The following is a 121040-nucleotide window of genomic DNA, read 5'->3' on the forward strand; positions in this document are numbered from 1 at the left end:
TTGAGCTTTCCTTTTAACAAACTACTAGAAATATTCTTATATTTTGCTTATCCTTCTCTTGCTTTTGACCTCTTCCCCTGCATGTGATGGTTAGTTGTTTCCCCATAGTTAACTAGATTGTGGTTCATGGTAAAAAGGAAAATATGAGTTTCTTTAAACAAAAATGTCCACTTTATAGTTTTCACATACAAAAAATTCTTGTGGGAAATCCCACTGAACATGATCCAAACTACAGATTAGGATAAAAAATAGATGATTTTCCCCTCCTCCACTCACGCTCTCTCTCTCTCTCTCTCTCTCTGTCTCTCTCAAAAGTAAATAAACATTAAAAATTATTAAAAAATAGATGATTTTTGTATATTTGCTCATATGTATTATTAAATTTTTTTTTTCAACGTTTATTTATTTTTGGGACAGAGAGAGACAGAGCATGAATGGGGGAGGGGCAGAGAGAGAGAGGGAGACACAGAATCGGAAACAGGCTCCAGGCTCTGAGCCATCAGCCCAGAGCCTGACGCGGGGCTCGAACTCCCGGACCGCGAGATCGTGACCTGGCTGAAGTCGGACGCTTAACCGACTGCGCCACCCAGGTGCCCCGAAAAGTGTTTGGAGTATACAAAAATAGCCACTAATCAGAACAAATGAGCACCTGGAAGAAATATACACACCAATCACAAAGCACTAAATGTCATTCATAAGATAAATTTGAAATATCTGTGCTTCCGGGAACAGGTTCATATTTTTTTTATTTAAAAACTATAATTGCCTCGCCAGTGATTAAATATAAATAGGAGGTTTCTCCTAAACCTTAGGCTAAATTCCTGTTTGCCCCACAGCAAAACTGAGACTATTTGATGGAGTAAATTGAAAGGTGCTCTTGACCTAGTGACAGTGAGGATGGCTTGAAAATATAATTAAAAGTAAAGATGTCTGATTGTTTTCATGATAACTGTTTTATTCTGCATTACTCAATTCCCTACGCTCTTTTTTTTTTTAAAGAAGCACATCATTAAAAAAAATGTTTATTTATTTATTTTGAGAGAGAAAGAGAGCAGGGTAGGGTCAGAGAGAGACGGTAAGAGAGGATCCCAAGGAAGCTCCCCGCTGCCAGCACAGAGCCCGATACAGGACTCAAACTCACAAACCATCAGTTCATGACCTGAGCAGAAACCAAGAGTTGGACACTCAACCGACTGAGCCACCCAGGTGCCCCCTAGGCTCTTTTTGATAAGTTTATTTTTTCTGTTATTCATATTAATTTTGCATATTTTTGCAAAAGAAGACAATCATAAGAATGATGTCTCCTGAAATATGTTTAGATTAACTGGAAGTGCTTAATAACAATCTTCTCTCTAATGTTGATGGATTGAAGAGAAGGAATCACTTGAAATTCAAGTTAGTTGAAAATGTACAAGTGAAGCTTTGCACAGTGGCAGTATCGTAGCCAAAGAGGTTTATCTGAGGTGCGATTATTGCTAATTGAAAATGTACGAGTGGAGGGAGAAAAGAATGGTATATTTTTTCTTACCCTTATATTTTAAGATAAAAATTTACCATTAGTATTTAGGTGATGTTCCATAAAAACAAGGACCAGGGCTGCTTGATTTTAGTGGAGCAATATTTCAGACGTCATGCATCTTTGAGTTCATAATGAATTTGAATCACATGTGAAAAGTGTATTGTGGTCATCATACTTCCTTGCATAGATAATGTAAGAGTGAGCTAAGGTAATACATATAGGGTCGGGAGAGAGACTAATGCAGTGTCAAAGCCCTAGTGTGCTGTCTGGTGTTCAACTGATAAGAAGCTGAGGAGGCAGGACATGCGGATAGAGCCATTCTTCTCTGCATCAGTTTCTCAAGTGGGAGGGACCCTATTGACATTTTGAGACCTAAAATTCTTTGTGTCCTACACATTGTAGCGTGTTTAGCAACATGCCTGACCTTTGCCCACTAGATGCTAGTGGTGTATCTCCCCCTCCACTATCCCCCGCCCCCCACCTCCACCCCTCCTGGCCACCTGAAACCTTAGTTGTAACAATGAAGAACGTTGTGAACATATTGCAAAATCAGGGCAAATTCTCCCTGGTTGACCACCAATGTCTGTGAAAAGCAGAGTTCATTGCCCTGTGTCCTGTTCCCAGTTCAGGAGCCCTGCCTGTCAAGTTCACCCTTGGTTTGTTACACAATTAATGGCAGAACTTCCCCATTCTATAGGAACATGGTCACTGTGTTTTTAGTAGTCATCCCAGAACTTACTGGAAGAAACTTCTTAATCATGCAAGTTGTTCCTAAATTAGAATAAAATGAGAAGCAGAGAGAGAGATCGGAGGTGTGGTATTTAATTACATAGTGTCAGTGAATTCCATGTGGATTTGAAAAGAAATCACCACTTCAGGCAAACATTTCATGCTTAACAATTATCCTTGTTTAACACAGAATGTCTCAAGTTATTTGTTCAGTTCCTAAAAATCAAGAATTATCAAACTGAAGTGAAATATGTACTTGAGGTAGAGAAATATTCTCCTTTTGTGCTAAGAATTCTATTTCCTTAATTGATGTTTAATATACACTGTGTAGAAGGATTAAAAAATACTAGTCGTTCTATAATGCAATTGCTCTCACAGACAAATGTTTATTTTTATTTTATTACCTTTATTTCTGAAGTCATAAAAGTTTTAAAAATTACTATAACCAAATGGCTAACAGATATAAGCAATAAAAGATATTAAGCCTATTGCTGTGAACTATTAAAATAAAAACAAGTTTTTAAGATGTGCCAGTTGGTAGTTTAGCATATATGAGATACACACATTGGAGCAGATTATATTTACAATTGCTCTGTCTTCATGAAGATGTAAATGTGACTTAAATGTGGGTAGGGAAAGAAAATTTGCGATGTGATAGAAACCACTTAAAAGCATGAAGTTGAACAAAAATCAAAATGGCTGCATTAATGCTTCCAGGAGGCTCAATTTTTGGAAACATTTTTATTTATTTATTTTAAAGAGCAAGAGAGCTCAAATGGGGAGAAGAGCTTGAATTGGGGGGGGGGGGGAAGGGGGAGAGAGATAGAGAGTGGGGCTGAGAATATTAAGTAGGTTCCACTCTCAGCTCCATGGTCATGAAATCATGACCTGAGCCAAAATCAAGTCTCTCTCTCTTTTTTTTTTTTAATGTTTATTCATTTTTGAGAGAGAGTGTGTGTGTGTGAACAGGGAGGAGCAGAGAGAGAGGGAGACAGAATCAGAAGCAGGTTCCAGGCTCTGAGCTGTCAGCACAGAGCCTGACGCGGGGCTCAAACTCACAAGCCTCGAAGTTGGATGCTTAACACAACTGAAGTTGGATGCTTAACCAACTGAGCCACCCAGGCGCCCCTTGATTTTTAACCTAAGTAACTTTTTCCCTCTGTGCCACACACCTCCCCTCCTCCCTTCTGAGGCTTTTGTTTCAGGAGCCCAGTACCACTCTGAAAACAAGAGTAAGGAGGCTGGCTGCACAAACACAATTCCTGCTGAAACCGGCTAGATTCTCCACCCCCTATAAAACCCCATGGCCCCTTGGTTGGCAGGGGCTTGTAGCTTTGAAGGCCTTAGTCTGCTGCCATCTCCTTTGCCCCACAAAGCAATGAAGCTCTTGTTCCTCTTTATGCCCAAACTGTCTTCACCTTACGTATTTGGACTCCGGAGCACAGAGGTCGGTTTTTGACATCATTATCACGAGGAAAGTCCAAATGTTCTCTGCTCTATGCAAACAACTAGGTCAGTGCATACCTGGATTAGTTATTTCTTTATTTATACTCATCTTTGACTCAAAATCAGTTGAGTTAGCTTGTATAAAATACAGCAACATGACTCAAATGCTTAAAGTGTAAACGGAAAAAAGCCAAAACAAAATCCGACAAACATAAAATAAGGTTAATAAAAGCCTAGTTTAAAAAATACCATTATAAAATGAACTTCACTGTGGTAATCATTTCACAATGTATACACGTATCAAATCATCATGTTGTACACTTGAAATATATATGGTTTTGTCAATTATACCCTAATAAAACTGGAACAATAAATAAGCTGAAATAATTCTTTTTGTATCTACAAAACCAAAGGAGAAAAGATCCGAATAGATAGTTCTTCAAAGAAGATACACATATTGAACTTAGTTGAATACACGCTCAACATAGTTACTGACCGTCAAAGTCCTTGACAAGTTGTACATACAGGTTATACCACAGTTCTAACTCCTCTGCTATCCAATATGGCATTTGCATAAAAACAGTTATGTAGGTGTGGGTGGCTCCATCAGAACAGCATGTGACTCTTGATCTCGGGGTCATGAGTTCAAGACCCACATTGGGTGTAAACATTGCTTAAATAAATAATAAGCTTAAAAAAACAACCGAAAAACCCCGCCCCCCCCCCCAAAAAAAACGGGCCCCTGGGTGGCTCAGTCAGTTAAACATGTGACTCTTGATCTTGCCTCAGCTCATGATCTCACAGTTTGTGAGATCGAGCCCCATGCTGGGCTCTGCAGCTGACATCCTGGAGCCTGCTTGGGATTCCCTGTCCCAGTTTCTCTGCCCCTCCTTTGCTTGTGCTTTCTCTCTCTCAAAATAAATAAATACACTTAAAAAAAAGAAAAACCAGATGCATCGGTCAATGGAACAGAAAAGACAGTACAGAAATAAACCCACACATATGTGGGCATTATGCTAAGTGAAATAAGTCAGAGAAAGAGAAATACTGTATGATCTGTCTTATATGTGGAATCTAAAAGAAAAACAAAAACTGAGCTCACAAGTACAGACAACATATTGGGATGTAGAGGATAGGTGAAATGGGTGAATTTGGTCAAAAGGCATAAACTTCCAGTTTAAAAAAGAATAATTTCTGATGAAGTGATGTACATTGTACATTGTGTACAACATGATGACCATAGGTAATAGTACCATATTGTATACGTAAAGTTGCTAAGAGGATAAATCTTAAAAGTCCTCAGCACAAGAAAAAATTTTATAACTCTATGTGGTGATGAATGTTAACTAGACTTATTGAGGTGATTATCCTGATACATATACATATATTGAATCATCATGTAGTACACCTAAAACTGATGTAATGTTTTATGTCAATTATGTCTCAAAAAGAAAAAAAGTTTTTTTAAAAGAGAGATCTACTATTCTCACCTTTTCTAAAATCACTTTCTGAGGAAAAACTTCTCCTTCATTTTTATGGTATTTTATCATTTTATTTTATTTTATTTTTAATGATTATTTATTTATTTGAGAGAGAGAGAGAGAGATTGTGAGTACGTTAGTGGGGGAGGGGCAGAGAGCAAGAGTGGGAGAGAGAGAATCCGAAACAAGCTCTGCACTGTCAGCTCAGAGCCCAGCATGGGGCTTGATCCCATGAACTAAGATATTATGACCTGAGCCTAAATCAAGACCGAGACGCTCAACTGACTGAGCCACCCAGGCGCCCCTATTTTCTCTTTTTAAAGTGTCATTGTTCTATTTCAGATAATACCAGGGATTTGCTCATATGGCACATATTTATTTATATACTAGTGAACCTCCTTGTTTGTGTAGAAGGCAGCTCCCCGAAGGCAATGATGATTGGATGATAATATGAAAGAATAATGACAATGATTATAAGCTCAGCGTTCATGTTTTGTGTTATTCCAACATGTCTGCACAATGCAGTAAAATTATCTCTATTATTTAGCTCCGTAGTTAGGTTAAAGTAGATCCTCAAATAATTCTATTTGCTGAAAAATGTACGGTCTTATTGCTTTATTGGAAATCACCTACCTGTTGTGTATTAACATTAGCATCATGTGTGACTACTCTTTTGTTTTCCTGCAGCACAAAGAAGATGCCATTTGCATTCACACTGAACCTTCTCCATTCGATTCAAGACTGTATTCTTGGTGCTGCATGGAATGCATAAAGGACCGAGGCAGTGTCTGACTTCAAGGATCTGGCCATCAAATCGTAAGGATAAAACAAGAGCACGGTATAAATCAGATAATAAAAACTGTAATTGGAGGCACACACGATATGCTATGGAATTTGAAGTAAGGACACATCACATCAGATTACAAGTTAAAGGAAAGTTGGGGCGCCTGGGTGGCTCAGTCAGCTCAGTGTCCAACTTCAGCTCAGGTCATGATCTCATGGTTTGTGAGTTGGAGCCCACTTCGGGCTCTGTGCTGATAGCTCAGAGCCTGGGGCCTGCTTCAGATTCTGTGTCTCCCCCCACCCTCTCTCTCTGCCCCTCCTCTGCTCATTCTCAATCTCTCTCTCTCTCTGTCTCTCTCACCCCCTCAAAAATAAATAAAAAGAAATTAAAGAAAAGATTTCATGAGATAGGTGGCATGTCATTTAGGGACTCTGTGGCAGAAACTATTAGTTGTCTACCTACATATCCACAATCCCCCTTCCTTCTTAGTTCAGTATCCTGAATTTTAGCTGAGCCTGTTGATGCATGGAAAGACCACATTTCCCAGCCTCCCTTAAAGTGAGGTGCAGTCATGTGACCAAGCACTGGCTGGTGAGATGTCCACAGAAGTGTGATGTATGATTTCTGTGAAGGATGTTTAAAGAGTAGCTGACTTGCAGGAAGGAGTTTCTTTTTATTGTTCCGCCTTTTTGTCTTCTGGCCCACAACTCAGATATAATGGCTGAAGTTACACAGTCCGTTTTAGGTCTTGATGTGTCGTGAATGTAGCAACCTTATGCTAACCTGGTAGAAGAGAACAACAGGAGTTGGGGTTTCTGATGAAAACATGGGATGGACTTCTTACCAGGGCACCTGGGTGGCTCAGTCAGTTAGGCATCCAACTTCAGCTCAGGTCATGATCTCACAGTTTGTGAGCTTGAACCCCACGTGGGTTCTCTGGTGTCAGTGCAGAGTGCACTTTGGGTCCAGTGTCCCCTTCTCTCTCTGTGCACCTCCCTTCACCGTCTCTCAAAAATAAATAAACATTAAAAAATAAGACGGACTTCCTACCTTCAGATTTGTTTTACATGAGAATAAAATCAACTTTATATTTATGTAACCCCTACTGTTAAGGTATATTCTGGTCTCTAAAGATCATAACACTATAAGCTGTAGACAGTTTCATTAAAGGGAGGCAGAGAGGAAAGTTGTTTTAGCAAAGAAAGTAACACTCTATTGGGAGATTGTATAATTTTACCTCTATTCTCATTTTGATAATTTCTTAAAGCCTCTGGTAGTATTTCATGTGGTCCTCTTGCCTTCCAACAATACTTCAACTTCAAGAGAGGCAGTTTTGCTCAGTGATTAAGGTTGCAGACTGTTGAGTCAGACTACATGGTTAAAATCCCAGCTTGACCTCCCATGAGCTGTATGACAGGAGCAATTATTTAACCTTCCCCAGCTTTCTCATTTGCATAGTGTAGAAGGTGATAAAACCTATTTCCTAACGTTTTTTGTAAAGATTGATCAGTAAAGCCTGTAATAATAAATGTCAGAGAGAAATGTGGCTATCACATTCCAGAATGATATGTCGAGTGTCCCTTGAATATCAAGCTCTATACTCAACCCGGGAACTCAGAGTTAAATACATCACATTCCTTACTCTCTGGAAGTTTACAGTCTAGTGATCTGTGAGAGAAAATGTGTTTGCATATCAGGGATGATTCTCTTTGTAGTTCCGTGTCCTGTGAACCGCACCACACTATGCAGTTCTGAGGTATAGAACAGTGTTTACTCAGCAGACGAACCATGCAGTTCAGTGCGTGCTCCAATGCCAAGAAAAGATGTTCTGGCATGGACCACGAGAAGATCAACATGATCATATCATGAGATTATCCCCCCTACAAAAAGGAAGAACAGACTATCTCTCAATGTGTTCAGGTTAGTGATAACTCCATTTGGGGGAGACCTAAAAATGAGTAATGTCAGAGTACAACGGCATTAAAGGTGTCTGGTGTTACTAGATAACAATTTGTGCAAATGACAAATGACAAAGCGGTCCTGACACGTCTCTACTGCCTGTCCGTGTGTTTATACGGAGAGATACTTCCTCTTTTGTGCACATGACTTTTCATCAACCTCCACTTCCACTTGGAAGTATGGAGGAAATTGCCAAATCATTAGGAAGTCTGTCAGTTCTTTGGAAATTGCAGATATTTATTGGAGAAATAATAAATACGTGTAGCCTACCTGACTCATAATGCGCCTCATTAGAGCAGCATTATAGCATAACGTGACACTAGCATTGTGCTCTAAGCTCTCCCAGGGGAAATTCATGATGTATTCTAACTTCAGATGACAAAAACCACGTCCCAGTGCTGTAACCCTTTCCAACACTGCCTCCCCAATCACTGGGAATGACTATTGAGACCCGGATGAAGAGTTGCAGTCATCTGGGGCTTGGGCAAAGGACAGTTGGAAGAGGGCAACGACAGTTCTCAGGTCCTTTGTTCTGCATCGTCTTCAAATTACATTACTTACAGAGCGCTGACAGTGACCCACATGTTTTCAGTTCTGCTGCCCTGATCTGTCCCTTCTACCCCCGGTCTGTCTCCACTCCCAGGTCACAATCGTGAAAAACTGAAGTTATTCTCTAGTCTCCAAATGCCTGAACCCAAGTGTACAGTCCTTCGGAGCAATGGTTTTCAAACTTTTATTTACTATGACCCACAGCATTTTACATTGTAATTAAATAAACATGTACCTATATATTTGCATAACTGAAACTGTTTTAGGGAAGAAAACTCATCACACTGGGTGATAGGCACGTTGATCATTTGTATTTCCTTCTAGCATATTGAAAAAAATCAGCTCACTAAATTGATTTAATGACAGATTTAGAGGTCACATCTCACTGTATGCAGAACCCTTATTTGAAGGTTTTAAAAACATTTTATAACTTCTTTTTTAAATGTTTTTATTTATTTATTTTTGAGAGAGAGAGAAAGAGAGAGGGAGAGTGTGTGCGCACACGTGCGCATGCGCACACGCTCGTGAGAGGAAGAGAGAGAGACGGAGAGAGGGAGAATCCCAAGCAGGCTCTTTACTGTCAGCACAGAGCCTGCCCAACACAGGGCTCGAACCTACGAACCTGAGAAATCAAGACGTGAGCCGAAATCAAGAGTCGGACGTTTAACCGACTGAGCCACCCAGGTGCCCCAACATTTTAATAATAAATCTATAAACATTAGCTTGAAACTAACAAATAGGGAAATTCACAGAATTCAAGTCATCTAAAGTGTCCCTCTACTGGGCCTTTTACTTTACTTCCGCCTGCTTAGTTATTGAAGCTCTTTCCTACTTTTGGGGAATTCTCCACTTCGTGATGCTTGGGGAGGCAGGACCCATCTCCTACTACGAAGTCTCCATTGTCCAAACACTGTTCTTTCTCCACGCCCTAGAAGTGAGGGATGAGTACAACCCTACAGGCCCTTGGTCTAGAGCAAGAATTCATCTGGCAGCTTACAAAGCCTTTGGCTGGTGCATCAGTGTACCCTGTCTGGTGCCACATGGAACTGGGTATCTGGTACTATACCTCACATACAGTTGGAAAGATAGCAGTGCCTACCTCCACATGGTGCTTGGTCAAGGTGTGGTTTTAGCTGTACTCATCGTGTCTAAACTCCTTTGGCTCTTGCCTTGGCTTTGTCCAGTTCTCTAGACTTTCTGGCAATTCCTTTTCTGTTTATTTATTTTTTCAATATATAAAATTTATCGTCAAATTGGTTTCCATACAACACCCAGTGCTCATCCCAAAAGATGCCCTCTTCAATACCCATCACCCACCCCCCCCTCCCTTCCACCCCCCCATCAGCCCTCAGTTTGTTCTCAGTTTTTGAGTCTCTTATGCTTTGGCTCTCTCCCACTCTAACCTCTTTTTTTTCTTTTTTTTTCCTTCCCCTCCCCCATGGGTTTCTGTTAAGTTTCTCAGGATCCACCTAAGAGTGAAAACATATGGTATCTGTCTTTCTCTGTATGGCTTATTTCACTTAGCATAACACTCTCCAGTTCCGTCCATGTTGCTACAAAGGGCCATATTTCATTCTTTCTCATTGCCACATAGTGCTCCATCGTGTATATAAACCACAATTTCTTTATCCATTCATCAGTTGATGGACATTTAGGCTCTTTCCATAATTTGGCTATTGTTGAGAGTGCTGCTATGAACATTGGGGTACAAGTGCCCCTATGCATCAGTACTCCTGTATCCCTTGGGTAAATTCCTAGCAGTGCTATTGCTGGGTCATAGGGTAGGTCTATTTTTAATTTTCTGAGGAACCTCCACACTGCTTTCCAGAGCGGCTGCACCAATTTGCATTCCCACCAACAGTGCAAGAGGGTTCCCGTTTCTCCACATCCTCTCCAGCATCTATAGTCTCCTGATTTGTTCATTTTGGCCACTCTGACTGGTGTGAGATGATATCTGAGTGTGGTTTTGATTTGTATTTCCCTGATGAGGAGCGACTCTGAGCATCTTTTCATGTGCCTGTTGGCCATCTGGATGTCTTCTTGAGAGAAGTGTCTATTCATGTTTTCTGCCCATTTCTTCACTGGGTTATTTGTTTTTTGGGTGTGGAGTTTGGTGAGCTCTTTATAGATTTTGGATACTAGCCCTTTGTCTGATATGTCATTTGCAAGTATCTTTCCCCATTCCGTTGGTTGCTTTTTAGTTTTGTTGACTGTTTCCTTTGCTGTGCAGAAGTTTTTTATCTTCATGAGGTCCCAATAGTTCATTTTTGCTTTTAATTCTCTTGCCTTTGGGGATGTGTCAAGTAAGAAATTGCTACGGCTGAGGTCAGAGAGGTCTTTTCCTGCTTTCTCCTCTGGGGTTTTGATGGTTTCCTGTCTCACATTCAGGTCCTTTATCCATTTTGAGTTTATTTTTGTGAATGGTGTGAGAAAGTGGTCTAGTTTCAACCTTCTGCATGTTGCTGTCCAGTTCTCCCAGCACCATTTGTTAAAAAGACTGTCTTTTTTCCATTGGATGTTCTTTCCTGCTTTGTCAAAGATTAGTTGGCCATACTTTTGTGGGTTCAATTCTGGAGTCTCTATTCTACTCCATTGGTCTATGTGTCTGTTTTTGTGCCAATACCATGCTGTCTTGATGATGACAGCTTTGTAGTAGAGGCTAAAGTCTGGGATTGTGATGCCTCCTGCTTTGGTCTTCTTCTTCAAATTACTTTGGCTATTCAGGGCCTTTTGTGGTTCCACATGAATTTTAGGATTGCTTGTTCTAGCTTCGAGAAGAATGCTGGTGCAATTTTGATTGGGATTGAATTGAATGTGTAGATAGCTTTGGGTAGTATTGACATTTTGACAATATTTATTCTTCCAACCAATGAACACGGAATGTTTTTCCATTTCTTTATATCTTCTTCAATTTCCTTCATAAGCTTTCTATAGTTTTCAGCATACAGGTCTTTTACATCTTTGGTTAGGTTTATTCCTAGGTATTTTATGCTTCTTGGTGCAATTGTGAATGGGATCAGTTTCTTTATTTGTCTTTCTGTTGCTTCATTATTAATGTATAAGAATGTAACTGATTTTTGTACATTGATTTTGTATCCTGCAACTTTGCTGAATTCATGTATCAGTTCTAGCAGACTTTTGGTGGAGTCTATCGGATTTTCCATGTATAATATCATGTCATCTGCAAAAAGTGAAAGTTTGACTTCATCTTTGCCAATTTTGATGCCTTTGATTTCCTTTTGTTGTCTGATTGCTGATGCTAGAACTTCCAACACTATGTTAAACAACAGCGGGTAAGAGTGGACATCCCTGTGGTGTTCCTGATCTCAGGGAAAAAGCTCTCAGTTTTTCCCCATTGAGGATGATGTTAGCTGTGGGCTTTTCATAAATGGCTTTTATGATCTTTAAGTATGTTTCTTCTATCCCGACTTTCTCGAGGGTTTTTATTAAGAAAGTTTGCTGAATTTTGTCAAAGGCCTTTTCTGCATCGATTGACAGGATCATATGGTTCTTATCTTTTCTTTTATTAATGTGATGTATCACTTTGATTGATTTGCAAATGTTGAACCAGCCCTGCATCCCAGGAATGAATCCCACTTGATCATGGTGAATAATTCTTTTTATATGCTATTGAATTCGATTTGCTAGTATCTTATTGAGAATTTTTGCATCCATATTCATCAGGGATATTGGCCTGTAGTTCTCTTTTTTTACTGGGTCTCTGTCTGGTTTAGGAATCAAAGTAATACTGGCTTCATAGAATGAGTCTGGAAGTTTTCCTTCGCTTTCTATTTTTTGGAATAGCTTGAGAAGGATAGGTATTATCTCTGCTTTAAACGTCTGGTAGAACTCCCCTGGGAAGCCATCTTGTACTGGACTCTTATTTGTTGGGAGATTCTTGATAACTGATTGAATTTCTTCGCTGGTTATGGGTCTGTTCAAGCTTTCTATTTCCTCCTGATTGAGTTTTGGAAGTGTGTGGGTGTTTAGGAATTTGTCCATTTCTTCCAGGTTGTCCAGTTTGTTGGCATATAATTTTTCATAGTATTCCCTGATAATTGCTTGTATTTCTGAGGGATTGGTTGTAATAATTCCATTTTCATTCATGATTTTATCTATTTGGGTCATCTCCCTTTTCTTTTTGAGAAGCCTGGCTAGACGTTTATCAATTTTGTTTATTTTTTCAAAAAACCAGCTCTTGGTTTCATTGATCTGCTCTACAGTTTTTTTAGATTCTATATTGTTTATTTCTGCTCTGATCTTTATTATTTTTCTTCTTCTACTGGGTTTAGGGTGTCTTTGTTGTTCTGCTTCTATTTCCTTTAGGTGTGCTGTTAGATTTTGTATTTGGGATTTTTCTTGTTTCTTGAGATAGGCCTGGATTGCAATGTATTTTCCTCTCAGGACTGCCTTCGCTGCATCCCAAAGTGTTTGGATTGTTATAGTTTCATTTTCGTTTGTTTCCATATATTTTTTAATTTCTTCTCTAATTGCCTGGTTGACCCATTCCTTCTTTAGTAGGGTGTTCTTTAACCTCCATGCTTTTGGAGTTTTTGCAGACTTTTTCCTGTGGTTGATTTCAAGCTTCATAGCATTGTGGTCTGAAAGTATGCATGGTATGATCTCAATTCTGGTTGAGGGCTGTTTTGTGACCCAGTATGTGATATATCTTGGAGAATGTTCCATGTGCACTCAAGAAGAAAGTGTATTCTGTTGTTTTGGGATGCAGAGTTCTAAATGTATCTGTCAATTCCATCTGATCCAGTGTATCATTCAGGGCCCTTGTTTCTTTATTGACTGTGTGTCTAGATGATCTATCCATTTCTGTAAGTGGAGTGTTAAAGTCCCCTGCAATTACCATATTCTTATCAATAAGGTTGCTTATGTTTGTGAGTAATTGTTTTATATATTTGGGGGCTCCCATATTCGGCGCATAGACATTTATAATTGTTAGCTCTTCCTGATGGATAGACCATGTAATTATTATATAATGCCCTTCTTCATCTCTTGTTACAGCCTTTAATTTAAAGTCTAGTTTGTCTGATATAAGTATGGCTACTCCAGCTTTCTTTTGACTTCCAGTAGCATGATAAATAGTTCTCTATCCCCTCACTTTCAATCTGAAGGTGTCCTCAGGTCTAAAATGAGTCTCTTGTAGACAGCAAATAGATGGGTCTTGTTTTTTTATCCATTCTGATACCCTATGTCTTTTGGTTGGCGCATTGAGTCCATTTACGTTCAGTGTTATTATAGAAAGATATGGGTTTAGAGTCATTGTGATGTGCGTAGGTTTCATGCTTGTAGCGATGTCTCTGGTACTTTGTCTCACAGGATCCCCCTTAGGATCTCTTGTAGGGCTCGTTTAGTGGTGATGACTTCCTTCATTTTTTGTTTGTTTGGGAAGATCTTTATCTCTCCTTCTATTCTAAATGACAGACTTGCTGGTAAAGGATTCTCGGCTGCATATTTTTTGTGTTCATCACATTGAAGATTTCCGGCCATTCCTTTCTGGCCTGCCAAGTTTCAGTAGAGAGATGCGTCACGAGTCTTATCGGTCTCCCTTTATATGTTAGAGCACGTTTATCCCTAGCTGCTTTCAGAATTCTCTTTTTATCCTCGTATTTTGCCAGTTTCACTATGATATGTCGTGCAGAAGATCTATTCAAGTTACATCTGCAGGGAGTTCTCTGTGCCTCTTGGATTTCAATTCCTTTTTCCTTCCCCAGATCAGGGAAGTTCTCAGCTATTATTTCTTCAAGTACACCTTCAGCACCTTTCCCTCTCTCTTCCTCCTCTGGAATACCAATTATGCGTAGATTATTTCTCTTTAGTGCATCACTTATTCTCTCATTTTCCCCTCATACTCCTGGATTTTTTTATCTCTCTTTTTCTCAGCTTCTTCTTTTTCCATAATTTTATCTTCTAGTTCACCTATTCTCTCCTCTGCCTTTTCAATCCGAGCTGTGGTCATCTCCATTTTATTTTGCAGCTCATTAATAGCATTTTTAGCTCCTCCTGGCTGTTCCTTAGTCCCTTGATCTCTGTAGCAAGAGATTCTCTGCTGTCCTCTATACTGTTTTCAAGCCCAGCGATTATTTTTATGACTATTATTCTAAATTCACTTTCTGTTATATTGTTTAAATCATTTTTGATCAGTTCGTTAGCTGTTGTTATTTCCTGGACGTTTTTCTGAGGGGAATTCTTCCGTTTCATCATTTTGGATAGTCCCTGGGGTGGTGCGGGACTGCAGGGCACTTCCCCTGTGCTGTCTTGAATAACTTGTGTTGGTGGGCAGAGTTGCAGTCAGACCTGACGTCAGCCCCCAGCCCACCTCTGGGGCCACAGTCAGACTGGTGTGTGCCTTCTCCTCCCCTCTCCTAGGGGCGGGATTCACTGTGGGGTGTCGTGGCCCGTCTGGGCTACTTGCACCCTGCCAGGCTTGTGGTGCTGGGGATCTGGCGTATTAGCTGGGGTGGATCGGCAAGGTGCACAGGGGCAGGAGGGGCAGGCTTAGCTCGCTTTTCCTCCGGTGATCCGCTTCGGAAGGGGCCCTGAGGCACCAGGAGGGAGTCAGACCCGCCGCCGGAGGGACGGATCTGCAGAAGCACAGCGATGGGTGTTTGCATGGTGCAAGCAAGTTCCCTGACAGGAACTGGTTCCCTTTGGGATTTTGGCTGGGGGATGGGCGAGGGAGATGATGCTGGCGAGTGCCTTTGTTCCCCACCAAGCTGGGCTCTGTTGTCCGGGGCTCAAAAACTCTCCAACTCTCCCTCCCGTTGTCCTCCAGCCCTTCCGCTCTCTGAGCAGAGCTGTTAACTTATAACCTTCCAGATGTCAAGTCCCGCTTGCTGTCAGAACACACTCCATCTGGCCCCTCTGCTTTTGCAAGCCAGACTCGGGGGGGCTTTGCTTTGCCGGTGGGCTGCCCCTCCGCCCGGGCTCCCTCCCGCCAGTCCGTGGAGCTTGCACCGCCTCGCCGCCCTTCCTACCCTCTTCCGTGGGCCTCTCTCTGCGCTTGGCTCCAGAGAATCCATTCTGCTAGTCTTCTGGAGGTTTTCTGGGTTATTTAGGCACGTGTGGGTGGAAACTAAGTGATCAGCAGGACGGGGTGAGCCCAGCGTCCTCCTGCACCGCCATCTTCCCAAACTCCCTCCTTCCTTTTCTGTTTAAATGTGCATGGCTTTAGTTGGATTCTCTCATTTGCTATCAGTTGCAATCAGTTTCCCTAAGGTTTAGTTAAACATTAGGGATTTTCACTCTGCTTTATGCAAAAGATGACTATCTTGGCAGTTCCTTGCAAAATCTGCATTAGAAGTCCAGTGAAGAGAAGGATGGGGAACTCTGACAGGTGAAAGCTTCATTGGGAGACTGACAGTGCATCTTGCTGGTGAGACAGTACATAAGGGGAGGACCCACCTTGTAAGTTTTCCACTTTCCTTTCTCAATTAGCTTCCTTGTTATTTCTCTTCTTACTATGAAAAACTCAGAGTGTGGATTGTAGATTGTGTGTGGAAAATAGGGAAGGCAGTCATAGGCAATGAAAGGGAAGGGAAGGTGCAGGCCTGAGGAATAAAAGTAAACTATTATGGTCCTTCTCTGGGATAGCTTTTCACATTCCAGAGGGCCAGTCCAGGGTATACATGAGTATACTCATGCTATAGATGAAACTGCAATACATGTACCACCCATGAACAGTCACTGCAATATAAATATCTGATTCAACCTTTCCTTCGCCCTTCCCCTCCTTCCCTTCTTCCTTCCTTCTTTCCCTCCCTTCCTCCTTCCCTTCCTTCCTTCCATCCTTCTTCCCTTCCTTCCCTTCTTCCTTCTTTCCCTTTCTCCCTCCCTCCCTTCCATCCTTCCTTCCTTCCATCCTTCTTACCTTCCTTCCTCCCTCCCTCCGTCTTTCTTTCTTTCTTTCTTGATTGTTTGCTTGCTGTCAGCAAACTGTTAGATCCAATTTAATTCTTCCCAGTCAAGGAAATCAAGGGCTATACTGGTTAGATGGCCAGTTTAAATTCTCTAGTTTGAGTCATCAAGGTGGTACCTCAACTTCTGTAGTTTCTAGTAAATAGGATTGGAGTAAGGAGTACCCAAGTCCAAAGATACAGGTTTGTTGGAGCAAACACTCACTCAATTCCATTGCTGCCTTTCTTTTTAGGACATTAATGTTTTGACATCTCAACCTCATTACACAAGATATTTCAAAGTACTTTGTGTGTAAATCCAGTAAGTACAGATATGTTGGAAATTTTAACTTCCAACCCAAGTGTCACCAGCCTACCAAACCCCTACTGGACTAATTCAGTGTGGGAATGTGATGATTCCTTGCCTGCTGCTAAGCCAAGTAAACAGAAATATGTTCTTGTAGCAATAAGCACTTGCAAACTAGTGAGATAAACAGGAAATAATAATAAATTAACAACAACAACAAAAAACCTGAAAGATGTAACAAATAATTTCATTTAAATGTTGGCTAATTTAGTATAGGTAGTGACCATATAGATACAATTAATGAATATTGTTTTAGTATCAAAATATCAACTTTAATGTTCAAAACATCTGGAAAGGTGATATTTACTGGGTTTGATCTCATGAATTTTTATTAAAAAAATAGTTCTTAGAAATTTTTTTTTTCTTAGAACTCTTCTTTATCTGCATCGTGATAATGAGATAGAGATGTAGGGCACAGATAGTGTTCACATGAATTATTGTGCAATAGGAATTTTGAATCGTATGAATATATGATTAAAAGGTGTCACCTGTGGTTTCAGGCTTGAATAATATTAAGGCTGAGTTGCCTGAACTTGTTTTAGGTCTGAGGTGTGAAGGGGCAGGACCTTTGAGGGCATCATCTAGTTCATCCAATGAAGTATTTTTCTCAACTTTTTAATTTTTAATTTTTTAATGTTTGTTTATTTCTTTTTGAGAGAGAGAAAGAGGGAGAGAGGGAGAGAGAGAGAGAGAGAGAGAGAGTCAGAGAGAGCACCAGTGTAGGAGGGGCAGAGAGAGAGAGAGGGAGACAGAGAATCCAAAGCAGGCTCCAGGCTCGACATGGGGCTCGAACTCACTAACTGTGAGGTCATGACCTGAGCTGAAGTCGGACACTTAACCGTCTGAGTCAATCTGGAGCCCCTCCAATAAAGTATTAACGTGTTGGAAAGAATGATTCTTCCTCATAAACTAAATGCTAATGTTAACTTCCAGAATCTGATAGATAAGGTATCTTCACAAATATTCATGTAATCAAGAATGAGAAGGAAAATACTTAAAGTTTTTAAAGAGCAAATAGTTTCAATTTTTGATCCAATTGATTAAAAAAATCATGTGAGGGTTATCGCAGAAATATGTGAAGATTTTAATATCTTATTCCTTTTATCATAAATTTCTGAATGCTACTTTGTTTAGGAATGACAAGCTCAAAATCTAAGTATATTTAGAAACAAAAATAAAAATGAAGTAAATTCTGTTTCCAGAAGAGTCATAAGTTAATTTTACAAATTATTTCAGATGATGAATGCCCTGCGAGTCTATGCCTAAGCAGCTTCTCTGGATCTGCTTTTCCTTCTCTGTGAAACCTGAACCAGTGGAGGGCAAAATGACAGTATCCAGAAAAATAATACATATGTTTTCTCTTGGACTCAGCAATAAATCCCATTTCTAGGAAGCTATCCCAAAATTACATTGGGAAAAATATATACCATGTGCATAGATTCATTACTTATAACATTATTCATAATGGCAAAAGATTAAAAACAAGCCCATCAGTGGAGAGCAAGTTGAATAAGTTATGATATCATCACATGATGGAGTATATACAACCATAAAAGGAAGTGAGGAGAATGTCTGCATAATGATAGATTGGGGTCACCAGAGTACATTAGGTGGAAAAAGCAAGGTGGACATCAGTATATACAGTAAGGTACATTTCATCATCAACAGTGATGAGCAGTCTGATTCACAACAACTAGATATCATGTTTATCTTGATGTAATACAGCATAAAATACATAGATTCTCCTATGAAGTATTCTTGCCAAAAGTGCTTGACCAGAGTGTAAGTCTACAGGTCTAATTCTCAGTTTACTTGAAATATGGGGGACAGAGGAACATTTTAAAGGGGACATGGGGGAACAATCAGATCAAAGCAGAAGGTGGGACACTCTCCACAACCACTGGTCTATTGTCTTTAAAAAGGAAACTTCTGGGGAAAAGATAAAGAGGTTGTGATAAGGACTCTTCTAGATTAAAAGAGAATTTAGACTTCAGAGCTTGAATTGATTCTGGTTTTAGACCAACCAATTCCCAAAGACATTTTGGAAGCAATTAAATATGGACTAAGTATGAGATGGTATTAAAGAATTATTGTTAATCTTATCACATGCGATCATGATATGGTGATGAGGTAGGGAAATGTCCTTCTTTCAGAGATGTCCCTAGATATTTAGGATACAAATACTATGTTGTCTGCAATTAAAATGCTTCAGAAAAAAATAGTTTAAACAAACTGGCCAGAATGTTAACCATCACGAACTCTAGGTGATGACTACATGGTAGGGGGTATTATTATTATATTATTTCTACTTTTATGCGTGTTTGCAAATTTTATTTGATAAAAAGCTAAAAAATAAAATAAAACAACAAGACACTAAATGAGGTGACTCCTTCAGTCCCTATCCCTTCCCCCTCTTGGAGACTGGGAGCAGGCAAGAGCTGGAGCAGCTGCCTTGACCACCCTAAATAGAAGGCATGAGTTGAAGTTGGCAGAGTAGTGCCAGGTCTGGAGCACCCGCCCACCAGCACTGGAACACCTGTCTACCCAGGGAGAAATAATTATTATAATTAAGCCATTGGAAAAATATTTAATTTTAAGTGTTGTAAATTTCCAGGATGTGCCAAGAAATGAAATATTCATGCTGAATCTCAGAATTCCCACTGTCCCCTCCCAGAGCTTTGAGACTAAATCTTAAACCCTATGGGATTTGCAAAAGTGGGGCACATGGAAGAACTCACTGTGATATTTGGAACATTGTTAATTCCTAATAAAAGTTGCCAAAGAATTTCTTTGATTTATGTCACTAATGACCAAATGACCTGCCTCCATGTAGGTGGCTTATTAAATAGAAATGAAGCTACCCTGAAGATTCAGAATAAACATACAAAACTTTGCATAAATGTCCTTCCCAAATGGTATATTTCACCAACACTGAGGAAGGGAAAGTTGCCGTAAACAGACGTACTTAGATATAAGAAAACTGTTTCTAAAGTGCATGAATAAAATACATGTGTAAAATATCTTCTTGGCAGGATGGTGATTGGCAGAAGTTTCTAGGCATGGTTTGTAGTCTGTGGCAAAAATGATAGTTAAACATTTAATTTGCTTGAGAATTGCTGCCCAGACTGTTATTATAGGATCACTTATTTGGTGCTGTAAAAATTTTATATTTCAAGAAGTGTTTGATGTGTCTAAGACATATGGTAATGTTAATACCACCCAACCTTCTAACCCACTTCTCTTCTTTAATGTTGAATTGGCTTCATGAGTTCTTGTGGGGAATAATCTTGTGGGCAATGATGGCTCATTAACACAAACAGCAACTGACGGTAGGAAGAGTGAGGCTTCCCATTAAAATCAAGCTATGATGAGAGACGAAGACAGTGATTAAAACCTGAGCGAGACCCCCTTCCTGTATGGAAGTGTTAAGTGGAAGTCTTACATTCACCCTTCCCTACCTCGTTTTACCAATCTGTCTCCCTCACACATTCCACCCCACTCCCACCCACCTCCTCAAGCTCTGCTATAGTCAAGGAACTCAGCTTCCTGGCCCATTGCAAACACCTTTTGTGGATTTTTGACTTTCTAAACCTCTGCCTTCCCCAAACCTCCTATAATCCAAAATATGACTGCTGTAGAATTTTGTCAGAATACTTACAGACACAAGTAATTTGTCTACACAAAGTCAGAATTCTTAAGTTAAAGTGGTAAAATCCTATGGGCATAAGATGACTCTGTGTCTACTATATGATGCTTTTTGTTCAGTTTTCCTTCTATCTGCTGCCTAAACAATCTGCAACAGAGGGGACTGGGAGTAGGTTAGAGGGGAAAGTCAAACCAGAAATGGGAATGGGGGAGAGGACATCATATATACACTGAAAATAAAGGAAGGGGATTTATTTGCATTGACTTGCATTTAGTCACAATATTTATTTTCAGATAACATTAAAAGCAATTAAATTTCTATATTCCATAAAAGGGAACCTGAGAAATACTGCATTGTCCCTAATCAAAAGTAATAGTAACAGAAACGTCTAGACTCTTCCCATGTGTTTGTTTTTATTTTAATTTAACAATAAATTTACTCACTTGCAGTTATTCTTAGTGTCTTACCCCCATTTTGCAATAATTAGCAACTGTAATAAATAATTATATATATTTTACTGAGCTGTCTTTGGTTCTTTCTGAAAGTGAATACCAAATTTATGGAAAAAAAAAAAAAAAACAGGAACAGACACATGGGCTGATTTAAGAGTACATACAATACTGGTTAGCTGTCCCAATATTTTCATTGACTCTTTTATGGTGAGATTTCAGGTGAGGAATTGTTCTTGGCCCATATAAATTTTGGCAACGTAGCTTGTAGCTCTCCTAATAAATCAAAGTGTCTCATATTCATGGTGCCAAATATTTTCATGACTCACTTATATCTGTAGTTGATAAAAATCTATCTCCATGCCTTGGGGTGATGTTAAACATGATGTGAGGGGCACCTGGGTAGTTCAGTTGATTAAGTAAGTGTCTGACTCTTGATCTCAGCTCAGGTCTTGATCTCAGGTCTTGAGGTCAAGCCCCAGGCTGGGTGTGGAGCCTACTTTAAAAACAAAACAAAACAAAGGGGCACCTGGGTGGCTCAATCGGTTAAGCATCCAACTCTTGATTTCAGCTCAGGTCATGATCTCTGGGTCACACTCTGTGCTGACCCTGAGGAGACAGCTAGGGATTCTCTGTCTCCCTCTCTCTCTGTCCCTCCCCCATTCTCTCACTCTCTCTCAAAATAAGTGAACATTCAAAAAAAATGATGAGAAAAATAAGTGTAACCCAATGAGCTTTTCATGAAGTTAATTTTATTTATTTTAATTTTTTTTTCAACGTTTATTTATTTTTGGGACAGAGAGAGACAGAGCATGAACGGAGGAGGGGCAGAGAGAGAGGGAGACACAGAATCGGAAACAGGCTCCAGGCTCTGAGCCATCAGCCCAGAGCCCGACGCGGGGCTCGAACTCCCGGACCGCGAGATCGTGACCTGGCTGAAGTCGGACGCTTAACCGACTGCGCCACCCAGGCGCCCCTAATTTTATTTATTTTAAAAGACTGTCCTTTATTATAATAGTATTCCTTTCTTGGCTTTTAATGTTGAAATAAATCCTTCCCTTTATAAAACAATGGTGACAGTAGCAGGTACTTGTTTTAACGTGTGCTTAATGTCTTTAATTTAACAAATTAAAGGATGGCAAACCTGTGTCTCCTTAGTTGTTCTGTTCCCACTAGAGGAGGACAGATTTTACTTGTAGTGGAAATCCAAAAGCTGAAACCCACTGCTTGGTCTGCTTGGTCTGCTTTCTCCATAGTCTTCCTGGATCTGCTTTGAAAGTTGTTTTTCCAGGTGACTGAATCAGATTACAGCTAGGAGAGAAAAGGATCCAATTTCAAAGGTGCTTTTCAAGTCATAAACTGACTTTTCAAGTCATAAACTGACTTTTCAAGTTGTAAACTGCTTGATACTAACACTTTTTTTTTTTAACTGAAAAGATGTTTTTGAATTGAAAAGACCATCCCTCTGAATAAACTGAGAAAGCATTTTCTTCATCTGCGCAAAAAAGATCAAAGAGCCTCTCTTTCTCCTGGGCTCTTCGCTGTGATTTCAAAGTAATCATTTTCAGATTGATAAACCAGAGTCGGCCTTGGAGTTACCAGGTTTTTCTTTATTAGGAAATATGAGGTTAGCTAGAAGCCAGCTGCAGAACATAAGAGAAGAAAGAGGGAAATGTGAGGCGATGCTTAATGGTTTCGTTATGTACAATTAACAATTTATTCACACTCCTTAAAAGCAGGGGCCTGGGATGATGGTGTCTGCAAGAAAAAAAAAGTGTAACTAAATGCCCCTCAGTTTTTTACCTTCAGTTAAAATTTCATCATTGCAGAAAATTTTATAATTCTTTGCAATTACTTGTTTCTTCACCATCTCCTCTCCCATTTTGGGAATTCTTAGTTCAAGTTCCCCATCTAAATGGGGGATTTAAAAAACAGTTATTGTTTAGGACAGAGAATAGTATTTTTCACCTAAAAAGAAATATGGATGTAGATATGGACTTAAGTTTCCACATCAATCAGTAATTTTGGAACATTTTGTAAAGAGCAATGACTAGGCACTCTAAGGACAGAATTTCAACATACATGTCAATACCAAACTTTAAGTTTTCAAAAGTACTTTTTGTAGAACAACCCAATTTTGTGTTTTCTGAAGAAAGAGTTCAAATATTCCTTGATCTGACCAATTCATAAATTTTATTTTTTTTTTGGTCGTTTTCGCTCTTTCTGTCGGGACTTTTTTTTTTTTTTTTTTAATTCTTCCAATCGCCTCTCTAGCGATTTTAGGTCCTGCTGTTTAGTGAATGAACTCTCTCGACCCAATTCCAGCAGCCTGGTTACCCTTGACTCTAGCCACGACTTCCAGGATCCCCGGCTTTCCCTGCACTCGGGGACCGTCCTTTCCCGGCCAGAGGCCCGGGCCCGGGTCGAGCGGCACACTCGCCGGGGCGGCGGGACGCGCGCCCAGAAAGGAGGCGGCGACGGAGCCCGAGCCGTCCCAGCGGCGGCGCCCCGAGCAGGGGTTGGCCGGGAGCCTGGAGACGGGCTGCAGGCGGACGACACGGCCGCGGTTCCGAGCACAGATACACGAGCCCAAGAGCACCAGGAGGGAAGATGGTGGCCACCCGGAGCAGTTCGCGGGGACCCAGTGTGTCCGTACCCCTGGAGGGGAGGGGGGAGCTCCTGGGCGCGGGGCGGGGGCGCGGGGCGGAGCAGGGGCGGGGCTCGGGCCTGGATCCCACCTGACTTGGGGGCATCCCCGGCAGAGGCGTGGCCCTGAGACCCTGCGCGGTTTCTGGCGGGTTAAGACCCGCAGCGGCTGCGCTTGTCAGCCCTCGCCCACTCCAGCTTTTCCAGGCTCGAATTCAGCGTCCAAGTTGCAGCCGCCCGAAAGCCCACACCCAGCAGAAGAACGTCTGCTCCTGGACATAGTTCTCCTGAGGGTGGTGGGGTTGGCTCAGGGCCGCAAAGCCGTCGGGGTTGAGCCAGCCTGCAGCGGGAAGGCTGAGAGGGCCAGAGAACCCCGCAGGGCGCGGACAGCCGTCGGGGCTTGCGAATTGGACTCCTAGATTGCGAGGCCCCTGATAGGTGATGACTTAAGCCTTATCCCCGGCATCCCTCGGGGCGATTTCTTCCGTGCACACTTCTGGTTCTGTTTCTCAGGATCACCCTCTTCCTCCCAGAAAGGCTGACTCAAGCTGCAGGTGCCAGCCCTCAGCTCTGAGTAGCCGTGGTCTCTGCGGAAAGCTGCATTTGAAAAGAAGGGCTGGGATCACAAGCTGCTCTCTGTTCCGGTGGCCCCCATGCTCCTGCCATGGTTAACAGGACTAGCGGCTGGAATAGGCTTCCTGCATTTCTTGCAGAAACTGGTGTTCCCTTATTTCTGGGATGACTTCTGGTACCTGCTGAAGGTGGTACGCTATGGAATTCGGCTGGAGATGTACGTGCTGAAAGGGGAGCTGTTCACTGTCCTGGATAAATTCCTGAGTCTTGCCAAGAAGCAGCCCCAGAAACCTTTCATCATCTATGAGGGAGACATCTACACTTACCAGGATGTGGACAAAAGGAGTAGCAGAGTGGCTCACGTGTTCCTGAACCATTCCACGCTGAAAAGGGGGGACACCGTGGCTCTGCTGATGAGCAACGAGCCTGACTTCGTCCATGTGTGGTTCGGCCTGGCCAAGCTGGGCTGCGTGGTGGCCTTCCTCAATTCCAACATTGTCTCCAACTCCCTTCTGCATTGCATCCGCAGCTGTGAGCCCAGGGCCCTCGTGGTGGGTGCAGGTAAAAAGCCCGTCCGGGTGAGGTCTCCATGGGCAAAAGGCAACCCTGCCTGTCATCGCTCCCTGGCCCCTGTTGGTTACAACACTTCACAGCTAATACTTCGGGTGTGTGATGAAGTGTGCATAGTATGGCTACAAAAGAGTTTTACACTTCTGTGACTGCTGGTTTAATATCCCCTGTTCTATTTCAATCACTTACCCTTTTGTAGATTAGTAACCAACAGGAAAGGTTCAGAAAACTTTTCTGAAATCTCTGCTTCTTACTATTTTGAAAGAGGGGCAGTTTTACAGTTATTGGTGTCTTCCATGAATGCAAGAACACAGAGAGATAGAATTCAGTAAGGTCTAGTTTTGTCAGATCTGACAAAATTATTTGATGAGTAGGAAAGTTACTTTCATTTCATTGTGGAATACCTACCTGCCTCTAACAGTAACAATATGAAGGTTGACTACATTTGAAGAGCAAATTAATCTGAGTTGCATGAATTCTTATCTTCATGTCTGCTCTTATTTTGCCATCCCTGCAAGCTGGGACTTGCATAGCAAGGTTAGGCTCCCATCTCCCAGCCAGTGGGCCGGCTCTTGGCGGAGTCTAGGCTTCTTGCTCTCCCTTCCCTCACCCCCATCTCTGCATTTGTTTTTCTTCGCTTCCAGTATGTTCTAGTCTTCTCTCCCTCCTCCCTTGGGTTAGGCTTTGGATACACATACTGACACAGAACTGCAAAGAAACGTTTTTGGTTGAATACCTCATTAACAAAGAACCTGGGAAGTTGAGTTGCACCACCAAGTGGAATTGAAGTATGACAAGTGATACTTACTTGGTATAATGTAATGGGTTTATGTATATTCTTCTTGCATGAAGCCATGAAGGTAGAGGATGAAGAGGCTCCATGGCAAGGACCTTAGCTAAAGTATTTAAGTATTTTAGATGAATAGATGCATACTGACAACTTGTGCAGAGTTTTTAGATTCACAGAGCAGTCTGGAAAATTTATCTACAGTGATATGTAAGTGATCTTGAAGGTGTAGAACTTCACTAGTAACCTTTCTTGTATCATTATTGCACATCACACAATAATGGGTTCGGCGATATATAGTACAAAGGTTACTCAAGACTTTGATTTCTCCTTCCTCCCATTGTCCTTCCAGCTCAACTTAGGACCTGATAAAGTAGCAAAATGTTTACTCTCAAGCATTGATTTTGTCTTGTTTAATCTAAAGGAGTGGAGAAGCTGCATAGTCTCTCCTGTGTATTTTTTGTTCATTTGTTGTTCATTTGTTCAAGTTTAACTAGCGTGATGAACTTTCTCTGAACTGTGACCATAAGCAGGATAAATAAGTCATACAGAATTTTGATATCATCGTGAATGGGGCAAGTGTGAATGAATGTGAATGAAGCAGAAAAAAAAATATCATAGTTCTTCTTTGGATATATTTTAACATTTTATTCCATTGCCCCTATTATTGCTCAATCCGATTAGATCACTAAATCCAATTCAGGTCACAGTTTCTAGAACAAATCAAAATTAAATTGTGCTGAAATTTGATAAAGCCATAAATTCCTTTGACAAGAGCAAACGAAGAGGGCCAGAGTGTCCCTGAAAAGGTTTCTGTAGCCATATTTTTAAAGCCAACCTGAGAAACATCCTACAGCCAGTCTCCTGAGGGATTCCTCTCAAAATGTATAGGGCTTGTTACCTTTCAACATAGACATTCCAACTTTGCTCTTTGCTGAGTGACTGCCTAATTAGGACCAATTAATTTTGCAGTGTTACTTGTGCCAGAGTTTTGCTTTCCTTGCCAGTAACTTAATTGCATTGTTTCCTTGTTTTTAACACCAACAGTAAGTTTTGGTATATAAAAGCCTATTTGAGATGCTGGAGTTTTAAGCCGACAGCAGTCAATTTGCTTAGGAGTAGATAGGTGGAGAAATCAACCTTAAATCTTTTTAACAGTTCTTTTCAGCATATCTTTAAAATATATAAAGTACGTAAGTTTTTCGGCTATGGGACAATTCCGTTTCATTTAATTACTAGATTTTTGTTGTTGTTGTTAAGATGTGGCTTATATCACAAGCACCTTTCTGTATTTGAAGCTCTTAGCCTGAAATACAAGAAATTCTGTATTCTTGGCATCTTGAGCTAAACATATACATATGGTTTTTAGAGCCTAAAATGTTAGAGCTCTTAGAATCTCATGGAATGTTTCTGATGGAGATGTACCATTAAACCATTATATCCCCAGGGAAACTGTATTGAGGTGGAAAGAACAATCAGATGGTTGAGATGGAGATAAGCCAGACATTAAGGATAAGATGATCTGCTGCGCTCCCTCTCGTTTTACTTACTTGCAAATGGTGACAATACCATCTATTTGACAGTGTAATTCTGAAATTAAATGATAGACCTTATGTAAAGTGGCTAGCTGAATGCCTGGTATGTACCAACTGAAGCCTTAGTGAATTGAAATAATTGTTACTATTATCATTATTAAGTCATCTGAGGCCTTTAATAAGGAAACTTGTTTGGATTTTGCTGCTACCGTCTAATCTGGTGTTAGCTATAAGAAAGGCTAGTACGCGGTTTGGCATAGGACCCCAAACACCTTACTTTGGTAAGTTTTAACAACACTTTATTTTCCAGAAGTTATCTAGAATCGATTTCAAACAGGTTTTACAGGTAGGCCAGATAATGTCTTATAATTCTGTCTCCATGAACAAGTCAAAAGGAGAAGATAGCAACTAATCTACCAGGCAAATTGTTAGTGGCATTAACAAAAATGTTAACAGTTGCCTTTTACTCAAGGCTGACTATGTAAAAGATATTCCCAGTGACTCCGAGAGGCAGGTACAGAGTTATATATTGGAAATTGAAGGGAAGAAATTGATTGAGGGTGTCCAGGTTGACACAACTCAGGTTTAAGAGCAGACGTTCCCAACCTGGTCTCCTATATAAGACAGTGCTGGACTGTAGAGCCTAATTGTTTCTGAGGCTGTCAGTCCCCTGGTGATACTACTAGGAAAAAATACGCATTCCAGTTATATAAAAATAGTAAAATAAAAGTTGCCAATATTAAAACACCAGGTAGTTCATACACAGATAACTAGAAACAATTTAAATGGTTTTAAAACTTGTATTTCATTCTCTCACAGTATAAAGTTTCAAAAATACTTACTAGGAAGTTTCCTGTGTGTACTCTGTAGTTTTGAAGAAGTGTCAAATGGCATTTCAGATTTCCCTGGAAAATGTCAGTGCTTACTGAAAAATAGGCTTAGATTAAACCTAGTCCTTTCCTCACAATATCTCAACTTTGATATTAGTAATAGTGGCTGTTGCCAAGATGATTGTCTATGTCTATATGCTTTTCTCTTTGCTTAGAATAAATAGGAAAATGTTGGGATGCTTGTATATCACTTTAAAAAGTCTGTGTAATTATATTCTTTGACCTATTTACTACTACTACTACTAATAATAAATAATCTCTCCCTTTTCTAAAGTACTTAATAAATTACAAATTGTTTTTTATGTATTATTTTATGTGATTCTCACCACAGCCATAGTAGCCTTGTTCTAAAGATCAGGAAAGCATAGGTTAGAGAGGGCAAGCTCTTCGCTGAAGCTCACATATGTAGAAGAAGCATATGACTAGAGCCTGCATTTTCTGATGCAAAAGCCTGCTGGGTACACTTTTGTCCTTGTCCTCGTGCTCCTGTTCATTCCCCCATCTCCATCTTTTCCTTTCTTTTCTGTTCTCCATCCCCCCCCACCCCCCCTTCCCCCTTTCCTTTCCTTCTCTCTCACCTTTCATTTATCCACTTACTTTCTTTCAGTACCTTTTCCTCTAAACCGTCCTGCCTCCCATATGCTCTGGCTATTCACAGCCGCCCAATGGAGTGGTAAAGTTCTAGTTGCTCTTTGTGTCTCTCTGGGGACTAGACCGAATGGGGATGTAAGCTCTTTGAGCCGAGGAAGTTGGTTTGGTTCACCACTAAATTCCCTGAACTTAGCACAAAGGAGATGCTCAACAAATATTTATTGTCTAGATGGATGAATGAATGAATGAATGAACTAATGAAAAACTCCAAAGTACATATATACACTCAATACCTTTTTATTTACTTGCATAGTTTTGCTAATAAACTGTCCCTCTGCTGTTCATCTGGTAACTGATTTTGACAGTAGATATATCCGTGGAATTTCTTTGTTGTTTTATTTTATATTAATGTTGCTAAGTGTTAGGATCATGACTTCCCAAAAGTACGAAGTCTTTTAGACGCACTAGGCATCCCCAGGTTTTCAGATTTACTTGCATGTGTGTGTTTTGTACTCTCTTCCTTCTGAATATACACAAATTATTATCAGTGGATAGCTAAAAAATACATATTAATATTACCCTGAACTCTTACTTTAGATTCAATAGTATTTTGTGTTTCAACATGTTTGGAAGGGTTTTGTGTTCCTGTTCCCAAGAAACAGTACTATAAACTTAAAGTAACATGCAGCTTTGCCTCATTAGTTTTCATGAACCATCTCATTCAGACTGTTCCAGTCATCAAGCCTTTGTAATTCTCCCAATGACTATCAGCCATAAAGATAACTGCTTTTTAAAGACCAAGAGGAAGAGTTAGGAGAAAAACAAAGTCCTTTTAAGTTGTATAGAAAGGAATGCATATTCAGATAAGATACGTGGCTCATGTACACTTTTATCATTTAATCCATGTGCCATAATTATCTTCACATATATTGGTTTTAATTTGGGGGGCATTTTAATATTTTTGCTAATGTTTAGTAGAATGACTGGCTGTTTTGCATTGTTCTTTTCCATTTTAGACTCAGCTCCATCAAAGATTACCTCCATTCCAAAAGAAAATTGCTCACTTCAATAGGAAGGTTCAGTGGCTTCATGATTCATTAACTAAAAAAGACAGTGTTCTAAGTACTGATACATTTGTAGTTTTCTTTCTTTTCTAATCATGGGGACACTCAATGGGGTTCTTATTTACACTGTCTGCTGAACACGTGTTTACTGTAAGGGTATGATGTTTCAATACTGGCAGGAGCAAAAACTACTTAAAAGGACATCGTGACTGCTTAGAGAAGTGGCAGGGTAAAATGGGGAAGTATACATCTTGGAGCCAGGGAAACTTGGGCTTGGATCCTAGCTCTGCCATTAACTGACTGCTGACACATAGCAGATGATCAATGAGTATCGCTGGGTCTTGTGTGAATTAAATGTAAAGAACGCAACAGAGTCCCTGGACCGTAGTATCTATCCATTAAATGGTTGCTATAATTATTTTTAATTGCAGAGGAGCAGAGACATGTATACGAAGTAGGAGTCTCTGTCATTGTTGGGGAGAGGGCTGACAGGAGGGAGTTCCAGGCACATGGCACACAGCCCATGTGAACTGGTTTTAAGCATCTATTGTGTCCTCCCCAGTAGCATTGCAAACATGTCCACTTCCCCGTCATCAGCAGCTGGGGCTGGAAGAGTGTCAGGCACAAATTAGCAGCCAAATGGGTTAGCTCTTCTGTGGCCGAGAAAAAGAGGATACTTCATTTATAACCAAAGAGGAATGTGGAAAAGAACTCTGATGGGGTCCGAAACTTTTAGAAATACCACCTTGTAATTGCCTTTTACAACTTTATCCTCTACTTACTGTTTAGTCTGTGTCTAGAGAGCTTTTCTATGCATTTACCGGTTTATACTACTTTGTCATTGAAAAATAGTAAGCCAAATATATTGTGGTGTTGTGGTCCCACTTGAGTAATAATTTTTCATTGGCAATAGGAGATGTGCTAGAAACAAAGTCAGATGAAGTGTTCTACTTTTTCTTTTTTTGCACAATTTTACCCATAAGGAATATGATGTCTCTTCCTCAAAATGGGTGGGGATAGCCAAGAGTGAAAACACATAAACCCCCTTACAAACTCATGTGCATATATTCAGGGCAGCTAATAAAATCGTTTCAGGGAAGAATATATTATCACAATTGAAAGTCTTGTGCTTCTGTGCCCTTCCTAGGGTTATTATGATAATCAATAAACTAATATTCATTAGGATATCAACTAAATATCAACTTTCTTGGAAACCAGAGTCTGCCCATGTTTTCTATGAAAAACCTGTTCTAAGCTGCTGAAAAGCTGCCCTAAGTAGTAGGATGGTAGTTAAAGCATGAAGTGAGGTCTATAATTCCACTTTGGACTCTGTGTGATTATTGCTTTGGAGTGTGAAAAGCTCAATCTAAACGTTTGTAGTTGAATTTCATGTAAGTTTTCTTCTTACCTAAGAATTCAAGTATATTAAGATCCACAAGCTCTTCCTTTGCAAGCCTTTTAATAACCTAATTCATGTTAATGGCATAGTAGAGTGATATATTAAGTTTTACTAATTGCATTTGTACTATCAGAAATAGGAATAAGAGACTTGACGGAGAAACAACTTCACTGGTACAAAAAGTGCTACATGATCATAAGCAGAGATCACAACTTACCTGTTTTTATGCTTGCAACACCACCTAATGAAATGCCTTGCATGCTTGAGACATAATGTGTGTTTTTTTAAGTTTATTTTTTTCTCTTGAGAGAGAGAGAGAGAGAGAGAGAGAGAGAGAGAGAATGCATGCATACAAGCAGGGGAAAGGCAGAGAGACAGGGAGAGAGAGAAAATCCCAAGCAGGCTCCAAGCTGTCAGCTCAGGTCCTGACATGGGGCTTAAACTCACGAGCCGTGAGATCATGACAGGGGCTTGAACTGTGAAATCACAACCAGGATTTGAACTCATGAATGATGAGATCATGACCTGAGCTGAAAGAGTCAAGAGTCAGATGCTTAAGCAACCAAGCCACCCATGTGCTCCAATAATAAGTGTTTCTTAAAAGAACCTATTGCTTTGAAAGTCTTCTCCATTACAGCCTTGTCCTATAATGTTGACTTAATTAAAGGTCACAGAATATTCAGCTGTCTCACTTTCTTATGGTAGTTTTCCGTCAAAACCTGCATCCACAGTGGATCCCATGGGCAGAGCTCAGTTCCGTAAGCACATCTCTGTCCAGCAACTCCCGTGTGTGTACCAGGCACAGTCCGCTCAAGTATGGATTAGGGTCCACATCATTACCTTGAGATGTTTACAGTTCTCTGGGTTTCAGTGGTAGCACACTTCACTAAAGAGTAAATCTGCATGAAAAACACAGGCAAATTTCCTTGAGGCATTTGAACAAATGTTCTTTTCTGTCAGGACTTAATGTTTAGAATTTACTTTCAAAATTACACTGAAACTTTTCATTTTGTTAACATAAATTGGCCGTGATAAATAAAATAATATTTTATCTTCTGCAAGACTTTTTAAATTTTTATTTCAGTTTTCACTATCCTCACCCACATTTCCTACTAATACTGAAGAAATAATTTGTGTGATGAAAGTTCTGTGGAATTCTAAATGTTTCAGCTAAGTCAGTTTAATGTTAACATATGAAGGAAATGAAATTGTATTTCCTCTAATTCTTAGGAATCTACTCACTTCCTTTTTCTTGTAAAAATCATGACTCTTTGACAACATTGAGTGTTTTTTATTATATATATATTTTATAATATGTATTTATATACATATATTTTTAAAATATATATTAAATAAGTATATATATTAATATTAGTAAATATTAATCTATATTAAAATACATATATATGTATTTAAAGTCTACTTATTTATTTTGAGAGAGAGAGAGAGAGAGTGAGCAGGGGAGGGGCAGAGAAAGAAGAAGAGAGAGAACCCTAAGCAGGCTCTGCACTGGCAGCATGAAGCCTGAGTCTGGGCTGGAACCCGTGAACCGTGAGATCATGACCTGAGCTGAAATCAAGAGTCGATCATTTAGCCAGCTGAGCCAGTCAGATGCCCCTGAGTATTTCTTTAGCCTCTACAATTCCAACAAAGATTTCAGGCCAGAATTCATCATCCTCTTTCTTTATACTTATTTTTCCTATTTAGACATACCTACCATTATGAACATATAAAAGTTTATGCTGTTAATTTACAGTTCCCTGTGAGCGATTTGAAATTAAGATAATGAAATGAGTCACTTAAGAGACTTGTACTTATATGTTCAAAATGTGAGAAAGAGTCATTAAAATAAAAGAAAATGGAAAGTCTAGATGATTTGTTTGTCCTATTTTTTTTCATTTATTTGTGGCTTGTTCTTACCCCCCCAGCCAGCGTTCCTTGTGATTTTTCACTTCTTCTTACCAAAGCAACCTGCAGCATGCTGTATATGCTCAGTGGAACTCTGGACTCTTACAGTTTGTTTTCTTTGGATTTGCTATAGGAATAGAAATTAATTCAGAAAAGCTCAAGTCCCAGTTTTCCTCCCTACGTCCTACATATGAACTCCTTATGATTTTCTGTGTTTCCCTAGTATTATTGCAGGTTTTACTTGTGAACAACCTGGTCCCATTTGACATATGTCTCTTGCTGTTTCTTTGTGATCAATCTGAATGATAGATTTTGAGGCACTAAATCATGAGTTTTTTCCCAAATGTATTGAATTATAGTAGAATTAAGTAGTGGCTGACAGATGGCTTTTTGAGGTAATCAGATTCTGATTTACATTTCAAAAAAGGTGTTTAATGCAGCACACTGAGTTCAGCTTCAAATATATCTTGTAATTATTTTTAAAATTTTGTTAAAAATTTAGAAAAAAATATAATTGTTTGATTGGAAATGTTCAAATCTATATGTACTTGAACATTCTGACCAGGGTATATTTAATATTTAATATGTTTTTTTAATGTTTACTTATTTGAGGGTGAGAGGGGCAGAGAGAGCAAGAGAGTGTGAATCCCAAGCAGGTTCCACGCTCAGTGCAAAGCCCAAAGTGGGGCCCAATCTCATAAACTGTGAGATCATGATCTGAGCTGTAGTCAAGTGTTGGACGTTCAACCTACTGAGCCACACAGTGCCCCTGATATTATTTTTTTTATAAGTGATTTTTTTATGAGGTAGTGTATACACTTTAGAGATCATCAAACACAGGTTAGAATAACAATTCTGGAGGAGGGGCCAAGATGGTGGAACAGCATGGAAGGTTTTTTTTGTGTCTCATCCATGAAATACAGCCAGATCAACACTAAACCATCCTGCACACCTAGAAAACTGATTTGAGGATTAACACAATAATCTGCACCACCTGAACCACAGAACTCAGTAGGTACACAGTGCAGAGAGGTGAACTGGGGGAGAGAGAAACCACAGAGGGCAGGGAGCTGTTTTTCTTTGCAGAGAGAGGACGAAGATGGCAGGGAGAATATGGGAAGAGCACCCCCCCCTCCCAAAGTAGCTGGAGAGAAAGTGGAAGAGTGCCAACAGCCACAAGGGACTGAACAAAAAAGGGAAAAAGGAGAAAGGAGAGGGTTTAAACTCCATTAAGACTCTATAAACACGGATGTGCAGAGTCTGAAAACTCCGCAGATCAATGCCTGGCAGTGCTCTGGTGGAAAAGGCAAATCCCCAGGAGCAGACAGCAAGGTCCAGGAGGCCCTCAGGTCACATGGGGAGTGGCGGTTCCTTTGCTGCGAGGATATTTGGTAGAGGCTGTGTGGCCTCTCCACAGGCAAAGGAGAACCCAGAGAACACAACATTCACTGGTGTTGAAACAAGGACATTAAGGGTGAAGACTGGTGCCAGATGTGTGTTGTGATTTAACCATAATCCTTGACATGCTGCTGCTACACGATCGCACAAACTTTTTGGGGGCAGCCTGGCACCGAGCAGCAGTCTCTGGTCATCGGCAGCAGCATGGTCCTGCTGATGTTCCTGGGGGCGGGCCAGCACCCAGCCATTGCTCAGTGAGACCCTCCCCAGAGGGTCTGAGTGGGTCAAAGCCACAGTCCCTCAGAAGTGAGGGGTGTGGGAAACACAGCCCCATCTGAGATAAAACTCAGAAAGGAAGTACCACCTGTCAGCCTGATGGCTTGGTCACAGAAAGTGGAGAAGTGGGGAGTGGACAGAAGCCAGAGACAAGGAGGGGTGTAGACTGCCAGTAGGAGAGAGCACAGAGTTCTAAAACTAGAGACTGGGTAGCTGGGTATGCCATTTTCACCTGCGCATGTGCATACATGCCTACAAGCACCACAACAATCCACCCCAATAAGCTAAGCAGTGCCATCTAGTGGAGAATGGAACCATGACACTAAGCCCCTCCCAAATGGGCTAACCATGCTCTTGAGGAACACCACAAGTCTCTCTGCCTACTTAGTTTACAGACTATAAGGTGCTTCGTAGTTTGACTTCTAGGGGAGACCAGATGTAATTTCAATCGTATTTCATTCTGTTCCCTGATCCATCTATCCAATTTTTTTTTCTTTTCTTATTCTTGAATGCAGAAAGGGAAAATTTTTATTTTTATTTTCCATTTTTATTAAAAAGATTTTCTTTAATTTTTTCTACTGTATTTTTTACTTTTTTGTAAATTTTTAAAAATTCTCTTTAGACTTTCATCATTTCATTTTATTCTACTTTATTGTATTTATTTTTTCTAATTTAAAAACATGTTCCTTTTTTTTCTTTTCTTATCTTTTCCTTTTTTCTCTAATCTGTCAACCTTCTTTCAACAACCAGACCAAAACACACCTAGGATCTAGCAACCCTTATTTGATTTTTTTATGTTGTTTTAAATTTTTTTATAGGCATTTATTTATTTTTTCAATTTTTTTTAATTTTTAATTTTATTTATTTATCTTTTTAAATTTACATCCAAATTAGTTAGCATATAGTGCAACACTGATTTCAGGAGTAGATTCCTTAATGCCCCTTACCCATTTAGCCCACTCCCCCTCCTACACTCCATCCTGTAACCCTCTGTTTGTTCTCCATATTTATGAGTTTCTTATGTTTTGTCCTCCTCCCTGTTTTTATATTATTTTTACTTCCCTTCCCTTACGTTCATCTCTTTTGTCTCTTAAAGTCCTCATATGAGTGAAGTCATATGATATTTGTCTTTCTCTGACTGACAAATTTCACTTAGCATAATACCCTCCAGTTCCTCCATCCACATAGTTGTAAATGGCAAGATTTCATTCTTTTTGATTGCCAAGAAATACTCCATTGTATGTATATGTGTGTGTGTGTGTGTGTGTGTGTGTGTGTGTGTGTGTGTATATATATACTATAACTTCTTTATCCATTCATCCATCGATGGACATTTGGGCTCTTTCCATACTTTGGCTATTGTTGATAATGCTGCTATAAACATTGGAGTGCAGGTGTCCCTTCGAAACAGCACACCTGTATCCCTTGGATAAATACCTAGTAGTGCAATTTCTGGGTCATAGGGTAGTTCTATTTTTAGTTTTTTGAGTAAGCTCCATACTGTTTTCCACAGTGACTGCACCAGCTTGCACTCCCATGTTGTTTTTAATTTTTTAATTTTTTTTTACTTTATTAATTTATTTTCTTCCTTCAAAATGATGAAATGAAGGAATTAAACCCAAAAAGAAAGAACAGGAAGAAATGAAAACCAGGGACTTAACACAGATACAAGCAAGATGTCTGAACCAGAATTTAGAATCATGATAATAAGAATACTCGCTGGGGTTGAAAATAGATTAGAATCCCTTTCTGCGGAGATAAAAGAAGTAAAAGCTAGTCAGGATGAAATAAAAAATTCTGTAACTGAGCAGCAATCTCTAATGGATGCCACAAGTGGCAAGGATGGAGAAAGCAGAGCATCAAATCAGTGATATAGAGGACAAACTTATTGAGAATAATGAAGCAGAAAAAAAGATGGAGACTAAGGCAAAAGAGCATGATACGAGAATTGAAGAACTGAGTCACTCATTAAAAGGGAATAACATCAGAATCATAGGGGTCCCAGAAGATGAAGAGAGAGAAAAAGGGGTAGAACATTTATGTGAGCAAATCATAGCAGAAAACTTTCCTAACCTGAGGGAAGACACAGACATCAAAATCCAGGAAGCACAGAGAACACCCATTAGATTCAACAAAAACTGACCATCAACAGGCATATTATAGTCAAATTCACAAAACACTCAGACAAGGAAAGAATCTTGAAAGCAGCAAGGGAAAAAAAAGTCCCTAAGACTTTGAAGCGGACCAATCCACAGAAACTTTGCAGGCCAGAAAGGACTGGCAGGATATATTCAATGAACTGAATCAGAAAAATATGCAGCCAAGAATTCTTTATACAGCAAGGCTGCCATTCAAAATATAAGGAGAGATAAAAAGCTTCCCAGACAAACAAAAATTAAAGGAGTTCATGACTACAAAACCAGCCCTCCAAGAAATTTTAAGGGGGGACTCTCTGAGCGGAGAAAAGAAAAAAGAAAGAAGAACAAAACAAGACCAAAAGCAACAAAGGCTAGAAAGGACCAGAGAACACCACCAGTAACTCCAATTCTAAAGGCAACATAATGGCAATAAATTCATATCTTCAGTACCCACTCTAATGGTCAATGGACTAAACGCTCCAATCAAAAGACATAGGGTAACAGATAAGAAAACAAGATCCATCTTTATGCTTTTTACAAGAGACCCATTTTAGACCTAAAGACACCTTCATATTGAAAGTAAGGGGGTGGAGAACCATCTATCATGCTAATTGTCGCCAAAAGAAAGCCAGAGTAGCCAAACTTAGACAATCTAGATTTTAAAATAAAGACTGTAACAAGAGATGAAGAAGGGCATTCTATCATAATTAAGGAGTCTATCCACCAAGAAGATCTAACAATTGTGAACATTTATGCTCCAAACATGATAGCACCCAAATATATAAATCAGTTAATCACAATCATAAAGAAACTCATTGATAATAATACCATAATAGTACAGGAATTCAACACCCCACTAGCAACAAAGGACAGATCATCTAAACAGAAAATCAACAAGGAAACAATGGCTTTGAATGACACACTGGACCAGATGGACTTAACAGATATATTCAGAACATGCCATCCTAAAGCAGCAGAATATACAGTCTTCTCCAGTGTGCATGGTATGTTCTCCAAAATAGATCAAATACTGGGACACATATCAGCCCTCAACAAATACAAAAGGATTGAGATCATACTGTGCATATTTTCAGACCACAATGTTATGAAACTCGAAATCAACCACAAGAAAAAAATTTGGAAAGGTAACAAATACTTGGGGACTAAAGAACATGCAACTAAAGAATGAATGGGCTAACCAAGAAGTTAAAGAGGAAATGAAAAAGTACATGGAAGCCAATGAAAATGATAACACCACAGCCCAAACCTCTGGGATGCAGCAAAGGCAGTCATAAGAAGGAAGTATACAGCAATCCAGGCCTTCCTAAAGAAAGAAGAAAGGTCTCAGATACACAACCTAACATTACACCTTAAAGAGCTGGAAAAAGAAGAGCAAATAAAATCCCAAACCAGCATAAGACAGAAAATACTAAAGAGTAGAGCAGAAATCAATGTTATCGAAACCAAAAAACCAGTAGAACAGATCAGTGAAAGCAGGAGTTGATTCTTTGAAAGAATTAATAAAATTGTTAAACCCCTAGCCAGTTTGATCCAAAAGAAAAAGGAAAGGACCCAAATCAATAAAAACAAGAATGAAAGAGGAGAGGTCACAACCAACATGGCAGAAATACAAACAATAGGGCAATCTGGAAGAAATGGGAAAATTCCTAGAAACATATAAACCACCAAAATTGGAACAGGAAGAAATAGAAAATTTGAACAGACCCATAATCAGCAAAGAAATCTAATTAGTAGTCAAAATCTCCCCAAAAACAAGAGTCCAGGGCTGGATGGCTTTCCAGGGGAATTCTACAAAACATATAAAGAAGAGTTAACACCTATTCTATTGAAGCTGTTCCAAATAGAAATGTAAGGAAAACTTCCAAACTCATTCTATGAAGCCAGCATTACCTTGATTCCAAAACCAGACCCCACTAAAAAGGAGAATTACAGACCAATTTCCCTGATGAACATGGATGCAAAAATCCTCAACAAGATACTAGCCAACTGGATCCAACAATACATTAAAACAATTATTCACCCCGACCAAGTGGGATTTATATCTGGGATGCAGGGCACTGGTTCAATATCCACAAAACAATCAGTGTGATACATCACATCAAGAGAAGAAAGCATAAGAACCACATGATCCTCTCAGTAGATGCAGAGAAAGCATTTGACAAAATATAGTATCCTTTCTTGATAAAAACCCTCAAGAAAATCTGGATGGAAGGATCATACCTCAAGATCATAAAAGCTGTATATGAAAGACCAACCAATAATATCATCCTCACTGGGAAAAAGCTGAGAGCTTTCTCCCTAAGGTCAGGAACACTACAGGGATGTCCCCTCTCACCACTGTTACTCAACATGGTATTGGAAGTGTTAGCCTCAGCAATCAGACAACACAAAGGAATAAAAGGCATCCAAATCAGCCAGGAGGAGGTCAAACTTTCACTCATCACAGATGACATGATACTCTATATGAAACACCCAAAAGATTCCACCAAAAACTGCTAGAACTGATCCATGAATTCAGCAAAGTCACAGGGTATAAAATGAATGCACAGAAATCGGTTGCACTCTTATACACCAATAATGAATCAAAAGAAAGAGAAATCAAGGAATCGATCCCATTTACAATTACACCAAAAAACATAAAATACCTAGGAATAAACACAACCAAAGAGTTCAAAAATCTATACACTGAAACCTATAGAAAGCTTATGAAAGAAATTGAAGACCCAAAGAAATGGAAAAACATTCCATGCTCCTGGATTGGAAGAACAAACTTTGTTAAAATGTCGATACTACCCAAAGCAATCTACATATTCAGTGCAATCCCCATCAAAATAATACCAGCATTCTTCACAGAGCTAGAACAAACAACCCTAAAATTGGTATGAAACTGAAAAAGACTCTGAATAGCCAAAGCAATCTTGAAAAAGAAAACCGATGCTGGGGACATCACAATTCCGGACTTGAAGATATGTTACAAAGCTGTAATCACCAAGACAGTATGGTACTGGCACAAAAACAGGCGCTCCGATCAATGGAACAGAATAAGAAACCCAGAAATGGACCCACAAACATATGGCCAACTAATCTCTGACAAAGCAGGAAAGAATATTCAATGGAATAAAGACAGTGTCTTCAGCAAATGGTGCTGGGAAAACTGGACATATGCAGAAAAATGAACCTTTCTTACACCATACACAAAAGTAAATCAAAATGGATGGACCTAAATGTAAGACAGAAAGCCCTAAATGAAGGACGGAAAGCCATCAAAATCACAGAGGAGAAAGCAGGCAAAAACCTCTTTGAGCCTGGCTGCAGCAACTTCTTACTCAAGACATCTCCAGAGGCAAGGGAAACAAAAGCAAAAATGAACTGTTGGGACCTCATCAAGATAAAACGATGCTGCACAGCAAAGGAAACAATCAGAAAAACTAAAAGGCCACCAACTGAATGGGAGAAGAGATTTGCAAATGATGTATTAGGTAAAGGGTTAGTATCCAAAATCTATAAAGAACTTAGCAAACTCAACACCCAAAAAGCAAATAATTCAGTGAAGAAATGAGCAAAAAGACATGAATAGACACTTCTCCAAAGAAGACATCCAGATGGCTAACAGACATTTGAAAAAATGCTCCACATCACTCATCATCAGGGAAATACAAATCAAAACCACAATGAGATACCACCTCACACCTGTCAGAATGGCTCACATTAACAACTCAGGCAAACACAGATATTGACGAGGATGATGAGAAAGAGGATCTCTTTTGCACTGTTGGTGGGAATGCAAACTGGTGCAGCCTCTCTGGAAAACAGTATGGAGGTTCCTCAAAAAATTAAAAATAGAACTACCTTATGACCCAGCAATTGCACTACTAGGTATTTATCCAAGGGATACGGGCATGCTGTTTCAAAGGGGCACATGCACTGCAATGTTTATAGTGGCGCTATCGACAATAGCTAAAGTATAAAAAGAGTCCAAATGTCCATGGACGGATGAATGGATAAAGAATTTGTGGTACACACACACACACACACACACACACACATACACACATACACACACACACGCACAAGGGAAATTAGTCACTCAGAGAAAGAAAATATCATATGACTTCACTCATATGAGGAATTTAAGGTATGAAACAGATGAACATAAAGGAAGGGAAGTAAAAATAATATAAAAACAGGGAGGAGGACAAAACATAAGAGACTTAAATATGGAGAACAAACAGAAGGTTGCTGGAGGCGTTGTGGAGGGGGTTGGGCTAAATGGGTAAGGGGCATTAAGGAATGTACTCCTGAAATCATCATTGCACCATATGCTAACTAACTTGGATGTAAATTTAAAAATTAATTAATTAATTAATTAAAAAAAAAGAATAACAGTTCTGTTCACCAGCTTGTGACCTTGGTGTATTAATTTCCTGGGGCTGCTGAAGTAATAGATAACTAACTAGGTTGCTTAAAACAATAGGAATTTATTCCTTCACATCTCTGGCGCTAGAAGTCCAAAATAAAAGTGTCTGCAGGGCCATGTTCCCTCTAACGGATCTAAGCAAAAAATCTTCCCTTGACTCTTCCTAGCTTCTGGTGGTTGTTGGTAATCTTTGGCATTTCTTGTATTAACTCTACAGGCTAGTGGGGTATTAGTGTTTTATATCTCCAATACAATAATGTAGATTTTAAGATAAATAATGTAGCCCTCAGAAATCACTTATATCTTCGACAATTAGGACACTTTATAGGAAAACCAAACTAAAATCGGAGCACCTTTGTGGAATGTAAAAGTCAAACTTCACTGTTAGAGATCCATATTAAAGTAGGGAAGTGTCAAATTTTAAAAGAGTTTAAAATACGTAAATAACTGTGTCTCTTCCCTGGAAAAAAAAGAAGGCCTCCTCACTGGCTTATGCAAAGACTCTCCAGGAACAAGATGCCTCCTCCACCCTTGTTTTATATCCTACAGTGTGCTGGGTACCTTAATAAGTATTTCCTCCTCAGGGACTCATGCCCACCTTCTGTCTTGCTTTTTCTCTACCCACCTCTCCCCATGAGCAGATTACATTTTCTTCTACATTAATGACCAAATTAAGAAGATTTAGTTCAGTCTCCCAAGTTAATGTAACATAGGCTCTCCTCTCCAGGTGCTTTGTTGTGATCTGTACAGTAGATGCTTCTTGAGAGAGGTGTCCCTTTCTCCTTTCTGAAACCTTTATTGCAACCCAGATTCTTTGTCTTATGAGACTCTCAAGATCTTCAGGCTTGAAGACGCCAGTGTTTCAGGATTTTCTTTCTACTCCCCTGCCTCCCTTTTCGCCTGACCTTGGTTCTAGCTGAGCCTTGGATTCCATTGCTGCTGATGGAGGGTGCTGCTGTCATCAACCTGCTCCTACTTGCCATTGTTGCACCTTGCTGGGAACTGAGGATCTTACTACCTTTTCTGGAAGACATTCATTTCCTCCTTTTGCTTTCAAAGACTTTCACTTTAGGAAAAAAAAAGTTTTATTTATTTTTTTGAGAGGGAGAGTGCAAACTAGAAAGGGGCAGAGAGAAAGGGGGACAAAGGATCCAGAGTAGGCTCGGCACTGACAGGCTGACAGCAGTGACCATGATGCAGCGCTTGAACTCGTGAACCATGAGGTCACGACCTGAGCCGAAGTCGGATGCTGAACTGACTAAGTCACCCAGGCAACCCCAAGCTGACTTTCCATTATCCTGATCCAGAGAAAAGGACATCTCTAATTTCCTTAACTTTTGACTCCAAAAGTGTCTCTAAACCATAATGATCTTATGATACCAGAAGAGTCAGGGGAGTCTCCTGAATGTATTGCAGAATAGTAGAATTAAACAGTGACAGATGGTTTTTTTGGGTATAATGAGCCACTAAGATGTATTTCACGGAAAATGTTTAGTATCCTGAGTGTAGATTTAAAGCAGGATATAAAAAGAGTTCCACTTAAATATTGGAAAAAACCATAATCTGAATAATGGTGTCTGTGAAGTTCAATTTGAATCAGCCTATTTGAATTTATTAAGTCAGATGATAACCAGATTTCCCTTTCACTTGGTCCGGTTGAATCAGAATCATATAGTTATCCTAATGAAAAGGAAGTCCGTGTTCTATTTACATTCTATCCCTGTTTCAACAGAGAAAAGAAAACACAGGTTAATCATTTGAGATTTATGGTTTATTTATCTATTCCTAAACCTTTGGTTTTTAGATTTGCTTGGAACTATAGAAGAAATCCTGCCGAGAATCCCAGAAGGTATCAGTGTTTGGGCAATGAGTGATTCTGTTCCACGAGGCGTGATTTCACTCAAAGAAAAAATGAGGACGGCATCTGACAAACCTGTGGCACGCAGCCACCATGTTGCCTCAAGCCTTAGGTCTACTCACGTTTATATCTTTACCTCTGGAACAACAGGTATGATCCCTTTCATCTTGAGAATTAAAAAGAAAGCAACATATTTGCAAAGCAACCGTAGTCACCATGGGTACTCAGCAAACATCTGAAAAAGCATGCATCCAAGAAGTCCTGAGGCTCTTAGATCTTAGAACCCTCAAACCTGGATGAAAAAGTTAATTGCTCTAACCACAACGTGGCAGATTACCCTGTTCACTTGGCCACTGTCTCATTTAGAAAGATTTTCTTCAAACTTGATTCGACGAAGGACTCTGGAATGTCTTAACAGTTTGACCCAACCCAGTTGCTCGGAGTGTGAAATTTGGCCAGCCTCTTTGGCAAGATACCTGGTAGCTTCTCTGTTCCTTAAGATTCCTGATGCATAAAATGAAGAAATTAGCTGAAGTAGTTTCTAATTATCTTACTGGATTCAAAAATCCGTTAGTCTATTTTAAAGGTCTTCTCTATTTTCGTGTACCATGTTAAATCCTAAACACAATCCAGCTATAGCTGTAATTTAAGCACCTATATCAGGCTCTCCCAGTTTTTCCTTAGGGTCATCGGAACACGTGACAAATAGGAAGTCTTGGAAGCCCTGCATGTTTTGGAGAAGATAGAAAATAGGATCAAGTAACTGAACATTCACACCTTTTTTTTTTTTTTTTTTTTTTGGTAAAAATAACAACACACCAAAATAAAAAGAATAAACTGCCTAAGAATTCAACAAAATATTAAACTCAGTTGATTCTTAGGAAAAGTTGAATGGTCTTTATGGTAGGCTAAATACACTTTTGCAGTTAGAGTGAAGATGATTGGGTGGTTGAATTAAGTACATTAAAAATACGCTGTTCCTCATTTCCTGGGCACAGGCAGTAATATAAGCAAACTATTATTGCATAAATAGTTTTCTTACATTTTTCTTTTTCTTTCCTCTTCTGTGTATGTGTGTGCCTGTCTCTCTCTCTCTTTTTTAAATTTACTCTTTGGAGGCTAACGATCTCTTACACTGGAAAGTAGGCTGTGCTTTTAACTTCATTTAGAACAGCTTTGATAAATGAACTGGAAAATGCTAATGCGTATCAAATTGTCTGCATACATTTAGTCTGACTTTGGACTTTACAAGAGACAATAAAATTTCAGAAATGATATGTTTTAAAAACTTCCAACAGAAGGTACTTAACCAATCTATCTGTATGGCTGTTTTCTTGCTAAAAACAGAAAGTGACTGGTCTTCCAAACAATCTTCACCACTCCCCCAGCCCAAAGAGAACCTGCCAAAGCCACTAGTAACAATTTTTGTTTTTCAAGATTGAAACCAGATTGTTTAATGCATTTGTACAACAGGCTGAAAGCAAAAGTACTACTAATTTTTATTTTATTTGATACTTATTTGTGTTAAAGTTATAGCACAGAGATGAAAAATTCTAATAGCTTAAGAAATTTTAGAGAAAAGTACCCTGCATGCCCACGCCCCCCAACCCCTGCCGCCTCAATTTCTCCTTCCCCAAACCAAATGCATTCAATATTTTTAGATCTTTCTTTTTAGGAATCACCTCCATTTCTCTAAACAAAACAGGTATCTTACTGGATGTTTAGTAGATTCTTACTGAAAAGTATCTACTGATTTCCCATGATGGAAATGAGGATTTGCCTTCCATCACCAGCCACTCTTTCTCTCCATTTATTTCTTTCTCTCTGGTGCAGACACTTTCTTTCCCCAACATCCTGCAAATGTGTCATCATTAATTTTGACTGGATTGGTATCAGTATCATAACTTAGTAAACACTATTATCTCCTTTTGTGTAAGATTTCCCCCCAACCTGGACTTAAACATTATTGTTTTTGTTTGCTTGCTTACTTAGTTATCTATACACCTATCACTCATATTCACCCCTTTGTCAAAAAGAGAGCTCACCTTTGATATTGAAAACGTAGTCTGTATGTTGTCAAGCATGTGTTCTTGGCCACCTTTTGCCTGGAGCCTCCCTATGATTTCAGTCTCAATCCCTTGCTCTCTGACCATCCTGGGTTTATTTGTCACCATTGTCCTGGGAATTCCCTTCAGTTCTTTTTTTCTGATTCCCCAATTCCTAGATCCTAAATTAGTTTCCTCAGTTCACTGCCCCGCTTCCAGTAGCTATCTGCTAAGGAGTATTTAGGAGATGAATGGTTAAGTCCTCACATCCAGCAATGTCTTATTTTCTACCCTTCTACTTAGCCATGTAGTATTCTAGGTTAGAAGAAAATTTCTATGCCAGGGTTTGAGGACATGGCTCCATGTTCTGACTTCCAGGACACATAGTGAGACATCATTTCTTTTCTGATTTCTTTGCCTTTACATCCAAGCTGGTGTTGTTTTTCTCTTTGGGGGGGATTTTTATTATCTCCTGTGAATCTTCAGTGGTCCCGAATGAGGTGATGACTTATACTGGGCCTGGTCTTACTTATCCATTTTTCTGGGAAATTTATAGGCCTTTTCTGTCTGGAAACTCATGTCTTACAAGTCTAGGTACTTGGAAATTAAAGAGAAAAAAGTTCTCTGTCCCCTTCTGTTTCCTTTTTTATTGCTATTCTTTCTGCCCATGTACTCCTTCTATTATATTTGTTTGTTTATTCTTTTGTCTTTGAAACTGTAACTTCTTAAAGATTGGTCCTCCTGGACTGAGTAATTAATTTTCTAATCTTTTTTATCCCATTTTCCTTCTCTTACTTTTCATCTACTTTTTGAGAGATTTATCTTCCAAACCTCTATTCTCTGAAAATGCCTCTTTTTTCCACCATGTTATTTTTGTGTTATTATTTATTATCCTGTATCTCTCAGAATATTAGCAATAATTTTTTTGAAAATTTCTCCTCTCTACCTAGTCTCTATTTTTGCCAACATCCTTTTATCTTTTGGTTTGTTTTGGTCTCTGTCCTTTATCCTAGAGGATTTCCTTAAATATTCACTTCATATTGAAAATGCATACAAAGAAACACACATAAAACCCCCCAAAACAAATCCTGACTAGAGGCTCTGTGTGCCTGAGTGGAATTTATGGACTGTTTGGTTTCATCGTAAAGGACATTTTGTCAGGGAATTCATGACTGTCAGTGTCTTTCAGTTTGTTACTTGCGGATGATTCAGATTCCTCAGACAGGATTCTCAAAGGGTGAAACGAGTCAAATGTGAAAGGGAGCTGAAGGCAAAGGCAGACTTTCTTTTTTTATTCCCCTTATTTGCTCAGTATTTCTTCTTCCCGTGGTTTCCGGGGGCTTCTCTTTTCCGGAGGGTAAATCTCATAATTTCTACCAGAATAGTGGAAGCAGTCTGGGGCTATAATTTTGTATTATTTTTTGAATTGTAAAACAAATATCAAGAAGCATTTATTGACATTCTTCTAAAATTGGTTTGTGAATGATCTTACACAGGGAGTGTTCTACAAATGTCATCCCCTTTTCACTTAAAGTCTAAGCAATGTGGGGTCCTCTTATAAAGAGCAGAGCAGAGCAATGTACAGAACTGGTCACAGATATCACGATTTAATAATATAATGCTATCGAAGAGTCTGACAAAACCATATGGAGCCTCCTTGAAGATTTAATTAATATTTTTTATAAAAGGCATCTCTCTCTAACACAAAATGTTGCTTTTGCAACTCAAAATCTTGTGCTGAATTAAGTGACTGTAACGGTAATAAATATGATCATTTATATTAGCATGCCATTTGATGTCATAAAAGTCACTTGATTCTCACACAATAAAGTCTTAGGATGTTGATAATGAAGAAGGTGTTGATGCAAGTTAGGAAGTGATATAGAAAGTGGGCTTTGACAACAGGCACATGAAAAGATGTTCAACGTCACTCCTTATCAGGGAAATACAAATCAAAACCACACTCAGATATCACCTCACGCCAGTCAGAGTGGCCAAAATGAACAAATCAGGAGACTATAGATGCTGGAGAGGATGTGGAGAAACGGGAACCCTCTTGCACTGTTGGTGGGAATGCAAATTGGTGTAGCTGCTCTGGAAAGCAGTGTGGAGGTTCCTCAGAAAATTAAAAATAGACCTACCCTATGACCCAGCAATAGCACTGCTAGGAATTTACCCAAGGGATACAGGAGTACTGATGCATAGGGGCACTTGTACCCCAATGTTTATAGCAGCACTCTCAACAATAGCCAAATTATGGAAAGAGCCTAAATGTCCATCAACTGATGAATGGATAAAGAAATTGTGGTTTATATACACAATGGAATACTACGTGACAGTGAGAAAAAATGAAATATGGCCTTTTGTAGCAACGTGGATGGAACCGGAGAGTGTGATGCTAAGTGAAATAAGCCATACAGAGAAAGACAGATACCATATGGTTTCACGCTTATGTGGATCCTGAGAAACTTAACAGAAGACCGCGGCGGAGGGGAAGGAAAAAAAGGTTCGAGAGGGAGGGAGCCAAAACATAAGAGACTCTTAAAAACTGAGAACAAACTGAAGGTTGATGAGGGGTGGGAGGGAGGGGAGGGTGGGTGATGGGTATTGAGGAGGGCATCTGTTGGGATGACCACTGGGTGTTGTATGGAAACCAATTTGACAATAAATTTCATATTAAAAAAAAAAGTGGGCTTTGAAAAAGTGAATGATGGAGAGAGAATCTTCTCATAAGCCCTTTTGGCAGGTTATAAGGAAGCCTGTCAGCTGGTATTAAACATTTCCTATCCATTCTTACCACTGCCAAGTTCTGTTTGCCCAAGGTCACCAAAATAATATATTCCTGGATCTGAGCAGACACAGTCTGTCTCCAAGTGAGAAAAAGATTGAGTTCAGTTTTGATGGCATTCATGTTTCTTTGACATAAGTGATAATGTGATATTTTAATGAACAAAGGTTGAGAATTATATAGATTCCCTTTTCTATAACATTGACATCATGGTTTCTTAAATAGAACTTCTATAAAGCTCCTTGTTTATAGTTCCATATTTATCTTCCATTTCAATAGGGTGCCTGCTAATCAAATTTCTGAGCCTTTCTGGGATTCTGTGGGGGCAGATCAGCTTTCCTCAAGGTTTGTCTCCTGTGTCAGCTTTTTGGGTCTGCTGTGTACACAGCTGTCCTTCTGCTTTTCCAAAATTTGGTTGTTTTCATCTGTAATTGCATTCTTTTTGCCTTGAGTGTATGTGTTCTATCTGCCAACATCTAGTTCTCTTATTGTTCACTGGGCTTGGTTAGGTAGCTTCAGGAATCTCTAGGAAAGCTGTTTAAGCCTGGACAGAGGAGCCATTGGTTTGACTGTTCCTAAGAAGGAGGGGGAAGAAGAAAACGAGCTCACTGCCTGCCACACTATGCCTGGAAGCCAGTGGCTAGCACCATCTCAATCTCTCTGTCCTTTGTCTCTCCTTTTCCTTGACCTAATGGATTTTTTCATTTTTCTAAAACTATCCCAGAATTCCTTAAATTATTTATTCCTACCTCTGAATTGGATCATCTCTCCCTTCTTTATCCTCCTAATCCTCAACTCACTGGACACAGCTTCCCTCCCACCTTTATGCCTGGACCTCCTCCTGGACCTGTGAGGAGTTCCAATGCTAGGGATTCATAGAAGGTTAGGAGAGCAGAGGACTTTGGAGACCATATTAGGTATCTTTTCTCCACGTCTGTTGTACAGCATATCCCTTCACAACTTAAAAAAAAATGAAATAAAAATCAAAAAGGGACTTTATGACCACATAAGTTTGAGAAACACCATAACAAAAATATCAAAGTTTCTGCACCATTGGCTCCACAAGGGCTTTAATATGTTAATGTGCTTTCTAACTCTTTAAAGGCAGGACTTTAAAATGCTGTTGTAACAAACTTTATTCTCCTATATCTTTTTTCCTTCTTTCCAACTTTAACCTCCATCAAGTTTTGATCACTTTCATTTCCTGGACAAGTTCATAATTGGTCTCTTATCAAAAAATCTAACTGAATACTTTGGATGGCTTATAATACATTAACAAGGTCATTATCACTTAAAGCTAACCAGATTAGGAAGGGAAACATGGCTAATTAGTTTACTAGTGTGCTTTGAAGGAGGTACCTAAGCTCACAGGAAACATCTAGATAAAGCATCCTTATTTTTGGTCACAACCCCAAGTAAAAAGCTACTTTTAAACCTGGGTTGCCATGAAATCAGGAACAGTGTGGGAAGTAGGGAATATAGTGACTGAAGGACCATGGGTGGGAACTTCTTGGAAGCAGAAAACACATAAATGCTTGATCCTCTGTATGAAGAAGAGAAAGGCATTGAATTATCAAAAGCCAAAGACGGAGCTAGTCTCACCCAGTGGGTTTAACAAGAAAATTTGGAGAGATTCCCCATGCATGAGGAGGACAACAAACTTCTATGGTGTGAGATGCCAAGCTATCAGGAAGAGCCAGAGAGATTTCTTTTAAAAAAAAAATTAGTAAATTTTAGTTAGGATAAAATCCAAGACAATGCCAGCTTTGCATATGAGATCAATTATCTTCCATTTTAGTAGACATGGAGCACAAAGCTTGTCAGAAAATGTCAAAGCAGGTGAGGCAACAGCGTGGACTTGAGGTTCTCCTGGGTAAAATGTCTAGGAGTCATTGAAGCCTCTGGTTCATAGCTCTATGTGCTGCTGTGACCAGAAACCCCATGAGAATGTTGGCTTTTTATCAGTGAATGTGTTGAATCAGAGGAAAGAATGATGTCCTACTATTAGTAAGATGGTACCCCAGTTGACTGTGCAACGTGTAAATAATTTTGGTTACTATACAAAGCACTGAATATACGATGAAATCAGAGAAGGCCTACCAGAGCAAACTGGAGTTTAGTTTGTATGCAATAGGTAGTGCTCATTGTCTCAGTGAGATATATGTTGGGAGATAGAAATAGCACCATGAGTCAAATCTCTGTTGGAAGATCAAGTATCATTTCAAAGAGGTTGAGCCAAAACAGGTAAAAATGATCAGTAGTAGGAGGTCCAGGAGAAAGTACCAGCCATAGGGCATTACATGGGGCCGGAGAATACCTAGAGAAGCATGTAGTGGGCAGTAGGAGATTTTGGCTATAAAATTCGAACATCAGACATGGGAGTGTATTTTATTTTATAACTTATTTTTATTGAATAAATTCTATGTGTAGCATTGTAAATTTAAACTATATAATGTGTTACTTTGAAACACTTATATAATATCTCTATATAGTGATATTTAGCATATCACATAATTATAGTACAATTTTACTGTTATATTCCTTGTACTATACCTTAGATTTCTACAGCTTATTGACTATTCCTTAAAAGTTTGTACCTTTAAACACCATCACTTTTATCCCCCCCCCCCCCCCCACACACACACCCATCCTTTGGCAACATTTTACTCTCTGGTTTTTGCAGGCTTAACATTTTTAGATCCCATATATAAGTGACATCATACAGCACTTGTCTTTCTCTTTCTGACTTATCTCACGTAGCATAATGTGCTCCCAGTCTATCCATGTTGTCTCAAATGGGAGAATAGCTTTCTTTTTAATGACTGAATAATATCCCACTGTGTATATGGACCACATCTTTTTTTATCCATTGATGGGCATTTGGGTTGTTTCCCTATCTTGACTATTATAAATAATGCTGTGATAAACATGGGAGAGCAGATTATCTGATTGAAATCACATTTTGATTTCCTTTGGGTATATATCCAGAAGTAGAATTGGACTGTGTGGTAAATCTGTTCTTTAATTTTTTGAAGAAGCTCCATATTGTTTTCCATAGTGTTGAGTCCAACTTACACTCCACAAGCAATGAATAAATATTCCCTTTTGACTGCATCTTTGCCAGAATCTGTTGTCTCTTGTCTTCTTGCCTGTAGCCATTCTAACACGTGTGAGGTGATATCTCACTGTGGTTTTGATTTGCATTTCCCTGGTGATTAGTGATGTTGCATATCTTTTCAGGTATCTGGCCATTTTGATGTACATTTTGGAGAACTGTCTATTAGTTTTTCTTCCCAGTTTTTAATTGTATTTTTTTTCTGTTACTGAGTTGATTTACTTCTTTACATATTTTGAATATTAACTCCTTATCTGATATATGGTTTGCAGAAATTTTCTACCATTCTATAGGTGTCTTTTTATTTGGCTGTGGTTTTTTTTTTTTTTTTTTTTTTTTTTGTTTTGTTTTGTTTTTTGTTTTTTTGTTTTTTTGGTTTTTTGTTTTTTTTTTTTTTTTTGCTGTAAAGAAGCTTTTGAGTTTGATGTAATCCCATTTGTTTTATTTTCTTTTATTGTTTATGCTTTTGGTATCATGTTAAAAAAATTAATGCCAAGAGCAATATCAACAAGCTTCTTCCATATATTTTCTTTTAGGAGTTTTATTGTATTAGGTCTTATGTTTAAGTCTTTGATACATGGTGAGTTCATTTTTTTTATGGTGTGAGATAGAGGTCCAATTTCATTGTTCTATATGTTGTTAACACCTTTTTAAGTTTATTTATTTTGAGAGAGAGAGAGAGAGCAAGCATGTGGATGGACAGAGAGAGGGGAGAGAACATTCTAAGCCTGATGTGGGGCTCGATCTCATGAACTGCAAGATCATGAACTGAACTGAAATCAAGAGGCTGACACTTAACTGACTGAGCCACCTCGGTGCCCCTCATTGTTCTACGTATGTTTTTCTAGTATTCCCAGCATCATTTGTTGAGACTACCTTTTACCCACTAGGTATTCTTGGCTTCCTGGTCAGATATTAGTTGACCATATATGCCAGGGTTTAATTCTGGGCTCTCCATTCTGTTCTATTAGTAGACATACCTATTTTTGTGCCAGTCCCTACTGTGTTTATTACTGTGGCTTTGTAGTATAGTTTGAAATTCAGAAGCATGATACCTCTGTCTTTGTTCTTTTTTTCTCGGTATTACATTGGCTCTTTGGGGTCTTTTGTGGTTCCACACAAATTTTCAGATTGTTTCCTATATTTCTGTGAAGAATGCCTTTGGTACTTTGATGGTGATTGCTTTGAATCTGTAGATGGCTTTAAGTAGTTTGGCAATTCTTATAATATTAATTCTTCCGATCCATGAACATGGGATGTCTTTCTATTTGTGTCTTCTTTAATTTCTTTTAGCAAAGTTTTATAGTTTTCATTGTACAGATCTTTTATTTTCTTGAGTATATTTATTCCTATGTATTTTATTTTTTTTGATGCTATTGTCAATGGGATGGTTTTCTTTCTTTTTCAGATGAGTCATCATTAGTGTAAAGGAACACAATTAATTTCTATATGTTGATTTTGTGTCCTGACCTTTCACTGAAACTGTTGATCAATTCCAATAGTCTTTTGCCTAATTCTTTGGAATTTTCTCTCTATATAGGATAATATCATCAGCAAATAATCACAGTTTTACTTCTTTCTTTCCTATTTGGAGAACATTTGTTTCTTTACCTTGCCTAATTGCTCTTGCTAGGATTTCCAGTAATATATTAAATAGGAATTATAATAGTAGGCATCCTTTGCCTTGTCCTTGATCTTATTAGGAGTGTTTTCAGTTTCTCTCTGTTGAACTGTCAGACTGTCATATATGGCCTTTATTATGTTGAGGTATATTCCTTCAATTCACAGTCCGTTAAAGGTTTTTATTAAAAGAGGATGTTTATTATCAAATGCTTTTCTTCTAGGTCTCTTGAAATGATCATGTGATTTTTTAGGTTTCATCTGATTGATGTGATGTGTTATATTTATTGATTTGCCTATGTTGAACCATCCTTGGATCCCAGGGATAAATCCCACTTGGTCATGGTGTATCATGCTTTTAATGTGTTCTAGAATTTGATTTGCTAATATTGAGAATTGTTGCATCTGTTTTAATCAGGGATATTGGTTACTATTTTTTTTCTTGTATTTTTATCTGGTTTTGGTATCAAAGTAATGCTGATCTTGTACAGTGCATTTGGAAGTGTTGCTTCCTTGTCAGTATTTTCTTCAAATGTTTGGTAGAAGTCTCCAGTGAAGGAGCTGGTCCTGGAGATTTCACTTTGGGGAGTTTTTGGTTTTTTTATACTCAGTCTTTTTACTCATTATTGATCTGTTACGATTTCCTATTTCTTCCTGATTGAGTCTTGGTACGTTGTGTGCTTCTAGCAATGTATCCATTGCTTCTATGTTATGTAATTTGTTGGCATATAATTGTTCATATTAGTCTCTCATGATCCTTTTTATTTCTATAGTGTCAGTTGTAATGTCTTCTCTTTTGTTTCTAATTTTATTTATTTGATTCTTCTCTCTTCTCTAGTCTACCAATTTTGTTGAACTTTTTAAAGAACTAGCTTTTAGTTTTGTTGATTTTTTTTTAATTGTTTATTTTGGTTTGTATTTCTCTGATCCTCATTATTTCCTTCCTTCTGCTAACTTTGGGCTTAATTTTTCCTTTTACTAGCTCCTTGAGGTATAAAGTTAGGTTACTTGAGACCTTTCTAATTACTTAATGTAGGTATTTATAGCTATAAACTTTCTTCTAAGAACTACTATTGCTGCATCCCACAATATTTGTTATGTTGTGTTTTCTTTTCTTTGGTTTTGAGATACATTTTTTATTTCCCTTTTGATTTCTTCTTTGACTCAATGGATGTTTAGAAGTGTGTTGTTTAGCCTCCACCATTTGTAGATTTCATTTTCCCTTGTTGCAGATTTCCAGTTTCATACCATTCTGGTCAGAGAAGATAATTGGTATGATTTCATTCTTCTTAAATTTGCTAAGATCTGTTTTGTGATCTACCCTGGAGACTTTTGCATTGCATTTGAGAAGAATATGTATTTTGCTGCTGCTGGATGGAATGTTCTGTTTATATCTATTAGGCCCATTTGTTCTAAAATGTGGTTCAATTCCAGTGTTTCCCTGTTGATTTTCTTACTGAATGATCTACCTATTGTTGATAGTGGGGTATTGAAGTCCCCTACAATTGCTTCTTGGTCTTTTGGTTAAGATCAAATGTGAAGTCCCCTACAATTATTATATTGTCTATTTCTCCCTTAAGATCTGTTATTAGTTGCTTAATACATTTTGATGCTCAGGTGTGGAGAACATGTAATGACAATCATCGTATCTTCTTGCTGTATTGACCCCTTACTGTATAATGACCTTTTCTCTCTTATTACTCATTTGGCTTGAAGTCTGTTTTGTTATATAAATATTGCTATGCCTGCCACCCTTTCATTTCCATTTGCTTGGAATATCATCTTTCATCCTTTGATTATGAACCTATGTGTGTCTTTAGAGCTGAAATAGTCTCCTATAGGCAGCATATAGTTGAGTCTTGTTTGTTTTAACCTATGCAGCCACACTGTGCCTTTTGACTTATGAGTACAATCTGTTTACATTCAGGGTGATTATTGATATGCAAAGATTTACTACAGTCATTTTATCTTTTGACTTCTGGGTATTTTGTGTTCCCATTGGTTTATTTCCCTTCCCTTTATGTCTTTCTTTGGAAGTTGGTGGTTTTCCATGCTGGTTTGCTCAGTCCCCCCTTTTTATGCTTAATGTCTCTGCTCTAGATTTTTGCTTTGTGGTTACCAAGCATTTACATAAAATATCTTAGATAAAATAGTTCTTATTCTGCTGATAGCGATTTATCTTCATTCACCTATAAAGTTTCTGTCTTTTTATTCTTACCCTTTTATATTTTTGATGTCATAAGTTATCTCTTTTTTATGCTGTGATTTTATTACCAAGTTGTAGTAGCTAGTTATTATTATTTTTTTAATGTTTATTTTTGAGAGAGAGAAAGAGTGAGCACAGTACGGGCAGAGAGAGAGGGAGACACAGAATCGAAATCAGGCTCCAGGCTCTGAGCCATCAGCACAGAGCCAGATGCAGGACTCGAACCCACCAACTGCGAGATTATGACCTGAGCTGAAGTCGGATGCTTAACCGACCGAGCCACCCAGGCGCCCCAGGAGCTAATTTTAATGCTATTTTCCTTTATCCTTTATGTTATAATTAGGAGTTTATTATAATATTATAAAAAAGAGTTACAGTATTCTAGTTCTGACTACTTAGCGACTTAATCAGAGTTTTGTGTATTTTTGTCTTTTTGTTTCAGCTCAGAGAGCTCCTTTCAATATTTCGTGTGGTGGTGAACTCCCTCAGTTTTGTTTGGGAAAGCCTTTATTTCTGCTTCATTTCTGAAAGAACTTTGCCAGATGGATTATTGTTGGCTGGCAGTTTTTATCTTCCAATATCTTCCAATATTTGAATATTTCATTCCATTCTTTCCTGGCCTGTAGAATTTTTGCTGAGAAATCTGATGATAGCCTAATGGGGGTACCTTTGTAGACTGTTGTCTTTTTTTCCCCCTGGCTACCTTTATCATTCTTTCATTATCATTAGCTTTTGACAGGTTAATATAATGTGTCTTGGAAAAGATCTTTTGCATTGAAATACTAAGGTATTCTATTAGCTTCATGGACTTGTATATACCCAGTTCCTTCCCCAGGTATGGTAAGTTCTCAGCTATTATTTCTTTAAATATTCATTCTGCCCCCTTCTCCCTCTCATCTCCTTCTGGGGTACCCATTATTCTTGTGTTGGCTTTTCTAATGGAATCAGATAGTTCTCATAGGTTTTCTTCACTTTTTAAAAATGTTACTTTTTATCTACTCTTACACCTGAATCATCTCTATACTTTTATCTTCCACCTAGTTAATATTCTCTTCCATATGATCTGGTCTATTTCCAGTGAATTCTAATGCATCTTTCATCTCATATATTGAATTCTTCAGCTCCAGAACTGGTAAAGTGCTCCTATTCATTAATTTTATCCCTGAGATCATCATATCGTCTTTCTGAGTTTTCTTGTAGGTCATTGAACTTCTTCATGATAGATATTTTAAATTCCATACCAGTTAGATTCCATTATTCCATATTTTGAGGTTCTGTTCATGAAATATTGTCATTTTCTTTTTGTTATACTGTATTACCCTGATTTTTCTCGATGTTTGATGAAAAGTGCCTCTGGCACCGTATTTAAAGTGGCAAACACTTTTCTTACATAGGCAAGGTGGGTTTTTGGTAAATATTTTAAGTAATGCTTTACACCAATGTGGGGCTCCAAGCCACATACCAGAGATCAAGGGTCTCACTTTCCATCTACTGAGTCAGCCAGGTCTCCCAGGCAAGGTTTTGTTTTCTTTGATACAAACAGTTGAAAACAAAGGTAGTTAGGAGCCTTCCTTTTGTTTTCCAGAAGGTGGCGCTATAGCACCAGTTCTTGGTTTCTCTTTCTGGAGCTGGCAGCACTTAAAAAAGGCAGAGTGGTGGGGGCCTGGGGGTCTACTTAGCGCTTGGGGCTTTGGGTGTGCCTCTGCCCTTGTAGGGGGAATCATCAAGCGTTGGGAGGAAGGGTGTCATAGAGATCTATGGGTGGTCCTCTTGAGTCCTGGGGCAACCAGTAGGAGTCCCTTTGCTTCACTTCTCTTTGTCTGCCTCTTTGACTTTCCTTTCCCTCTCCTCAGTCACTGTGGTCACTCCTGAGAGAGAGCAACTGGTCCTTCCAGCGGCAGCACATGTGGCGAGGCCAATTCACCACTCATTCACCTTCACCTTGGATCTCCTCCGCCACAAGGGTCATGCTGGCCTGCTCTTTGGCCAGCTACCTCATTCTCTGCCTCCACGGCTCCAGTGCCACTTCCCTCTCTCTGTCATTGCCTCTGGGGTCCAGTTCAGCCATGATCGTATCCACCAGTGGATGGATCTCTGGGTGCCTTCGTGAGCTATGCCGCAGCACTTTTGGAGGGAGATAGTTATCCATGTCCCCTTAGTTGTATATCAGAGGGAAGAGAAACAAGGACTGACTCACACAGCCTCGCAGCTGACATCACTGTAGGGGTATATTTTAGTATAAGACTTCAAGGCAAGCTGAAAATAATAAGGAAGTACTTCCGTTTGGGAAACACATTGTGAAATTTAGGACTCCATTTCTAGAAGTGGGAAATCAAGTCCACCTAGGTGCAGCAGTAAGTTTGTAGAGCCACTGACATTAGTGACCTGCCTTTGACAGATAGTGAGTAGGACTGTATCAGTATGTGGGGTAGAGAAAAAGGCTGTACTTCTGGCTCTACTATCTGCTGCTCTTCACTTTAAATCCTGTTATTTGCTTATTCCTGTGGCTTTTCTGACGTTGGTTTCCACTTGCATCTCTGGAACAACAAATGATACTCCTTGTCACCGTTGCATTTTGTGAAGTGAAGTAACTTTATTGGTGAGGTAGATTTGGGCTGGGACCCTCTGAGTGAAGACATTCCAAAAATAATAGAACTCTTTGAAGTGACACAAAATAGGACTAAAGTAGCATTTAATCTAACAAATGAATTTAAGAGAGGGTACTTATCATTGTGAAAACAAGTTGTGTCCCATGCTAAGGAACTGTATGTTGAAACATGAAATTGCTGATAGTCAATCTCAAATAAGCCAATTTCATATTACATTATATACTAACTGGATGAATTTATTATGCTGGCATTGTAATCCAAAAGACTATAACGATATGGAAAATAAAAAAAAGTAAGCAAAATGTTTTATATATTAATCACAACTACAAATGTTTTTAAGAAACCCATTGTACATAGAAGAAGACTGGAAGGGAAAAAGAAAGTGATCGATGTTTGGCTCATGAATATTTAGAACTGTTTCAACATTATGTATTACTGAATCTGATATTCTATAATGATCTTAATTCAGGACATATGAAACATGATAAAACTACTGGTTCTTGAGACAGAATCTTGGAATTAGAATTGCTCACTAGAAAATTTCTATTTTAAGTATAATTTAGATTTATGTTGTGATTTGCCTCATTTTGGGTGTACATTTTCGGATTTGGGACATTTTTGTCATTGTTGTAGCAGCTGTGGCTCTTTGAAGTTTATGGCATCCCAAACTCTATATAATTTGAGTTTTGATTCTTCTGGGTAGATCCAAGATTCTAGGAACTAAGTACAGTGGCAGTTCACATTTGCATGGTCCCTATAAAGCACATGTAATATTTTGATGTATTTTGTCTCAGTTGCCACTGTAGTTGATACCAGCATAAACTTTCTGTTACATATATTTCTTTTCTTGTCTTCCAGGGCTACCAAAAGCAGCTGTGATCACTCAGATGCAGACTTTAAAGGGCTCTGCTGGCTTGTGGGCTTTTGGTTGTACTGCTAATGACATCATTTATATAACCCTTCCCCTGTATCATAGTTCAGGAGCTCTTCTGGGAATTGGTGGATGTATTGAGTTAGGTAAGTTTTTATTTTATGTCTGGTAAGTTTTCAAAATGCCTATTAATTGTAACTTGTGTTAAAGTTTGAAACTCTATCAGTAGAATTCAGAGTGATTGTGTGCTTATTATATAATTAAAACAGTACGTTTATTAAAAGGACATAATTTCATGGCATAGTGTTATAATCCTGAAACTGGAAAGACTAGTGCCTTGGAAATTTGGCCTTGTGGTTGGAGCTGACTGTTGAGTGGGCTTCCGTCTCCATGCGGTCACTCATCCTTGGATGATCTACCCTGGCCTCCTTAGATGGTACTAGGAGCCTTCCACAAGGGTGAATGTGGAAGCTGCATGGCTTTAAAGGCTTACCCTCAGAAATCACTTAGATAATTTCACCTGTATTTTGATGATCAAAGCCAGTCCAGATTCAAGATTTGAGAGGTGGGGAAATAGACCCTACCCCTTGAAGGGAAGAGTGGCAAATGCACAGTGCAAAGGTAAGTGTATAGAAGGAATTGTTGAGCCTGTCTTTGAAGACAAGGTACCCGGGCATCCAGTAACTCAGTTGGTAGAATTTGTGACTCAGTAGATTTCATTCATAAACATGCTCAGATTATGTGTCTGGCCCTGAAATAGTACTTAACTATAGTTATGTGTGTGTTTATATGTCACAGTGTATATGTTTGAACTACAATAAAGTAATTTTATGGAGGAGCATATTTAGACTATGATCAGTGTCCAAAATAAATAAAGATGAGGGTCAAGACATTAGCATTTTCCTTGGAAAAAAGTCATATGGTTTACATTGTTGTGAAAATCAGGTCGTTACAGTTAAATTCTGCAGCCATCAGTGAACTTGTTTTTGGTACCGTGTTACCAATTCTACCTTACTAACTCTCAACCTTGGAAATACTAAGGCTCCTTTAAGGTTTTAAAAGTAAATAAGATGTACATATTCAAGGTCAAAAGTAAATGAATATTGTTGATCCCTGTGGAGAAGACTAACCCTTATTGGTAGTCATCCTCTAACGCTTGCAACTCCCTAAGCATTTTGATTGCTTCTTTCATCCCAAAAAGAATATATTTGTAGTCAAAATACAGAATTGTAACATGAATTTTTAAAAAGTTTATTGGACTGTAAGATTAATGTTTTCAAATGAGCTTGATATAAATGGCCACTGATAGATTATAAAAGTCTTGAAATTGAATACAAGTGCACCAGACAGGGCAACATCATTTTAGTTTTCTGTTCATTCTGCCCTCAAATATTTCCCTTAGTGCCTTTTTTTGTTGTTGTTGTTGTTGTGTTTTGTTGTGTTTTGTTTTGTTTGCCTTTTCTCATAGGAGCTACTTGTGTATTAAAGAAGAAATTCTCAGCAAGTCACTTTTGGAATGACTGTAGAAAGTACAATGTGACTGTGTTTCAGTATATTGGAGAACTCTGTCACTATCTTTGCAAACAACCTAAGGTAAGAATAATCATTACCAGAAAGGAAAAGTAATTTCAGAAAGAAAAAGCATGGGGAGAAAATTAATTTTTGTTCGTGTATATTCTACTTCTTCCAGAGCATAGTTTGACTGACTGACAGATGTTTGCAATACCCCAAGATGAAATGAGTGTAAAACAAGTCAGAAAAAATAAAAGGAGAGCTAGGCAGGATTGTACTAATGTGCTCTCTATGGTGGCAGGATAGGACAGACCCACAATCCAGTCCACTTGGTGTTTAGACTGATGAAAATTTCTGTAAACACAGCACACATCTGATTATGACATTAGATGATGCACACAGAAAGCAGTTATTACAAGGTTGAATTAGAGAATCTTTTAAAATGCTGTTCTTTGAAAAAACAAAACAAAACTAATGACATGGATTAGACTTGTTTTCTATTTCTTTTCTTTTGAATATGTGATTATATTAGTATATCTGTTTGGTTTTGATTTCAACTTAAAAAGAAATTTTGCTTTGATGTATGTTTGTCTGCCCACCTAAACCAATCATTTCCACAGACAATTGACAAATTGCCCCTTTCTGAAAATAGACAAGCAGAGAGAGTTGCAAGAGCCTGAAGTTTGTCTTTATTAGTTTGTTTGCTTTTTTGCCTCAGAGGTTATTTTCCTTTTCCTGATCTCATTTATATTTCAAGGTGCTTATTTTTTAACTGTCTGGTTTTCTAAACATTCTTGAGGCTATAAAGAAGTCAGCTTCTGTAATCAAATCTCCACCAGCCCCATGAATAATGGTGATAGACAATGCCCCCTGTGTAGGACGGGCAGCAGAATTGATGACCTGCCCTTGACCCTTGCTAAACTTCTTTGTTCATTTCTCATCACCTTTGCCATCATCATGCCAGCTTAAGGCATGGATGGTGGGCCAGATGTCTTCTCTGGCTGGCTAAAATATGGACATGTAATCCTTCCTTTACCCACAGCACAGCTGAGACTAGGCTGGAAGCATTTAAATAAGACTTTGTTGAAGATATGGGATTACACAGGGCAGAAAAACACAAAAAGAATGTGAAACTGGATAACCTTATTTATAAAATGCTCTCATTCACTTTAAGCTCATAGTTTACCATGTAGAGACCTCCCGTCTAGTTCCCGACCCACACCCCCCCCCCAACCCCTGTTGTGGCCAGAAGCCATCCTTGTTCTTTCCTTGGTCAGGAGTGCTTCAGTTAGCTACAAATTCCCTCGATCTATCGCTAAGACAGAGAGTCTCAGAGACATGTTCTAGACTTTTTTGACCTTTGTTCTCTTCGGGAGGCTTTGCCAATGTCGGTGTTGTGGTCTTCTGAAAAGACCTGGTAGAACAATTAAGTATAATGCCACAGCCTGACATATTTTCTCTTCTAGTTTTCATTGTGTTCTTTGGTAATGTGGTATCTGGACTAAGATAATTTAGGGAATTAATGCCCTCCAGTAAAATAGGAGCCACCTTCAGTAAAGGATAGATTAGGTACTTCTTCATGAACTTTCTAAACTGTGCCCCTATCCTTTCCTTTTCCTCCTTATCCTTCAGTAACAACATTAGCTTTTTGCAAGACTTTTTTCTCATTAAGTATGTACTGAATGGTTGAACACATGCAATTTTTTCTAACATTTTACTGTATTAAATGATGCTGCCATTAGTATCTTTATGCAAGATCACCAGTATAGGGGCTCAGAATTGAAGGCTGACAAAGGACGTGGATATTTTGGTGATTTTTATGGCATATTTCCAAATTGCTGTTTGAAATGGTTAACGTGATTTAGAGTCTCATCGACCATTGTGGGAGGATGCATATTGTACGGTCTCTTATCAGTACTGTGTGATATTAAAAATATGGTTTTCTAATTATGCTTCATGGGGAACCAGCACCTCCTTCAAGGTTCCTCAGAAGTCCCTGAAGGAGGTGAACAGGGAAAATAGACCAATCTTCAAGATCCACCCTTTCAGATATGATGGATGAAACTCAATTTGGTTGGGCTTCTTAATAATATTTTGTTCGCACAAAGAATGTCTTGTTTTTTTAATGGGAAAACTATAATTTTATTTATAATTAAAGACTAGAAACAAACATGTTTTTAAATTTTCTGTTAAGATTACTGGCAAGGTGGAATAATTTTCCATCTTTTTTCACCTGAAAATGTCTCTTCTGAGCCTTTTACTCATTTATGTCTTTAGCACATAATATTTTCTCTTACCTGTTTGAGCTATCATTTCCTATAATAAAGGTATTAATAGTTTGTCATGTTCACTAAAAATCTTTTTTCAGAGTGTTTTCCTTTGATTTTTTTTATAAAATGAAATATCATTTTCACCTCTCTGAATTTCTAATGCACTAATTTTGAGAAAATGCTATAGCTGCAGAGAATTTGAGAGAACCGAGAATTGAAAGTAGAGCACTCGATTTCTTTTAGCTAGTTAAATATTTTAATTCTTAACTCAAGTCCTTAGAAGAAAAGATAGTGTTTGTGAAATATTCTCTAAGCATTCACCTGAAGGAAGTGGAGAAGAGAAAGAAATAAAAATAGCTTTGCCCAAAGGAAAACTTAATAACTTTTTTAATGTTTATTTTATTTTTGAGAGAGAGAGACAGAAACTTAATAATTTTCTTAAGCAGAGATGCATTGTATTACCTAATCACTTTTGCTGATTTCACACAGAAGGAGAACAAACAGTTCTTGGCATTAAAGATCAGGAAAAGAAGAAAGTCATTCTGTTATGACATCTTACACTTTTAAGGAGGTCTTTTTTTTTCCCCCCCTGTCCAGTATTTATTCTTTTCAGTGAATTGCTTCTGCAGAGAAGGGGCCATGTCTTCTGTGAGCATAGCATTGAGTTCTGGTACAGCCAGACAGTGAACAGATGATAGGGTCCATACCCTCAGGGAGTTAAAAGTGTATGTCTCATAAACCGTGGTTTGAAGCCTCCTAGACACTTGTTTAAAATAAATCCTTAAAGAAAAGAAAGCAAAATCACCTATTCTACAAATACACCCGGATTTGTTGTCCATCCAAGGGTAAGTGATATATTCCAAAGGAGATTTACCTGTAGGTAGAATTCACCACCTGAGTCGAGTGTTTAAAAGCAGAATTCCTATATATTTTAATTCTTAACTAAAGTTCTTTGGGGGGAAAGTTAGTATGTGTGAAATAATCTTAAAGCAATTACCTGAAGGCAAATGGAGGAGGGGAGAGGAAAATAAATACAGCTTTGCCCAAAGCTGTATGTGGTTTTATTTAGTTGCATAAAAACACCCTGGACTTGGCTTTCCCTGGATGGAAGCATTTATCCACCCCCTAAACCCTGTCTTTTTTCTCCATTTCAAAAGTCCAATTACAAAAGTTCCTGTGGCGTACACATTGGATATGCCTCAAACTTCTGGCAGCAGCACTGCCCTTTTAAAACAGCCAAGGTTCTGGCCCTTCTTACTCAGAGGGATGGAGTAATTATTCTTTTCCTTGGAGAGTAGGAAAGCAGCTCTTCCTCACATCCATCCTCCACATTTTCTGCGTTACCAAAGTGCCATCATACAACTTCTGACTGGACCTACTTCTTTGGTTTCGTACCAGTAATACTGCATTTAATATTGCTTGGTGAGGAACACGGGGGAGTGCTGCATATCACTGATCGTTTGGGGGAATTCCTGCTGCATTTCATCTTATTTAAATAAATTCTGCCTAAGACAGCAGGCAGCCTTCTCTAGGGATAGGATCATATCTGTCACTCACTCATTCATTCAGATAATATTGCAGGTTTCCATATACGGGGGCACCCAAGACAAACAGGACTCCTTTTCTCATGGATCTCACACTCTAGCTTGGGGAGAGAGAAAATAAACCAGCCAACACATGAAGGAAATTCATTACAGACAATGACAAGTGTGATGAAGAAAAAGAGGGTGAGGCGGTGGAGGATGATGGGTAGTGAGGGTGAGACTTTGCTAATTAGGTTGAGGGGTCTGGGAAGGCTTCCCTGAAATGATGACCTATGAGCTGAGGAATTGGGATGGCAAGTGGGATCCAGCCATGGAAAAGCTGGGGGGTTGCAGTCACAACAAAGCAAAATAAAATAAAGGACACAGTCTGAGTATTTAAAGAGAAGGAAGTTTTGGCCAGGCCACTGACAGACCAGATCTTGAAGGGCTCAGTCTACGTGAAGGAGAAATTTGCATGTCATTCCCATCAGAGCATTTGGAAAAACATGAAGGCTAACTGAAAAAACTATACTGATTTGGGACCTATTTGAGGGAATGATAATAAGATTTGTTAATTCAGGGGTAGGGAGTGAAGTAAAAAATCAATGATGAGTTTCAGGTTTCTGGTGGAAATAGGTAAATTGGGAGCCATTTGCAGAGATGAGGAAAATCAAGATTTGAGAAATTAAAATGAAATTCCTTTTGTATCTGCTAATTTTGGTCTGTTCATGAGGCATCAAGGTAAAGAAGTGGAATATACAGTTGGATGTGGGAATCTGGAGCCCAAAGCATACAGGGGGCAGGATATAATTAGCAAAACAAAGACCTGTGTTATGGTGCACATATGAAATGCTTTTTTTTCCAAGTTATTGTTATGGTTTATCATTTGGGCAATGTAGTTTGTCTCCATGTAAAACACCTATGTTTTCACATTCTAAAGGCATAGCCTACCTATACTTTCTAGTATATGTATTTTGGTATATGTATTCTAATGTATACATCATAAGTTACATCCCTTTTCTTCCTTCTGTTTTCTTTTCTTTTTTTTTTTTTTTTAGTGATATTTATTTTTGACAGAGAGAGAGAGACAGAGTATGAGCGGGGGAGGGGCAGAGAGAGAGGGAGACACAGAATCCGAAGCAGGCTCCAGGCTCTGAGCTGTCAGCATAGAACCCGACGCAGGGCTTGAACTCACAGACCGTGAGATCATGACCTGAGCCGAAGTCAGACGCTCAACCGACTGAGCCACCCAGGCGCCCCTCTTCCTTCTGTTTTCTTAAAAGCCAAGAAATTCACTGGCAGCTAGAAAGCATCTTTAGGATTCTAGATACTTGGGTTAAAGCGCATTAAAACTTTGACAAAATGGGTTACACTTGATTCCCATTATGAAAAGAGAGATATTTTGCAGGACCTGGATAACTGATAAATATTTATTAATTATTGCTCATCAAAAGCCATATAAATTTTACTGAGTTTTTTCACTAGCAGTGTTTGGACAATCCTGTGGGGAACCTTTAAGCGATTGCTGGGCTTTTTTGAGTGTAACAAAACGAAAATGTTGAGTAACAGTGATCAAGTATTGGCACTGTTAGATTTTTTTAAGACTTCAATTTGAAAAACTACCCACCCTCTTTTCCCTGAAGAACGCCCATGATTTCTTCCAAGCTTTAAGACCAGACAAGACAAGCTTTTTCCTTGTCGTGTTTAGGTAGGAGGTGGGAATGAAGAAGATATAGCAGTGTCAAAGGATACGATTCCACTAGAAGATACTAAATGATGCTGAGTTGATGTAGGTGAATAAATGCACCTTAATGGGTATATTAAGAACATTTGTTCTTTCATTGTGTTTTCATGTTCTTAGTTTCTACATAACCTCAAATGTTTTATCATCATGTTTTCCTTATTCCACCTCTTGTAAAAGATGTAGTTTATCAAAGCGTGAAAGTCTGGAAACATTTCTCATCACACTTAATAACCTCTAAAGAATGACATTTTTAAATTAATGTGAACTATAATTGTTATTAAAATGTCCTTAGTTTCATCACCATTTTCTTCTCTGGAACACTCAAAACAATTGATTTTATCTCCAAGACCTAGGCATTTTAAGATATTTATACATTTTTTGTTATTTGTTTCTCCCAGATATTTGAAACATATTATTATATGGTTGAGTAAATCATCTCTCTTTTAAAACTCACTTTTCCTTAAGTAAATCAAAGGTGTGTTTAATATTCTCATACTAGCTATGAAAGGATTTAGAAAAGTTGGCAGGTTCCCAAAACCTTCTTTTCTGCTTAGAAACTACAAATATACAAATATAGTCCTCAGAAGGACTAGGATAAGAAATAACTACAAGCACCCTAAATGCTAGTAGAATTAGCAGGGAATTAATGAATATTTTGAGAATGTTTTAGACTGTGTAAATTATTAAAAGCTTTTAATTGCTAATTTAAAATTTAATGATTCATATTTCATTAGTAGTGATACATATAAAATACACATTTTTTTTCTGTCTATCTGCTTTTACCATTCATGCTATGATTTCCGTTAAGAGTACACATATCCCTTATTTATTAAATTTCCCAAGAAATTTACTTTATGCACAAAGTCATCAGATAGTTCATTAACTATGGAATCAAAAGACACAGGTTCAATTTCAAACTCTTTTAAAAAAATTTTTTTTAATGTTTGTTTATTTTTGAGAGAGAGAGAGCACGCACATGGGCATGAACAGGGGAGGGGCACAGAGAGAAAGAGAGAGGGAGACACAGAATCTGAAGCAGGCTCCAGGCTCTGAGCTGTCAGCACAGAGCCTGACATGGGGCTTGAACCCATGAACCATGAGATCATGACCTGAGCTGAAGTCGGACTCTTAACCTACTGTAGAGCCATGCAGGCGCCCACTTTAAAAAAATTTTTTTAATGTTTATTTATTTTTGAGAGAAAGAGAGAGGGACAGAGCGTGAATGGGGGAGGAGCAGAGAGAGAGAGGGAGACACAGAATCTGAAGCAGGATCCGGGCTCTGAGCTGACTGCACAGAGGCCAAAGTGGGGCTGAAACTCATGAACTATGAGATCATGACCTGAGCTAAAGTCAGACACTTAACAGACTGAGCCACCCCAGTGCCCCTCAGTTTCAAATTCTTGTCGTATGACTTTCTGCTGGTCACTTCTCTTTGAGCCATACTTGCCATCTTTATCTAAAATAGGTGACAGTACTTACTTGTCCTCACTTGTCCCTCACATAATCCAGTTATGAGATATATGTGAAAAAATCTAAACTGGGAAGCCCAATACAAATGGAAGGATTTTATTTTTAAACAGAATGTGGTAATGTTTTCTGCATATGTCATTGTAAAATGAGAGTAATTTTTGTGAGTGTTGAAAATAATTGGTCTATGACCAATAAAAATCACACTTTAATTATAAAAGCCAGTTTCAATACAGCATAATTTTAAACTACAACTTTAAAATATTAACATATTAGTAATTTTATAATATTGTGTTTTCACAACTAAAAACACTGAAAACAAAAATATAAAATTAGAAATCCTGAAAATATGATGCCTGTTTCCTCTTGGATTATATACTATTTTTCCTGTATATATGGTATGTGAGTGAGGTTTTCCTACAGTCCAAATCGATTTAAAGTATTAAAGTTATATCTAAGATTATTTTATCATTTATTTGCAATTTTTCACGTTGCTTCTTCCTTTAATAGTATGTTCCTGACTTCCTTGCTATGAACATACAAAATCAAAGTGAGAAATGGCCAATCTTTACCCTGCAATGATCAAGTACAAGAATCTTCAGCAAGTGATAAATGACTAGAATTTTCCAAATGATCATTTTATTCCCAATGGAAAAAAATAACAATAAATTTAGAGTAAACATGTCAGGGGGCTAATTCCAACCTTTCCATTAATTCACCATGTGACATCAGGCAAGTAATTTAATTTGTTTGCCCTTTGGCATCAGGGAGTTTGGAATTCAAGCCTAACTTCCATGTCTCAAAAGCTCTGTGATCTTGAGCAAATTATCTTGCTTTTCTGAATAGCCAACACCCCAGTTTTTTCATCTATAAAATGAGTGTAATAGCAGTTATGTCCAGAGTTGATGAGTTAATGAGTTAATGAGTTAAGTGCAGGAATTCAAATGGAAACAGATTGATCACAATGGCCAGGGACGCCCTGGAAGAGGCTTCCGGAGATAGTTTTTGTTACCTTAGGGAATATGCCTAAATTGAAGAGCTAGTCTCCAGCGTGATAGGTTCAGATTGCCCTTTATCAGTGTATGTGTTTAGATTAGACTCATATCGACCAAGCTCAAGAATGCCAGTTGAGAGCTTTACATGGTCTCCATTGCTGGATCTTCCTTAATCTTCCTGACACCTGATCTCAAAATTGGCCAAAGCCCAACTTTTCACCACTTCCTCTGGCATGCTCTCCTTGCCCCAACCTGACTCTCCGAGTTAATGACAACTCCATTCTTCCAAGTCCTCAGCCACACACACCCTGGGATCTCCCTTGGAGTTCTCTTTCCCTCACACCCCATCTAATCCTTGAGCAAACCCTACAGATTTGACGTTCAAATACATCCAGAACCAAACCTCAGTTTAACACCTCCCTGCTGCTCTCATCCGAGCCAGCTCTGGTTCCTTCTGATATTTTACCACTGGCTTCTTCTTCACTTCACTCTTGTCCCCTTAAATTCTGTTCTTGCATAGCAGTTGGAATGGTTCTGTTAAAATATAGGTCAGGTTGTGTTACTCCACTATGGAAATCCCTCTGATGGTTCACTTGGAAGAAAATCTCAGTTCCCTTATCACAGACCACACAGCTCTATGTGGTCTGCTTCCGCTACTGGGATGTCCCCTCATCCCCCGATTCGCTGCCACACTGCACTCTCTCCATGTTCACTCCACCACATTTGCTGCCCTCCTTGCTTTTCCTTCAATGAAAGGGGGCTCTCAGTTCCCTCCCCTTGAATGTTCCTTCAATATTTGCATGACTCACTGCCTAGCCCATCCCAATCCCCCTCACCAGAGAGAGCTTCTCTGACCACAGTCCTACTGATGTGTAGTGTGGTGGCCACATTATGATACCATACACGCACCAAGAGAATGTGAACAGGTTTATTACTTACATAATGGGGCTTTCTGGGGAGAGCAGGGCAGGGTCCCAAGCGTATCCAAAAATGCCTTCAGGGATACCTGGGTGGCTCAGTCAGTTAAGCATCCAACTGTTGATTTCCTCTCAGGTCATGATCTCGAGCCCCACGTGGGGCTCTGTGCTGACAGTGCAGAGCCTACTTTGGATCCTTTCTCTCTGCCCCTCCCCCACTCACCCTCTCTGTCTGTCTCACCATAAATAAACATGTTTTAAAAATGGCTTCAGAAAGCAGGAGAAAGGGATGGGCTTGGCTTTTATCGTGATGAGGAGGAGGCACTAGGGTGAGTGGTCTTGTGCAGATGGGGCTACTTGTGTGCTTTGAACTTCCTGTTGCTGCCAAGGGAAGGAAAGCTGGGCTTTCTCTCCTGCTTGCCCAGATGTGAGGCGGGGGAAGAAGGGAGTGTTGGGGCTTGAAGGCTAGCAGTAGTCATACACCAAGAATGGAGTCAGACTCCATTACAATATTTATCCCATAGTCTTTGTTTACTGCTTTATTTTTCTTCATGGAACTTATTATCCTGTTATAGATTTTATATGTACTTGTTCTTTATTCTCTCTTAATCCCTCCCTTCTCCTATTATATAGGTTCCAGGAAAGCAGGGACTTTATCTTTTTCATCTATAATTATATCCTCCATACTCACAATGGTACCTGACATATAGTAGGTGCTCAGTAAAAATTTGTTGAGTTATTTTTAAATTGTTTTTAATGTTTATTTACTTTTGAGAGAGAGAGACAAAGTGCGCATGGGTGAGGGACAGAGAAAGAGAGGGGCACACGATCTGAAGCAGGCTCCAGGCTCTGAGCTGTCAGCACAGAGCCTGATCCGGGGCTCAGACTCCTGAACTGTGAGATCATGACCTCAGCTGATGTCCGACACTTAACCCACTAAGTCACCCAGGTTCCCCTGTTGAATTATTATTATTTTTTAAATAAAGTAACCAATGTAAGAAGCCTCATTGCTGGGATACTCATGTACTCATGACCAGCACGATCTTTCACTAGTCCCAGCCCTGCATGGTAAGCTCAGTTAAAATCAGAAAGTCAAGGGGCACCTGGGTGGCTCAGTTGGTTAAGCATCTGACTTTGGCTCAGGTCACGATCTCACAGTTCGTGGGTTTGAGCCCCGCGTCTGGCTCTGTGCTAACATCTCCGAGCCTAGATCCTGCTTTGGATTCTGTGTCTTTGTCTCTCTCTGCCTGTCCCCTGCTCAGCTCTGTCTTTCAAAATAAATAAATAAAATAAAAGGTTAAAGGTTTTTTTATAAAAATCAGAAAGTCAAGTTCCTGAGGACAGAACTCAGAGGTAGTTTGGATAAATCGAAGGTTTGCATCATTGCCTGGAGCAAGTCAGACCATTGCTGCATCCAGCTCAGAGCAGAAATTATCTTGGTAATGGGCCCCTGCACTTTTCAGAACATTTCATTAATAAATCACAGTAGTTGTGGCTCAGGTGACCCTTTTTCTGGGTTTCCAGAGAAGACTACCCTGCCCTCTATGTTTACACAGCCCTTTTTGTACTTAGATGAAATAAAATTCAGGTTCAAGGCAAGTCTTGCAGAGACTCTTGGAACCACTCTTTCTCAAACAAGGCAACTTTGAAATGTCTCCGGTCTAAAGCAGGACTCTCCCCCTGCTCTGAGTTCCCCACCCCGAGTGCTGTCAGGTTAGAAAACACCTGTTCAGAAGCAGATTGTAAATGGCAGTCCCTCTTAATATTATATCTAAAAGATAAGTGTGAAATAAGCCCACAATGTGGCTGCAGAAATTTCTGCTTTAACACTTGAAATCACAGAGGTCTTTTCAAGCTACTATTTATGCCTTCAAATGGTTTGTGGAACTGTGGCCTGACATCTCGGAAACTATGGCCTGCCCAAACCCACGCTGGGGAGGCAAAGGCTTATGGGGTGCTGGAGCCCGTACCCAGTTAGCAGTAGAGGTCTCTCCTTTCAAGTACTCTCTGGTCCCTTCTCGACAGAGGCCTCCACTCTGTCCCCCACCATTCCTTTCCCCCTTCAGTAAAAGAGAGGCTGCAGGGTTTTTTTTTTTTTTTTGCCTGGATTCTTTGCCCCAGGATTCTCTGACAGCGTGTTTGCATTTAGTGTTACTCTTGTACCCATTCTGTAATACCCATGTGGCTCACTGCCTTTATTTTTTCAAGGTATAATATTGGAGTGGCTGTGAAGGAAGCAAACTGTTGGAATGTAGTTCATTCCTATTATATGGAGTGCGTTGATGTGACACATGCAATTATGCATGCATAATTATCAGTGGGCTTTGGGAAAAAGGTCTGACATTGAAGAGAATCAAGATGGAAGAATCATAATCCCTAACATGTGTTGTTATAAATTTTAGATGATCCTTTAGGAATTAGACCACACTTTTTTTTACGCACTAAGCAGCTAGTTATCTGGGACTGAAGGCGGAAAGGATTTGCCCCTTTGTTTTCACTGTCAATTTCTATTTCTTTTCTGTGTCTCCATCTATCAACAGATGCTCTTTGTTTCCCGAGAAATCATAGTTGATGCCAAATTACCTGTGTTTAAGCAGAACCTCCAGAGTTTCATTTTTCATAGGCACATAAAGAGGCTATTTTGCTTGGGTGTGTTTTAGATTTTCTGAGGAGGATTAAGCACATGTTCTGGAAGAAGAAGACTTTGTTTCTAGGAGGGTATTGTTAGAGGCCTGCCCACTTCAGCAGTTGAATAAATAAATAAATGACTCAGTAGGAGGTTGCTGTAGTTCAACCACTGACTGCCCTGTAGCAGCTCAACCAATAGACGCTGCTGGAAAAACAGCTCCCCAAGAACACTTTGAAGAAACAAGAGCCTTGGTTCCACTTGATGTGAGTCCCGTATGGTCACATCTGTTGGGCATTGTACGTCCAAGTTGGAATGGATACATGGTACTGAAAGGCAAATGAAAAAAGTGCTCTCCTGAAACCCAAGACCTTGGGATCTCTGTCCTAAAAGGTCTGATTCATCCAGCAGATTCACTGTTAAATTTCAAGTGGGTTGAATGTCTGACTCTTGAGGTCGGCTCAGGTCATGATCCCAGGGTTGTGGGATCGAGCCCCGCGTCCGACTTTGCACTGACAGAGCAGAGTCTACTTGGGATTCTCTCTCTCCTTCTCTCTCTGCCCCTCTCCAACTCGCACACTCTCTCTTTCTCACTCTCTCTCTCTCTCAACAAAAATTCAAATGGGATTTTAAATGGCTGGAGATAAAATGAATACTTTGTGTGTGTTCTAAAATGCCTTACTCTACATGTGTGCAAGTCCATAAATATTTAGGCACTAACTACTGAATTGGAAACCCGTGTTTTGATTGCTTCCTATTACTAAAATCCTGGGGAAAGGTTGGGAAAAATAGAACATGGGCTTTGGGGGGTATGGGGTTGGGGGGCTTGAGCTGTTTTTTTCTGTCCTGTTTTTTCCTTCCTTCCCTCCCTGTCTTCCTTTCTTTTTTGACTTGCTTTCCCTCTCTTTCTTTCTTCCTTCCACAGATATGTTTTAAACATCTCTTATGTACCAGGCACTGGCCTAGTCAATGGAGCACAGCAGAGGAGAGAAAAGGCAACAGCCCTGCCCACACAGGGCTTTCATTTTCATGAGTTCAAATTCTGTCTCTTGTTTATTTCATGTCTATGACCTTGGACCTGAACTTCATTATCCCAGTGTGCAAAATGGGGATAATACATCTTATTTTATAGGGTTATCATGGTGATTAAAATGAGGTAATACAATAACCTGGACACAGGGACTCAAACATATTCTTGTTCTTTCTGCTTCTGCTGATTTGGCTGCAAACATGTCTTTTGTTTTTTGTCCAACATCATCCTCTGGATTTCTGTATTTGCCCCCTTTCTCTGTCTGTCTCTACCTTACTTGTTTTTCCTTGTTTGTTTCTCTATTTGCTTGTATCCCTTTCTGCATGTCTCAGTACCTGTGTCTCTCTGGGCAACCATGTGTCTCTATTTTTGTGTCTCTGTGAGTGCATCTTTCTCTCTCTCTTTGAATATGTTTCTCTGTATCTAGTTTATCTTTTTCTTTCTACCTTTCTGCCTATGTGTGTGTGAGTGTTGGTGTGTGTGTGTGTGCGAGAGAGAGAGAGAGAGAGAGAGAGAGAGAGATCGCATCCCTTTGTGTGCAAGCACTGTTTTCTTTGTGCCCCGACTGTGTTTTTGTTTCTCTGTATCTCTATTTCACTCTTTGTCCCTTTCTTTTATTTATACTCTATCCTTTCTCTCTGTCTTTATCTCTCTCCCCACCCTTTCCTCCCCCTGCCCTCTGTCCCTTGCTCTGTGTGTCACTCTTGCTTTCTTCTGTGTAGGTCTCTCTCACTTTCTTTCATTTTTACTCTGTGTCTTTCCTGCTTTCCATGGATCTCTGTTTGTCCCTTATGTATTCTCTCTCTCTCCATCACTTTGTCTCTCTCATTACTTGTTCTCTCTGCCAGTCTGTGTCTTTCTCTTGCACATGTATATATGTAAGTGTTATGTATTCCTTCATTCATCTAATTGTGCTTATATTTATGCATGCTTTCCTCATTCCATTCCCTATGCAGCTCAGATATCTAGAGATATTTAGGTAGTAACCTCCTGCCTCAGGGAGAATTAGAAGAAATAGGAATTTGTTCTAACAAGGTTTGAAGGGGGGTGCCTGGGTGGCTCAGTCAGTTAAGAACCTGACTTCTGCTCAGGTCATGATTTCACTGTTTGTCGGTTCAAGCCCCACATCGGTGTCTGTGCTGACAGCTCAGAGCCTGGAGTCTGCTTCAGATTCTGTGTCTCCCTCTCTCTCTCTCTGCCCCTCCCCTGCTTGCATTCTCTCTCTCTCTCTCTCAAAATTAAATAAACATTAGAAAAAATTAATAAAAAAAGAAGGTTTGAAGGAATTTATGGACAGAGAAGGGGATTTTTTTTTTTTTAATTGTAGGCGGGAGTTGAGAAATTTTGGTTGTGTTTTAGATGATGTACTGGCTAGTTTCTGAACAATTATAAAACGTACACATACAAAACCAAATATAATTAGCAACTCTTAGACCCACCTTCCAATTTCCATACATTCCAGGGTCACTTTTTTAAAGCTCCCTTTGCCAATCCTTATTATGTTTTCTTTCTCACATTTCCCTTTCTGTTGACCCCCTTTTTCCATTTCCTGACCCCTACCAACCTCCCAGTTCATCATGCCAGTGGATGCCAGGTTAATATAGTCATTACATCAGGCTCTGCTTGAAGTAGATAGAATAAAGATACCTTGAGAGTTAGATAAGGGCATTTGATCTTTTCAGACAAAAGCCTTATCCTAGTTTTGATAACTTGATTTTTCTACCAATTGAATTATTTTGAATGAATGTCCTTATTTAGTAAACTTCTATAGCTGTGGCCCACACAGGTTAAAGTCTATGAAATTTGGTTTGTAAACCACCTACTTATTGTTTTCTGGAGTGTGCCAACACATTTTAGAAATAATGATACTTGCTCAAACTCATCTCTGACCTGAAAAGCTTCCAAGAGTTGTACCATATAAAAGATTGTTCTCTGTTCAAGCAGAATAACTCTTAAGATTTGCAGCACTACTGTTTTGTCTAGAAAAATGGCAGTGGAAAATCTAAGAACTAGTTCCATGCCAGGTAGGCAATATCCAACATGCCCATGGGAGCTGGGAGCCAGTACAGAACTGCTCAGGGTTATATTTAGTGGTAGAAAAGAATCCTCTGTCTAAGAAGGAGCTGTTCTTGTCTGAGTGAGTTTTTTTTCTGTCTGGAAAATGTTTACCTTAAACCCTATTGATGTGGGACTAAGGAAATCAGCAAGTTGGAGTCTTACTTTTGATGTACCCACACTCTTGTTTGCCTCTTATTTAGTTTCTTTAATTTCTATTTTATCAAATAAGGACTTTTGTAGTTTTAAAAAATCAATCTGCTCTCAAGATAAATAGTAACCCCCTGCTATCAATACCTGATCTCTACAGGTAAACATTCTTAATTATTTTAAGATATTTTGGGTGGTTATATAGTCACGTATTTCTCAATAAAATATGTATATGACTATTGACTTTTCAGGTTTTTCCTTCCTTTTTTTTAAAGTTTATTTTGAAAGGGGGGTGTGGGGAATGGGGAGGGGCAGGGAGAGAGGGAGAGTGAAAGAATGCCAAGCAGGCTCCAGGGTCAGCACAGAGCCCTATGCAGGGCTCAGTCCCACAGGCTAATATCAAGAGTCAGACAATTAACCAACTGAGCCACCCAGGCACCCCTTGATTTTTAATTGTCATCTACCTGACTTCCTGCTCACATATATACATACATTTCTTCTCCCTCTTTGGTACCAATATGATTGTGATCATTTTAAAATATGTTGATCATCAGTTTTTTATTATAAAGAAATTATAATATGTAAATTTTATTCATAGCTGAGGCACAGAATGTGTTTAAAATATAATTACAATTTGACTTTTGCAACATTTTCTTTTTTTTTTTTTAATTGGTCAACAATATTTATTGGGAGTTTTCTGCATGTCAGGTCTGGAGTAGACTCTTCAGACTTAATCATAAATTACTGTCAGGTCATAAAGCAAATTCAACGGATGAACAGAAAATATCTAATATAAAAATTGAAATGTATTAATTTTAAAAATTAACATATGAATAAATTGTCCTGCCCATTTTCCCCTAGGAAGTCTTCACAACCCAGGAGAAAAGATTTACTCCCTAATTTCCACACCCCTCACCCCTGCCATGTACAATGATGACACATATCCTTTTTTTTTTTAATTTTAAAAATAGGTTTTATTTAATCCACTATATCCAAGATAATATCATTGCAACATATAACAGATATTTTAAAAAATTGAGATATTTTACAACCCCTTTTTTTTTTTAACTAAGCCTGAATCTGGTGTGTATGTAGAGGTCACAGAATTTACAGTTAAAGCAAATAGATTCGAATGACCAAGTTGTTCCAAATACAGTTAAAATTTTTCTAATGACTCAAACCAAGAATCGATTTTTAAATTTAAATCTCAATTCATTAAAATTAGGTAAAATTGATGAGCACTGGATATTGTATGTAAGTGATGAATTACCAGATTCTTCTCTTTTTTTTTTTTTTTTTTTTTTTTTTAATATACATCCAAGTTAGTTAGCATATAGTGCAACAGTGATTTCAGGAGTAGATTCCTTGGTGCCCCTTACCCATTTAGCCCATCCCCCCTCCCACAACCCTTCCAGCAACCCTCTGTTTGTTTTCCATTTTTAAGAGTCTCTTATGTTTTGTCCCCCTCCCTGTTTTTATACTATTTTTGCTTCCCTTCCCTTATGTTCATCTGTTTTGTATCTTAAAGTCCTCATATGAGTGAAGTCATATGATATTTGTCTTTCTCTGACTGACTAATTTCACTTAGCATAAAACCCTCCAGTTCCATCCACGTAGTTGCAAATGGCAAGATTTCATTCTTTTTGATTGCTGAGTCATACTCCATGTACGTATATATATATATATATATATATATACCATAACTTCTTTATCCATTCATCCATCGATGGACATTCGGACTATTTCCATACTTTGGCTATTGTTGATAGTGCTGCTATAAACATTGGGATGCAGCAACATCTTATTTCTAATAATAGCCTTTTTAAAAAGGCATTGAGGTTTCTAAATGTCTAATGAGTTAGGATCTAAATGAATTAGTATTGCAATACTAATTCATCTCAAACTCTCCATTGAAGCTGAAATTTCTCATTATGATTTAACACTTCAAGTATTTTTAAGCAATTTTATTTTTTTTCATGAAGACCTTCCCCCTGAATGTCCTTAAGAATCAGTCATTGCCCCACCAAATGCCTACAATATTCTGATTTCTATCACTATAGATTAGTTTTGCTCTGAGTTTAATGATCTCACCTTTTATTTAACACTACTATTTTCAGTAGATTCCTCAACCCAGACTGGTGTCTGTCTGGATGGACTTCTCCAGAGGGGAAATCTCCAGTATTTGCCTAATGTGTAGCAAGGGCAGGTGCCCAGATGTATATCACCCGTGCCAGACGTTATCTGTGGGTGTGGCTGCTTGTTTTCCACCCAGGCTTCTACCTTCTTCATTCTTTTTGAAGAATGCTTCCATAACACCTTAGGGCATTTGTTGTGCCCCACCTATGGACTTTGATGTCAGCCTTCCCCACCCACGGCTGTTACCTATTTACTTTGCGGTTTCCAAAATGACCTTTCACTCACATTCTCTTTGTTCTTGAGAATTGATCGGTTAAATCTTTCCTTTAAGACTGAGAAGGAACTGAGATAAAGAATGTGATCAACCGATCATTTTTAATTCTAAGTGTCAGGGACATTGATTTCTCTATTTTATTACTGTTGTTGATGTATTATTATTTTTTGTTAAGTTTGTATTTTGATGAGGATGGAGGTAGCTCAGTGGGAATCATGGATTTACCATAACTACATTGATAGTATAGTCTGACTCTAATTTTTTGGTAAGGTATAATTGACGTTTAACGTTATGTAAGTTTTAGGTGTACAACATAATGATTTAGTATTTGTGTATATTGCAAAATGATCACCAAAATAAGTCTGGTTAATATCCAACATCACAGATTGTTACACATTTGTTTTTCTTGTGATGGAAACAGATTTACTCTCTTGGCAACTTTGAAATATTCAGCCCAGCATTATTAACTCCATTCACCATGCTGAACATTACACCCCCATGACTATTTCATATTTGGAAATTTGTACCTTTTGATCCCCCTCACCCATTTCACCCTTCCCCATTCCCCATTTCTGTTCTCTATATCTGTGAGCTTTGGGTTTGGGGATTTTTTGGGTTTTGCTTTTATTTTTAGGTTTCTCATATAAGTGAGATCACATGGTCTTTGTCTTTCTCCCTCTTATTCCACTAAGCATAACACTCTTGAGTCCATCTATGTTGTTGCAAATGGCAATATTTCCCTTTTCTTGGCTGAATAGTAGTCCTGTGTGTGTGTGTACCACTATTTATTGACTGATAACATCTGTCAGTAGGCCCTTAGGTTGTTTTTGTGTCTTGGGTACTGTAAGTAATGCTGCAGTGAACATGGGGGTGCATATCTTTTTCAGTTAGCATTTTTATTTCCTTCAGATAAATACACAGATGTGAAATTGTATGGGATCCTATGGGAGTTTTATTTTTAATTTTTGGAGAAATCTCCATTCCATTTTCCATAGTGGCTGTATCAATGCACATTCCCACCCACAGTACACAAATGTTTCCTTTTGTCTACATCCTCACTAATACCTGTTATTTCTTATCTTTTTAAATAATTGCCATTCTAACAGGTATGAGGTTCTCATTTTTGGTCAGTGTATAATTCATGTTACTTAATGTATTGTATTGTATTGAATGTAGAAGAAAATATAGTTCTGTTTTCCCTTTCAATTCTAAAATACAAATTAGAAGTAAAATATAAGAATATTATGCATTCAAAAATAATATTTACAAGTAGTTGCCATAATATTTGCACCGTCATATATTATAGTGATTAGATGACCTCAGTTTATTGTTTCCCACCTGCTATGTGGTGGGTTTACATGACTACTGCAGTACATAGGTGAGATAGATGTTCTCAGTTCTCAGCAAGTGAATAAAATGAGAATTATAGTATTATAGTGGTATTCAACCTTTTGTTCCAAGTTATACAGATAGTAAGTAGTAGAGCTGAGAGGATAAGCTCAGGTACATTTTATAATTCTTTTAAACTATTGCTTGTTTCCTGAAATAAGCTTTCTTCCTTACCTAATCTCTACTAAAATAAGGCTTTCATAATCTGGAATGTGGGAAGAGCTTTTACCAGATAATAAAAGCTATATTACTCTAGGCCAGTGTTAGTTTCCTTAGCTATTGGATGTGGTTCTGCAACAGAGTTAAGCATGATTTGTTTTTAACTTCCCTTCCATTATTGCATATGTGCACCCAACTTCTGGATATTTCCATTTAAGTCATAATAATGAGAGAAAGAGCTGAGAACTAGAATGAATCAATTACAAGTCAAATCTTTTCCTCTAACAGAGAGAAGGAGAAAAGGATCATCAAGTGCGTTTGGCAGTTGGAAACGGCCTACGGAGTGATGTATGGAGGGAATTTTTAGACAGATTTGGAAATATTAAGATGTGTGAGTTTTATGGAGCTACTGAAGGAAACATTTGTTTAATGAATCATAATGGGAAAATTGGATCCGTTGGGAGAACAAATTTCCTTCACAAAGTAAGTATGGTATTTTCTTTACAAAAGAAATATATTGAGATCTGCTTACCTCTCTTCTAGACTTTTTGTTTGTGAATTATGGTAAATATTATCACCTTTCTTTTTCCTTTTTTTTGAAGTTGAGAACTTCTATAAAGTCATGGCCTCTAGGTGAACATAGATTATGAAAATCTTAACCATCTCACATGTTTTCCTCTATAATGTAGGGATAATGATACCTAAGTCTTTTGTTCTGTTTTCAAATTTAATGATGTAATGTATAAACAGCAAGCAAAGTTTCTAATACATGTTAATTTGACTCTTTTCATTTTGCCTGAGTATTTTCAATGCAGGGTTTCTGCTTACCCTTCATTTTTATATCACTCAAAAGTTATGTACAGGCTTCTAATGAATCAAGATACTGCTAAAAATCGTAAAAGCTGCCCCAAATCACTTATCTAGGAGTAAAAAACTTCCTGCTGATTTCTCAGTAACAACTGTGGAAGACAAAAGATTGAACAGATGTATTCAGCTGGTTTGGTGAAAGTAATTGTCAAAATAGAGTTTATAGTCATCGATATTTTTTAAGGAATAAAAGTGAAAGCAAAGAAAATAGTCTCTAAATTTATAAAGCAAAATGTATGTAACCTCAAGAGGAACTAAAATAAGGCTGGAATCATAGTAGGATATTATATTATAGCTGTTTCAATGTTTGATAGAAGAAGCCAAAGAAAATCTGCAATGATACAGAATAATGCAATAAAGAAACTACTTGAGCTAATGAATATATATAGGACACTGCCTCTAAAAACTGCAGAATAGGGGCACCTGGGTGGCCCAGTCCATTGAGTGTCCAGCTCTTGGTCTCAGCTTAAGCCTTGATCTCAGGGTCATAAGTTCACGCCCCACGTGGGGCTCTACATGGGGCTCCATACAGGTTGTGGAGCCTACCAAATAATAATAATAATAATAATAATAATAATAATAGTAATAATAATAAATACAAATAATTTGAAAAAAACTGCAGAACATCCATTCTTTTCAAGCCCTTATGAAACATTCACAAAGATTACTGGCCACTTAGGGAATTCCAGCAAATCTCAGAGGGTTGAATATAGATGATGTTTCCAACAGCATTTTAATTCAAGTGTAAATAAATGTTTTAAATGACAGCTAGTTCATCTCCCATATATTTGGAAATAAAACATCACTAAGTTTCCAGTGAGTCAAAAAAAAAAATAATTGAAGTTAAAAAGTAATTTGAGCTGAATCAAGATGAAAGCATTATATTTCACAATTTTTGGACTCACATAAGAATGGTTGAAAATTTGTGAGCTAAATATCCATTTCTGGGGGTTAATTAAAATGCAACTGAGGGGGCACCTGGGCGGCTCAGTTAAGCATCTGACTTCAGCTCAGGTCATGATCTCATGGCTTGTAAGTTCTGTGCTGACAGCTCAGAGCCTGCTTCGGATTCCGTGTGTCCCTCTCTCTCTGCCTCTCCCCTGCTCACAGTCTTTCTCTCTCTCAAAAATAAATAAACACTTAAAAAGTGTTTTTTAAATACATAAAAAGCAACTGAAATAAACCTAAAGAAAATAAAAAGAAGGAAGTAGTCAAGAACATAAATCAAAGAAATATAAAATAAACAGTGAGGAGCATCAAAAGAGATAAGCATATAATTTTTAAAAAGCAGAGAAATAGATTCAAAACTGATAGAAATTGCTCTGATGTTTGTAACCTTGAGAAGATACAAACTATTTTTATGATGTGCTCTTTGGGATTTTGAGGGTCTTATTGACATCACAGACATGCATGTACATTCTGAAAAGTAATTTTGGGAAAATAAGTGCTGACAACTACCGAGGTTTACAACTCCTTCCAGTTAATTTTCTCAACTCATTGCAATGGTTCCATTAAAAATTTGGTATTCATGTTAAAGCTCTTTAGTGAAGCTGAGTCATTGCAAAGTAATCATCCAACAAGAGCACAATGAAGAAGATTTGTATTTTACATTACTGGCTTGACTTCATTATAATTTTATAATGTCTTAAATTCCCTGCCAGACTGTAATACTGTCAATAAAGCAAGAAGGCATGATTGTCTCCAACTGATTTGGAAAACTTCTGATTTCAAATCTAGGCTCGGTTATGTTTTCAGTTTGGAAATGAAAAACATGGTACCTCATATCATATGAATTCTACCTTATCTTTTCTCACTGCATTTGCATATGAGTTTGTTACAGAGCAGGGAAGCTGAAAAATTTGGACCAATAATTGCTTCATGATCGTGTGGGGAGATTTGATAAGTCTGTCTCTCACAAATTTAAACTTCATGGAGGCCTCCTCTCCACTTACTGTCTCAGAAACAAATCAGCCTCCAAAGATGGGATATTAACAGAGAAGGAAAAAGAAGAGGCATCAACACAGAGCTCCTGTGACCCAAGTGTCCTTCTTGTGTGTCACATTTACCATTTAAACGCACACAGCTGAAGGGCTCTGTGTGCCATTTGTGCCCTCAGAGCAAACACTATATTTTGTGACAGTGCCTTTGATGGACGAACCTGCATTTGATAACAGCAACAGACTGGCTTTTCCTTATCCCTACACCCAGGGATAACATAATTGGGAAGGAACAAACACAAAATCCCTACAGAAAATAAAACTTGAAAAAAAGAGAAAAGATAAATCTTAATAAAAGGTAGCTGAAAAAATAATATGGATGCACAGAAAATAATAAGCCCTCCGAAATGACCAGGGAATGTTTCCCTTAATTTCCCTTAATTTCAAAAATTGCAATGATACTCTCTTTAAAAATAAGAGCTCAGGGACGCCTGGGTGGCTCAGTCTGTTGGGCGTCCGACTTCGGCTCGGGTCATGGTCTCAGGGCTCGTGAGTTTGAGCCCTGCGTTGGGCTCTGTGCTGACGGTCTGGAGACTCAGGGTCTGGAGACTGCTTTGGATGCTGTGTCCCCCTCCCCTCTCTCTCTCTCTCTGCCCCTCCCCTCTCTCTCTCTCTCTGCCCCTCCCCTGCTCATGCTCTCTGTCTCCTTCAAAAATAAATAAACATTAAAAAAATTAAAACATAAATAAAAATAAGAGCTCAAAAGAGAGGAAAGTTCCAGGGAAATGTCAATCAACAAAAGGAGTTGGAAAGTAGATAGAGTCAGCTCAAAGAAAAAAAAATAAAAGGGAAGATGAAAGTATTGCACAAATGAACACCACTTTATAGGCTGTAACATTGTTAGGGAGCAAGATAGATGGGATTAAGACATCACACAAACACAATAAAAAGAATAAGCAAATAGGAATACAAAATAAATTAGAAAGATTTTGGAAACATAGACAGTTATCTGACATGTGCTAATTGGTGTCCCTGCAGAAAAAGAAAAGTAAAGAGAAGACTCTTATTTGAAACCTAATAGAGGAAAACTTCCTTAAAGACTTGAATCTTTAGCAAAAGAGCACATTGTGTTCCAGGAACAAATAACTTAATGCAGGATGATCATCAGAAAAATATATGCTGTTGAAATTACTGAACACGAATTAAAGATCTCTAAGGAGATGCTGAGGCAGAGAAAACAAAGGTTGTACAAACTGTAGGTTGAAGATGTGAAACAGCTCAGGCTTCTCTCAAAATGAGGACAAAACACTCAATGCCAGAAAGAAACAAAAAAACAAAGTAATGTATTCACCAAAGAATTTTACTTCTGACCCCATTGTTCTTTGAGTCTAAAGAGGTGTTCTCAAAAAGTTAAGAAATCAGAGACTATAACACCCATGTATTTACAGGAACGCGGTACTTTATCAAACTCACTTAGTGAAAATGTCCAGTCATCCTGAAGATAAAACAGAACTTAGAAATGAAGGAATCACCTTCAGTTAACAGCATTGATTGAATCCATTTAAATATAGAAGATTGAACAGCTCCAAATTATGTTTATAGATGGAATGGAAGTATAAATCCTGAAAATATAAAAATAATTATAGCACTAACAATGATGGGAATTGGGTGGGAGCAGAGGCCGAAACACAAGTGCTAATTCTTTCATCTTACATAGTAAGTCCATAAATACAGTGTAAATAAAAGGCTCCTTCACATGTCTTTAAACTTTTTTATTATCTTAAAAGTAGGCATTTTTTTTTCAACGTTTATTTATTTTTGGGACAGAGAGAGACAGAGCATGAACGGGGGAGGGGCAGAGAGAGAGGGAGACACAGAATCGGAAACAGGCTCCAGGCTCTGAGCCATCAGCCCAGAGCCTGACACGGGGCTCGAACTCACGGACCGCGAGATCGTGACCTGGCTGAAGTCGGACGCTTAACCGACTGCGCCATCCAGGCGACCCGAAAGTAGGCATTTTTTTAAGTTTATTTATTTTGAGAGAGAGAGAGAGAGAGAGAGAGAGAGAGAGGAAGAGTGGGGGAGGGGCAAAGAGAGAGACTCCCAAGCAGGCTCCGTGCTGAGAGCCCAGAGCCCAATGCGAGGCTTGATCCCACGAACTATGAAATCGTGACCTGAGCCAAAACCAAGAGTCAGTTGGTTAACCAACTGAGCCGCCCAGGTGCCCTAAAAGTAGGTGTTTTTTATGGACTAGGAAATTTAGCTAACTATGAAGTTAGGCAATAATCCATACAAGCCCTCCCTTACCTCTGACAGCACTTGTAGTTATGAAGTCCCTAAAGCCCCCTTTGGGTTCAATAATTCACTAAGTACTCACAAAACTCACAGAAAGCTGTTATGCATAATAATTACCATTTATTACATCTAAAGGATCTAAAGGATACAGATTAAAATCAGACGGAGGAAGAAGCAATGGGGCAGAATCAGCAGGGCACCAAATGCAAAGGCTTCTACTCCTTTCCTGTGGAGACAGGATGGCATTACTCTCCTGGAATTGACAGGTGACAATGTACATGGAGTATTGCCAGCTAGGGAAACTCACCAGCCTTGACGTCCACATTTAAATGTAGTTGGCTGCTTCTGGGGCTAACCTCCATCTCCAATCCCTCAAGAGGTCAAGCTAGGGGACCCAAGGCCCCGCCCCTACATCGCATTATCAGTGTGGTTCAGACACTAAATCTAACTCGTATTGTCACTATCCACATGCCGAACAGCCTGAGGCTAACAAACATACTGTTGGCCATGGCATTGGAGGGGCATAGAGATTATCTGCCAGAAGCTGAGAGTGAAAGCCAGACCTCCGGTTAACTTCTGCAGTTAAGGTTAAATTCTTTACTTCACAGGGACTGATATCTTTTACACTAAAGGAACACTGTAATTTAACTTGAGCTCCATTTTCATTGGTTAAACTCAAGGAAATTTAAATTGGTTTCACTTCCTAAAATGATATGGTTTCATTTGTCAGAGAGTATATTTTATTAATCAGTTTCCTACCTTTCTCTCTATCAATTTAAACACATTTGTAATGATGCTCATCAAATGAACTCCTTTATACAGTCTATTAAAATTTGTCAGTATGCCTCACCCTGTGAACCCATTGAACACAGTGGACATAGTTTCCTGTTGATGTGCAGGTTATATTCTATTGGGGAAGGCAGAAAACAAACAAGATAAACATAACCGATTAACAGAGGCAATGAGTTTTGTATTTCCTTTCCAGCTTCTAAATGTACAGATATGAATAGACAAAAGCATGCGGACATGTATGGGAACTCTGAGGCACTGTGTACAGCCCCCAGGTGTGTGCTTCACAGTGCTGGGGATCCGTTTACCTAGTCTGTTATGAATGCGATCCCGTGCAGCTCTGCTCTTGACACGCATACCTATACCTGTGTGTGCGCATATACAATCGGGATATTAAAGTGGGGATGTGGGGTGCCTGGGTGGCTCAGTCAGTTAAGCGCCTGCCTTCAGCTCGGGTCATGATCTTGCAGTTCGTGAGTTCCAGCCCCACATTGGGCTTTGCGCTGACAGTGCAGAGCCTGCTTGGGATTCTCTCTCCCTCTCTTTCTGCTCCTCCCCCGCTGTTCTTTCTCTCTCTCTCTCTCTCTCTCTCTCTCTCTCTGAGTGAATAAATAAAATAAGCTTAAAATTTTTTTTAAAAGGTGGGGATTTATTTACTTTTATTTGTGTTATTATAACACAGCCATTTTTGTAATCGTGTGGAATCTCAAAGGCAAGAAAAAAATAGAAATCCCTCTAGCTGAAACTTAATACTCAGACCCAGACCATCTCAAGATGCTGCGATATATTTAAATTTCATTCGTATGATAAAATTACCCAATTTGTGACCTGCAAGTCCCCTATATGTGACAACAGGCACAGTGGTTTGGTGTAGAATGAATCGCATCCATGAATGTGGTTGATCAATTAATCTGAAAGAAACAACACTAATGCTGATATCATCAGCTCCTGAGCAAAGTTTTCAAACTATAAAACATGTTAAAGGAGATTGGTAATGAACAAGGGCGCTCTTCCTGTTTGATCAAAATGATAAATGCAGTTCCGGAACTTCTGGAATCTCTCCTTTTACCAGTCATTAGGCAAGTGGCCAGAAAGCTGTTATCCCAATTACAGACGAAGACCAACAAGATGCAAGCTTGTCTTTTAATAAAGAATCTTTATGTCTAGAATTACAATATATTTTGTTTTGCCTCCTCTCTCATTGACCCACATCTTAAAATGGGATAATATTAATTAAATTATCCCATTAAATTAAATGCTGTTCTTCAGCTTGTAGCAGTGTCTGACATGCAGTAGGCACTCAATCAACATGAGTTGGTGTCAGTTATATTCATCACAAGTAATGAATTGTGATTCTAATTACATGTGGATTTTACTGACATTAAAAATAGGGGTGCCTGGGTGGCTCAGTCAGTTAAGCTTCCGGCTCCTGACTTTGGCTTAGATCATGACCTCATGGTGTCATGAGTTCGAGCCCTACATCAGGTTCTATGCTGGCAGCACAGAGCCTGCTTGGGATTCTCTCTCTCTCCCTCTCTCTCTGCCTCTCCCCAGCTCGTGTGCTTTATTTCTCACTCTCTCAAAATAAATAAATAAACTTAAAAAACAAAAACAAATGTTTGTGTCTAGTCTTCAATGATAAATAATACATTTATCTCGGGGTGCCTGGGTGCCTCAGTCCGTTAAGCGTTCAACTTCGGCTCTGGTCATGATCTCATGGTTTATGAGTTTGAGCCCTGTGTCAGCCTCTGTGCTGACAGCTCAGAGCTGGAGCCTGCTTCGGCTTCTGTGTGTGTCTCTCTCTGTCCCTCCCCTGCTTGTGTGTGTGTATTCTCTCTCTCTGAAAAGTAAATAAACATTAAAAAAATTTTTTTGTAAATAATACATTTACCTCACTAATTTTATTAATCTTTTCCCACTTACTTGTTCTATATTTGTTCATTTTGTTTCTCCTCCTCTTGGTCTCTGTCTTCTCTGTGTCCTTCCTTATTATTTTTTCTTACCTCCTTTTATTATCTCCATCTTAGCTTACCATTTTCTAGTTCTCCTTAATAAGATTGTTTAATGGATCAGGAAAACCTCAGTTTCCTTATATATATATATATATATATATATATATATATATATATATATAAATCTATATATATATATATTCCTTATATATATAAATATATATAAATCTATATATATATATTCCTTATATATATAAATATATATAAATCTATATATATATATATTCCTTATATATATAAATATATATATAATTCACACGTTAGTGGATTGTGAATCCGCGTGGCATGGTAACATGGACATTACAAGAGCAGGGTAGCTGGAAATATTTGGGGACAAGGAGAGATGTCCAATTAGCTTGCTTCCCAATCTGGTGAGTGTGTTCTACCAATTTACCATCTCATAGCACATGAGTGCACAGAGGTACTGAGTTAGTTTAAGGACATTAAGGTGAAAGGCCTAGGGAAAAAGTTCAAAGTCCGTGTCAAATAAGTATTTTTTAGGCATCTGATCCCTCCTTTTTCAAGGGATTGTAAATTTAAAGTAGACAACAAAATCCTTGCATTCACATAGTTGACATTTTAGTTCTATTAAAACTTTTATTTCAAAGGCTGTTTCTGAATGATTTCTAAAGGAGAAGGCAAGAAGTGTTCCTCTTACCTGGAGTTAGTAGAATATGTCATTGAGGAATAAAGAATAAAATTAAATTTTCCTAAGATAATGTGCAACATAAAATGAAATTGAAGTAAATACCAGTATACAAGTGCTATTTACTATTGCCTTCAGTTTTGAGTTTCAAATACATAGTTAATTTTTTTTCAGTAAAGTTGACTTATAGTAATAAATCTACATTCTCATTCTTTATTTCAACTGACAGAACAAAAAGTCCATAACCGGTAGATGTCACTGCACAAATGAATATTTTGTTGTTGTTTTTGTCTTTATTGTGTGTTTAATTTTGTTTTGGCAGCTTTTATTCACTTTTGACTTGATAAAGTATGATGTTCAGAAAGATGAACCCATTAGAAATGAACAGGGCTGGTGTATTCCTGTGAAAAAAGGTAAGATTCTTGTGTTTGACCACGTCCCCTCAGGCAATGTTTCTGAATTTCTGTTTAATTACTACTGAATTTAGAATGAATGGCTTTTACTAATATGTGATGAGACTTGTTTGGAATTTCAGTGCAGGGAGAAGAGTTTAATTATTAGATGTTAGGGATCCCAGATGAGTCACTCAGTAAGATATTGAAATTTAGAACACATTACTATTGCGCTCATATTTCCTTTTTTTAAAAATGTTTATTTTGAGAGAAGGAGAGCAAGCAGAGGAGTGGCAGAGAGAGAAGGAGAGAGAGTGGAGCCTGATGAAGGGCTCAGTCTTACTACTGTGAGATCATGACCTAAGCTGAAATCAAGAGTTGGATGCTTAACCAACTGAGCCATGCAGGCACTCCTGGGCTTATATTTTTCTCAGTCCACCATGTCTAGCTGTAATAGTGGCACTAATGTCCCATATGACTAAGATATAATATGAAAAACAATGCCCTAGTTATCATTCTAGGTATAATGGAAAGTCAGGCAGACTTCGATTTAAATGTGGGCTCTCACGCTTAGAAACTGTCCAACTCTGGGCAGGCCACTCAGGCTGAGATTATTTTCTTCATATGTAGAGTAGAGGTGACAATATTTATTTATGAAGTTATTGTTCACAATTACATGAGATGATAGATGTAGAACCCTACTGAGAGCCTGGCATGTGGGTTGCTACCTCCCCACTTCTCTTCTCCCTCTTGCTTCCCTCCTCCCCCAAGGAGGACTTTATGATGATTTTTGGTTAGACATGTTAATAAAAGCAAGTGCCCCAATTAACTTGCTGCTGCATATAATCAGTCTAGGAATTTAAATGTAGATATGTGCATTTGGAATTGTTTAGACATTCAGTCTGAATAAATCAGGCCAAAATTACTTTTTGCCGCCTCAGAATATGCTTGGACTACATTTCAGAGATGATTTCATTTAAATTGTTACTTCAAATGTGGAGATAAAGGTTGCAAGCCTGGTCGGTTGGTTTGTTCTGGTAGCTGAAAGCTTGGGAAAAATATAAGCATTATCTATTAAAACACAAATTTCCTTCTCCTCTGAATTTCAAGCCTAAGGGCATCTATAAAATATCTTTCCCTAATTCAACTCTATAAGCTGTGTCCAAGAAAAAAAGCCATTTCTAAACTATACACACACTTAACTAGTGTGTTTTGTTTTATTTTATTTATTTATTTTACAATTTTATTTGTTTAAGTAATCTCTGTACCCAACATGGGACTCAAACTCACAACCTCAAGATTATGAGTCACACGCTCTACCAAGCAAGCCAGCCAAGCACTCCTGGTGTATTTTACTTATTACAATTACAATCGTATCTGACATTGGAACTTGAATCCCAGAACTGCTTATGTAAACTCAGGGTTTTTTAAAAAGCAGATTGTCCCCAAACATCTGCTTTAGTGTTTTGCAATTCTCATTATGAATTACTCAGTATTTTTTTCTATTAATGGTATTTTGCCTTGCATACATTTGCCTAGAACAGATAGAAGAAACACTATGATCTTTTTAAGCATTTGTAATAATTAATTGTCAGGGAAGAAACTATAAGCCTGTGTCTTGAAGAAAAAAAGAAGAACATAAATTCTAAGGGAAATAAGAGAAGCTTGGAAATTTCTGAAATAGAGGATATGTAGACTGAAGGAATATGTGATGGAAGACAGGCTTAGAAGTCAGATGAACCTGGTTAAAAAAAACCATCTCCAACATTTGGCAAATATGTGACACTGGGCAAATTACTTTCTCTTTCTCGGTTTCTTCACCTCTAAAATGGAGATAATATGAGGGCTTGTGTTATAGGTTTGTGATGAGACTCAAATGGGATACATAAAATAAAGTGCTCAGAATAACGACTGGTACCCAGAAAATGCTCAGAAAGTGTAGCAGTGGCCATGATGATGATGGAGGTGTCACTGATGACAGTGACAACCAGGAGACTTTTCTGTAGTAGAGCAGGCATGGCTTTGCCACTGGTGTATATCTTTGGAAGCCAGGATGTCCAGAATGAGTGGAAGCAATGAGAGTTGAACAGAGAATGTTAAAATGATATAAATCACTCTACAATGTGCTGGAATTAACCCCGTCTAATCAATCATGTGGATGTTGCCTCTCTTCACAGGAAGTCAACAATGGCCTTAGAATGTTCTGGGACAGGGGTGCCTAGCTAGGTGGCTCAGTCTGTTAAGCGTCTGACTTCGGCTCAGGTCATGATCTCACATCTCAACTCATGATCTCACGGTTCATGAGTTTGAGCCCTGCATCGGGCTCTCTGCTCTCGGCACAGAGCCCACTTTGGATCCTGTCTCCCTCTCTCTGCCCCTTCCCCGCTCTTTCTCTGAAAAACTAAATAGACATTTAAAAAAATTTTTTTTCAGGCAGTGATTGCTGCTTCCCTTAGTCTTCTATCATTCTCATAGAAGTAGTTTTTTACCGCGCAGCTTGCTGGGCAAAATCCTGATCAATTTGAGTAAATCTGATCGAAAATTTTTTTCAGATAATGTTTCTAAGTAATACTAATAACTTTTATGCCTTGTCTCTTGCCCATTGAGGATTTCCAGACAACATCCAATAAGAATAAAACATTTTCTTAAACTTCTAATAACTTCTAGACCAGAGATAGTAGTGAACAGAAACCTTGCTGCAGAATCCTAGACTTACATTTGAGTTCTGGGTCCATTCCTGTTCATCTGTTGGTCTTTGGTAATTTACTTCACCCTTCTGGGCCTTTTCTTCCCTGTGAAATAGGAATTTTAATGATCAATTTCAAAGGATTTCTGTGAGGAAAAAACAAGCTAGCATTTGCAAGGGGCTCATGGGGCTTGCTACATAGTAAATGCTCAGTAAACACCGCTACAGTCATAATCTTATTAACATTATTATTGTGGTTATTTATAGGGTTGTCATTATTCTTAGTGTTAAAATCTAGTTAACATAAAAGAAAAGTAGCCTTTGGTCATCCATGCAGGATGTAAAATAAATTTAATATGGTTTTGTTGGCATTCGCTTTCCTTTTTTGTTAGTTTTTCCAAAGTAATTTGTGTCTGTGGCAGTCTGTGAAAGGATATGCTGGATGCAGACACCCAGAGTGCCTGAGGTCAAACATAATAAAAATAAGTTCAGAGGAAGATCGGCAACCCTGGTTGTGTTGGTCAGATACCATTTAAGTACGTGCATGATATGTGTAATAATCGTTTTAATCCAATCACTGAAAAATGCTTTTCTCTCCCAGGAGAACCTGGACTTCTCATTTCTCGAGTGACTGAGAATAATCCCTTTTTTGGTTATGCTGGGAATAAGAAGCACACAGAAAAGAAACTGCTTTGTGATGTTTTTAAGAAGGGAGATGTTTACTTTAACACAGGAGATTTAATGGTCCAAGATCAGGAGAATTTCCTTTATTTTTGGGACCGTATTGGAGACACTTTCAGGTATGAAATAACATCGGTTGTACTGCTGGTTCTGTGACTGTGAACCGTGCTCTAAGCAAGGCTCTATGGAAACATTCTAGACGCCCTGGTCTTTACCTTCAGGGCAGACAGAGCGCTTTTTATCTCAATAATGTCTCCTCATTTAAAAATTCATGGACCATCTGTTGTTAGATTGAAACGTAAGTTAAATCTTGATGTCAATTTTTATCATTACTTTAATGAATCAGTGTGGTCAAAATCAGTGAGCTCCTTTTGTTAGAATATAAAATAGACAGGGGCGCCTGGGTGGCTCAGTGGGTTGAGCGTCCAACTTCGGCTCACTTCATGATGTCACAGCTTGTCGAGCTGTCACGTCCGGCTCTGTGCTGACAGCTCGGAGCCTGGAGCCTGCTGCAGATTCTGTGTCTTCCTCTCTTTCTGCCCCTAACCCATTCACGTTCTATCTCTGTTTCTCTCAAAAATAAATAAACGTTAGACATTTTAGACATATTTAGACATTCATATATGTATAAAATATAATATATATAATATATAAAATATATAATATATAAATATTTAATATATAAATAAATAAAAATATATTTATATTTATAAATAAATAAATTTATATATTTATATAATATATATTTAAAATAAATAAATATAAATAAAATATATAAATATAAATATATAAATATATAAGATATATAAAAATATATATGTTTATATAATATATATAAAATATTATATGTATATGTGTGTGTGTGTGTATATATCTCCTCTGAACTTATTTTTATTATATTTGACTTTATCCACTCTGGGTGTTTAAATGGCAGGGTTGAAACAGAAACCAATCTGGTCAAATATGGTCTAATTCTTGACCTAATGATAAAAACAGTGAAAGGGCCAAATTTATCTTTTTTACATTTCTTTCTTAATTCCTTAAGATTATTTTGGGCTTATGAAATTATTAGTCATGGTCTATGACTATAGAACAGTGAAGAACATACAGGTGACATTCAGAAACATGTTTGAATGAATAAATGAGTCATACTTCTTACTTCCTCACCTTCTGGTACCACGTTATGTGCTCACCATACGTAAAATTATTTTAACTGAAATAGAATATTCTTTGGCATTCAGGGAACCAAAGGGGTTAATCCCTAGAAGCTGAAGGGGGTCGGTACGTGGAGAGGCCACTATAGCTTTCCTTTCATTTTTTTCTATCTCTGTCATTGGAGACAGGGAATGTTTTGTACTGAACTGTTAATACATCTCATAAATAAAGAGGGGTTTATCATTCTTTTCCTTTTATGACATATTACCAAAAAACACTTTACAGTAACCAGTTTCTACCAATGAAACACAGATAAAGTAATTTTCACTAAAACACTGATTCCGGTTTTGTTGACTTGTCAACAGTGTGCTCCCTTACAAATGCCTTACAAATGCCTTCCGTTCGTTCTGAAATCTGCCATTGTGTTCAGTTACTAGGTACTGGCACGGAGCCACGTACAAGGCACTAAAACTAAAACTGGGTACCTACTTCTTCAAATATAGGTGTATTAATCAGAACTTCTTTCTTTCATTTAGGTGGAAAGGAGAAAATGTTGCAACCACAGAGGTTGCTGATGTTATTGGAATGTTGGATTTCATACAGGAAACAAACGTGTATGGGGTGGTGGTGCCAGGTATGAATATAATTCAGGTTTGGGAAGAGTTCTCCGAATAGAATGTGCCACATTTCTTCACTTCTGCAATGATCTTACTAATGCCACATTTCATTTTTTTTATCAATTAAAATAAGTAGCTTAGTCTTGTCTTGGCAAGTGACTCTAGACCAGGCTAACAAATTTCATGGTCCCATCAGGTACCAACTTAATTTTAATGTATGTGTGTATTTTTAGGTAAAGCTTGGAAACTCTGGTCAGTGACTCACTGCTCGAAAATAGTTACAGCTCTTCCATAGTTTATTATTGTTCTCTTTATGACTAGAGTTTATACATGCTACTAAACGTGGACATGTTCTAGTTTAAATGTTTTATGACACTGACTTGTAGCTAAGTTGAGTCTTCTTCAAAAATAATTTTAAAGTCTGTTTGGCCTCATTTATCTTTGAAAGTATGCAGAAGAGGATTTCTCATGATGGCGAAAATGGCAAAGAAAAGTTACCAAGTTGGAATTAGAGGATAGCTATGCCCCTTTGCTCTTCTGTGCTGTTTTGATAAACAACAGTGTTTTCCAACTAATGTTTGTAGGTGCCCAGGACACATGAGGGAGTATTAAATGGGGGGCAGAGGAGGGGATATTTACTCTAACAGACATTGGGTGCTGGAGGAAAGCTATAGGAGATTCTGATTCCCTGGAAAAATCCATAGGTGGCATGATCAGCAGTAAGTGATCTGTGTAATTAGTTATGGAAATGACAGTCTAGTTTTTAAATTTGAAAACAATGTTGTCTTTTATTTTTATTTTTTTTTTTGCATTGACTCTTAACATGGATATATTTCTGGAATATATTCACCAGTAAATAAATGTCTCCTCTTAATATTTTACATTAATGGTTGTAGGATGTAAACTAGGGGTTATTTATGGTGTTTTCCACCCCATCTATTTCATTTTCGTGGTGTGGATGATTAAGAATAGAGTCTACCGTTCCCTGTTTATAACTTATTTCTGGGGAGCAAATCATATGCTCCAGGAAGGACCCACTCATTTATGCTACTGTTGCATTGTTATTGCTGTGACACGATTAATGTCCCTATTTGCAACAATTAGTATATAATTAACAGGACCGTTTTAAAAATCACCTAGTACCTGTAAAATTAATGCTATTTCCAACTTTTTTTTCAGATTATGAAGGAAAAGCAGGAATGGCTTCTATTACTTTAAAACCAAATAAGTCCTTAGACTTGGAGAAAGTTTATGAACAAGTTGTATCTTTTCTACCAGCTTATGCCTGCCCAAGATTTTTAAGAATTCAGGTAATCTTACTGCTTGACCTTTAAGAATTCAGGTAATTGTACTTGGGTAAAGACTCAACTGAACTACAAGAGCAGGAATCCAGGAGATGGTCTACTTACAAAATAATATTTTATCTTTTAGATATTGTGAGCACTTTATTTCTATTAGAAAATCTCAAGAACACTGAAAATCATTAGGATGCTAATTTATGCCATGTTCGAAGCCTAATTATAGAAGGGAGTGTGATGAAATGCTAGGATGTCTTTGTCTTTGTCCTCATTATGGGATCGTTTTGTGCCTCTTCACTCAAGACCTCAGAGATGGTTTCAAGCCAAAACTACGTCTCACCCAAGCCTTGTGAAGACGTTTGGTGCTCTGTGCCTAAAATTATGTTCCACCAAGCTGACCTCAAGGTGTCTGCAGGATGTGTGCAGAGCCTAAAAGCAAATGGCTTTAAGCAATTCTGCTTTTAATTTTTATCTCCTTCTGTCTACCCTCCCTCTGGGACTTTATACCTTTAGGGATTTCTGAATGTATTTGTTTTGAGAGCTGGACATTCTCTTCTTAGGTTATTAGAATAAAAAACAGTAAAAAGAAAATTTACTTAGCTACTTTATCATTTTGCTTGCCCATTTATTCAGCCATTCATGTATTTAGTATTGTGAACGCAAAGCTCATACTTATCACCTCTTAACATCCAATCACATAGAGCTTTTCTGGATACATTTGTCGTATCACTGTTACATTCCTAGGGGAGCAATTGATGGCCTCATATTCATCTTTAAAGCATTTGTTGAGCATCTTTGTGGCCTGTCATTACTTGGCCAGTGGGACACATCATCTTAACTGTCATAAATACATATTTACATAATTTTCTATTTTTCTGTTTGTATACACTGCCTCAGATTATTTTCATTAAAATGCTCTGAAATACTAAAGGTAAGTGGATGTAAAGCAGAAGGAACAATTCTCAACTGGAATTTTTAGTGAGATCATTGTAGAATGATCTACAATGTATAACATTCTTACATGCTGTTGTGAGAAATAATACAGAAAGATCCTGTGTGTACTCATTACTTGATTTCCTCCAGTGGTGACATTTTTTCAAAACTATTATAACCTGGACATAGACAGTGATACAATCTATCCATCTTATTAAATTTCCTGCTTTACTTATATTCGCACGTGCATGTGTGCGTGTGTGTGTGTATGTGTGTGTGTGTGTTTTAAGGCCTATACACTTTTATCACCCATGTTGCTTCATTCATCATTGACTGCCGTCAAGATATGAGCATTCCTGGGGCGCCTGGGTGGCACAGTCGGTTAAGCGTCCGACTTCAGCCAGGTCACGATCTCGCGGTCCGTGAGTTCGAGCCCCGCGTCAGGCTCTGGGCTGATGGCTCAGAGCCTGGAGCCTGTTTCCGGTTCTGTGTCTCCCTCTCTCTCTGCCCCTCGCCCGTTCATGCTCTGTCTCTCTCTGTCCCAAAAATAAATAAACGTTGAAAAAAAATTAAAAAAAAAAAAAAGATATGGGCATTCCTGATACCACAAGAATTCTTTCCCTTTTATAAGCATATCCTACTTACTCTTGGCCCTCCCCATACCACCCTAGAAATAGTGTACTATAATGGAGTACACAGTTGATAGATTAAATAATATCTTAAACATTTTCCCCCTAGGGCACCTTACAATTCACTTTCATGAAGCAGAAGAAATATTTTAGCTTTGAACTACTCTAGAAGTCTAAATCAGTCTTGGACAAACTTAGAAAATATTCTAGTGTCATTAAACACCTCAAAGAACTAGAGCCGTGACTATTATATTTATTACAGTATTTGTATTTATTACAGTATTTATTACAATGCATGATAGTTGGCAGTCGAAATATTTATTTAACAAATGAATTCCTACAAATGATGTGATAGAAGCAGAGCAAAAAGCATAGGTCACCTCTGACAAAATGAATAAAGCAACTATATTATCAAAATAAAATCTTATCGAAGTCCGTTTAGCACAAATTAAAAAATGACTTTTTTGGCCAATAAATTTACAAAAAAAAATTTTATATGGTATTGCTCAGTATGGGTACAATGAAATTAAATGGTCCTTTCATTCTCCTTGTAGAAACACAAGGTGTTATAATCTATCTAGAAAACAATTTGGTAAGTATATAATCAGACTCTTAGAATTTACATGTTTTGACTCAGTAATTTCATTTCCTGAAATATGTCCTTAGAAAATAATCAAAGATGAACAAATGTTATATATAAAGATGTTCTTCAAAGTATTGTTTATAGCAATAAAAATTTGTGATATTCTTTATAAGTTAGAATAAGAGTAATGTTAATTAAAATATTATAATTAGATGAGATCTTATTAAACCATTTTCATTACCTAATGAAAACCATTTTCATTACCTAATGAAAAATTACCTAATCTGGGGAAATATACCTGGCACATTATAAAACCTTTTTTCTTTTAAGGTTGAACATCAATAGTGTAAGTGCAGTGAGCTTCTAATTTTCTAAAAATGAGAAAAAGAGTATGTGTTTCTACACAGATCTAATTCTGTGATGACAGTATTGGGAAAGGGTGGGGACAGTGAGGATGAGGTCAGGGAAGGAGATTCACAGAGAACTTGACTCTTGAATTAGTTCAGAAGGATGAATAAAAATGGCCATATTACTCATAGAACCTTTATAAGGACCTCTACGTGGTCATCTGATTTAAAACAAGCTCCTTCTCCATGCCTGAAACAACCACAAAGGGTTACATTTTATCTCCTTTTTTTGTTGTGTTTTTTTAATGTTTATTTATTTTTGAGAGAGAGAGAGAGAGAGACAGAGCTGGATTGGGGGAGGGGCAGACAGAGAGGGAGACACAGAATCTGAAGCAGGCTTCAGGCTCTGAGCTGTCAGCACAGAGCCCAACTCAGGACCCGAACTCACGAACTGTGAGATTGTGACCTGAGCCAAAGTCAGATACTTAACTGACTGAGCGACCCAGCTGCCCCCATTTTATCTCCTTTAAATCCCTTAAAGCAGAGCTTCTGAAATTTTCTAGATTCATGGCATCTATAGTGTCTCAGTAAATATTTCCTGGCACTCTGCAGTCAAGCAAATACCTAAACTTTGATTTATTCAGTATTTGGGTCAAAACAAATTCATAAATCTAACACATTAGTTGCTGTTTGAAAAAGTAATGCATACAACATGAAAGAAAAAATGCTGTGTTTTTTTAATAACCAGATGTACCAAAGAGATGTAAATTGGGCATTATACAACTCCTCAAACCCTGGGATTAGATCAGACTGAACAGAACCAGCCTAATTCTTTGTTCCACATTGATTTTCGGCTGTACTTCCCTTTTATCATGCCGACCACTGAAAACCCTGTTTCATAAAGACATGACATCATTGGAAAGAATGTATCACAAACTACTATAGGAACTGTGAACTACCTTGAGCTAGTAGTTTGCAAGTGGTGACTGAGATGTCACAGGGTTTACCTACAAAATTTAAAATATCCCTTGGACACTCTGGAAGTTCACCAGGGATACTGCAAAGCACCTTAGTGCAGAGTTTGGCAACCCAAGTATTAGATCATCCTTTACCCCTTCTGGTTTTTATCGAATTCTGCCTTATGAAATAGAATGTTCTCTTTTATAACTTCTATCTTCTTGGTGTCTAATAGCTTTCTCTGTACATAATGTACTGACAGTGAATTAAAGTGATAAGCCTGTGTGTTTTAGAGGGTTTATAATCAAGTGTAATTAGTTTTTGACGATTTTCATAATTCTTTTTTTTTTATATTTATTTTGGGGAGACTGCAAGTGAGGGGGGCAGAGAAAGGGGGACAGAGGATCTGAAGTGGGCTTTGCTGACAGACTGACAGCAGTGAGCCACTGTGGGGCTTGAACTCACGAGCCACGAATCATGACCTGAGCCAAATTCGGACACTCAACCGACTGATCCACCCGGGTGACCCGACAATTTTCGTAATTCTTACAGGTTGAATAAAGCTCAGCGGTAAATTGAGCTAAAGATTTCAGTGTTTTAGAGGGCATTTTAAAATTTCTAATGTTGAATTAGTAGTAGTAAATAGAGAGATGGTCAATGGTTATGAAAGTGTTATAATTAAACGTTAGAGTCTCATTACTGAATATTTTGTTTATATATTTTAGACAATATTAAATGATTCCACTAATTCTGGCAATTATTTTACAGGAGAAGATGGAAACAACAGGGACATTCAAACTACAGAAGTGTCACTTGGTGGAAGAAGGGTTTAGTCCACTGAAAATTTCTGACCCACTTTATTTCATGGATAACTTGAAAAAGTCTTATGTTCCCTTGAGCAAAGAACTCTATGATCAGATCATGTTAGGGGAGGTCAAACTTTAAGATTTTTTACGTATTGGATTTTCATATGTTTTCTTAGGACAGGTGAGAAGAGAGGAGAGTGTGATTCTTTAACATTAAAGGAGGAAGGGAATGGACATTAATCAACATATGCTGTATTTTCTTTAATACGCAGCAGCTTTTCTTTTAGTAGGAACTTTAATTTGTTTTAATTCAAAACAAACTCTAGTTGATTATTTGTTTTACCTATTTTGGGGTTTAGTGCATAACTAATATTTGCTTTAGTTGTAAAGATTCTAAATGATACATAAGTGGGTAACAATTTAGACACTTAGTAAAAAGGTACTTTTAAATATTTAGTTTCTAGTTTTGAAAAATGGGTTTATTTTTACTCCATTATTTGATTTTTATCTGCCCTGTCCTAAAACTCAATAAAATCATCTTCATTAGTATGTGTTTTGAGGTGTTTTTTTTTTCTGATGTTTTTAATTATAAACTTCCAGTAGAGGAAGCTGACTGGCCAAAATATATGCACTTCTATCGCCCTTCTCTTGAATTCACATTCAGATGATAGAAGAAACATAGAAGTGTGAGAGAGCAAAACAAGAAAACTGGTAAGCTCGAAACATTTAGGAACTTTTGAAAGATGCATAAATGGGATCAAATTCATTATAAAATCCAACAGAGCTCTAGAAACCACTAATGATACAAAGAATGGACTAGAACAAGAATGCAGGTAGGAACCCCAAGATCGGAGGCAGGAAAAGGCTTTGAGTGTGAGCAGACTTGTGAGTTGTTAACTGAGAACACTATCGCAAGGACAGGGTAATAAGCACCCTTGCACTTCTTTCAGTCTGGAAGTGCCAAGCTCCAAGGTTTGCTTCAAGCTAGAACCACATGAACAGCTCTCAGCAAAGTGAGCTTTCTCCCACAGGGGGGAGTGTGGAGCTGGACTGAGAAGTGGAGCAGAGTTCGGCAGGAAGCTCCTTTGCCCATAAACCCGGCTCCCTGTGCAACCAGAAGGAAAGTTGGCTTTGCCTCAGGTTGCCTCCCATGCTAAAACGCTTATTTTGGTTGGAAGAGAATTTGCAGATCTTGTAGTTCCTTTTTGTCATTGTTGGAAAAACAAAGGTTATAAGGTTGAAATATGTTTTAAATGTAAAGGTTAACCATAAGTAACATAGAAATAAGAGGCCAAACTTTAGGATAAGGAAAACGAAAAAGAAAATAAAATCAATTTTGCAAAAATAAAAAATTTTAAAAGAGAAAAAAAGTTTTTAAATGGTAAGTAGAATGAATTAAATAAGTGTATTCTCCCACTATCTGAGAATGGATAAATGTTGTTTGTTAAAAAATATTAAGTGAATGAATAAATTAGCATTTAATTTTTATACTGGTGATTGGTGTTCTTTACCTTTCCCATTAAAAAACTGCTTTGCCTTTATGTACATATTTTTAATTTATGGGTGCTCTTTACTGCAATAAATCTGAACACTTTTCTACTAATTCCTCTTTAAAATCTTTGGAGATTAGATCATGATGGTGAATTTAGCATACACATCTCACTCCCTTACCCACACCTTTCCTGTCAAATCCATTACAGTAAAAGACAGAATATTATGAAGACAATAATCCACTAAAAGATGGGGGGGGGCGGACAAGAGAGTCTGTCTTCTGTAGATAAAACATTGTCAGAAATTACTGGAAAGTGGAAAATACCTGGGATCAGATTATCAAAGAAACAACAGCAGGATGGGGGAAACGAAGCCTCACGATAAAGCAGTTGAAAACTGCTTCAAAGGCAAAAGAAACTCCAGCCACATTGAAAATACATATAAAGACCAAGATGGGCCCTCTGTGTAATTGTAACAAATTGAGATAGTGAGTTTCTCTGCTTTTCTCTTGATTATAAAAAATTTGCATCAGCGCATAAAATAATTCATGACATAAAAGAAAGAAAATAAGACTGCATGACATTCAAAATGCCTTTCAAACAAAAGACACTAAGGATTTACGTTTTTAAAGAGTTGGGAAGTAAGACAAAACATCTAGAAACTTGGGGAAGGAAGCTGGCCACATGTATTGTTAAGAACAATTGTAGGGGCGCCTGGGTGGCGCAGTCGGTTAAGCGTCCGACTTCAGCCAGGTCACGATCTCATGGTCCGTGAGTTCGAGCCCCGCGTCGGGCTCTGGGCTGATGGCTCAGAGCCTGGAGCCTGTTTCCGATTCTGTGTCTCCCTCTCTCTCTGCCCCTCCCCCGTTCATGCTCTGTCTCTCTCTGTCCCAAAAATAAAAAAATTTTTTTAAAAAATGTAAAAAATAAAAATACATAAAAATAAAAAGGAAGTCTATAAATAGCCAATTGTTTTTGATCCACATCAAAATATCTGATTTTGCTATTTAATTACCTTCATACTCTAAACCCAAGAAGAAAACACTATCTGAAGCTATCACAATGCATCTGCTATGAAAACATGAAAAGCCATTTAGATCAAATGGGGTTTTGTAGTAAAAGGAATTAATTTTTTTCTGGGAAATGGGAGAAGTTTCATATATAAAAAGAACAAAGCAATAATACAGTTTTCTCATATGTTTTTCTTAGCCTTTAGTCATTCACACTGGACTAAAAAAAGACTGTGGGCAGTAACCCACAGATAACCCCAGTCTTATCGTGAGAAAAAGCATCCAAAAAATGCCAAATGAGAACACTTTCCAAAATACCTGACTAGCACTCCTCAAAACTGTCAAGGTCAGTAAAGACCCAGAGACGTATAGGCTTGTGTCTAGGTTCGGAATGTAAAATATTGGGCAATTTTAAGAAAATTATTGTCTTTGTGTAAGAGAGATATCAGATTAACAAGTTCTAAAAACTCTATGGAATAGCAAATGATGATCTTTCTTATTATTAATCTGTAGTGATTTTTATTTCTTAAAAAATTTCCCAAACAGTGGTGTATATCTACTGGCCCACACTGCAGATGTAGAAGTTTAATGCATACCAAAATATTCTTTTAATATGTGGCTCTTGGAAATGCATTGCCACCTTGACATTGCGCTGTCCAGTGTCCAGCATTATGACTTTCTATTTAAACTCAGGAGTAGTGGGCACCTTGGTGACTCAGTTGGTTAAGCGTTCGACTCTTGGTTTTGCTCACGGTTTGTGGGTTCAAGCCTCCGGCTGGTAGCACAGAGCCTGCTTGGGATTCTCTGTCTCCTTCTCGCTCTGCCTCTCTCCTACTCAAGCTCTCTCTCCCTCAAACAAAATAAATAAATAAACATTAAAAAAATAAAAAATAAACTCAGGAATAAAGTGTAATTATAGTCAGGTTTACTGTGTTCTCTTCTCTCATAGCCTCAGTGCTTACCTAGTTGGGTTACCTTTGGGAAGTCACTTCTCTAACCTTTATTTGCCTCACCTGTAAAATAGGAGTTATAAATCCATAACTCTAAGTATAAATCTTACAAAAATGTTGTGAAGATGAAATGGACAACAAATGTGAAGGTTCTGGGTACACTCAGTAATAAAAAAAATGCTTGTTGCGTCTACCTACTGAATATACACAACTGTGTGTAATTTTCATTTTGCAAAAACAGATGGCTATTTCGTATGTACAGGATTTAGATCATGCAATATCATTCTTACTGAATGAATGAACACATTAATTTGGAAAAACCAGTATCTAAGTTTAGAGCCATATACTAATTCAAATAATAAATGGATTTAATGGCAATGGAAATAATAAAAATGCAGTCATTTTCCCATGGAAACAAGATTTTAGTAGAGGGTTACATTCCTGAAGAGGTGGATTCCCAAACTTTAATAATCCAGACATGACAACAATGATCATAAGTAACAAATAATATTCCCTCATATTGTTCATCACAAAGCTATCTAAGTGTCAATCAATCAGCAAGTTAAAACAGGAATGAATACCATACAGGATATTCATTCACCTTTATTTAGCAGAACCAAGGAAGAGGTAGTGTGCTTGATTGAGAAGGCTTGTAGGAGGAGCATGGAAATGAAGGAGTTAGGCGTACAAATTCAGAAAAGACTATGTGAAGCTCAATGCTGAGGGAATAGATCACCAAAGTATTACTGGCAAGATGCAGGGGTGGGAGTCTCTAATAGGAAAAAGAAGTCCATAAATGAAGGCCAGTATGTTTACTTTCCTTAACCTATCTGATGATGATGGTGATGATGATGATTTTCTCCTTCTATCAATTATAAGGTTTGTGTAATTGACCTCAGTTTATGGGGTAGAACAAGTTGCTGTTGATATTCCCTTGTTAAGTGGGCTTGTTAAGAATAGAAATGAGTTTCACATTCTCATTAATGAGGCACCATGGTAAGTTTCCTGGGGGTTTCCGTGAAAGTCCTTTCTTACTTTTAACAGAGAACAATGGAAAGCCACACTCTCTAGCCAGAGGGGAATGAGGAAGCCAGTTGCCCTAACTGTTGAAGGCAGCTGTGTTACAATTAATGTGGCAATTGACAGGATGCCTGGGTGGCTCACTTGGTTAAGTGTCGGACTTTGGCTACGTCATGACCTCATGGCTCCTGAGTTCTAGCCGGGCCTTGGGCTCTGTGCTCACAGCTCAGAGCCTGGGTGGACCCTGTTCCCAGGCTGGGTCTCCCTCTCTCTCTCTCTGCCCCTACCCGTGCTTGCACTCTCTCTTTCTCTCAAAAATAAAATTAAAAAAAAAAACAAACAAACAAAAAAAAAAAACACATACAGAAGCGTAGAGTTGAGCACTGCAGAGAAATGGAGCAAAATCCCAAATTGGACCTCTCAAGTAATTTGTTCTTCATCTAGACCTTTAGTTATGGGAAGCAATGAAGTCCCTTTAGTTTGACTGGAGTTCCTATTACCTGTCATTGAAAGTATCCTGATGTGCTCAGTATCTACTAGGAAACACATCAGGGACTTCGAGGAAAGCTGCTAAATCAGGTTCAAATGTAAGTCAAGCACAAAGTCTGACGTTATTAGCAGTAGTACTAAGCCATAACCGGAAGGGGAAAAGGACAATGAAATTGGATGTGGCTGTTATCGTGAAGAAATAATTTATAAGAATAAACATTGTCATGCATTACCTTCTGTAAACGATTCTTTAAGAGATGGATTAAATAAGCCTTCAAATGCCAAAATAGATTGCATGAGTAAGGATATCTCTGTATGGGTTGCTGCTCTCCTGGTGTCAGTAGCTGACAGCATACTTCCTGAGTGCCCAGGATAGGTTGGGGTCATTCTGTGTCCCTGGGGGACCTATGCTCAGGTTATCAATTTCATATCATTCCCCTTATGGAATCATGGCATCTTATTCTCCATGGAACTAAGTGGATTATTTTCTTAGACAGGAGATTATAAGGCCCTTTGGGGCTGGTGCCTGGATTCTTTCCTTGTTGTTGTATAGAATAAAATTTATATTGTGCGTTGAAAAATACAATTGTCTAGCAAAACACAAGCATTACTTCAGTAACAATGAAATATATATAAATTTAAGAAAAACAGAAAGACAACTTTTCATAATATTTGGCAGTGTCTGAGGTTTAGGATTGAAAGTCTTCAACAAGAAGGAGAGAAGATGATAAGGACAAATTCTCCCTATTTTTTTTTCATTTTTTTCAGAAATAAAAAAAATTAAGATTTATTTTTTATTTAAAAACATTTTTTTTTACATTTATTCATTTTTGAGAGACAGAGCACAAGCGGGGTAGGGGCAGAGAGAGAGGGAGACACAGAATCCGAAGCAGGCTCCAGGATCTGAGCTGTGGCACAGAGCCTGATGTGGGGCTTGAACCCACAAAGTGCAAGATGATGACCTCAGCCGAAGTCGGACGCTTAGCTGACTGAGCCACCTAGGAGCCCCAGATTTTTTTTTTTGTAATCTCTACACCCAACTCGGGTCTGAAACTATAACCCCAAGATCAAGAGTCACATGCTCCACTGACTGACCCAGCCAGGCACCCCTCCTGAGGTAAAAATTTTGCAACCACCATGTGACCAGAAGAGAACTTGTAAAAATGGGAGTGAATTCCTTTCTGCCCAGCCCATTGTCATTCCTCATAGCATTTTAAAAATCTAAAATTTAACTTTTATCAGAAAAAATTACAACAAATCAAACTACACAAACCTTGAAAAGCTGGTTTACTAACCAACACTTTTCTCCCTCTCACCTGAATAGGTAAGTTCCTATGCTAGCCTCAATCCTATGCCCTTTCAGGTGGAGCTATTTTCATTCACAACTCCTGTAATTTCAAGAATTCCACATAAATTAAGTGCTTCCCCTCCAAATATTCACTCACACATTTGTCCTTTTTCTTGTGTTTTTAAGTTTGAGACTAAGACTCTGAATATGTATCCACCTCCTAGTTATCCCAGGAACCAGCTTTTCCTCCCTTCCCCTTGTCTCCTCACCATCCTCCTACCCAGCTAGGGCAACAGGCAGCCATTACCTCAGATTTGGCCTGAACACAGAACAAAGAAGAACACAGCAGAACACAGAACAAAGAAGTCAATACATAACTTTTGAGTTTCACAAGGGTTAGCTGCAAAGTCAGTCAGGGATACTGTTTCCCGTCTCTGGAGATAATATTCCAGTTTACCAGACTAGAAGTTGGGGGGGGGGTGGTAGGGGATACCAAAGGGTTCAATATTGTTGTGGTTCCCAGGGAATCACAACAGCTGATGTTTGAGGCCAAATACCAGGAAAGAACAGAACAGTAGAAACCCTAATTAGAGCAGTGGTTGGAGGGGGCTAGTCTGAACCCCAGTTCAAGTAAAGCCCTGGGAGGCAGCAAGACGTCAAGGACCCCTTTATCCAATATGGCGTGGTGTGGTAGGAACTGTCTGTGGCATGTCTAAGCAAAAGCGGTCTGAGATAGTCTGAGAGAATTCTAATTGTGCCAGCATGGTTCAGGAGCCCAGCCAAGTATTGTTCCAAGGCTTTTAGAGGGTCATTGTCATAATGAAAGAGTTGGAACAAAAAGCTTCATAGTTGGGGAGGAAGCTCAGCTGCCACTGATGTGCCTGCCTCTGGCCTGATCTGCAGACCAGATGGGGGAAGTGGGATGATGGACAGGTCAGCTCATGCCAGCGTCAAGTGATCAAAGCGACCAAGGCCTGGGTTCCCTTCCTGTGCACCTGAGTCTGCAGCCTGATAAACTCACCAGTCACCGCTCATGTTTTTCTATTTTTTTCCATGTTTTCTTCATTGAAGAAGAGGAATTAATTACTTCTTGTCATACAACTCTTATGCATCTGCCTATGTATGCATCAACTCAGGATTTTAAAAATATGTGTCCATCCCAAATCCAATAATGAGTCTGTGGAAAAGGTTGAGACAATTTAGAATATCGTGTAAATAATTATTGGTTTAAAAGATTTTTATAATGCCATCTTTACTACTCTTGCGGCTTAAAATCTCAACCTATTAAAAGTTTAGCTAAAAGTAACGATAGCAGGTAAATTCTGTAATTGGTTATACTGTAGTGTGTAATGAGAGATGTTCATGAGACATATGGGCAAAATGAAAAAAAAAAAGTTTTCAAATGTTGCAGAGGGTTTGTTTCACTTAGCAAAATGTCTTCAAGGTTCATCTGTGTTGTGGCATGTGTCAGAATTTTCTTCCTTTTAAAAATTTTTTAAAAGTCCACTACAGTTAAAACAGTGTTAACTTAGTTCCAGGTGTATGATATAGTGATTCACTAATTCTGTACGTTACTCAGGGCTCATCAAGGTAACTGTGCTCTTAATCCCCTTCAGCAGATGGTGATGTTAAATTGAGCATTTTGAAAAGCAGATGGTTTAAAACTTTGCGTGATGCAACCAGTAATAGAAAAAAAGTTTTAAATGCATTTTTGCTAATAAAACTGCATGGTCAGATACAATAATTCGGAAAAAAAAATTCATTGTACCAAGATTTTATTGAGTTTAAAGCTTAGGCCTTTTCCTGTAATTGTGATTTTTTTTTTTACTCAGGTTTTATGAATCTAAAATTTTTAAAAATGAGGACATAGTAACAGTACAAAGTAGAGAGTATCCTCATTATCTAGCATAGTGTCTGGTGGATAGATGCTTTAAAAACAATCTTTTTAGGGGTGCCTGGGTGGCTCAGTTAAGCGTCTGACTTCAGCTCAGGTCATGATCACATGGTTTGTGACTTTGAGCCCCATGTCCGGCTCTGTGTTGACAGCTCTGAGCCTGGAACCTGCTTCGGATTCTGTGTCTCCCTTGCTCTCTGCCCCTCCCCCACTTGCAGTCTGTCTCTCTCTCTCTCTCTCTCTCTCTCTTAAAAATAAACATTAAAAATTTTTTAAAAAATGAAAATAATCTTTTTTGAATGAATGTTATCTCCTTTTCTAAATATTATACTAATAATTCAGCTTAAAATCATGTTATCTTAAAAATCGTATTGAACATGGAGTCAATTAAAAAAATGACATTTTATTTTTGACAATCTGTGAAATCATGTCTTTCTTCCTGCATTTCATAGTGTTTTTCTATATTTGAGTGCAAGAATTTTCGATGGATTACATCATGTGCTTTTAAGATAAACTAGTTTGTTTTTTTTCTATTTATTTTTTTCAGTTGCTCTGAAAATATAGGCTCTTTTGACCATGTGTCCACAATGTGCAAGTTTTAGATTTGAGAACTAAAAACGTTATTAATTTATGTGTATAAATATCTAAGTTTAGAAGTTTTTTACACTTCGTGGAGCAGCTCTCGGTGTCCTTCCTTACTACTAGTAAGTTTAAAATGTTTAACTGAAATCCGCAGTTATTAATTGTATTTGACTGATAGTGTAAATAATGATAATCAACCAAGAGCTAGTGTATGTTAGAGGGATGATAATAAAATGAATGCTTTAGTGGACAGAATAATGTCTCCCACACACATACCCCATGATCCTTGTTCTCATTCCCAGAACCTGGGAATGTGATTCCTTACATACAAAAGGGCCTTTACAGAAATCGTTAAGTTAAAGATACTGACATGTGAAGAGGATCCTAGATTTTTCAGGTGGGTCCAGTGTAATCACAGAAGCCTCACAAAGGGAAAGAGGAAAGCCAGAGAGACCTTGGAATGAAGGCCAGAGATACGAAGGTGAAAAAGAGATTTAAGAAAGCTAGGCCCTTGGCTTTGAAGACAGAGGCAGGTACCACCAGCCAATAAATGCAAGTAGGCCTCTTGTAGCTCACAAAGGCAAGAAAACAAAAGCAAGAAAACAGATTCTCTGTTAGAGCCTCGCTGACACTCTGATTTTAGGACTTCGGACCTCCAGAGCTTTAAGGTAATAAGTTTGTTCTAAAGCTGCAAAGTTTGTGGTAATTTTTCACAACAGCTAAAATGAATACAATGCTAGGACAAAAGAAGATTAAGTTAAAGACACAGACTCTGTCAGGTTAAGGCGGGGAACCTAGCCCTTCCTGATTCTGAAATCCTCCCAGAAGGGAGACTTTCAGATCCTAGGTTTGTGGAAAGCTCATTTACTAGCAGGGATCAACCTGAAGCGCTTAGAACAAGAGGTTCTGAATTTGGAGAATACAGATCTCTCAGGAGGTCTTGAACTGTTCCCCCAACAAACCGTGTGTATTTACTTGGGGAAAATGTCCATAGCTTTCCTCAGTTTCTCAAAGTTCAGAACGTAAAAAACTTTAAGAAGCACTACATTAGAACAACGGCTTACTGTTTGTCTCCTTTTATGAAGTAATCTGTAAAATGAGGGGCACCTGGGTGGCTCAGTTGGTTAAGGTTCATGAGTTCAAGCCCTGCGTTGGGCTCCAATAAAAAAAAAGTAATCTGTAAAATTGCTGTATTAAAAAAAAAAAAGTGTAGAACCTACTTAAAAAAAAGTAATCTGAAAAGAAATCTGTAAAATTTCCCATTATCACTAAGATTGCAATCATATTAAAATATGAAAGAAACTGATTAGTGACTGTGGATGGATGATTTCTGCCCTGATCAGGCGTCCATGTTGAGCACACTTAACAAATGGGGGAATGAGCTCATTTAAGCTAATCCCTCTGGCTCCCATAGGCTTTGTGTCGGTAACCAGTGGACTTTTGGATTTCTCATCAGGCCTTTAACTTTGGTAGCCATTTAACTTTATATGTTCTCACTTAATTCTCACATAAGCCGCTGAGGGTCAGAGTCTCCTGAAGCATGTGACTAATCATGAGTGATGTGGGATTTCAGTGCAGGCCTGAATTTTCACCACATCTGGGCAGCAGTGTGATGGGGCAAGAATGAGTCAGGGTTTCTCGAGTACCACACAAGGAAGAGAGTATTTTGAGTTGCTACCTGTAGTAAGGCAGAAGCTTTCAGGTGTGGGTTGGGACAGCATCAGCAGCATCATTAGAAATCCCTGAGTTTTACTCCACTCTCCAGCTCAGTGGCAGACTTACTGAAACAAACTCTGGGGGCAGGACCCAGCAACCTGTGTTTTAACGAGCCTCCTAAGCATCTTTAATGCCAACGTTGGAAAATCCTGCACTGAAGTATAAAATCCCTTATCTGTCTATAGAGGCTTTTGTATTGATTTTGTATTCAAGAAACAATATTCAAATTATAAGCTGCTTTTCCAGAATGGGGAGGGAAAAGAAGAAAGGCAAAGCAAATTAATAGGAAAAGGAGATATTAATTTGATTTTTCCCCCTTTTGTCTCCTCAAAAAAAAAAATGCTAATACAGTCCTTTACTTGTGGCTACAAATAACTACTTCTTTTTAGGTAGCTGGCTCTTAATTTTAAAAGCATTGGATTCAGTGGATTCAGTTTATGAGCCTCTGGGGAATTTTTCTTGTGATTAGATCTTTATCATCAGGTCAGTAGTTCAGCCTTAGCTAATCTCCTGCAGTTTGAACAGGGAAGCTTATAAAATCAAGCATATCAAGGTCAAATTACTTTAAAGCAAAATGCTTTGGCTGGGAGTGGCTTCAGGCAAACACCGGTGGACATGGCAATCTAATTTAAAATTTTCTTACCCCTCTTAACTTGACATATTCACTTAACTTCTGCATGACCTTTCTTAGTTGTAATGTTCAACCAGGTGTGCCTAAATCTAGGCTCACCACATGACAAATGTTAAATAGGAAAGGATGCTGTGACAACAGATGTAAACCAGACAAACAGGGATGTATGAGCTCTATCGAAATCCCAGGGGCCAATATAAATAGAAGATTACCAGGTGCAGTGAATTGTGGTGAATGCTTCAAAAACTCTTTCCTCAGCTCTTATTTTCTACATATTTTTAGGCATGTCCTCCTCTTTGACTTCTGCCATCTCAGGTATTTACCCCATCATGACTGCTCGCCTTTTCTCTGGTTGATGGAATTGACGTCCTTGAAGTCTAAGGGCAGCCTTCCTGATGAGAACATAGCCATTACACGACATCAGCAACTCCCTTCCATCCCATAATTGTCATTCAAGCTCAGTCTTGAATGCAAGATTTTTTAATTAGAATATTCTTGTTGGATTGGTTCACAGTATCATTCATCTTACTTAGAGTCTCTGTTATGTGGATGACTATTACAAATTGTCTTATTTCTCTTAATTATATCCCTTGTATTAAACACCAACTTCAACTAAGTTTTCAGAGTAAAGCTTAATCAATGTATCTTTCATCGTTTAAGGTATGATCATGCATCATCTACACAGCTAAGCCTCTCTAAACACATTCACATCTATATCTTCATTAAACAATTTTTGCCTACCCTCAGATGTTCAAAATGTCCTTCTGTTTTATGACCAACCACTTACCATTACTTTCCGTCAAGACCCTCCTTTGTCAGGGGTGCCTGAGTAGCTCAGTCGGTTAAGCTTCTGACTTTTGCTTGGGTCGTGATCTCACAGTTCACGTGTTTAAGTCGTGCATCAGGCTCTGCGCTGAAAGCCTGGAACCTGCCTCAGATTCTTTGTCTCACACTGTCTGCCCCTCCCTGCTTGTTCTCTCTTTCTTTCTCTCAAAAATAAATAAATGAACAGCTAAAAATTAAAAAACGAAAACCACTCTTTCTCATTTGGTATTTTCTCTATTAGTTGTGTACTTTTTCCCCTCTATTTATCCTACCAGTCCCCTGGGTCTTTCTGATCTCTCAGTTTACTCCTTCTGGGGCTGGGGCAGGGGGATACCTTCCCTCAACCTTGATTCCTTTATAGCTACCATTCCATGTCACTGTGGCTTAGGTTTTTGAATGTCTACTAGGCGTTGTTATTTCCACTTCCTTACCTTCCTTTGCATGTTCACTCACTGAAATCTCATTTTTGATGCCATAATGATGTCAAAATTGCTTTCTAAAATTCCTTAGTAGTCAACATATTGCTAAATCCAATGGCTTCTCACTATTTTCTATTTAGACTCCCGGGCTTCATTTGATATCTTTGGGTGCTTATTTCTTTGCAAAACTCTCAAATCTCCTGACTTCTAGGATATTACTTTCTCTGGATTCTCTTCCATTTCCTCTCATAGCCCCTTGCACCTCTTTGTAATCCAATTTCTTAAATTTGATGCATCTTAGGATTTCAATCGATTGTATTTCTAATCACAGTAAACTGCACCATTATCCTTTCACCCAATTCATCAGGTCAGAAACTTTTGTCTGATTAGAGGCAGAAATTACTCCTTTGCTTCTCCCATGATAAGATTTTAAAATACATCTCTTAAATATATCCCTGTGTTAGCCACCCTTCCCCCATACCCTTTTCAACCTTGGTAATTCATAGTCACTATTCAACAGTCATCACAGACTTTGTCTTTACCAAGAAATCTTTTCTACTCCACAAGCAGTTTCTGAACAGAACTGCATTAAACAAAGCTTGAAGTATTAACATAAAGTAAGTCAGTCTATCCCTGGCCAACTGATTGCACATTTCCAGTTCACAGTAAGGAAAGCAACTGAATTGAGTTATTTGAGACTAACTCCCATTTAAGTTCTGGTAGCTGTCTCTTAGAGCCTGTTAACTGGCCATACCATCTGGCATTGTTTTCATTATCAAGAATAAGCAAGCATAAAGCTAGGAAAATGAGATGGGAGAAATACTCACACGAACCCCCAATTCCACATTATTTGCATACTAGGTGAACGAGCAGCTCCAGAGAGCTGTAGTAGAGCCTAGAAAAACAGAAAAAATGGAATTTGTCTTCTGCACATATTCATCTTTATTTCTATCCTTGCTTTTAGTTCCTGGTTTCCCTATCTCTTTAGTGTCTTCCAGATTATAAATATTTGGAGACCATTTGCCCCATATCTCTAATATTATATCTATTATTACTATGTTTTTCTTTAGAATTAGCTAAGCTAAATAAAGTTGATGTTAAATGTGTGTACATAAAGCTTCGGCCCATTTGAATCTTGATGGAATTGAATACTAGGGCAATGCACACAATAAACCTGTTAAATCCTTGACTTATAAGTATTAAATATAGTATTAATGACTGAACTCAGAGATTCTCTGACCTTTAATGAGATTCTATGCTATTTGATATTAAAACGCTTATTTTTTCATAAATTTAAGAAATGAAGAGGCCATTTGAACTAGATTAGAAAGGTGAAATGGTAGCCCCTATGCCTGTGGAAAAAAATAATAATAAGGGAGGAATTATCTTCACTGGTAATGCCAAACTAGGTAACTTCCCAATGAGAACGAGAAAACCTGCAGAAACTAGGTTGCAAAAAAATGTCCTTAAAGTGATTTGGATCCTAAAAAGTAGTACGTCACTGGATGAGAAAACAGAAATGCAAATAACTGAGTCTTGAAAGAAAAGCAGAGAAATGCTGAGTCCCTTTGGGGATGCTTTGGCCCAGGGTTCTTTGGTTGACCAGTAAGTGGTGTCAGGGAAGCTCAGCCACACTAACGAAAGAATTTTGGGAATCTGGGACAAAGGCACTCCAGAACCCACCTATGGTGGGGACCCTTCTAAACCTACAATGCTTTACATTATGGCTCAAAAGATTATATTGTAGGAGTTAGGATACACTGGGAATCGACGACTCCTGCAGAGTCTGCACAATCTGCAGAGTCTGCAGAGACTGCACAATAGCTTTAAGGCATCTGAGAGGTTCTGAAATAGCCCAATCCTAGCACTTACTACAGTTACATGCAATAGAACGGGTATTTGAATTTGTAACTAACATCCATAGTGTTTGAGCTAAAACCTATAATGTATCTACATGCTTTTTATGTGATTTCTTTCTTGTTCCTTTTTCTATTTTTGTGTCCTCTTTAACCATTTTCCCACTTATTTGCCTGTAAATTTTTATTTTGATCAGAATTTAGTGTTCTTGAATCTATGAATTGAAGTCTTTAATCAGTTTCAGGAAATTCTTAATTGTTATCACTTCACATATTCCTTCTGTCTCATTCTTTGTCTCTCTTTTTCTCTCCTGAGACTTTAGTTACATATATGTTAGACTTTCTATGGGCTCAGTCAGTTGAGCAACCCACTTTTTTTTTTTTTAATGTTTATTTTTGAGAGAGAGAGAGAGAATGAGCAGGGGAGGGGCAGAGAGAAAGGGAGACAGAATCTGAAGCAGGCTCCAGGTTCTAAGCTGTCAGCACAGAGCACGATGCGGGACTCGAATTCCCAAACCGCAAGATCATGACCTGAGCCTAAGTGAGAAGATTAAGTGAGCTGTCCAGGCACCCCGAGCAAACTACTCTTAATTTCGATTCAGGTCATGATCTCAGGGTTGTGGTTGGGATTTTCTCTCTCTCTCTCTGTCCTTCACCCTGACTCGTGTACAGACACACACACACACACACACACACACACACACACGCACACTCTCTCTCTCTCTCAAATACATATTACAACGATAAAAAAGATGTTAATCTGAATATTCTTCTATGAAGTAAACAAAATGTGTAATGAAAGATTTACTATACAGCTAAAATAATTAAGATATTATCATGGTATCACAAAGGTAGAAAAATTAAAAAAGGAACAGAACAGGGAAGCCCGAAACATGGCCTTGTGCATATGAACACTTGACTTGTGGAAAAATAGTACTGGAGATCGGCGGGGTAATGACACTGATTTCAAAATACCATGTTGTGAAAATTGGATATCCACGTGGAAAAGTAATGAAACTTGTTTCAACATCCTGCCGCAAACAAAAATCAATTACAAATTAATCGCAAATTTAAATGTGAAAGTAAGAAAACTATGACATTTTTAGAAGATAAGAGAATTTGAACTTGTGATCTGTAAAAATTTAAACAGAACCAAAACATATGAATAAGACTAATGTCTCTAATTCAATTGAAATTAAGTTCTGTTTCCCTAAGTTGATCACTAAGAAGATAAAAATTTAAGCACAGTAGGAGGAAACACTTGTTTTCTCATTTGAAAACACACACAGAGCACTCAAATTTTATTGAAAATAATATATAATATTATGTAAATGTCTAGAGGAGCACAAATCTATAAGTCTGTATTAGCAAATAAACTTACTTTTGCATTTCATTCTTTATACGTATGAATATTTTTATATTACAATCATGGTGTACATGCAATTTTGGATTATTTTATTGTAACACAAGTGTTTTAATTTCTACATTCCTTTTTTTTTTTTAATTTTTTTTTCAACGTTTATTTATTTTTGGGACAGAGAGAGACAGAGCATGAACAGGGGAGGGGCAGAGAGAGAGGGAGACACAGAATCGGAAACAGGCTCCAGGCTCTGAGCCGTCAGCCCAGAGCCCGACACGGGGCTCGAACTCCCAGACTGCGAGATCGTGACCTGGCTGAAGTCGGACGCTTAGCCGACTGCGCCACCCAGGCGCCCCATTACATTCCTTATTTTTAAAGTATAGATATAGGGGCGCCTGGGTGGCTCAGTCGGTTAAGCGTCCGACTTCAGCTCAGGTCATCATCTCACGGTCCGGGAGTTCGAGCCCCGTGTCGGCTCTGTGCTGACGGCTCAGAGCCTGGAGCCTGTTTCCGATTCTGTGTCTCCCTCTCTCTGACCCTCCCCTGTTCATGCTCTGTCTCTCTCTGTCTCAAAAATAAATAAAGGTTAAAAAAAATTAAAAAAAAATAAATAAAGTATAGATATTAATAAGGTATTGTTTATATATAATAAAAATTGAAACTAATATATATCAGTATTTTGAAGACAAGGAAGTTTTATTGGTCTAAGTGCATGACACACAGAAAATACCCATTAGTCTTTATTATTCATATATTTTATGGTTTACATTATAAAAATTGAACAGATTAAAATGAATCAAGTGTTGGAAACACTTTCATATTTAAAATTTTGTGATACCCTTTAGTGAAATTAAAATTTCTGAGTTAAAACCTTAAGGTTTAAATTAAATCTACCCTATCTTATTTAGAAAGTAGAAAAGTCCATAATAATACAATAGCATAAACATAAAAATCTGATTATAGGGGTGCCTGGGTGGCTCAGTCAATTGAGCATCTGACTTCGGCTAGGGTCATGATCTCGTGGTTCGTGGGTTCGAGCCCCATGTCAGTCTCTGTGCTGACAGCTCGGAGCCTGGAGCCTGCTTTGGATTCTGTGTCTCCCTCTCTCTCTGCCCCTCCTCTGCTAACACGCTGTCTCTCAAAAATAAATAAAAAGATTTAAAAAATTTTTTAAAAATCTGATTATAAATAATGAGAAGTATTTTTACCTCCAAGATGAGCATTTCATTTATTTAAAATTCTAGAAAAACATGAACATAATGTCCATAACATTCAAGCTATAATTTGATTCTTGTTTGAAACTCATCATGAGATACTACTGTAGTTAATAAATTGTTTAAGCATCAAAGTTATTAGATACAATGTAATATTATGGTCAGGAGAACTAGATTCTATTCCATATTCTGCCACTTAAAAGTTGGATGACATTGGGGACACCTGTGTGGCTTAGTCAGTTAAGCGTCATCCTTCAACTCAGGTCATGATTTTGCAGTTTGTGAGTTCGAGACTTGCATTGGGCTCTGCGCTGACAGTTCAGAGCCTGGAGCCTGCTTCAGATTCTGTCTCTCTCTCTCTCTCTCTCTCTCTCTCTGTCTCTCTGTCCTTCCCCCCACGTGTGCTCTCTCTCTTAAAAGTAAATAAATAGGGGCGCCTGGGTGGCTCAGTCGGTTGAGCGTCCGACTTCAGCTCAGGTCACGATTTCGCGGTTGGTGAGTTCGAGCCCTGCGTTGGGCTCTGGGCTGACAGCTCAGAGCCTGGAGCCTGCTTCTGATTCTGTGTCTCCCTCTCTCTCTGACCATCCCCCATTCATGCTCTGTCTCTGTCTGTCTCAAAAATAAATAAATAAACGTTAAAAAAAAAAGTAAATAAATAAACATTTAAAAAAAGATTAAAAAAAGTTTCATGACACTGGATACATTTAAGTTCTCTGTATCTAGGTATCCTTTATTATATAAAGACACATGACAAACATTACATTTTTAATTCATATCACATTTTATACATTTCCATACATGACTTTTGCATGTGTGCAAGGCACAGGAATATGTAAATACATAAATGATAAGGCATTCCTCCCTTTCAAGCTGTTTTTTCAAATTTTACATTTATTGCTTTGCCATAAACTTTATCTCAGCAGTGATAGTCTATACAGCAAAAGAAATGGCTTCAGTACAAAAGTGGTGATTTAATTTTAATAATAAACAGTTACTGATAACCAGCTAGTTAGGTTGTGCTAGGTTTGGTAACTGTGTTAGGTTCTGATTTCTGAATGCAAGAATACAGGAGCAATGATACCTTACTATTTTACAACAACTTTTAACAATTAAAATCTTGCTGAGTGCCAACATTAGCGCGCATTTGAATCAATAAATGATGTAGTGAAGATGCAGACTCTGGCACTGTAAGGTTCAGGACCTAAGATTATGCCCTTTTCACCACCTCCCAGATGATACCCATGCTTCTAGCATTCAGTTCATTGTTTGACAGGAAGGGTCAGCTTCCTTGCCTGACTTCTGTTTAAGAGTTCCCCAGGCTTTTTTTTTTTTTTTTTTCAATTGCTTATTCCCTTTGGTGTTTAGCATTCTGTACTTCCTCCCAGGTTATTACCCCAGGGTGTTATCCTTCTTGAAGTGTTATCTGCACATTAAAAAATACCCCCAAACTGTCTCATTTCAAATTTTATTTTTCAGCCAGTGGTCTCATCATGAAAACATTTGTAACCAGAAAGTTTTCCACGCTTATTAAAAATATCCGTTTTCTTTTTATAGATCTATCTTCTGAAGGGAAAGACTCAGTAGGGACCAAACAAACCAGATGCCAGAAGCACGGATATTAGACTCCAGTCTAAATGAGCTCAGGGGCTGCAGACTGCATAGGCGGGAAGAAAGTGAGGTGGAAATAAAAGCGAAATGCATTTGCCAGAGGAGTCCTGGGGTTTAAATTTAGTCAGCCCGCCAGGGAGTTTAATTTCGCGCATCTAGAAGCTGACAAACAAGCCTGGGATAAAAGTAAACTGTGTCCTATCCTGGTGCCTACCCATCTTTGGACATGCTACGGAAAATTTTATTTCATTACATTAATTTGGCAAAGTACTGACTAGTGGAAGCTCGTTGTCTCTGTCTTTTCCAGGTACCGCCGTAAACCTTGCTTTGGATGAAAGACGCCAGGCAGCCTCCTGATCCTGCTCATTGGTCAGATTCACAGAAACCACACTACACTAGTGGCATTCAGCAGTTCTCTACTTTTTGTACTGGACTTGTAATGCTTCCGGCCTTAGCATGATTACCTGTTTCTGTTACACTAATGTATGGGGTGTGTGAGTGTGTGAGTGTGTGTGTGTTTGTGTGTGTGTTGGAAGGTGTTAACTCGCCTTTTTAGTTGATAGTTCTCCATTTCAACAGTAGCTGCATCCAAACTTGAGGTAGATATGAAAGAATATAATGCGAAATTCTAAAATAATGAGCATAATGCCATTGTAATAGCACTGTAACTAATCTAAGAGTTAACTTGCTTCAAGCTAACACACTCTTTACTTTCTGACACAAGTCCCTTGATCCACAGCAAGCAGGCCACTTGCCTTGAGGAGTGTAGGACCAAAACTTTCCCAGGCCACAGAGGCCAGCAAGTCTGCTTGAAGCCACCTCAGCTTTTTGATTAACCTAGCATTTTTTTTTAACAAAATGTTTTTCTTTTTTCAGGTCACAGAGATGATTTTACTAACTTCCCTTTGTGTGTCTATAGACCTTGCCCTCCTTTGCAGAATGAACAGAATATTCCTGCACATGATGGAACAAGAACAGAACCTGCTTGTACAACCCCCGGGGGCACTGAGATAACGTTGTTAGCTGGCACCATCGAGTTGGCATGCAATCAAGAAATGTTGCAGACCACTGCACTCCCTTTCCTGATTAACTACCCTAAGCCCCTTTCAAAACCCCTGGACCAGACAGAAACCTCAGAGTTGGCTCTTGGACGAGAGTCTACCTTCTCCTCAGGTGGCTGGCTTCTTGAATAAACCTCAAATTCCTTTCCAATCAAAACTGTCTCTTGAGTATTGGTCTTTCAAGTGACAAGCAGCTGAACTTGGGGTTTGGTAATATCATGCTCTTTTGGGTGGGATTCGGGGTTGTCTTTCTAGGAGTAGGGGTAGATGTATTCTCTTTTTGGGAATAGAGAGTGAACCAACTGAACCAACAGTTGATAACCAAAATGATGATCTTTGGTAGTCACTATGCTGTTTACCAAATGTTTCCAGTTCATTTACTTCCAGGCTACCATGGAAGGTATATGAGCTCCTGTGGAAGTTATAGGTAGCCATGGGATCTGCTATAGACACTCAGGTATGATCAGAAGATCAATTTTGCTGTATATCAATTTTGTGGAGGAAATTCTGATGATCATAGAAACTTCTACTTCTTGAGGAGTATGTATGTAAGCAGAAAAAAAAATTTAATGGGTTAAGCCATTGTTATTAGGAACAATTTGTTACTGCAGCATGATATAGCACTGATTCTGACTAACACAGACTTTAACTTGCTCAGTCTCTATCCTCCTACTCTTTTCTGATTGTTTCTTTTTCTTATGTCTCCACTGCCCCGCCGTCCCCTCCCCTCCCCCACTGCTGCCTCCTCCCTCAAGCTTTAGTGCTTTTTTTTCAGTCTGTATCCCTAATCTGTGATGGGGGGGTAGTCTTTTTCAGAGTCCTTCAAGGGTTAACACGTAAGTAGCCACCAATGTCTATTCTTATGGTCAACCCTGGTAAATGCCATACTACTCAAAAAGAATTCATACTGACAATATAAATTATCTCTAATTCATCTGGAAATGACTCACATTAGCTAATAACTGGCCTTCCAAATACTGGCCATATGTTTTTGTTGTAAATACTATTAGCTGATGGGCTGTAGCCATTATCTAAATTAGCAGATATCTCAGCCTGGATGAGCAGTATGAAAATCCTTGACAGTTGGCAACATTTTTAGATTCTGTTGTCTTTAGCTACAGGGAAGGTGAACTGCAAGAGGTTCAACGGCTTGTCTATCTTTGATCTGTGTGGAATATACATTTGTCCCCAGAAATCTCTTTAGTGAAGCACATATATTATTCACAATAAAAACAACTTGAAAATAAATACAACTTCCCACCAGAGTTACCAAATCTTAGTTTGAGTTTTAAGTTTGTCAAGCAATATATCAAGACACACAATTAGGCAATGGCATTCGGGGTACTTATACAGTAAAATGTGTGTAGTTTTGAGAATATATATATATATATGTATATATAAATATATATAGAGAGAGAGATCCATACAAATGAATAAGTAAAAGATTATAGCAAATAGCAAAAAACTAAATTATAAGTTGAAATCTGTGACACATTCACAGGAAGCATATATAAGAATGTTCATTGCAATATTTTTAGGAATAGCACAAAATTGGAAATCTTTATTTATCTACGGTGAATGAATGAATGGATTGTATTATGCGCATCCAATGAAAGACTAGAATTTTAAGTGAACTAGATCTATAGACTAAATGTAGAAATATATTGGACACATAATATTGTATGAAAAAATAAATCAAATATAATTAATTGTTTATATATTATAAATTTATAAATCAAATTTAATATTACATTTATGTAATATTAAACATTCCAAATTATCATATATTTTTATGTGAACATATATGCATGGTCAGAGTTAAATTTGATCAAGAAGGACATACATCAACTCAAGAAAAAATTTTCTCTTAGAGGGAGAGAGGGGTATCAGGAGAAATTTAAAGGGATTTCAAATACATCTATAGTATTTTATTACTTTAAATAAGTTTTAACATAAGCAGCAAAAGCAAGAAAAAAAACAGTAAAAGTCACTAAAAATTCAAAAAAATAAAAAGTCAAAACAAAACATGAAAAATGATAGATAACATGGGTTAAAATTTTATTGCATTTTGGATTTTAATATAGCTGAGTAGTTTAACCTAATTAAATTCATATTCCTTACACATATCTCCTGCTTCAATGTATGTGCCCTGATTAACTTACTGATACAGTTAGATTATTTTCGTTCAACAAGAATCTCTGTCAGATATGTTCATATATAACTTTAGAATAGCAGTTATAATAATAGTCACCATTTGTTAAATGATTACAAGTACTTTTGTAAGTGCTTTGAATACAGTATCCCATTTAATCTTTACCAAATCCCCATGAAAATGAATACTCCAAAGTGTAAAATAAACAAGTTTTAAATTACATGAGGGCCTCAGTTTATGAAGGCCAGAGCCAGCATTCAAACTTAAGCTCACCTATCTGTCCATGATGCTTGTATATGCTCAGTATTAGGGCAATCTTCCCACTACACTATGCTTCTGGTATGATACTCAGGCTTGCTTCTTAGGAAAGCTTGATGTGGCCAAGACTGTTAGCTAAGCAACAGAATATTAATTCCTTTTGTTTCTGAGCATGCAGGCTAGACTGTGTTGTTGTCTCTCCTGCAGTGGGTTGTCTTGTGGGTTTTCACCAGGGGATGTGAGGGGAAGCGATAGCTGTCACTTCTGCATTAAAACTTGAAGTGAATACCATGTTCTCCCTTCTCTTAGGTATGCCAGATGCAGATGATGAAGAACTAGGGTATGGTGATGCCTTGGAAGGAAGGACCTTGATCTCCGAATCACCATATTGAAGAAAGTCACTCAACTGGAGCTATCACGTGAGTGAAAAATAAGCGTCTATTGTCTTTAAACCAGTTTACATGCTTGAATCTCTCACATATAGCACCTCAACCTATACTGACTTACACAGTAGAATTCATAGATCAAAGATAATATTTTCAAGGTTCTTGATAGATGATGGCAAGTTGCATTTTAAAACGATTATGTTAATTTACCTGCTCACCAGAAATGTATAAGGGACTATCTTACTTCACCTCCCAACATACAATATTTTTTAAAAACATTTTTATTATTTGATATGGTGTTATGCGTTGAATACATCTTTCCAGTATTTTGTAGAATAGTCATACCTGTGGTGTCCCAGCACTGACAGGATAGCTTAAGGCCATAAACTGAAGGGCATGTGAGCTGTTGTGCTAGTTTGGTCAGAGGAGAATGAGATTCACATGAAAGGAATTAAACTTCAGGCCAAGTGACCTGAACTTAAGAGTCTAGTGATATGAAAAATTGTGTTTTGGTGAAACTCTGTATGGAAAAGAAAAATAAAAAGTTAACTGGTTGAAAGGATACTCCAAAGAATAGAGACTTGGGAAAGGATGTAAATACTGAGCTTTCTGGATGAGACTCCAGAACATATACGGAAGTGGGCTGCTTGATTAAAACAGCCTGACCTGAGCCAGAGGCAGAGATGGATAGGTCTGAGATTTCCAAGGACAGAGCCTTCAATGCTCTGTAGTCCACAGGTTACAGAATTGTCTGCTGGAATTACATAAGTTTCATGCCAAAGGATTTTCAGTC

The 121040-nt window shown here is 38.3% G+C and overlaps 1 protein-coding gene and 1 non-coding gene across 2 annotated transcripts; both read left to right on the forward strand.

The window, feature by feature from the left end:
- The first annotated feature begins 1418 nt into the window (after positions 1 to 1418).
- LOC115526072 lies at positions 1419 to 1553 on the forward strand. Its single transcript, XR_003972531.1, has one exon. It is a non-coding gene; the product is annotated as a U4 spliceosomal RNA (small nuclear RNA).
- A 22000-nt stretch (positions 1554 to 23553) lies between these two features.
- Positions 23554 to 98584, forward strand: SLC27A6 (solute carrier family 27 member 6). Its single transcript, XM_030317416.2, has 10 exons — positions 23554 to 24616; positions 42854 to 43057; positions 58149 to 58307; positions 59630 to 59754; positions 78697 to 78891; positions 87277 to 87367; positions 90634 to 90832; positions 92405 to 92502; positions 93665 to 93795; positions 98001 to 98584. The coding sequence occupies exons 1-10, from the start codon at positions 24136 to 24138 to the stop codon at positions 98175 to 98177; spliced, it is 1860 nt and encodes a 619-aa protein (XP_030173276.1). The 5' UTR covers positions 23554 to 24135; the 3' UTR covers positions 98178 to 98584.
- The last annotated feature ends 22456 nt before the right edge of the window (positions 98585 to 121040 follow it).

This window comes from Lynx canadensis, chromosome A1, assembly GCF_007474595.2.
Source record: "Lynx canadensis isolate LIC74 chromosome A1, mLynCan4.pri.v2, whole genome shotgun sequence".
Lineage (NCBI taxonomy): Eukaryota > Metazoa > Chordata > Mammalia > Carnivora > Felidae > Lynx > Lynx canadensis.

Excerpts from the sequence above, each read along its gene's own strand:
- SLC27A6 (XM_030317416.2), top strand. The coding sequence starts at position 24,136 with ATGCTCCTGCCATGGTTAACAGGACTAGCGGCTGGAATAGGCTTCCTG. Across the intron at positions 24,617-42,853 it reads GGCCCTCGTGGTGGGTGCAG|ATTTGCTTGGAACTATAGAA; the intron begins GTAAAAAGCCCG and ends TTTGGTTTTTAG. Across the intron at positions 87,368-90,633 it reads GTGTATTCCTGTGAAAAAAG|GAGAACCTGGACTTCTCATT; the intron begins GTAAGATTCTTG and ends TTTCTCTCCCAG.